The sequence below is a fragment of the Podarcis erhardii genome (genome assembly GCF_964252035.2).
Source record: "Podarcis erhardii genome assembly, chromosome: 10".
Classification (NCBI taxonomy): domain Eukaryota; kingdom Metazoa; phylum Chordata; class Lepidosauria; order Squamata; family Lacertidae; genus Podarcis; species Podarcis erhardii.
The window spans coordinates 20,328,098-20,472,276 of NC_138500.1; the positions used below are offsets into that span (position 1 = coordinate 20,328,098).

Consider the following 144,179-nt stretch of genomic DNA (forward strand, 5'->3'; position numbering starts at 1 on the left):
TGAATCACAAAACAAACTCTTTAAAAATGTAAAAGTAGCTGTCAAGTGTGACAGTGAACAGGAAGGACACTGCATTTTTTTTTAAAAAAAGGACAAAGTTTGGTGGGACTGTGTGTAGAAAACATTCTGAGATTTCTAAATCTTTTTCATACCAGGAATATTCACCCATAAAGGTGAATGGTACATAGTAAGTTCTCTCTTAACTTCCCATGGCTACCAATTAAGAATCGGAATGTTCTTCCTTATTCCATCCATCCTTGAAAATGAACAACTTCTTAAAACAGCAATAGCATTTGATCTGCCCCTGAATCTATACAGTCCCTATTCTCCTGCAATTCCCACCCACTTTAGTGGTAAAATCAATAAATCAAAGTGTGTGTTTTTTAAGTCAGGAAGAAAAATACTTATTTTTCTAAATAAAGTCTATTTTTTTTATTAATTACCCTAGTGTAAAAAAAAAAGTTTGGGTTACAAGTGTATGAACAATATAAAAAGTATAAAAAACAGGTTCCATAGTTTTCTACTACATTGATACAAAGTGCATAACTACATACAATTCGTATTGCATTACTACATAGGAAAGAGGAGTAAGGAGGCTGAGGGAAAAAAAGCAGTCTGCTGTTGTAGTAATAAATAAATAAATACAGAAGTAGACGAGATGATCCATATCATAGTACATTGTTTCATACCGTAGCTGTAAATGCACAGAACCATTGACACTTACTAAAAAAAAAAGCAACAACCCAGAAACGAACAAAAAAATAAAACCTTAAACGTGTAAATTGATGAGGGAAAAAATATCTGGGACTCCTACATGAATCCTTCAGAGATTACCAACCCAGCAAAACTGCCAAGTAGCTAGTCAGTTACAAATAAAGACCTATTTTATCCTCCCTTTAGAATATTTCTCCTATTTACAAATGGGGGGACACAATTAAGGGAACCCTAAAAACAAGGTAGGAAGACAATAGCTCAGATTTTGTTTTCCTAACGCATCTGCTTAGGATTTTTTGTTTAATAAAAAGTATAAAAGGACAAAGTTATGTTTGTAGTAGTGCACTGCACAAAACAAGTCAAAATTCTCATGCTATTCAAATAAATTGGAGAAATCCGTATGAGCTAAATATAGCAGCATACTTACAGCGGAAGCCATTATTTGCCGAAGCTGATAGAACTCTTTCCTTGGTCAATTGGCGTATTTTATCAGAATCTTGGGAATCTCATCTTAAAACAAAGCAAACAATATTCTAATTCTTATGCTGGCTGAGATTTCAGGGAAAAACTGAATTCAGCCAAGTCCTACAGCTAATATACTACAGTGACAATGCTTAAGAAACCCCCTTTTCCTCTTTCACAGTACAGACTGAGAAAGCATGGGGGGAAACATGGGAGTCTTAGGAGACGCCTGCTTGCCCATAGGTGCTAGGGCAGAATTTAGGAAGAAGCAAATCCAAAATAGGGGACAAGCAGGCAGTGTGGGGAATTAACTGTGCAGTTCTGTGTTGAAGGCTGGGGACAAGAGAAGTAGGAACAAGGACTGAAGGCACTTCTGGGAGATTAGGAGGGAAGGAGGGGTAACAGGAAGGACTTGCAGCCGGGACCAGAAGATCAAAAGACAAGGACTGACACTGACTACAGCCTGTGACGGCTCTTCATACATGAAGGCTATTATACGCATTTAGTGTCGTGAACTTGGGAAATAGCTCTAACTAGACAATACTAGGTGGTTGTGGTTGTTTTAAAAAAGAGTAGTCACAGTAATTTACGCACACATTTACAGAGTATATATCTGAAATAAAAATGCTTTCTCTTATTTGCCAACAAATGCCGTGCATACCTAGACCTCTCTCTCTTTAGATAATACTTTATAATAAGGATGTGGGTGGGTTTGTTATTATTGCAATTTTCCTTCCTTGGGTGTGTAACCAAGCTAATCAAACAGTGCAGAAACACAGAGGAGGAATCTTAAACCTGAGCTTGTGCTAGAATGGGCTTGCTTTTGTGACTGGCCTTCAAAATTATTAATAATAATAAAATTTGTATAAAATGAAGAGTGATTACCGCATTGTTTGCATTCTGCTGTTGGATTGGGATTATAAAACCTTGCCAGGCACAAACTGACTGCTGTTCCCAGTTGCAATTTACTAGTTTTTGACAGATTTTTACTCGGTCCTTATCAAGGTGTGGAACTAGACAGGTAAAGAGAGCAATCACAAATTATAATATACACTTAATTGGTCCCATACCAAGGTACTGAAAACAAGGACTTAGTATATATACTGTGTTATCATCACAGCCCTACACAACTGGCCAACATTTGTAAAGGGTGTCCCTTCAATACCATGAAGGAGCCCCTCATCTCCCTGAACGTTGTCTGTAATATTAATGCATAAATCATACATGGACTGCACACTGGAACAGGCAGGGGAGAGAAAAAAGTTAACTTGGTCCAGTACCAAGGTAATGAATGGGCCAGTCTCAAAACTTTATTGTTTGCCAAAGACTGATTGCATGCTCAGTCCCTTCACATACAGACTTTGACTAGGCCAGAAAGATGAGCCATTGGCCTTGGGGTTCAGGACAGGCAAAACTTTTTATCCCTGTTAAAGCATCAGTAGTAAAAATTAAGAGCTCCCCACCTTTACAACATATACAGAGCAGGGAAGTCTTGTACAAACTTCAGCAAACCCAGGTCCATGCCTAAGAATAATAAGTATCTTCCTCACAGGGAGAAAAGGTTACTGGCTAAAAGTTTTAACATGCCAAAATGGGAGCACTACTTCTCTTTCAGAAAAACACACTACATATTTTAATTCTCTTTTATGGCCTTTCATCTGAAGAAGAGTTGTGTGGGGAAAGAGACTGAACCAAGATGACTTGCAGCAGCATTCAGCTCAATTATGGATTTTAGAGCCTTTTTAATATTATTTACAGTCATTTGGGGGGTGGGGGGAGAGATATGAACAGGTTTCTGAATTAGTGGAACTGAAGCAGTAAAAAAATGGAATCCTCAAACCGTTCAAGGTCGCCGGGGGGGGGGAGTCTTTTGGCAGCATAGCAGGCTTCTAAAGTGAAGAGAAAGTCACTTTCAAGCCTTTCCAGAGAGAAAAAGAGGTTCTTTTTTACACCAACTGCTGTGGAAGTCACCACTCTTCCTGGTTGGAGATGGTTGGAGACTGGGGACCTTGTGGCTCTGGCTTCTCAGTTGTGGACTTCTTATTGCTACAGCAGGGTTTGAAGAGGTGAGCATCTATAACAACTTCTCCAAAGCGGCCTGTGTAAATAATTCCACAGCAAATTTTTTGCCTTCAAGAGAAAAGAAGAAGATAAATTTGGATTTCATTTCATACATGTCTTAATTTTGACAAAAGATGGACTTGATGTGGCATACAAAAATATAAGTAATAATAATTAAAATCAGCTAACAGATTAGACTGAAACCATCACAGCAAGGTAAAGCAGCATTAAATCTAAGTGGTGTTCAATGAGATTACAAAGGATCAAAGCAGTTTAACCAGAAAATCAGAAAAAAATGTTACTCCTAAAATTCTTGTCTGAACAATGAAAGGTTTCACAGCTGACCATCACTGCCTCCAGTGGAAGTGAGTTCCATATGCACTGCATGAAGAAGCACATTCTTTTCTCAGTCCTGAATCTTCCAAGATTCAGATTCAATGGATGTCAACAAGTTTCAGTGTTACACAAGAGGGAGAAAAACTTCTCTGTATCCACTTTCTCTGTGCCATGCTTAATTTTATAAGTATCTACCATGTCAGCTCGTATTCACTTTCTCTCTAAACTACAAAGTCCCAAATGTGGTAGCCTTTTTCCACAGGGGAGTTTCTCCACCTCTTTGATCATTTCAGTTGCCTTTTTCTGTTGCTCCCTTCCAAGTGGTATACACTTGCTTGTGAGCAAGAAGGCTCCAGCTAGCAAGCATGCCTGATAGCCACGAATAGCCTTGCCCTCTGCGAATCTGTCTAATTCCCCTTTAAAGCGATCCAAGTTAATGGCTATCACCACACCCTGCAGCAGCTAAAGCCATAAATCAATGGTGCACTCCCAGACTTCTCGATCGCAGATTGTTATAGAGCAGGCGTACATATCTTGGTAGGCAATACAAGCCTACACCATATATGCAGCAACTAGCTAATCCTAAAGCAAGAGGGATACTTGGAGATCAATACAACTGCTGGCTACTGTCAAGGCATCCATCGTTTCCCTCTAAGAGAGGATTAATGGGGGGGGTAGCGGGGGGAGAAACAGCCCCAGGACTCTGGCTTTGCTTTCAAGAGAACAAGAAGATGCCTTGTGACCCACTTCATGCTCTGCATGCTATCCAGTTACTTTATTTACATCCCTAAACACCATGTTGAGTCATCAGCTGTCTGCAAGTGCTCCCTAATTGCTAAACCGAACGGAAGCAAAAGAGCCTTGTAATTAAGATTACATTTATTGCAATTATGTGCATTTTTAACCTCTGCCTCTTCCTGTGTTTTCCTCCCGCTGTCTACTTTCCCCTTTGTCTAAAACTAAGACTGTGAGCCGCCTTCAAGCAGGGTCTTGCTGTAAGCATTGTTTTAAAAAGTTTTATAAAGAGTCATATTTGTATAGCTCTACAGTCGCTAGTTGTGCTTTGGAAATACTACAGATTTCTACCATGAATTAAAGGAATGTGCTGATTCTGTTTCAGGCTTCCTTTTTTCCTTTTTACCTTTTCCAGTAAATGGGATCTAAGAAGGAGAAGACATGAGGGCGGCTGGAGCCAGCGGTCATCTCAGTGTCTGAGCCGTCATCAGACTGATTGCTATAGCAGGGAGACTGGGCTGGAGAGGCACTTGAAGTAGTGCTGTGGGCATCAGAGTCTGTAAGGAAGAGGGAAAACAGTGTATTTAACTAGTTTTGCATACGTCTTTTATTTCTTTCGAATCTCAACTTCCAAAATCTCCCAAGTTTCTGGTTCATATGATGAAGAAAATGTACAGCACATTTCCACAGACTACTGAGACTACCCAAGTTTCTTAGTATTTAATCCCCCATGTACTTATTACCCCAAATCTTGCAGAGAACCATTTGACAAAACTTTTGGAAGTTTTGAAAATGTAATTTACCTATTGTGAGTGAGGAAGTTCCTGGATCCACCCTCGCCTCGTCACTTTGGTGGCTAAGAGTGCTTTTTACCAGTTACAGCTAGTGCACCAACTACCAACACTCTCAGACAGGGACAGCTGGCCAAAGGTAACTTGGGACTTGATTACGGCAACGAGTTCTATGTAGGGCTACCCTTGGGCCTGGCCTCGAAGCTCTGGCTGGTGCAAAATGCTGCTGCTAGACTGTTGGTGGGGACAGACTAGTGACAGCACTTAACACCTGCCCACAAAAGGTTGGCAGCTCAAATTCAGGATTTTTAAAATTGATTTATAATGCCCTTAACTTGGGTTCAGGACCTCCTGGTCTCTTATAGACCTACCTGGATCACTGAGATCTTAGGGGGAATCCCTGCCAGTGGTCCCCATTGACTGAAGACGCATGGCTCCTATCTACCAGGAGGCCTGCATTCAGTACTTGGAAGGCAATTTGGTGGAACTCCCTCCTGGCTGAGATTAAACGGCTCCTGCCCACTTCCTGTTGAATGTCAGGTGTTTGACAAAGACTTTTCCAGTTCAGCAGGAATTTTAAAATGTGTCTGATTATTAATTTTAACTGATCTTATGAATTGTATGCTTTTAATTTTTATGTACACTACCTAGAACAGCCTTTGCTAAGCTGGTGTCCAAAACATCTTGAGTGCACCAGGCTGGCTTAGAAACTTTGGTAATTAAGTGGTATATAAATAACTTAAATAAGTAAATATGCTGCTGCTATTTTTTAAAATAATGTCTTATCTTGCTCTTCTCTGGATTGCTAAGGGTGGTGTCATCCCATTTCCATCCCCAAAACAACTGCAATATGAATTATTCCTTTGGGATAAGATTGTGTACATACACAAAGGGTGGGAGATAGTGACCAGTCAAATGGGAGTCACATGTTTTGACCCATTTATGATAAAAATGGTTTAAAATAGATATATGTCTATCCCTTAGGTCTCAAATTCAGCCAGGTTTGGGAGGGATTTTCAGCTTGACTGAATTTCCAATTTTACGCTGCAACTAAGCCACTGGAACTGCAGAAACGATACTTTCAAAGTCCTCCAGTAATGTTCCTTTGCTCAGGTCCAAGAATAAGCAAGACACATACTGTAAAAAAATACAGTAAGGCTGTGAAACTAGCAGGATTTAAAGCCAGCCTCTTAGAGAGATTTAGGAGGGAGTATTCCAGGGTAGCCAACATGGTGGATTTTTGAATTTCATACTGCCTCTATACACCAAAGGCCCTCTCCTGTGATATATAGTACAGCCATTCAGAGTCAAGGCCCGCTGCACCAAATCAAGCCCATTAATGGAAAAAGCAGATAGGATTAACATACTGTGTCTCTTCAACTCTTTCTGCAGCTTGCTTATCTGATTGCTCTTCATCCTGCTGCCAGAAAGGGTTTTCATCTTCTTTGGCTTCAATGTTGTCTTAAGACTCGGTCCAGCTCTTGCATCCACCACCTGGAAAAGGACAGCAAGAAAAAAGTTTGTTTCATCGACTCTCATCTGATGAATTGTAGCAATAAGCAATGGTGCAAAAACTGCAAAACCTTTTTTAATGGGGAAAGCAGCTGTGTGCTGATTTGCACGCAAGAGTTTGCTTTACATTGCTCAGGCTCTACTGTGCTTTAAAATAAATAATAAAAGAATAATAATTGAAACTCAGCACCCAAGACCTTTCAGGTTCAGTGCCAAGTAAAGCTGGATGTTCTGAACTGTATACATTATACAAATGGAGCAAAATTTGACTAAATTGCAACCCAGAAATCCACACCCGCCCTTTGAATTGTTCCAGTGCACTGGGAGATGATGCTTCTGCCCCTTGCTTCTTATCTACCAGCTCCTACACCTAATGTGCAGCATACCTCTAGTCAGAAGGAATAGCTAACCAGTGTCCTTCAATCTGGTGCCCTCCAGATGTTGCTGGACTACAACTCCCATCAATTCCTGATTAGTGGCTAAGCTCACTGGGGATCAGAGTTGTTGTAGTCCAACTTTATCTGGGCCTGTTGTGGCTTATGCAACTCTCCCTCCCAGTCCTATTTATCAAATATATTAATGCCTTATGAGTCATAACATCCATTAAGGCAGGCAATGGCAGAACCATAATACCAGCTGTTCTACACATGTTGTGCACACAATGCCTATTAAGGAAATGCTCAGGACAACAACTTCCACCAACCTAAGCCATCGTGATCAGCGATCATGGAATATGTAGTCCAGCAAGATTTTAAGGGCAACAGGCTGGCTTCTCCTACCATGATACAGGATGAAAGATGACAAACTCACATGATTCCAGTTCTTTTTTGATCCTGCTGGCAGTTTTTTCCATCTTTTCACCAGAAGCACACAAGCATTGCAAATATCTCCTGAGCGGGCCTCGTGCAGACTGTGAGAAGAACACAATATAGTTCAATTGCTTGGTTATACTAGAAGGAGACAGAAAGGCACACAACTTGGCACCCCTTTGGTTTTCAGGCTTCACTGATTTTTGTAACAGCCTTCGGCTCAGAAAACCCAACACAGTACTGGAACGGCACCAACTCTTACCCAAAGCAGTTCTGGAAGTCCTTTTCATAACGCTTGCTGTCAGTGAAGCGAGAACTGGAAGACTTTGCTCTGCAAATGCAGCAACCTTCTAAACTCCGGTACATCTTCGGTTTGTGGAAGCCAAACATCTTCTCTTCCCTTCTTTAGCCTGTTGGGATGAGGGAGGTTGGGAAGGAAAAGAAAGGAGGTGATCAGGCTTCAAAAAGGAACAAGAGTAGGCAACATTTAGAAGGCAGCTGTGATCTCTACCCCCTGCATCTGCCATGTACAACTCTGCAAACCGACACCACATCGCAGTCAGAAATGCCCAGTGGGAGATGATCCATTATTCATGATCCCTGTCCCACACCATTTCCCATAAGGACAGGTGTCTCAGACACATTTCCATTTCTCTCGATCGCCAGGAGCGCGTGCGTTTGTGTCGCCCCCTCGTTCAACGCAGAGGACACCACAGGAAATTCAGCCAGGCATGTAACAAGGTGACCCAATCGGCTGCGGTTAATGCACGAAAAAAGGGGGAAGTAAAAAGGTGCATTCTAAGTCACCAAGTTTGTCTCAAAAGTTATTTCAGGTAGATTCATTAGCTTCAAATGTGGAAGGGAGAAAACAGACATACACCACTCAAAAGAAAACCAATCAAAATGGAAATCTATGCCCACCAATAGCGTTCCTGATTTTTAAAGAAAAAACCCCCCAAAACTACATTTCCGTGCTATTATTGCTACTGTGCTATAAAAGTACAGGGTGGCCCCAAATACCGGTAGGTATACTTCCCTCAGGATCTGCACAAGTGCCCATCTCTGATGACCCTTTGGGGCCTCCAAAGATCAGGACTGTATCCAAACTTCTATAGCCCCTGGCCTTGGCGGATGCTTCTTTCATTCTTGGCCCATTTCAGCTGTGCATGTTTTATAGCCATAATAATACAATGCAAAGTATCAGACTTTAATTTTTGTGCACTGCCTCGAGACTGAAGTGGGAAGCAGTACAAAAATGACTCAATAAAATAAATATAAAACAATAAGTCTTTTCAGGCTCTACTACCACCAACCCTTTTCTGTTGCAAACAGTAAATCCAACCTCTTAGCCGCTACATATCTCCTGCCAAACATGTTGGGCAGTATCATCCTCCTTGCCGCTGCACAGCAGATTTCACATAAGTGCAATATTAAATAAGAATACAGAAGCACATTGCCAGGGGCACATTCCTTAACATATACCATCTCAACTGAAGGGACACTGACCTCACTGTTCCATCAACTGGGAAGCCCAGCCACCGCCTCTCATGCCTTGAACATGCAAGGAATGTGCCTCACAACTAAGCTATAGCAAGGACTGGGCCTGGTCACACAGAGGACTAGCAAGAGGAAGAGACACAGATGCCAAGGACAAAGTTGGCAAGGCTTTCTGTTGTTGACAGGTCTAATTTCTGTGCACCTGTAAGAAAAGCTTCCATCCAGTTTCATGAGGCTGGGTTTTCATATGGCCAGGAATGAGCCTGCAGTTCACACCAGAATCTAAACCAGAAAGCGGCCTGTGGGTGTGGCCTTTATTTCTTTAATTTATATACCCCCTTTTCTTCCAAGGAGCTATCTCGCTTTCATCAGCAACTACTCCACAGGCAAAGAATCCCTTTTGTGCCAAGCGTGCCACATGTCAACTGTTGGGGCAGGGGCAAAGCCAGTGGTGGGTGGTGCCACCCCTTTTCCTCTCCTGGAGCCCCATTCTCTCTTTCACACTTCTTCCCCACCCAGAAGGCTACTAGGGAGGGGCAGAAGTCCACACTGATCACATGCAAGGGGCCTCTTATCCTACCTTCCCTCTGGAGTCCGGACTCCCCCTCCTTGCATGAAATTAAGCCCTATGTGATGGCTGACTCCTCCTGGAATTTATGGCCAGCTCTATCAGAGATGTGGAATTTCAGGCCCAGGGGCTGAATGTGGTCTAGGTCTCTGCCTGGCCCTTGTAGCTCTCCCCATCCCACACCCCCTCCCAAGTCACAGCCCTTGGCAGCCCTGCTTTACCTCCCCCTTTCCAGTGTTTCTGCCCAGCTGCGATGTGACCGTGAATTCCTGATAATGCCTCTTGCTTATCTGGGAGGAGGAGAATAGAGAGGAACACAGGAGAGCGAAGAAACCAGCCTACTGTGCAAAAATCAACACTCGCATTTCTTGGTCAGCTCATGTTTACCTCTGGTCCCATCCACTCCCAATTTGTGAAGGAGGCAAAGCAGCCACCTGGGCTGGGGAAAAAGTCCCCACTTCATTTTATACCTACCCTCTTCGCTTTGTTTTTGGAGGGGATGGTTTGGCAAAGACTGGGAGCTGAATCAGGCGCTGCTGTCCACAGTGAATCTGCACAGCTGCTGCCCCATGGCAGCAATTCCAAGCATGCTTTGATCAAGAAGCAAGTCCCACTGAAGTCAGGAGGACTTGTTTCCAACTAAGCGTATTTAGGAACCGGAAGCTGCAGATACAGCAGAATGCTGCAGCACAATCGCTGCCAGGAATGAGACCCTGTCAGCATGCAAGCCCTTTACTCAGAGGTCTGCCTGCTTGCCAACTGGCTACTGGGCCAAATTCAAGTATATAAAGCCCTACCTGCAAGATTGCCTGGGAACTGCAGCCCTGTGACAGGTAAACTATAGTTCCCGGGATTCTTTGGGGCGTAGGCAGCCATAGGGTTGCTTTGTTGCACAGGAGCTGGGCTAGACAGAACAGGTTGGAGCAGAGAAAGAAATAGGAGTGTAAGAAAAAGCCGTACCAGCACTTGAAGACCTTGCACTTTAAACTAATAGCTAATACTGAAGGCTGAAATTGATTTAAGATACCATGCCTCAGTTGCTAAGACTTCTACCGAGTGTTGCTCTACTGAGCTCTGGGCACACTTTTGCTAGGGAATTTAACTCATACCTTTTAATGACAGGACTACTAGAGGTTAAATGGGAGTCCAGAGTCATCTCTGCAGCCACCAGTACTTTTCTGCGGTTTCTTGACAAAACAATTACTTCCAAAATCCTTAAACTCTCTTGTCCACCCAGTTACTGAGAAAGGTTGTAGTTGAAGCACAGGCTCTGCCAGCAGACAGACCCAAAATCAGCCTGTAGCATCTCCACGAAGGGCTGGGAAAGGCCACTGCCCAAATCCCAGAGAACTGCAGCCAGTCAGTGTAGAAAATACTGAACTGGATGGGCTAAGCATTTGTCTCATTACAAATGCTCCCCAATGCCTGCAATCCTCCTACAACCTTTTGCAGAGACACAGCTATTTTGGCAGAGTGACCATGCAAATAGAACAGATTCTCAGGCTTCTTTCAGCCTGAAACAAGCGGTTGAGGACTCTCCTTCCTTGGAGGTTTTTAAGCAGAGGTTGGATGGTCATCTGTCAGGGATGCCTTAGCTGAGATTCCTGCACCACAGGGGGTTGGACTAGATGACCCTGGGGACCCTTCCAACTCCACAATTCTATTATTTTTTTCCACACCTATGTGTACCACAAAGGACAAGAAACAAATATGCCGAAGTACATTAAGGGCATTTATCTCTGGAAAGTAAGGGTGGATCATCTTGGGAAGCTATTAAGCACTGCAACTAAAAGCCAATGGACTTCAAAACAGAAAAGGTAGTAAAAGAAATATTTGGTTTCTATGGTGGTTTTACGGTGGAATGTTTAGTCTCCCAAAGTGCTTTATAATCCTTCTCTCATTCATAACAGCCCAGTCGTGGCCCATTCTATTTTTTTATGATTGTACACACATGAGTAATGCCAAGTTTAGATTTCAAAGTGATCTGCAGGCAACAAAAACAAACCATAACTAGGAATTTGGGTTGAATGCTGGTGCTCATTTCAGAATCCAGATCCAGCCGTTCAGGGGCAATTCCAAAACTTACTATTGCTTTCAAGTCTGCAAGAGTCATGCTTACATGAAAGGGCCTTATATACCACCCCCTTCTGACAATCTGCTTTCTCACAAGGCTAATTCATCTGCCAAAAACCTTCTGCAATGCAATCTTGTGAGATGATAAGCCTTGATACAGTTTGCCTGGGAGAAAAACACCCATGTGTGGAAACACCTGGAGCCTTTATTTTGAGAACGAAGGGTAACAATGAACAAACTGAACCACAACTGGAGGCCATGGAAACAGAATCTGCTGCTTCCCATTGGCAAGCGATGGCCCTTCTTCCTTTGGCAGATGACTATTTTTAACTTAAGCCTACGCTATGCAAGGCCAATCTCCACCAAACTTCAAATCATACTAGGCAGGACATAGAGCTGCCAGTCATTTATCTACCTGCACTTTTATTCCCATTTCTCCCTCAAAACTGGATGATACCAAGCACAGCCCCAAACCGCTGGACGTAAGATCTGCAAGTGGATAAAAGGAGCAGAGCCCTTGCAGCTAATATCATGGACAACCTTGGGCTCAGGAATTTCCTTCCCTCCCACCAACCCTTTACTGATCTTCAAGCCACAGTACAAACCTCCCATTTGACAGAGAATTCCTTGGCTCCAGGCGCGGAAATTATTTACTTCGTTATCTTCCAACAGAAGGACGTTTACAAAAGATATGCATCTGTACAGGCTTATATATTCTTTTAAACCAGTATTTCCTACCTCTTTTTAAAAAGTAGTAATTGTAGGGGGGGGGGGATATTATCACAAATTAAGTTTGCTCCAGAAGTGTAAGACCCATCTTTTTGTAAACTTATCTTATTGGAAGTTAATCATTTCTTATCTTTGATAATTCAGTTGTGTTACATACTTTCTTTAGCTATTTCTTTAGAGGAGGTGTTTTCTCCTTTTTCCAGTTCTGACTATTCTTGCATAAATTAGTAGACTTGTGATAGTAGAATGTCAGGGTTTTTTTGTTTTGTTTTACTTCTGTCTGAATAGCGCAAAGGAAGGTATTTGCAGGAATTCCTAGTTATATTGCACCCTGCTATTTCTTGTATAATGTACATTATACAAGAATGTATAATTCATTTGGCTTCTCTATCCATAATTTTATTTTCTTTGCTTTTCTTTAAACTACAAAGTCTCAGATGCTGCAACCTTTCTCGACAGGGGAATTGCTCCACCCCCATGACCATCTGGGTTGGATACATGCAATCCTATTCACTGACTGTCCAATAAAACAATATTTTACTATGCCTGATGCAAATCTAAATGCTCTCTATGCAATACTTGTAAAATTATGTTAAGCAATACTTCTTAAACACACACAGTCCATCTCAATATGGGATAGTGATTCTCCCAATTCCATCAATGACTATTAAAAGGTAAAGGGACCCCTGACCATTAGGTCCAGTCGTGGCCGACTCTGGGGTTGCGGCGCTCATCTCGCTTTACTGGCCGAGGGAGCCGGCATACAGCTTCCGGGTCATGTGGCAGCATGACTAAGCCGCTTCTGGCGAACCAGAGCAGCGCACGGAAACGCCGTTTACCTTCCCGCCAGAGCGGTACCCATTTATCTACTTGCACTTTGACGTGCTTTTGAACTGCTAGGTGGGCAGGAGCTGGGACCGAACAATGGGTGCTCACCCCGTCACAGGGATTCGAACCACCAACCTTCTGATCGGCAAGTCCTAGGCTCCGTGGTTTAACCCACAGCGCCACCCACGTCCCCTTATCAATGATTATTACTGTATTGTTTTTTCCCATCCCTCAAACAAATTAGCAATGTCAGCATACTAGTAGGTGGGGTAAAATCCTGTAATATATATAGAAGGCTTACTATTCTAGGACTAAGATAGATTGCATGCCCAACTCTGCCTTCCCTTCAAGCCACTTCTATTTCAGCAGGATTCTGATCCTATGCTGTGGGTTTGCTGCTTAAGAGTCTACGCCAACCGGCAAAAGCTTTCTGGGATTTCAGACAAGAGGCCTTCCCAGACCATCACAGATGGGAAATACCAGGGATCAAATACGGAGCCCTGCACATGCTCTGCCACTAGGTGGATCATGGCCTGATCCAGCAAGACGCTTACATCCTTCACCAAGAGTGTACACTCAGGACCATGCAACACAACCATGTTTTAACTTCAAGAGACCTCCAAGGTGGATCAATGGGGTTCTAGTAATATAAATATATATAAAAATTCAGACTAGCCCTGCTTTAAAAGGAGCATCCCAAGGAGAGAATGTGCCATTGCAGATCAAGAAACCCATGTGCTGCTAAAACTCTCACCAGGTTCTTCACTGGCCCAAGTTTGCTCTTTCTGTTGCGAAAGATCACCAGATTACCAAGCTTCATTATCGAAAACTCCCTGGGTGGTCACAGGAAAGCGTCTCTCTCTCAGCCTTTCAATCAACAGCAAGTTACTTCACAAGGTTGATCCTGTGGGAATTAAGCATGGACTGCACGGCTAGGTAATGCTATTAGTAGCAAGAACAATTTCTTTAAACTCTGGACTCACACAGTTTGTTAAAGATAACCGCCTCTCTCTCGCTTATTCAATGAAGTTTAAATGGGTGTAGAATGATTATCTGTGATTGCTTGAGCAATACTTCCTTGCAATGTATTGGTGTGGCTTATAAAACACAGGGTGGGCCACTTTTCTCCTGCATTCCTTTGGGAGTAATCTGCGAGGGGTGGGGCAGGAGCTCCAAGGGACAAAAGTGGAAAAAATGGGCGGGTCCACTCCCTGTTTCTCTCTCTCTCTTTCCAGTGCCCCCTTCTCCTCCCTGGTGGGCCATCAGGAGACAGATTGCTCTTGTCAGAGGTCTGAACTGCTTGCCTGCAGAGGGCTGTTGAAATTAGGCGCAGGTTACCCACACTTTATCTCCATGGAGTAACAGAAATGAAAAGCAAGCCAGGTCTCTCTGCTGAGATGCTGACAATTTAATTTCTGATGCTAGAGAACGGAAAGGGTTGCATCCAATGACACTGTCCTCCTGGAGCAAGGTCTTCTGTCTGCATAATGGGGCTTCTTCTCCCTCTCAGTGGTGCCTCCTCACACACCCTCCAGAGCAAATTCTGGGAGCGTGCCGGGCAAGGAAGTCCCACCACGCGGGTGGAAGTCCTTGCACTAATGGGACAACTTTGTTGGATGCAATCCAAAGATAATAAAAGGGATGAACCTAAGCAAACACCGTTTCAAGTAGTTGGCGATGAGGAGATACATAGAGCCCAATTCTGTACGTGTTTAGCTGCAATGAAACTCCAGTGAGTTCAAAGAGCCTTAATCCCAAACTTAGAAGAGCCTATTGGACCACACAGCCCTGCATTCTGTTCTCACAGTAGCCAACAAGATGCCTCAAGCAGGATCTGAGCGCAAGAGCATCTTGCCCCTCTGCAAATACCAGCAACTGGTATAGAGAGGCCCTACTGCCTCTGACAGCATAGCCTTATCCCCCATGAACTTGCCCAATCCTACTTTAAAGCCATCCAAGTTGGTGAGAATCACTACCCCCTTCAGGAGTTCCATAGTTTTAACTACACACTGTATGAATAAATACAGTGGATGCTCAGGTTGCGAACGTGATCCGTGCGGGAGGCACGTTCACAACCCACAGCGCCGTGTCTGCGCACGTGCAAAGCACGATTTAGCGCTTCTGCACATGTGCGAACGCCGAAACCCATTAGTAACCAGTTCCAGTACTTCCAGGTTTGGCGTGGTGCGCAACCCGAAAACACAGATCCTGAAGCATCTGTAACCTGAGGTATGACTGTACTTTCTTTTGCCAAAGAGGTCCTTTAATTTCTGCCCATGATGCCTACTTTGCTGCCAATACCTGAATAAGAATAGCATTTTCCACACAACACTCAAAATGACCTTTGAGCTGTAGTATAGAAAGTTGCATGTGAATGCTCCTTTCTGTGCCAGGAAGAAAACTAGGTGAGAGCTTCTTAAGGACCCCTCTATACATTTTCAAATACTGTACTGTATTGTAAATGAACACCAAAAGACATGGGAAAATACAAAGGGACTTTGAGCATCATGTTTTAAAAGACCCTCAACTGTCTCCGTCCATACACTGTGTGCGTACATATATAAAGTGATTAAAGTAGGAAAGAGTTTCCAAGCATTTAACCCATTTTTAAACGAAACCCTGTGCAAAAGAAGATCACGCCACTCACCGCGGAGAGGCAAGCCCTGCCTCCAGGAAAGACCACCCACCCACATCCACCTCAGCCAAGGACGACCTACTTTTCAAAACAGGTCGTAATGATCAGAGAGACACCAAGCTCTGAGGTCTGTCTTAGGCACAGGTGCAAGGAACTCTGCTTGCCCAGGAACAAAATACACACTCCCTAGAAGCAGCAAAGAAGAAGAAGAGGAGGCAGCAGAAGCAACACTCACAGCTACGTTTATGCAAGAGAATGTGCCAATCTACCTGCCAAGCTCAGCCACTGCCATGAGGTCTCTCCATGTAATGCCCAAACGTGCAACTGGACAAGAGAGAGGATACTGTTGTTGTTTACTGGTAGGATCTGATGGTTAAGAGAAGCCAACAATGGAGGGAGGTGGAAGAAGGGACTCATTCATGCATAGGCGTTGCAAATCATTACACACACACACAAAACAAATAAAAGGCAATCAAAAGCTGTTCACATTTCTTGTTCCGCTTTCGGCTAGCTTTGCAATAAGGGGCTGCCATGGAAGGAAGCGTCATAACATTCCCCCCTCCAGAGGCCGCCTAATCTCCGAGTGCTACTGGTGGTAGTCTCTGCGCAAGGGGGGGGGGCTGGAAGAGAGCGAGCGAGAGATCGGGGTCATCATAGCTACTGGCACGGATTTTACACTCTCTCTCTCTCTCTCTCTCTCTATATATATATATAAATTAAAAATGCGCGAAAGCACAGCCTGCCCACCTTTCCACCCTCCCACGAGCACGCCTCCCACGCAGAAAGAGGGAAAGCGGCATCCCAGGCGAAGTGACTTGAGTTTCGAACGCTTTTTTATTAAAACTATAATGAGAAACAGCAAGTTGCGCTGGCGCTCTCACCAAATGTGTGTGTGTGTGTGTGTGTGTGTGTGTGTGTGTGTGTGTCTGCGCGCGCGCGCGCGCGCACACACGGTGGGAGATGGAAAGCAAAGGAATGGACCCTCATTAAGTAACCAGGGAAAGTTTTACTCCTCCGCATTCTCGCAGAACAAAAGAGACGAGAAAGGTTCCCACCCGCCCCCTCCATCCCATCGCCGCCGCGACCAGCAGCACTTCCTGCTCACTAATGCCGCCCGCCCCCCACCGGCGCCCCGCTAAGCTCCTGCGTGCACATCGGGTGGGTGTGAGCGCGCGATCTGCCCGCGATGGTAGGAACTGGTTCCTCCTCATGGCTTTGCCCTGACGTAATTCAAACATGGCAACAGTTCCGACTTCAAAGCGGGATCGGCGAGACCTCCCATAAACACGCGCCACGAGGGGAGAGCGAAACGCGCTTTAACCCGTACAGATGCACAAAAGCGTGTGCCAGTAAAGCAAACGCGACATTTATTCCTTCCAGCTCTCTCACTTTCCCAGTTAATTAATGACCGGGCGACATTACAGCCCGGGACAGGCAGCAACCAGAGCGTGTGTTTGCTCCCAACACTCCGCTGGGTCCCTCGAAGGCGCTTCCTGCCTGAGCCACCTAAACACGCCTCCTCCGCCTCCTCTTCCCTGCACGCGGCTTGGTACCTTGCACTGGGGGGGGGGGGCGCGCAGCATCTGAAGTTTAACATCAAAATATTTTTTTAAAAAGTCCTCAAGAAGCGGCTGCGACGTCGTGCGTATTTCTCTGCTCCGATTTCGGATGCAACGCGGTTCGAGCGTGTTTATGTGTCGAAGGGATAGAAAGGAGCGCTGCCGCGCCGCCTCCCCCCCCCCCCGCCTCTCGCGCGCCGCGCCGTTTGCAAAGCCCAGCAGCCACATGCTCTATATAAGCCCTTTGTTTTGCCTACATGCGGCAAACAAGGTAGTAGCCGGAGCTGTTTGCTTCCGCGGAGTGGAATTCGAAAACAAAAGATTACACTTCTGAGACGCACGGGAAAGGGAGGAAAGGTTCCAGGACGACTTTAAAGGAAAACAAGACTCGTATTGCACGGCGGGGAGGGGCGGATGTGCAGCGAGGCGACTGTTAAAAAATAAAAGTTCCGATCAAAGTTGTATACAGTACAGTACTTTTAATAGTGTCTGCTTTCAAAGTGGCATGATACCCCCCCCCCTTTCCAGGCCGCATTACCACCAACTCAGATGGTTAATGACATGGTAGTCTGATAAACAGCCTTTTAAATTTTTATATTAAAAAACCCGAGATTAACACCACAACCCTAACCATGTCAACTCAGAAGGAAGTCCAGTTTTGTTCAGTAAGGATTACCCCCTGGTAAGTAGCTTTAGGATTGCAATTTTAAACGACTTGCGTAGCTTGGAGCACGTGTCATGACAGATTGCACAAAAACAAAAGATCCCTTCGTTTCAAGCAACTCAGTTGCGGCTGAAACTGGAGTCACCTCTAAAAGGCATGGGCAAACCACCCCAAGGGTAACCCGCCCCGCCTCTGTCCTGCTGCCTTTCCCATTCCTCCGAGGAAACATACCCCGACACCGCCATGGCTGTTACCCGCTTGCCATGCAACGCGGTGCAACTTTCCCCTTGCGGAATCGATCTACAGGTGTATCACTCGCAGAAAGGAACGCGGACCCCGGGGAACGTTCGGAAATGGAACGCCCGCGTCGCCAACATTCCAAACCTCGCCTCGAATCCTAAGCCGGTTTAGCCGACCTCGAGGGATTTGTTGCAAACCTTATTCCCCCTCCCCCTCCCTTTTGCTTCCCATTGTCGCCGGTCCCGCGTCCATAGCTGTAACGGACAACACAAATCTGACCGCCGCCAACACGCCGTGCACAGCAAATTGCTGCCCCAAATCCCACATGTTATTACTCGGAAGTAGAAACCCATTAACTTTCATTCCACTGTGAAGGGTAGCCGGGATTGCAGCAATCACCTCGCTTCCTTTCTGTTACGAGAGAGGAGCGAACAAACAACTTTTTTAAACTGGGAACTCCCCGCTCCGGGGCCCGACCGCGGTCCAAAGCACTAACTGCATTAAAAACACCCAGCGATTTCCAAGTTCTCTTGACGATGGGGGTCGAACAAACCGGATTCAATTGGGAGGGGTAGTGGAACAGATAGAGAAACTCATCCTACAACTGTTTTCCTTCATGGGGGGCTGGAGTCGCCACTCCGCCACATGCTCGACCTACAACAATACAAGCAGCGTTCCGCTGCCCCCGTTTCTTCCGCCACAGGATACCCCTCCAAAATGCAAAGCACTCCAGAGAATAACGCCAGCTACACACCGTCTCACCTACAAACACCCCCCTTGCATATATATACGACGTCCTCTTGATAACTAGTTTGCTTGCAGAAAGGCAGGTTAATTAAAAAAATTAAAATGCACAAAAAAAGGAGCACAAAACTTGTCCGACCCCGCTCCCCATGTTTCAGATGTACGGCTACTATTTTAAATCTATATTTCCCAACTGGAAACGACGAACATTTAAAAGGATTTACCTCCAACGAATCAATAGCGTGCTGGGTTGTGCGGAGCGATCTTCCTCGCCCCCTCCTCTGCGCGGTCTCGTTGTCTCGCTCCTGCGTCTGGAGAGATGCAAGCTCGGGAGTCATTGGCTTAACTTCCAGGCGGTGTGCGCATGCGCGGTTCCCACGACTCCGTACTCCTCAATCGAGCTCTTTTGCATGCGCGTACCATTGTCCTTTTAAGGGAGAAAAGGGCCGAGCGAAAAGCATGGGAAGGAAAAGCACGGGGGAGGTCCCGGTCATTGTGACGCCAGAAGTGACGTTGCACGCACGAGGGACTAGATTTGCGGGAGGGAGATTCTAAGAGAAGCTAAGGAAGGGACGTCTCTTGCCGCAGTCGCTCATGCTCTCGCTGCCCATTCAGGATTTTCTTCGGTTAAAAGGACATAAATCTATGAATAAAGAGCAATGAATGAATGAGCTCGCTTCCCTTTCTGAAGCCCATTTTCTATTCTCCATGCACAGATGAGAGGCTTCGAGGTTTGGTTTGGAATGTGAGAGCACCAACGCTTCCTGTGTAGGATTTCCTCCCGGATACACACCGGCCATCACTGATTCTCCTGTAGCCTCCCATTCAGTCAATGATGAGGTCCATTTTGCCTTCGTTTCATAAGTCACAGGCTCCCAGCCTTCTCACTTAGGTGTGGCGTGGCGGCTAAAGTGTTGGGACCTGAGATTCCAGGTTCGGATCCCGGCTCAGCCAATGAAGCTCGCTGGATGAACTTGGGACAAGTCAATCCCTCGGACCAGCCTACTGCATAGGGGACAAGGGGCAGACCATGTGTCATCTTGAGCTCCTTTGGAGCAAAGGCAGGATGCAAATGTAATAAAATACATAATCGTGCATGTAGGCAAGTAGTGTTGGAGCACAGATTTTGGATATCTAATTAATAGCTGCCAGTCTGTGACATCGGTCACCCAGTCCTGATTCACTGTCTCTTAATTGTAATATCAAGGAGAAACCATTTCTAAATGTGTTAAAGATCTAGCTAGCTAGCTAGTTCAAGTCTCCTGTCTACTAGCATCATACAGTCGGTTCACCTGTTCTGCAGCAGGTACATTTGTGAAACACGTTTGCCAAACAGGAGTTTAAAAGCCCCTTGGGGCACAAAGAACTACCTGCCCAGTCTGGCCATCAAAAGCGTTGTGTTCCTGGTATGCCCCATGGAGAGCCTCAAGGTCCATAAATAACAACACCCTAGTGGTCCCAGGCCCTAAGGAAGTTAGATTGGCTTCAACCAGAGCCAGGGCCTTTTCAACTCTGGCGGAACGCTCTGCCTCATGAGACCAGGGCCCTGCAGGATCTGATTTCTTTCCGCAGGGCCTGTAAGCCAGAGTTCCGCCTGGCCTTTGGCTTGGAGCCAATTTGATTCCCTCCCTCTCTTTCTTTTTTCTTTTCCTTCTCCTCCTGCGATGAGGCTACATTTTAATATTTTAATGTTCCATTATTTTAATGTATTTTATTTTTGTTTTTAAGTTGTAATCATTCATCTTGTTTTTATTATTGCTTGTAAGCCGCTCTGAGCCCGGCCTTGGCTGGGGAGGGCGGGGTATAAATAAAATATTATTATTATTATTATTATTATTATTATTATTATTATTATTATTAGGACTTCTAATTCTACCAAAACTATCTAGGGCTGAAGTCATACCAAATAAACTGAGATGGTTGATGCTTTATCATCACTTGCGCTTCTAAAGTGTAAGTTTCCTTTAACAACTCAGTTGGTTAGAGCGTGGTGCTGATAATGCCAACGTATTGAGTTCGATCCTTGTATGGGACAGCTGCATACTTCTGCATTGCAGGGAATTGGACTAGATGATCCTCAGGGGTCCATTTCCAACTCAACAATTAAATCTTTCCAACAAGTATTTTCCTGTCCACTACCAAGAATTGCTGTTGTGTTTCGGTGGTGGGAGAAGTCAACCTGGTTAGTTTATCACAGCCATCATGTTAAGTAAGTGGGTGGGGAAAGTGTGATTACTTTGGAAGGCAAGGACAAGGAGACTTGTGGGCAAGAGGTAAGGAGTAAATCCCAATGAATGCAGTATACTTCTGAGTAGACGTAAAGGATTGCAGTCTCTCAAATTTCCAAACGTGCCCACTGGTCCAAAAAGGTTGGCAGTCCCTGACAGACAGGTTTGGAATGCATGCTACTTACAGAAAACTACGCTATTATTGTAACTATAACATGGATAAGTGGGGTTTACATAAATTGTGAACATTAACTGCAGAGATTTTCCTGTTGGCTTTTATTCTGGGACATGGAGTTCAGCCTAGTTAAATTATGTTTAAAAAAATGAAATTCGAGCAGAAAAAGCAAATTTAATGCAACCATTAAAATCTAAACGCCACTTTTTAAAGGCAATTGCACTTTAGACCAATTCTACAAGCATCATCAGCTTAATGGAAAATTTGACAATAGTAAGACTGTGTTTAAATATTAGGCAGTCTTTTGGTCAATCAACCAGTCAAATATTACAAGAGTGCCAACCCTAAAGACTTGCAAATAAAATTCAAAGTGAGAAGTAATAGCAAAGCTAAGGTACAAGACGCCTTTTGTTCAGCTGGTATTACTTCTGCAATATTTTCCACTTTTGGTCTGGTGCAGACTACTTCACAAAAGTAGTAACTGGTAACAACACAACCAAACTTGCACTATGTCAATTAACAACTGTAATGGGAAGGAAATTACTGTCTCTATTCATGCCCAAATGGATTGTCTGCATTTGCCATTTTAAACCCCCACCCCCACCCTCTAAATATACCTGCCGATTGTTTCATATGCTGGCATCTTCCATTTTGTGTACATGACAAAGCCAGCGTAGATGTCGCTGTGACAGGAGTGCAAAGATCCTAGGCATATGGACTTGGGAGAACACATCTTTGAGACTCTGGACAGTAGAAAATGAACTTAATGGGCCTAAACGAGAAAAATAAATATTGACAACATACCCCAATCCCTAAAAATAGTGTTGATGCTATAGCTCCACAGTTCAGCCTATTAAATTCTACAAAGTTTTTTAAATTTTATTGGCCTTAATTAAAATAAAATATAATAATAATAATTTCCATAGCATCCTATACCCGCAGGTCTCAAGGTGGTTCACAAGATAAAATTACAATATAAAAACACAAAATACATAATCAAAATATAAACGGAAACAGCCAAACAACCCCCTCCAATGAAGCATCACATGACACATTGTTGTTCTCAGTTTTATTTGTAAATACCATTGCATGAAAAGCTGCATTTAATAGTAATCCAAACCCTGGAAAAAAAACACCCACGTCAGTTTGTGATATGTATGCTAAAGTGCTTGAAATAACAATACTTTTACTGATATTCACTTCCTGAACATTATCCAGTCCTGATTAATTTATGAATAACGTGAAGATAAAACAGCAACATATTCTGAAGATATTTAAGGGTGGGGGCGGAAGGAGTTCTTTAATAAACTCTGTCAGGTATATTTATACATTTCAAGTGTAACATACGACGTTTCCATGTGAGAAATGCACCTTCACTTGATTGGGAAGAGGAAAATCAATGTTAATTATGACACTGCACCACCTCTTAAAACTTGCTCTAAACAGAAAAAGCTGCTAACAGCCCCATCCCAAACATCTTTACTCAGAGATCAATCCCAGTTAAAAAATAATGGCATTTACCTGCAAGTAAATGGGCTGCTAAAGTGTTAATTAGAAAGATGAAGTGGTGGGGTTTCCTCTGCTCTGAGACAACCACATTCTGGTTTGCATCAAAGACCCATAAACTGTGTTACATTATTGATCTACTTTGCAATTCTACTTCATAGCTTCAAATGTTCTTACTATGTTAGCTTAGCAATGCTATAAAGAACGTACAGTGCTTTGAGAGCCGCTGTTCTTCAACACAGAATTTTTACTTGGTAAGTTACCAGAAAGCGTTAGTTGCCTTAAAAAGTTGGGTTTCTCAAAATCAACAAAAGCTCATTAATACTGATGTTTAAAAGGTACATTAAATTCCAGAGAACCACGACTACTAAAGTCTTCCTCACTCTTTTAAATAAACTGGAACAGTTTCTGAAAACTGCAACAGGGGTGGGGAACCTGTTTCAAGTGATCAAAATTGTTTCTTAAACAAAAAAAGTTGCACACAACAGGAATAAAACAAATGTAACGGAAGAACTGCACTCCTGAAGATGTCAAATAGAATTAATCTACCAGAGATCAATCTCATGCTTCAGAAATACCTTAAGGTTGTTATAATACTACACATTTATACAGTGCATTATTGCCTAAAAGGAAACTCGACACACAGAGTGTCCCTTTCACACCAGTTCCCATGAAATGCTTTACAGAAATAAATTATATTGTGAAGCAAGACGTCCAGAGCCACATGCTAGAGGTGGATAGAGACCCGCTGTGAATTTCAGGCAAAAAACCTTTTATCGGGTGTCCCTCTTTATCTGCATCAATGGTTATTTTCCCCAGTAGATGCAAGATGGTAGTCAGTTAAGGAATCCAGGTCTCCAATTTGACTCAGATTCTTCTGGAATGAATGCAGCCATCCAAGCAACATATTGCTTTTTATTTACTGTCATTTAGTAAAACAAGACGTGGGACTTCATCCATGACTGGGGCCAGTTTTGAGACATGTAAAAGCAAAGCACATTGATATCTGGACAATTCCTTTATTCTCCTGTTCGGTTCTGTACCAGATCCTCATTTTTCTTAGCTCAGTCTTCTTAGCTCTAGTACAAAGGAATTTTTCAGAAATATCAACAGGCAAAATATAGATAAAACTACAAACAATCCACCATTTGTTTCTTGAGAAAAACAGGAGTGAAGGCCAAATTGTTTTGGCTATCTGGAAATTACAGGAAAACGAGGAAGGATCAAATATATCTAGTAACTGTACAATACTTGGATTTCAATAACCATTTCTCTTCTAACTAGAGCAGAGTAAATGAAAAGGATGGAAGATCAAATAACTTCTCCAGTTTTTAATGGGGTTGCATGTTACTCCACAAAACAGTTAGCTCTGGAAATATTTAAAATCGTGTCCGAGATTGCAGGAACATGTCTTCCATCAAGATCGGACGGGGGTTACTTGGTGAGGTAAATACATGGTTAGGGTAAAAAGGAAGCTGGTTTTGCTTGAGGATTATCTGGAAATTTCTCCCCACCCCCAAATATGTGTTCTGAAATTTTGGTGAATATTTTCAAATGCATTCATGTTTCATAGTCATGTTGCCAGGCCAAATTTCATGCACTGGGATTCATGTGCTATTTCAGCAAATGTTGTGGCCAAAGGTGCCACGTAATTTTTCAAGGGAGCAGTGGTATTGGTGAAATATCTTGATGCGTGCAAGCCACTTGTTGGCTCAGAATCTTCTTATGGTTTATGGTTAACATTCCCAGCTTTCTGCTCTTTTTTGGGATAACAAATTCACAGGTGAAGGGCCTTTGGAGGTCCCAGGTATCATTATCAGAAAAAGGGTGGATGGACACATTGCACTTCAAAATACAGGGTTCTCAAAGCTAGGGCTGCTGCTGAAGTACAAATTGGCAGCAGTTGTGTATGCACCTAATCCTTCTTCCATCAACCATGTTCTCCCTCAAATCCTTTCCCTGCCATTTTTCCTCAACTTGCGTAGAGGATGCAAGTTTCTGATAGAAGCAACTCTTTGCCATTTCTCCCTTGCAAATGCCCCTCTCCCTCTGCCACTTTGCACCCTGATGGCAAACCCCAGCGTTGGGAGCCCTGTGTTTGTCACTGAACATACTGTCTCACCCTTAATATCACGCCCTAAGAGAATTCCCTGTCAGGGTACTACTTAGGAAGATAATCTGTTAAATGAAATAGAGGCTTTGCACAGTATTCTCTTGGCTGCTTTCTTTCCCAAATTCAGTGTATTTTGCTTTCAGGGTTTTCCACCTGCTTCAGCCTTAAGGGGCCCTCTCTCTCTTGGACTCTATAACAGTATTAGAAAGTGGACAAAGCACCAATGGGGCAGGGTGTATATGTGCTATAGCTTAAGATGAAAGGTATCCATCACTTCTCTCAGAAGGATGACAGTCAGGCATGATGAACAGTGTGACTGCCCATGCCCCACAGAGCTTTACAGGTTAACAAGGAACTGACAGAGAGAGCTCATTCAGCCGCAAATGCCATCTCAATTGAGGGTGGGGGAATAGAATATTATACGATACATCTTCTATCTGTGCTGCCCCACTATCCAGTACTAACTTTGCATAATATTACTTAAATAGGTCTGCTTAAAGCAACTGGTTTTGCTTCTCAAAATATTGCATCTATCCACTTGTCAGGATAGCCTCTAGTTTTGGGTATCTGTTGCTTCTGCACAAAACCAAGGGATGCCTTACATTACGAGGTGCACAAACTGCTGTTCAAGTGGGATGCTTTCACATGCCACTGTGGCATCATAGCAATGCTGAGTTCACACGGGAGGAGCCGAAATGCAGCTACTTCCCTGTGCCACCATTGCTCCCAGGTGGGGCTACACTGGTACCATTGCCAAGCCATCCCATGCTCCTACTGGCTTCCTCTGTTACCCGAGTGACATGGGAAGAAGAAATGCTGAAGTAGCTACTGGACCACTAAGGTAACATAAGCAACATCCCTTAGGGGAGCCTTTACCTAACTGCATGGGAGGTTATGGCAACTCCACACATCCTGGTCGTCTTACCTAGAGCACTATGCTATATACGGACCCTTTCTGTCTACATGGGAAGAGTTGTAGCATTAAAAGGTTATAGGCAGCCTCTCATCGGAGCAAGACAGTTGCAGGGCAGGGAGGCTGCTGACATTTAAACCTTCCAAAACAATCATGCAGAAACTGTTTGTGATAAGAGATTGCCTTCCTCTCTCCTTTCAAAAATGTCTCCTGAAGCAGGCATTGCAACAGAACTCCAAACCCCAAATGGGGAGTGAGGGGAAAGGAGAAAGGAGAAAGGAGAAAGGAGAGAGAGAGAGAGAGAGAGAGAGAGAGAGAGAGCGCTAGCTGAAAGGCCAGTTAACCACTCAACGCTCTAGTACAGCTTTTCTCCTCTTTTTGTAATCCAGTGGATCCCTGTTCAAAGCTCAAGAACTCCTCATGTCCAGTGTGAAGACTTTCCTTTGCACCACTTGCACCGACTGACGAAAGTCAGGGAGGGGATCCAGAATCCTATGATTCACAGCTTATTGGATGCACACAAACAAAGGTTTGTATCTAAATGGAATAACGAGACCCCTCAACACATACAGGGAACAGAGCAAACAATATACATTCACAAGAAGAATACAGCAGTGGCTACCCCAGAGAGTCTTCAGTTGTTCCTCTGCAATATGCAAAAAAGCCTCCCGTGATACGTTTGTACAATATTTACAGATGGAGTGGCTTTTTCCCATACTTGCAAGAAATGCTTCCCTCCTTCACCCAACCCTATAAAGTTGTTTTAGGCTACATTTCCTTCCCTCCCCAACCCCAAGAACACTGATTCTAAGAAAAGTTCCATATTGGTAATATTTCTGAAGTAAGGTAGCCTATTTACACACATTGAACACACGAAAATACTCTATTTTATACTAAACCTCTGGTTTGAAAACTACAATACTGCAGCGTAGCTTGTTTGCGGCTTTGGGGCAGACCAGTAAGGAAACTACACAAGCAAAGAATCTGCCCACAACCCCTACTCTCACCTATCAACAAGCTGTTTTTTGAAACACACAGTGGGGCAATACCAGCAGCATTTGCATTTTAACAGATCCATCCTCTCCCAAATTCAACATTTGCCTGGGAGAAGAGAGAGGCAGAGCGGGTCTGCAAAGCCATACACTACACATCCACCCCTTTGACGAGTGACCCTTCCAAGACAATGCTGAAGTCCTGCAATGTCTGTAGGACTCTGATGAGAGAATTCACCATCATGCGGTCACGCAGGAGAGCGTTCTCTTCGTACATCCGAGTGATGGCTGGGCACTCCGCCAGTAAGGGAATCCACTGCGGGATGAAGTGATCCCTGCAGAAGAAATTGTATCATCAACCAATTTATGGTACATCCATATACTTTATGCAGACATAACATTTAATTAAGGGTTTCCTTCATTTCTTCCACTGCAAATCCCTCAACCATTATTACAGATGGGCAGCCAAACAGGGCCCAAAGCCATGGTTTGATGCAGTGCTTCCAACAACCGTTTTCATTAACCGTGGTAAGCTTACATCTCCATTGCAAACCACTGTTCAGGCACTTTCCCCAACCTCTCGAGTCTTTGTGCAAGGTGAAAAGCAAGCCTTGTTGGTGCATCCCAAAAAGTTTAACTTGAGAAGCCAAACGATGCTTTCACAGCACACTGGCATGTTAAACCAGGGTTACAGCAACCAACACAGATGAGAGCAGCGGTACTTTTAAAGATGCTTTGCTAGGTAATTACTTGCAGAATGTTGGTTTTGTTGGAAGTTACAGGGTAATATCAGTGAATCACAGAATCATGGAATTGTAGAGTTGGAAGGAACCACGAGGGTTATCTAGTTCAATTCCTTACAATGCAGGAATCTTTTTGAAGAAGCATTTAAAATCATTGTATCCTATCCCACTAAGACCGGAATGGCTCAGCTGTGGCCTTTCGGTTGTTGGATTGCAACTCCCATCAGTCTCAGAACAGCCAGGAATACAGGATTATGGGAGATGGAGTCCAGAAGCATCTGAAAGGCCACAGGTTCCCCAAACTTGCGCTAAGAGTTCCCAAAAGTAGCACCTGAAAACATCGGGCTAGAAAAGAGATCATGAGGAAAGAACAGCAGAAAAGCAAAACTGAAAGTAATCATGCAGCAGCTGCTGTTGAGAGCACTTGCACATTTTTCCAAATCAGAGGATAATATTTGATGTTTGATTCAGCCTCTGAAAATTACGTTGAATGTGGCCAAACAATGGATAGGATCTGAAGGGCTCAATTGTTGAGTTGCAGACCCATTTCACTTGCATTATTGTTGCCTCAAAACAGATGGCCTGTTTCAAAAAGAAATCAAATGCCACGGAGAAGCAAGGAACAAGTTATTTGTGTCAGTGTCAGAAAGACTCATCTCCAAGAAATCAGAGTGTTTAACTGCTGATTCTCCCAGTGTAATGAAACTGTTTGTTGAGGACTCTATCTTGCTCATGCAAAGTGGCTGAAGCTGGCAACAAGAGAGATCAGCATCTTTTGTGAACTGGGTGGGTACCTTTGAATGAATCAGAAGCCCCTGAGATATAGACTGTAAATTGCTCTGTGATTCTTGGATGATAGGCAGTATAAATTTAATAAATAAAATAAAATAATGTATCTGTTGTATGGACTGAGAGAGATGGTTGTCAATTGACATACATTTCCTAATAATCTGTGCACATCATATAAAAGGCAAAATTGCTGAAGATGACAAGCTATTTTACAGCTAGTTTACAGTAAGTGCTATAGCAGCTTCCGGTAGCTGCCAGAAATCTGCTCAAATATCCAGACTAAAGAACTCAAAAGAGATCTAACAAATGTATACAGAGGAGGAGCTTAAAAATAGATTCCAGTCAAAAATATTAGAGGTATTACTGGGAAAATCCTGGCTCCAAAAGCCAGCTTTTAATGATGCCACCGTGATTTTGGGCAAGCCGCATTCAGTCTCAGTTGCCCATTTTGAGGGGCTAGAAATGGTCTACATGACCTCAGAGTGTTGCTAAGGAAGAGAACAGCTTTGGAGACTTTTGCATCTTAGAAGACATTTGTGAGCAAACGACATACGTACCGAGTTCCAAGGCAAACAAGAATTTGGAATTTGCCGTCCTTCCCTATGTTCCGTGGTGCCGTATTTATGGCATTTACATAGTGGCAAAATGTTTTGCAGGAGGATTTTTGAAGAAGAACACCCTCTTCATTGTCCCCAAGCTGGTCAGTAGTCTCAAAGTAGGCAACTGCCTTTTCTGAAGGTGGATGATGGGGGGGGGGGGGAGAGGGAGGGAGGGAGGGAGAGAGGGGGGGGGAGAGAGAGAGAGAGAGAGAGAACAAAAGCTCACTGAATGTAGAATGCAAATAATCTCTCAGCCCTTTCAACCTGCCATTTTGTTGAGTGACACCCTTCAGAAGCTAGGATTCACAAGTGCAAATAACACATAGCACTGAAACTATGTAACTAGAGGCAGGGCTGTATTTGTGCTAGAAAAAAAGTATTAAACTTTTAAGTACACCCAGCTTGATCCAAAACCTGCACCATGAAAAACAATTCTGAATCAGTTGTGCAAGTTGAGTGTGATTGCACAACTTCTTCAGTAACTAAGCGTTTAGAAGCCACAGATTCATGGCAATTAGGACTTTGAAATTACTATTATATGAGGAACAGTTAAAGTAACCATTTTGTCATTACCATATTTTTCGCCCTATAGGATGCACCGGCCCATAGGACGCACCTAGTTTTCGGGGGGGGGGGGGAAATCAAGTAAAAAAATATGATTCTTCCCCCCCCCCCCGCAGCTCTGGGAGCAGTGGACAGGCTGCACGCAGCCTGTGCGCTACTCCAAGACCTTCTCCCTGCTTTTGTGGGAGGTGGCGGAATTCCCCCACCTCCCGCAAAAGCCCACAGGAGCCCAGCGAGACTCCTGCGGGCTTTTCGACCAGGAGGGAGAAGGGACTGAAACGGCCAGTCAGTCCCTTCTCCCTCCTCAAGGAAAAGCCCCCAAGAGCGGCGCGCTCTTTAAAGGGTGCACGGCTCCTGCGGGCTTTTCTAGGTGGGGGAATTCCCCCCCCCCCCGTAGAAAAGCCAACAGAAGCCGCGGAGCCCCTTTAAAGAGCGCACGGCTTTTGCGGGCTTTTGCAGGAAGTGGGGGAATTCCCCCATCTCCCGCAAAAGCCCACAGGAGGGTTGGAGAGTAGTGGGAAGGCGTCGCGCGCCTCCCCACTGCCCCCCATCCTATGGGGCTGGCGATGGGGGAAGCGCTGCTTTCCCCACTGCCAGCCTCAAAGAGCAGACTCTCCTGGCTTCAGTGGAAGCAACGCGAAGCCTCCGCGTTGCTATCGCTGAAGCCAAGGAGCCTGCATTCGCCCCATAAGACGCACACACATTTCCCCTTCATTTTTGGAGGGGGGAAAGTGCATCTTATAGGGCGAAAAATACGGTATGTCTGAAGTGATTTCCTGAGTGACAATTTGGCCTAGGCAGTTCCAGAATCACAGCTAATTTATTGCCTCAGAGTGCATTCCTAACACATTAACACACAGTATCCATGAATTCAGAGGTAATGACTGCCTTGAAGGCATTTTGCATATTCTGTTGCTTTACACTGTCTTGCAAGTTAAGGGTCACTTGGCAAATACAGGCCTGTTCAAACAAAGGAAGATATGGACCTGCCTAGAAAAATCCAATTTTCATTGCATATGGAATGTCTTTGTGAATTTCAGGGAGTGGCAGCTGTGGTGTGGGAAGTAGCCAAGTCAACGATGTGTGCCATTTCCCTTCCCCATTTAAAATCTTACCAGTGTGGCAAGATACCTGTCCATCAAGAAGCATGACCCACACTATGAAAGCAATGTGAGAATAAGGCAAGAGATGGTATAAGACTTTCCCCCTCTTTCTGAGCTGTTTATTACTTTAAAAGCAAAACAAAGTACTTGCCAGTTTGCTAGTCTGTAAGTAGCTCCCCCACTTGTTGACCAAGGTGGAATACTCCACATTGTCCAATGGTCTAACAGTAGGGCTGGCCGAATGGTTCTCTCAGCAAGTAGCCACCAGTTAGAGATGCGCGGCATTCAATTTCACCAGAATGACATGAAGTCCAAACTTGTGGACTTCAGGAAATTGGGCCCATAAACCCTAATTGAACTGAATGTGCCAATTACCTATGAAGTCCCAGATGAAGACATTCTTATGGAAGATGCGAGCAGACTTGAAACCATGGTGGAAGACCTGCTCCAGTGCTGCAACCAGACCATTTTCTCCACATAAGAGAACAGTGAGGCTTCCCCTCTACAGAAAGAGAAATAATGGTTGTGAACACTGGCATACCAACACAAGCTACTTCTGATTCCCCCCCCCCCCTTAGCTATGGATGCTTTTTAATCAGCTTTCAAGACTTGTTATGATGAGTGCAACTTGGTTTTCCATGGCTGCACCTAAGGCAGAAATGTGATCTGGGTTCAGAGATGGGGAACTTGTGAACTGCAAAAGCTGCATTTCATGCGTCAGTTTTGGAGCCAGTAGATACCAGGGTGAGGGAGAGCGTTGTTGCTGATGCAGCTCCCTTTCCGGATACTTGCAAGATTTACTCTGGTGCGCAAGGGCTAAGAAGTTAATGGCAGCCAAGAACAATTGGCATTGCCCCAGATTCTTTATTACTCATATATACTAATAACAACCTCAGTATTCTGAGTGCTGGTCCCTATTTAGCCAAAAATACACCACCCAATCACAGGAGAGAGATGTCAGTGGACTTGGGGGAACCTTGAGTTTGCAGAAGTACACAAAAAAAACACCCCTCTTTACAAAGCATAGAGGAGGGGTGCTGGGATATCAAATAGCCCAGTAAGGATTGAGTGTGCTCAGTGACCACAAGATGCTAACTGGGTGGGTTTGCTGGGGGCAGATAGAGGGGATGCAATACAGGACTATCTACACCAAACATTTAAAGTGAATTCAGTACCCATTTAAAGCCCACAACTTCTTCCAAAAAGTGGGGGAAGCTGTAGTCCCCCCCCCCCCGAGACCGAAACTACAGTTCCCAGGATTCCTTGGGGGAAGTCATGGGGTTTTAAAGTGCACTGGATGTGTTTTAAACATGTGGTGTTGATCTGCCCAGAGATATGGAGGAAGGCATGAATGAAAACAGTGAGCAGATGCAATCCACACTTCCAACGTTTTGTTGCAGGAGCTATTTGCATGTTCTTCTAATTGAGAAAGAAGGATCTAGAGTTGGGTAGAGATTTGCTACAGCAGTGAGCTATGGCCAAGTCACTGCCTGTTCATCTCTGTGCTGCAAAAGTTGCTTTATGAAGTCTACATCCCATTTGCTCACATGGGAACAAATATCTGAACATCATGTCAAATGCTGGGGTTGTTAAATTCTGCTTTTCCTTTTCTGTAAGCTAGTTGGCCTGTTTTTTAAACTTTGAATGGATTCAGAAACCCTTTGCATCCACTGCAAATATTGTGGGCAAAAACAATGTGGTCCTGAACTGCTTGAAAGACAGATACCATCTTAATTTCATGCTTTCCACCAGGAAACTCTCAACACATTTATAAAAAAAGAGTAATGGCAGCTGCTGAATGTCTGCTTCAAGAGCAGGATCACATAACAAACAATGAGCAGTTAGGTGATGAACTCCAAAGCTTGCCACAATGATGAATCTGAATCCAGAAATTTTGTAACGTTATAATTTGATCAAGATTCTGCGCCTCTTCCACATAACCCTCTTGTCACCCCAGCAGCCAGTGGAAGAGGTTTGCTAACATCCCCTTTGCAAACGTTCATATAATTGCAATTGTTTGAGAAGGTACCTCTTTTTCAGGTTTGTGGAAATGCTTCACAATATTGTTCACAGCCTCCCCGATCCCCTCCTGGATCTGTCCTGCATTGGGTTCTGCAGAAAAAAGGAGCGGTGGGGAAGAAAGGAGGGCAGAATTCAGTCTCAAGAGATTCGAAGGTTCAAATGATAAAAGGGAATTGTTAAAAATATCATCATTGATGGTGTTACCACAAGAAGTTATGTCTTACTTGTATTTTTCCCGGTGAGAGAAGTGATACTCAATCTCCGGGCTGTCGTTGGGGATTTCTGTTGAGGTGGGGTTCGGCACTGCTTCCCGAGATCTTCATCCGATGCTGTTGAAAGCAACTCTCCTATGAGAATCCTCTCCAGGCTACCATCATCAACACCCTTCCCCAACCATCTTCCACATGGGAACCTAAGGGGTCACAAAATGGAGTTGGAACTGGCTTCAGTGTTCTAGTCAGAAAGGTATAACCACACAAGCTCTAACGTACAGTTAAACCACAAGTTTTGGGATTTCTTGTTGCATCAGTTCATATGAATGGGGTCACTGTAGGGCTAGGGTAATCCCACATTAAAAAAACTTGTGAACTAATTTGCAAGTATGATTAAGGCTACAGTCTTATACCCACTTACCTGGGACTAAGCCCCATAGAATTCAATGGGACTTACTGTACTTTTGAGTAGACATGTATCCGCAAAGCAGTAAGTGAAAGTGATCGTATTCATATATTTAGCATCTCAACTTTAAATAAGATAGAGGAGTTTAGCCTTGCTTGCCTTTAATATAATGTTTTCCTTCACTCTTCCAGACTTACTTGTAAGTGTGCCCTGTGATTTCATTCCTGACCATGACACAATCCACCAGCCATTTGGCTAACAGTCCTGAGTTGTCATGACCTATCTGAACAGTAGTTAGCTTCCCCAAGTTCTGACACTGAAAAGAGAAAAGGACAAGCTTAATTACTTTTAGTATAAACACAACCAAAATCACCCCATTTTATTTCATTTCTCAAATCAGGCAGCAAAATATGGCAGCCTTTGCTCCCTCAGAGCCCCTGGATGTATATTGCAGATGATCCAAGCATAACTAAATGTTATAATCAGACCCAGTGTGATCTGGTCCACATATGAATCTTCTTAACTTAAAAGACTGCAATATCAAGCAATGACCTATAAGTGTGTGAATGAACCACTGCTGATCTAACAGCACAGATACAATGCTCATTTCAGCCTTATGTATGTCAAACACTATGCTTTGCAATGGAGTCAGTTTATTTATCAAGCATATAAACCCAAAGACTCTAAAGCAACATACATAATTCTGTCCCCCACTCATTTTATCCTCATAACAACCTTTGTGAGCTAGGTTAGGCTGAGAGATAGTGACTTGGCACAAGATCAAACAGTGTGTTTCATAGCCAAGTAATCATCATCTAATTTGGGGGCCCTACACCCTGCTGCCCTACACACCTCTGGCAAACAAGGACATACCAAAATGAGTTTGATAAATGTAAGCTGAGTCAAGAGGCAACTCACCACATGAGCCATAGCTGCTCTGCTAGATTTCTAGAAGACAGATTGCTGTTGCTTCTCAGGAGGGAGAGGGGAGGCCAGCACGGTACAAATGTACCTAGTGAGGCACTTCTGACCATGGCCAAATGCCATGCACCAAGCAGGGATCACGCACTATCAGCTGTGATGGGGGAAAAACTCCCTGTACTCTCAGGGAACTCAGCCTCTTTTATTATGAAAATTGGTGCCGCAATACAATACCAGCCACCATCACAAAACGAAGCTCCGTGTGAGCCCTTAATCATTTCCAGTGTTTATAACTCTCAATGAAAACATAATGGGTCCCCAAAGAATCACGAGAGAGTGCCATCTTATGAGCAATGCAGAGAAACGGCGATCTCTTCGCCAGCATTATCCTTACCGAGCTTTTAAAAAGGAAAGTGACAAGGAGCTATAAAGCTTCCCTGTTCCCCGAGAGACCAGAATATATTGTGGTTGTCTATCAGAGAGCAAAGCAGGCTCCCTTTTGCAGCAAAAAGCTCCATGCTTTTGCTGGTCATCAAGTTATTTCTGCAGGTTTTTAAAAAGCACCACTGAGTGCTGCTTAAAATTCTACCCGTGTCGCAATTTTAAACCAGGCTTTTCTGACAGCAGCAGCAACCAACATCTGAAAACAGGGCGGAAGTGCAGTGCACTAAACCAGGGGTCAGCAACCTTTTTCAGCCATGGGCTGGTCCACTGTCCCGCAGACTTTGTGGTGGGCCAGACTATTTTTTTTCGGGGGGGGGGGGAATGAACCAGTTCCTATGCCCCACAAATAACTCAGAGATGCATTTTAAATAAAAGCACACATTCTACTCATGTAAAAACAGGCTGATTCCCGGACCATCTGCGGGTGGGACTGAGAAGGCGATTGGGCTGCATCCAGCCCCTGGGCCTTAGGTTCCTTTCTCCTGCACTCACCTCAAATGTCATTTCTAAAAGGTTCTTTGGGATCTGCATTATTCCAGTATCTCCCAGTTCTCCCGAAACACAAATCCATGGATTTGACGTGGTGATTGCATTGCTGAGTTTTTTAATGGGGATTATCACCGTCCTATATGGAATCACTGCAAATAGCAAAGAAAGAACATTTAAAAGGGTGTCTTCATATTATAAATTAAGTTCTGCAGGCCCGCTAGGAACAACACTGTCGCTACTAAATATGTAGCAGGATGCATACATCAAGGTTGTTGTTGTTTTTTAAAGAGAATAGTGTCATTTGCAGAGATAGGCTGACTTGGATCTCCAGGTAAATCTCTGGGATTTGCAGTAGATCAGCAGGGATTTCCAACTCCCTGTTGTTAAGCAACAACTTTTTAAATGAAAACACATTCCTGGGTTCAGAGGCACTTGGAAGCACCCTGTATCTCTGCTTTTCTTTGTAAGCCAACACTTTGCCCTTGGCTCCTGCAGGTTTAATCCTCTTCCCTTGCTTCTCTCTCTGCAGCTGCTTTTTGCATTTTAAAGGGAAGCCTCCACTGGCGACAATGGAGCCTTCTTTGAAATGCAAACTTTGGCAGGGAGGTGGGGAAGGAGAGAGGAGGAGGAGAAACTTCCACTCCTGGAGGCTGCTCAGGCTTCCCTACAGCTGCTCTTTACATAACAAAGAAGCATGCATGTTAACTGCATTCTTGCAATCAGCATCAGTTCTGATTTGAGCTTTAGTTACTGTTCAATTTGGGGGGTGGTTTTAAAATGCAGGGGTCTTCTTTTACAGTATTTTGGGAAAGTGCCAAGTTTTGGTAATAAATAAATAAATAAAAATGTGACAAAGTTTTCTGCATGGTTATTTCCCCCTCCCAGGGACAGTCAATAGGTTGTGCTTCTTACCTTGCTGATTTCAGCATAGAACTAGTTATGTATATGCTCAGCTTTTATCATGCAATAATGCAAGTAGCCACTAGGTGTTGCTATTACTGCACAAGCAAAATTAAAAGAGCAAGCAAATTTAGGAATTAGCTGCTATTTTTGGAAGGTAGGGTGGATGTCAGGAGGCAAAAATTCATACTTGCTGTTCTATTTCCATGGGGCTTTGCTGTACACATTGCCATTATTGTAAAGATGCAAGTTTGGTGCCTCCACCTCTCCGGCAAAATTGAACGAACTGTCATAAAATTGGTGCAGTTTTGAGACGTATATGGCACCTGCCCCCCCACATGTGCCTATCAATCTATCCTGCTATCAAACCTGAACTGCCTTTCACTACATTTTTTCCCCTGATGCTCCAATTAGGCAGATGGGTCAAGGGACTGCCATTTAAATTTCTCACAATGCCTCAAATATAGCATCTTTCAAGGGCAGGGGTTGCTAATACTGTCCTCCAGCTAACTGTTTGAATACAAATTCCACCATCCCTGTCCACTAGCCATGCCATTGGGGCTGATGGGAGACGTGGTCTAAAAACATCCGGAGTGTCACAAGTTCTCTGCCCCGATATAAGCCATAATTACAGAATTGATCACTTATTATTATTATTATTATTATTATTATTATTATTATTATTATTATTTCAACTTATACACTGCCCTATACCGGAGGTGTCAGGGCAGTTCACTATGTCAAAGGCAATCAATGCCTCTTTCACTTATATATTGTGTAAACATGCAGGAAAGGCAAACAATATGGGTTCAAAACTTTTCATATATTTCCACAAATAATGTGGGAACAACAGTAGAAGAGGACCTCGAACGGGGATGCAGAACCTGGCTCGCTCCAGATGTTGCCGGACCACAACTCCCATCTTTCCTGACCTTTGGCCACACTGGCTATGCTGATCGGAGCTGAATTCTATCACGATCTGGAGGGCTGTGCATGCAAAGGAGGTGTACGCCTACAGTTTGCGCAAAGAGATAGCAACTTGACACCAGATGGGGAGCAGTGCTGATCGCAATAGCCATGACTTCAGGCTTTGTTAGACGACCACAGTTATTCCTTTATCACACAGCAGCAGCTCAAGCTGAGGATGAGATTCCACCCAACTCACCGATGGTGGTGAAGACACTTGTGAAGCAGAAGTAATTCACAGCGTTGAGCGAGAGGAGGTGATAGAGGAACTGTTCCCGCTCCTCTTCGCAGCGCAGAAAGGCATAACGCTTGTACAATTTCCTGCAAGTAACAGGGAAGATGTTTAAATGCCCCTGAGAACAACATAACTATATTAGGGAAGTGCTGAATGAGAGGAAAAAACTAAAGGCAAAAGTAGATTAATTGTCCTTGCACCATCTAAACAAAACCACCTGTCTATGTTTTTTCCTTCTTCTGTTAATTCTTAGACATAATGAAAAAATGCAATAGTTCCGGTTTTTATTTCATTTCTTTCATATGTCAGTATAGGAAGCATGCAATAATTTAGGTAAGCTTTGCGAGCTTGTTAGGAAAAAAGCAAATGTTTGCACAGCCAGGGCTGGGCTACTGACCGCTCTAAACCAAGTACTTTTAAGGATGATTCAGTTCTTGAATCTGTCTTTCTGTTGATACTAGGTACAGTCTTATTCCTTGTAGCCACCTAACTTGTTTTCAAAAGGGCATTTAAAGTGGTGGGGTGGGGGGTTTGAATTATGTTACAACGCACAGTAGATTGTATGGGAGAAATGGTTTGTCTTTATGCTTCATAAGTGATTTTATTGATTAAACTGCATGTTGTCTAGAGAACTATTAAGGACGATGAGGACAACGACAACAACAAGAGGTTTTTAAGGTACCCTGATCCAAAGCCATACAGTGGTACCTCAGGTTAAGTACTTAATTCGTTCCAGAGGTCCGTTCTTAACCTGAAACTGTTCTTAACCTGAGGTACCACTTTAGCTAATGGGGCCTCCTGCTGCTGCTGCGCCGCCGGAGCCAGATTTCTGTTCTCATCCTGAAGCAAAGTTCTTAACCCGAGGTAATATTTCTGGGTTAGCGGAGTCTGTAACCTGAAGCGTATGTAACCTGAAGCGTATGCAACCTGAGGTACCACTGAATGTGGCTTTAATATATATATATATTGTAAAGCAGCCATTTGTTAGCCTTGTACCCACATCTGTTAAAATACAGAGTTCTTTGTCTTCCCATAATTGGTTGCTATCCATGTCTAATGGTTCAGGGTGGTGGAGTGACCAAAACATGTTTTGTCACCTTAGTGCCCTCCAGATGTTTCAGACTACAACTCCTACTATGGCTGTGGAATTGAAGACTTGAAAACACATGGAAGACAGCGGGTTGGTCAATGTTGGGCTAGCGTTAAGCATCTAGAGCAGATATGAATAACTTTTGGTCCTCTGGGTATTGCTGAACTACAAGTCCCATTGTCATTGGGTATGCTTGCTGGAGCAGTTGATCTAGAACAGGGACGGCCAACTCTCATGAAACCATGCTACCTCAAGCACCAAAAACAGAAGCTTTCAGTACCCAGGTGAAACCAAAGAGCTCTGCAACACATTCCAAAGTGCATTTATCCAGAAGCAAGCCTATATATTGAGTTTAATGTACCCTAAAAAGGACTGATCCGTGACAACCACATTGCTTACTTTGCCAGGGCTTGGTTGGAAAGCAGCTGCTTGAGATGCTGAGACAAAAGTTTCTTTTCAAGGGACAGCCGTATCCAGGCTCGAGCTCGGCCAACATCAGTCTTAATTTCACTCATGTTCTGAATGTGCCTGAAGGAAAATAAAGAAACCCACAAGTTAGAAAGAAAGAGAGAAAGAGAGAAAGAAAGAGAGAAAGAAAGAGAGAAAGAAAGAGAGAAAGAAAGAGAGAGAGAGAGAAAGAAAGAAAGAAAGAAAGAAAGAAAGAAAGAAAGAAAGAAAGAAAGATACATACTTCTTATATGTTGCACGATTTTCAGCTAAGTAACTGAGACTGGCGTGAGGAGACTTCAAGCTTGAGAAAGATACTTTCCTTCTTTTTTTTGGAACCAAAGTTGGTCAGGGACAGATGCAAAATGATAGTTCAGAGACTGAGCCAATTACCTTCTCCATCCCATAATCATGCGCTAGAATGACCTGCCTGTACACTTACATATTTTCATCTATGTTACTACAGATCAGGTGTTACATGCTTCCTCCCAGTTCTTAGAAAGACTTAATAGGGGAGGAGGTAGCAGACCTCCAAATGAGACTCCTTAGTTGCTGTGCAGGTACCAGGCTGCACCAAGGCCTGCTGGGAATAACTATGTGAGAAGCTTTAGGTTACACAGAAGGAGCCTAGACAGCATGGCTGCTCCCTCTGCCATCACTTCCCCAGTTCCAAAAGGGATAAATGCTGGCATGGGTAGGAGCTGTGTTGTTGTTGTTGCTGCTGCAGCAGCGGCAGCAGCTGAGCTGCAACAGTTAAGAAGAGAAGGCTGCTTATATCACATGCCAGAACTGCAATATGCTACAATATATTTGCACAGCCCCAAACACTGCATTGCTTCTTGCAGCTTTTCAAAAACAAAGTGCCTGCCAGGATTTGCTCCGCATACATCCCTGACCTCAGTTAATAGTTCTGCCTGAGATGACACAAATTTATTGTGGTTCCCAACTCCTCACACAATTAAGACCTAAAGCGAGCCCTTGAAACTCCGGCAGGCTGTTTCAAAGCAGTGAGATAATCCCCTACAGCTCCCTTTGTCCTTTGTTAACAACTCCCACAGCCTCCCCTTCCTTGAGCAGTGACTCACTGCAACCATCCAAATAACTACAAAAGAGCCTTGCTTCTGGCGCTCCCAACACTTGCTGCAAAGCAGCCCCCTCATTTTTTGGCTCAGTCTCTGACAGGCAGCTCTTAGGCTTCCCAGCACAACACAACTGGGCATGTGATCAGAAGTCCTTGAGAAATGCAATGCACACACATTATTCACCCGCATCGTGCTGAAACATTCAGCTTAGCTATTTAAAGCCTTCTGATAGGGGGCTATATCAGAGCAGTTGCCTCCCTGTTCCCATCTTTGATCATGAGCTCCATTTAAAAGCACCAAAACACTACAGGCAGATAAATAATTTCCCTAACCTTGCCAAAGAAAATGGAGGTGAACATTGACGGCTGTTTCCACTCAGACCCAAAGGGTGGAAACCTTGTTCCCAGCATGCTCTCCTCTGCATGCAAAGATATGCTCAGGGAAGCAGATTAGACACAACAGATGATAGCACCAGTGGCGTAGCGTGGGTTGTCAGCACCCGGGGCAAGGCAAGTAATTTGCGCCCCCTAACCCTGGATTTGCGCCCCCTAACCCTATCCCTAACCCTAACCCCAGATTTTGCGCCCGGTGCGGCCGGCACCCCCTGCACCCCCCACACTACGCCACTGGATAACACAAAACTGAAACGTATTACAGCCACCTTATGCTCTGGGGCTGATGGTAACATTCAGACTCTTGGCAAGGATACTTTAAATATTCAGTACGAAGACACAATGGGTTATCCCAGCAAAGTCATTCTGTTAGCTCAAGGACTTCTGTTTTCAAAGAGGGCATTTCTTTTTCTGAAAGACTGAGTAGTTCTGGTGTGGGAGGGAGACTATTTATCTGGAATGGACTGAGGTGAGGAGAACAAGATGGGGCTCTCCTTTTAAGCCCTAGGAGTAGACTAGGTTGACAAATGTCTTCTGTCACTTCCAGGCCCTGCCCACAGAAGCCCAAGAGACCAGTCCTGCCCTTGCTCTCCTGCCCAGCTGGCTGTAGGACACGGGTGGCGCTGTGGTCTAAACCACTGAGCTCCTTGGGCTTGCCAATCGGAAGGTCGGTGGTTCGAATCCCCACGATGGGTTGAGCTCCTGTTGCTCTGTCCCACCTCCTGCCAACCTAGCAGTTCAAAAGCACGCCAGTGCAAGTAGATAAATAGGTACTGCTGTGGCAGGAAGGTAAACGGTGTTTCCGTGCGCTCTGGTTTATGTCACGGTGTTCCGTTGCACCAGAAGCGGTTTAGTCATCCTGGCCACATGACCCGGAAAGCTGTCTGTGGACAAACGCGAGATGAGCGCCGCAACCCCATAGGCGCCTTTGATGGGACTTAACCGTCCAGGGGTACCTTTTTTAAAAACCTAGCATGCACAAATACCCCACGGGCACAGAAAAGGGTGCCTGCTGCCCCCACCTCACATGGAACCACAGTTTGGCTTCCCCAGCAAGTGAAGGAATTGGAATTTGTTGAGTGAACTTCATGGATGAGTGGGGATCAGAACCTATATCCCCTGGGCCTAATCTAACACTACACCATACTGACATATCACATCACATCCCTGAAGCTGTGTGGGAAAAGATTCCTCTCCCTGACTCATTCTTTCCATGCTCTCAAGTATTGCAAAAAACAACAACCCCAAGGCAAAATATATTTGATGGCCATAGAGCTGTAATATGCATCAGGATTCAGTTTTAGGCTGTGGTATCAACATTTTAAGCCAACATTTTACATATTGAATCTCATACCTCATATCACTGATAAGCGAGACTCTCAGAATAGGTAACATAAGCCCTGTGTCAGACTTCCTTCGTTCTGGCCCTACGGCAACTGTGGAGGGGGGGGGGGAGGAGGAAAGCTGCATTAATTTGTTAGCGACACATTATCATGAAGCTGCAGAAATAATCCTAAGCCTCTTTCAGAACTCCACCAGGAGCAGAAGGATGTCATGCAAAGACATTTCTACTTGTCTGCCACAGTTTTACATCATGGCAGCTTACTGGTTACTTTTCCCTTTAGTTAATCCAGAGCTGGACTCTGTAGATTTAAGAAGAATCCGAAAAAAATGCTTCCACTTTTACAATTGTAAAAGCTACACAAGCCTGTCCGTGCAAACGTCGTTGTTGTGTGTTTTTTTACACATGAGAAATGCAAATGATAAAGTGTTTGGAATTATGCAAGTTATTACCATCATGTAAAAGGCATATTATGCCCAATTGTGTATGTAGTCTAATTTCAGTGGCTACTCTTCAGCCTTTTCATTATCATGAACAACACACAGATCCCTCCCTAACAGTCTGGCTAGCTCCAAGCATTAAATAGCTACACATCACAAAATTTTATATATTAGAAGCAGAAATATGTCACTGAAGTTTTACAGGCTAGAGCTGGAATAAAGGGAACACTCTACTTCTCATTCCAATCCTTCCTCCTTAGGTCTTCTTCTTTTTTTATCATCGCCCCCCATCCCACAACCCCTTCTCTCCTCCACTCTTATCCCCCTCCAATTTGCCATATTTCCATACTATTGTCCCTCTCCCAGCCAATATGGACAACTCCTTCCCATTTTCCTGGTGGGGGAGAGAGGAAGAGCATCAAGGATGGAAGAGACTAGAGAAGGAATGTGTGGCCTTCCAAGAGGTTGTTAGGACTCCCAACTTTCATCAGCACCAGCCAGTGTGGACAGTCTGTGTTTGTCAACTGATTCCAGCTGTACCAGAAGCAAACACTCATCTTCAAAATTGTGGGAATAAACAGCCTATTTAAATGCCATTAAATACTTCAGAACAAGTTAACATTCTCATATAAGCTTGCTGTGGGTATACAAGACCACCCAACCCACAAACAATAATGAAACTGCTTCTGTAATATTTTACTGATAAGGCACTCAGCAGTTTTTGATCCAAAGGATCAAGTCCTAGGAGAAATTACTGCAAAGCACACCAAGACAAAAACTGAGTCACTCTGCAAAACAGTGTGCCCGACAACTATTTGGATCTCTGCAGGTGCTTAGCAAATTTTAGGAGTACATTTATTTCTCTTCCTTCTTTGGCTATCACCCATAGTTGAGTTAAAATTTCCTTTATAATGTACAGCTATTGATGCTGCACAAAGCCACTTGACCAAAGTATTCTGTACTCACTTGGGGATTCTGCAAGCTGCTCCTGTTTCTCTTCCCTCTCCTGGTACTGAATTAAATGGGACCACAATGCAGATTTCCCCTTAAAAACAAAACAGATTTTCAGAAACCATTTGCAGCTTTTCCTGCTACACAGTACAAATATACCTAAATCAGTTTTATGATGTCACTTTTATATTTCCCTGCAGAGCAAAACACTGCATTTTAGCCTGTGAGGCAGGTTAGGTTTAAAGAGAGTGGTTTCCCCCAGGGCCACCTGATAAGCTTCACAGCAGAAGTTTGAACCCGAGAGTCTTGTATCAGAGTCCAACAGTTTTATTGCTATACTACAATGGCTCTTGCCACACTGCAAGTGAAATTATGAATGGAAGAACTATGCAGGCCACACTCTGAAATGCTCCTTTCTATCCTGTAGATTTACATGGGGCTTGGAGCCCTGCATATCTGGACTCCAGCATCAGAACCAATCACCACCATGGCATTCAGCTAACCTATAACACTTTGACTGATTGACTTGACTGATTATGATTCTATACGTATGATCTAGTTGAGATTCCTGCATTGTAGGGGGTTGGACTAGATGACTCTCAGGGTCCCTATATTTCAACCCATTCATCCAATCCACAAAGTTAGAGCTGCACGTGTAAGTACTTATATTCCTTATATTGCATCACAAACTCACCAATACCCATGCTACAAAGGTGCAAGGGCTGCTTTGCGCATGATGCTTTTCCTAAAGAGTGCACTCCCATGTAGGAAAAAGCCCCAAACCCATACCAATCAAGAGACATAGCTCTCGGTGGGTAAGCGCATTTTGCATAAAAAGAGATTCTATGTTCAGCTCTCAGTATCTGCATTTAAAATGATCTTAGGTAGCAGGGGCTGGGGAAGGCATCTACCTGAAACCTTGGCAAATAAATAAAATGTCTGAATTCCATTAGATACTAAAGACCAAAATGCTTTAATAAGCTTGCTGTGGGTATGAAAACAGCACTAGCACTAACAAGCACCTTACAGCTGCCTCCAAAGATGTAATATTTTACTGATAGGTGCAGGTCAACCATTTCCGATCGAGAGGATGAAATATACTGTCAATCTTTGTAGACAATATGGACCTAGGTGGCCAGTGGTCTGACTCAGGATTCAAGACTCCTTTACTGAGATGGTTCCATGCAACAACATGCATGGTTTCATCCAGTCACAAGGTATCAGGGCTAAAGCAGGTAACTGCTTGAGGCTCCAGCAACCCACTGACAGAGCAGACAACAGTCCTGGGCTAGGTGAATCAATTGTCTAGCAGTGTAAGGCGAACATCATACGCTCCCAGAAGCACTCTAAGATGAGTGACAGCTTAGTCCTAAAAGGGGGTATGAAATAGTATAGCAGCTGAGGGTCTTTGTGTCTTCCAAATCACTGACCTGTTTGACCAGTAGTCCATGACTCCAAATTCTTTCCAGCAAGTCACAAAGGCTAGCGATGAGCGTATTCTCTTCCAGACCCGTAATGTTGGCCTCTCCATGTCCAAGCTCAACAGCTTCATGGCCCATCTTCTCTACCAGCATACGTTTAGTCTGCAAACAAGCAAGGGATTTACAAGCATCATTACGCAAAGCATGGAAACTCAACATAGTAGCCGCCCAAGGAATCCACTGAGCTGATTTTTATGCTGATTTTAATTGCTGTCTGTTGCTTTATTGCCTTTCTTCCTGTGATCTATTTTCAGGTTTTGCAAGTGGCCCAAGTTTGGCAAAAGGTGCTTTAGAATCATCTTAATAAACAAAAAGCAGCGAAACAGCAACTGGATAATCTATCATGCTTTGCTTTAATTTCTAGTGATGTGAACCTCACTGAGGCTGGTTGAATCGTTATGTGAAATAAGCTACAAAGCAGGACTCCCTCTTAGTATGTGCAGAACCAGTGAGATGATCAGATTTGTAGACTCTCCCAAGGGATAATCCTCTGCAGTCTAACACAAGAGGGGAAAATACTAGTCCTCTACATGCAAACCACTTCCTATCCCATTCATAGTAAGTAAACCATAAAAAACAGCCATATTCCCCCACATTTTGACAGGAAACTATAGTACACTTGCAAGAATTTGGGCATTCTTTTAGGGCAATGCTGCCACTCCACAGTGAAGGGTTTGAATGAGGGGAGTGGAACCACGCCTCGCAACACAGATGTCTTTTTTTCAGCAAACCACATTTTTACCACACACACACACACGCTCAAAATACTTACCTTCATTCGACATTCTTTGAGTAAACCTTCTACGAATTTCCAGTTTGTTTGAGCAATGACAGCAGGAGAAAGATCGGAGAGTTTGGGCTGCCTCAGATTTTTCCCCAAGGTCCTTGCTTCTTGCATGTACTTCTAATCCAATGATAATTAAAAAACAACTAGAATGAACACAAAAAACACAGCACAAACACCTCTGCCCTCCTTAATCGACAAAGTAACTCTGCACTAAAAAATAAAACAAAAAATAATATGTGGGGCAAAGGTCATCCCCCCCACCCCCTCAAACGTCAAGAAGGTGGAAGTGAGAGGTCAGAGAGGTGGAAATAATACCTGCACAAAAAGTAAGTTTTGTGTAGATGGTTTTCAGTAGGCATCAGCCTTATACACAGGTAGGGAGAGAAAGATAGCCTGCAGTTGAACTGCATGGGCTGTCAAACTGGCTACACAGCTCACATTTGTTTTCTGCCTGTTAGTGGAGTCGAATGCAACAGACTACCAAATATATTTTGGTGCCTGAAGCAGAAAGGCCACATCTTCACACACACAAGATATTACAAGATATCCTAGATATTACTGCTGTTCAACTGTACCCCCAGATCTGCTAAAATGCACTGCTTCAGCCTGATGAAATGCAGGGCTGGCCATACTGGGGGGTGGGAGAGATGCACCCTCATATTCTTGGGACACATCTGACACCCCTGATCATTGGAGGATGAAAGGGGGAGCACAGTAAGGCTTCTGCCTGAATCCTTTTGGGGGAAAGGGATTTGCGATCCTCTCCACACTTCTACCTTGCACCTATGACATTGGAGCAGGCATCTCCAAACTCAGCCCTCCAGCTGTTTTGGGACTACAATTCCCATCATCCCTGACCACTGTTAGCTAGGGGTGATGGGAGTTGTAGTCCCAAAACATCTGGAGGGCTGAGTTTAGGGATGCCTGCGTTGGAGGCACAAAGAAGAAGAGCAGGATGGCTTTGAAAAAGCTCTTGATGATCCTCTGCCCCTTTTCCTTTGCACCCCTGATGGCAGAGATGCAAAGGAGAAATGCAAAGAGGGAAGATCAGAATGCTCACAACCCTGAGCAAGGTTCTGCAACAACCATTTTAAGTATTTATTTTTTTTTCAAAATAAAGTGACTGTGCAAGGATCAAACAGCAACTGCTTTGGAAAAATAACAGTGGAGAGAACGTAGCGACAAGCTAGAGAAAAGGGTGAGGATTAGGACAAGGAAAGGTGGTAGTCATCTTTTAAAGTGTGGTTCCAGCCAGATATGTAGCAGAAAATGACCACCTATATGGCTTTGGTCTTTCCCATATTAATACTGTCAAGGTGGCTTGCAATCAGGATAAAGAACTAGCTCTGCGTTTGCTGGGACTTGACTGGCCACGCATCTCAATTTTTTTGCCTGCCCAACAAGCTGTTCTGGAAAATGAGAGGCTGAACTTGAACATCTTTCTTAGGCCTCCTGTTGTAAAACCAACACAAGGCAGGGCCCTGTAGCACTGTGAGAATCATCTGCCTGATCAGAACCACGCTTTATGGACTGCTATAGAGGGGTGCATAGAATTCTACCCAAAAAAGCAGGGGTTAGCGTGAGAAGGAAAGCAGCTCTGGGCAAAATTAAATTAAACATACCAGACAACATTCAGAGAATGATTTTTTAGGTGGTCGTGCAGGAGGAGGTGGGCCCTGATCCCACTCCCAGAATGCCAGTGAGTTCTGATGGATCAAGAACTCCTCCAATGGCTAAGAGGAAGGTGGATGTAACGAATGGCAGAAGCAGCAGATGGAGAAAAAGGAGGCGGCAGAACATGCATGCATAAGAGTCAAAGCAAAAACAGAAAGAAAGAGTAAATACAGTAAAGGGATGAAGAAATTAAAAAGCATGGAAGCAATTCATATAAAACGTCACAAGGAAATGCTTCTGAGCCGTCACATTCGATAGCATCAACGCTCACAAATAACACATTCCTTTTGTTTCAGCAGAATAAGCTTTCACATTTGGGTATGTATAAAATGCAGGGTTTCTCGCCCTCCCTAAAACTGCACTCACTGAAGTGGATGCAGAATTCAGCAATGTTGCAAGGACCAAATGGCCTTAAGAATAAAAAGGTAACTAAAAACAAAGAAGCACAATGACTTTCGTCCTCGCGAAAACCCTGTGTTGTTCCTGCTTGTTTCAAATGGGCAAAAAAAAAGCTAAATAGGAATAAGACAAAGACGTATGGTGTTTTAACAAGCCACGCAGGAATCCCTAACCTTCAGGTGCAGCTATAAATCTAGCACGCTCCCATTTAAAAGGCTAAGCAGCATGCCACTCGCACACAGGTTGCTGGGATGAAACCAAAGCAAAACGTGCTTGTTTTGCTCAAGCACTTAATCTCCAGGAAAGATTTATTTGTAAGTCAACGGCTAAGTATAAGGCAGAAAAGAACTGCAATCTGGGGCTCTGAGGGCAGAGCCACTCATTGCGGGCAACCTAGGCCTGCTAGGTCTCACCCACAACTTGCAGGAAGATTTTTCCTACACTGTCATGTCACCAGGCTGTGTGTTTCCACACCACCACCAGTCAGTGATGCGGAACATGGTTGGGGGAAAACACACACAGCCGCAATGTCACAATCAGTACATATAATGCAGTTTGACACTTTTGATGGTACCCCCCCCTTTGCCCATAACTCACTTCCACCCTGATAGAGTTCTACGCGTTTATAACTCTGCACAGGAAGGGAGTGCCCTTTCATGTCAAGCATTCCTCCTGTCTACAGAACTGGATGTGGAATCAGAAGCTCATCATGCACAGCTCAAAAGGAGAGACCCCCTCAAAGTCCCATAAGACTGCCTTGCATGCCCAAGGACAACTTACCCAAGGACTGTTATCGATGAGAAGAAGACTTCCATGCGCTTATGGGGCTCTGCCAACTAGAGGCAGCTTGAGGAGCCTTATATGCACACGGGGCCCTCAGTACAACTAGAAGCCATAATTAAGTCGATGGAAGCTTAGCTTAGCATTCATTTAAATGCATAATTCAGGAGTTGCTTTGATGTTCAGCACACTGGACAAGCGGATCAGCGGGGGTCTGTAATCCTTTCTGAAAACTGAGCCTTTTGTTAAATTGAATGGATTTAGCGATCTTATGGGATAAGGGAGGACATTAAAGCAAGTTCCTCCTGGGAATTAAATCCCTATCATCTCCCATTCCCAGAAGCATTCCTTCTTCTTCCCTGCACTTTGGAAGAGCAAGGGAGTGCAACCATAGGAAGAGGCTAACAATAATCTCAAAATACAACCGGCTGAGAGCAATGATTTCTGATTTGAGAGAACAGATCCTTGGGGAAGCAAGAAAGGAAGCCAGTCTACATGTCAGGCTTGCGGGGGCCGTGTGTGGGGAGAGGACAATTCTTTCTAGATAGAGATGGCTGGAAGATGGGATCTCAGATTTTGAACTGAACCTCCGCTAAGGAGGCCCTGTAATTCTTTTTTCCAGGAACCTGGACCCTGTTATCTGCTCCTATCCCAGATTTTTTTCTTTGGTGTGGGGAGACGTACATGCTATATGTGGAGGAGGTCTTGCTCTTAAGTTTTGACAAAGCTAATGCAGCCAAAGCCTAAATGGATAACAAGTATTGGGTGTCTCTGCTATTAACCACAGCACTTACCTCTCGTAAGTCATTGTCCAAACCAATGTGTTCTGAATGTTGCCGGAGGCGATCTTTCCTGCGCTGTGCTGTAGCGCTTCGACTCACCCACCGACTGAGGTTGAAAGAAAGAAAGAAAGAAAGAAAGAAAGAAAGAAAGAAAGAAAGAGTTGTAAGAAACCATTACATGCCAACTCTGGAGGGGGAAAAGGTTAGCACAGGTACTAGCTCAAGAGCAGACTCATTGAATGTAATGGACATGATTAACTTAGACCCATTTATTTTTTTAATATTCTAATACAAGCCTCATGACTCCAAAAGGGCCCATTACAAACTACAGCAGGGGTCAGCAAACCTTTTCAGCAGGGGGCTGGTCCACTGTCCCTCAGACCTTGTGGGGGGCCAGACTATATTTTGGAGAGGAAATGAATGAATTCCTATGCCCCACAAATAACCCAGAGATGCATTTTAAATAAAAAGACACATTCTACTCATGTAAAAACATGCTGATTCCTGGACCGTCCGCAGGCCGGATCCGGCCCCTGGGCCTTAGGTTACCAACCCATGAACTAGACAGATGGTGACAGAGAGAAAATGAAGAAAAGAGAGGATGCCATGGAGACATTCCAAGTTACTCTTCACTGGCTAGGTCAGGGGTTGCCAATGTGGCATTTACAAATGATTGTGTGCCCAACCAGAGTCTCCTATGATGCCCATGGAAAGTCTCACTAAATATCCTCTCAAAAATCCACAGCACATGGGAGACTCTTTGGTCTTCCTGCTCAGTTTCTCTTTGCACTGACTCAGCCTCTCCTACCCTGAACACGCCCACTTGTTCATGCCCACATTTTGCTGGATGCCAGCATTGGACGCCCCCACTCTCATCTGTTTCTGAACAATTAAATGAATTCCAACTGGAAGAGACTTCCAGAGGCCAACTAGGTGGGAAAGGGTTTGTCTTAGGTATTCCCCTGTCCAGCTGCAGGAGAATACCTACCGTAAGCTCACAGACCCACCAGGCCACACTGGATCTCAGCTCTTCTAAGGGCCTTCTTAGAGAATGTCTACATTTAAACACATTTACAAAAGCCAAAGTCAGCTGAGATCATAAGTGTTACAAATACTAGTGCTCTGACGTTGTTATAGATGCCTGGTAAGGAGAAACAAGTTTTCTTCCAGGGCAGCAAGTCAATACTACCAAATCTTCATACTGGAATGTGCCCCTTCCTGGTTTCCTTAAAAGAAAAAGAGGGCAGGAACTTTTCCCTGCATTGACTCCCCCTTCCCCACACTTTCCTACACTGCAATGAACATACCCCAAACATCACACTCTTCATTAAATCCAAGGCCAAGGCAGGATACAATATAATAAACAAAAGGCATAAAACATAATGGGTGGAATTCAATTAGGTTTTTCTCAGAGCAGACCACTGAAATTAATGAACATGACTAAGTTAGGCCCATTAGCTTCAATGGGTCTACTCAACATAAAACCTGGTTGAATACCACCCAATAAAACCATGCTATATAAAAATACTAATATAACCTCAATACAACAAATCAGTCAGGGCATCTTCATCAGTAATAATTCAGCAAAAGGCCTGGGCAAACAAGCACGTTTTTAACTGGTGCTGAGGCCCAACAGGATCAGTGCCCATGAAACCTGCAAGGGAAGGGTGCTCCACAATTGGGGTGCCAGTATCAAAATCATTCTCCCTCATGTACAGTATAGAGGACACTGCTAAAGATAAAAATCCAGGGTTTCTTACTCCATCTGCAAAAACGTTCAGAGATGTAAACGGCTCTTGTGCTCATTTTGCTGGTTGCTCTACCAAACCAATACATGTGACGCATTATGCTCCTTTGTAAGTAATTACAAAGAATTACAGGATAATCAGTGGAGATTAGTGTATTAGAGAGCTTATTTAATTACTTTGATTTCACAGCATACGTGTTCTGATTCCCTCCAAGTTAACCTGCAGTTTAAAATCAATCAAAGAAAACCCAATGAAGATGTCTGCTCCTGCTTGATTATAACTCCTTTTGTTACCAGAAAAAGAGAATCTGGAGACTCTGATTGGAACTCGAAAAATCAACATTTCGTAACAGGTTAAATACTTATAGTTCAGCTCCAAATACAAAGCTTGTAACTGGCAAGAACAAAATACAATGTCCAGGGGATAACAGGAAGCGTCAGTGCAGATGATAAAGTACTGGAATAATATAGCCTTGTAAATAAGCCCATAGCAACTAGCATGTAAATTGTAATTTTTTTTTCCTAGTGTGCTAAGATGCTATAAAAGCTTGTGTTTCCACAGAGGAAGAGAAGCCCCATACCTGAACTTTGTCCCTTCTCTGCTAACCTACTTGGTTAAAAGGTGGTTTTTACAGCTACCCTGCATTTCCATTCAGGCTGAGGCTGGAGGAGTTTCTCTTCCACTGCAGCCAGTCTACTCACTCACCCACATAGAACTTAGCTATATGAAATCTCTGGTCATCTATAGCTAACCAGTGAGTTTAACACAAGGCTTCTGCAATATATCCTCAAAGTGATTTGGCATAGGCTGCAGCACCTGAAGCTACTAGAAAGCCTCATAGAAGGTACGCTACGCAATGATGGCCAAACTTGGCCCTGCAGCTGTTTTGGCACTACAACTCCCATCATCCCTAGCTAAGAGGACCAGTGGTCAGGGATGATGGGAATTGTAGGCCCAAAACAGCTGGAGTAATGCTGCCAATGGGAAGGGACAAGCTCATATCTAGGTATCGCTGGGGTTTTTTCAGTGACTGAGGGAATGGAATCCTAAAGTGGCAAAGCAGCCTAGAGACTACACTGAAAGAACTATTCCCATGCATTCCAAGGGGTTATTACAGCTGCAAAAGCTTACTTGTTGTTGGTTGGCCCAGCTGCCAGCACGTCTGGCTGAAGCTTAGGGAAGAAGCCCTGTTCATATTTGCCTTGGCCTATCTTCATATCAAGCAAATGAGGATGGATTGCAGTGTGATCAATCTTCGTCAGCCGCTGTTCAATGGCCTGAGCTGAAAATAGCAATTAACACACAAACAATTTCTTTTTTAGTTAACTGAAACCAAGGAGCTTTTATTCCACAGGCAGGATCTATCTCTGGAGCCAGCACACCTGAGGTAAGTTGTGGTCAGTCTATATAGGTGAGGCAAGAACCATAGCTGTCAACTTTTCCCTTTTTTAAGGGAAATTCCCTTATTCCGAATAGGATTCCTCACAAGTAAAGGGAAAAGTTGACAGCTATGGCAAGAACAGAGGCCATTAGTAGACAGGACCATGCTTACTATTAGGGACTCCTAAAAAAAATGTTCACCAACAGCATATCGCTTGAGTCATCATTGCTAAATGGGAATGAGGGAAGCTGCTTCTCAAAACATGGGCTGAAATATCAGTATGTCCTTATTCAAAACCAACTCTGTTCCTTGGTGAACAACTGGAGCAAAACGCTGGAGGTGAAGGAACACAAGATTCCATGCCTGTGTGTTAGTCAAACAAACACTGGGTGTTGGATTCAGATCTGTGGGGTTAAGAGATCAGAAGGAAACTTGATACTACTATCAACTTGAAGCGCATGAGGTTCTGGTGCCACCATATCAACCGAAACTAGCCTCCGAAGAAAAAGCAGACCTGAAAATTTAAAATGGTTTCAAACACAAATTAAACTTTTTTGTTTGGCTATTTAAATCCCAGTGTTTCATTTCTAAACATAAAAGAAAATGGAAAAACAACACAGTTTGACAGATCATATCTAGCCAGCTGCAATAAATACCTTCAGTGACAGTAGAATAGCTTTCACAGGTAAAAAAGAACTGCACAGCTAAATCCCTCCACGGGGACTTTTACATTCTAAATGGATCCAGTCAACATTTTTTATTGTAGAAGGTTTTAGGGGGTGGGCTGGCAAGTTAGATTTTTAATTCTGATTCTCCTGCTGGTTTCCATGAACTCTGATTGTACTAACCCAATTTAATGCTTTGTTTTTCTTGAGGTGTTTTGCATTGCTCCTTTTTGTTTTACTGCACTGTAAGGTGCCTCAAAGGTGGTGAAGGGGACTCAAAGGAGGGATGTAAATTAAAGCAAATGAATTAACTAAATCAAATAGGGTAAAATACAACTTCTGAGTAGCTAGTATCTTTCTTTCTTTCTTTCTTTCTTTCTTTCTTTCTTTCTTTCTTTCTTTCTTTCTCCCTCTCTCTCTCTCTCCCTCTCTTTCTCTCTCTCTCTTTTGAAGCTTGTACACTGACAACTGATAGACCTGTACATACCTGCTTCTTTCAGTGTGTTGCACTTCTGATATGTAGACGTTCTTAGCGAAGGAACCCGGACATTATACAGCCTTATCTTCTCGATTCGGGAATCAAACACTCGCAAAAATGGGTCTTTTTCTTCCCAATGGGACATAATTTTATTGTCGATGAATGTTGCAAACATCTGAGTTTCAATGAAGTGTGAGAGGAATGGGAGGTAAGGCTCAGGTTGGTCAGAGAGAAATGAAGCCTAGAGTTGAGGGAACCCAAAAGAAAAAGTTACACCTTGCAGTACACTCGTTTTCCATTTCAGTAATTGTCCGATTCTGTCCTAAGCATACTTTCACAGGGAGCATGCATAGCCCAATAGCCAACAGTGACCTAGTTGGCACGTCACACTAAACCAAATTGAAAAGAAACTATGGTTTAATGCCAGTGAGCTCAGGCAGTTCTGTAGCACTCCTCCCCTGCTCAAGCTGCACTACAAATGAAAGAGCCTGCAGTCTGGCTTACAATGTCATCCAAACCCAGACTTGTGGTTTGTTTCCTCCCATAAAGCTACAAGCAGTCACCAAGATCTGCTCTCGTCTTAATACTCAAGATTCTTTGGAGCAAACAATTCATAAGCCCAAGTTCAAAGGACACAAGCCAGACCATGGTCTGTTCGTCTGCAGTGCAGCAGCCTGAACAGGAGAGGGAGGAGCATCATGAGAACTTGTTCACATTTAACCATAGTTAGTTTTAAACTATGGTTTAATGTGACACAACAAACCAGTGTCAGAGGTAAGAAAATAAAAAACATTATTGCACCAATATCTCCAATCCAAAATGTCTCACCAGTCTAGTGTTCCTATTTGCTACTTTTCACTCTTATTACACAGATTGGTTACCATAGTTGGCTGAGAGGCACTTTTTTCAGGATAGACACCCAGGGCCAAATATCTCACCCAAGTCACTTTGTGACTTGGTCACAAAGACTACTCCATAAATATATATATTTTTGAACAAAGGAAGGACACCTTTGCCATTACTGGCAATAAAGAAATTCCACAAGATTCTGATAAATTTTCTACACCAAATCTACGGTTCAAAAAAGAGAAAAATCCATGTCAGCATCATTTTGGATCAATTTGAGAAGTTATTTCATCAGCTGCCTCCTCAAGTACTCCTCCTCTTACTCAACATGCAGCTTAAGTATTTTCTAGTAAGAAAAATAAACCAGTCACCTAACAAGGCCTAGACAAAACCAGGCTGCATCTAAATCATGGGTGAGGGGACCTGCTTTTCCACAGCTCCCATCACCCCTGACAACTGGCCATGTAGGAATGGATGGGAGTCTGGATGTTAACAGAGCCCAACAACATCTGGAAAGCCATAGGTTCCTCACCCCTGACCTAAATAACAGCCATCTCCATTTACACTTGCTAAGCAATTTGTGGTGCCCAAATTTGAAAAGAGCTTTTGCTCTTTGAATGGGAAGAGAATCTAAATATATAACTATCGACATGAAACTGCCTTAATGCCAAACTATTTGGCCACTCTAACTCAGTATTCTCTAATTCAAAAAGTATTTAAACTGGAGATAGGAGACTGAACTTAGGGTGCTGCAAATAAGATTGTGTGCTCTACCAGTGAGCTCCGCGCCTTCAAAAGGCAAAGCAACCAAATTGATTGTTACAAGGAAAATATTTGGCTGCTTTTACTTTGTCAAAGTTTTGCATCTGTTCCCTGTTGGTCAGCCACGATTCCCTGTCTTGCGCTGCTTGAATGACGAAAGCATCATAGTCAGAAAACATCTGCGTGAAGCGGTTGGCGAAGACCTCTCGTAGCTGAACGTTCAGTTTGTAGTCCCTCAGCTCCCCATCTTCACACTGGAGCTTAACATTCCTTTCCTTCTCTTCCAGAGGAATGTTGATGCTCATTTTATCCATTGTCACCCCTGTTCTCTTTGCCAAAGCGTGGAGGCGAGCAATAGTCTCATTGCCCTTGAGCAACTCATACATGTTGATGGTGTTGCTTGGTATGTTCCCATTTTTTTTGTCATTGGCCAAGTCATTGAGGACTAGGTTCTTAAACTTGGTGGCACTCTCGCTACAATGGAGAGTGCCCTCAAGGGGAATTCCAAACTGAAGCAGAACTTCGGAGATTTCCTGGATGAAATCCGGCTTGTTGGGAAACTGAGGAAGTTCCTCTGGTAACTCAATAAAGTGGTTATCGATATCCACGAAGCAGAGGTTAGCCTGGGGGGGGGAAGCCAAATATTATTATTAAATGTATTAGTTGCCTAATACAGAAATAGTCTCTTGGGGGGTGTGAAATAGTCTCTTGGAGACAAAGTGTTTGAAATATACTAATCATCAACACACTAAAAAATGCAACTTCAAGTATCACATCAACAACGGCAACATAAGAAATACATAGGTAATGATAACCCATCAGCACACATAAAATATTCAGAAGTCACTTTGAACAGGCAGGGATGTCTTTACAGGGAAATCATTGGGAAGACTTTAAACAAACAAAACAAAACAAAACAAAACAAACTTTTCCAACTGATTGTGGTATGGGCAAAATATTCATGCCAGAGGCAGCTTAATCCAAATATTCTTTCCCACTAAAGTACTAATATAGAAAATCCAAGAATGAGCCATTGGCTCCCCTCTAGTAGTGTCCAAGTGTTTGTCGCCTGTCCAACGGTGAGGCTGGCTTCAAAAATATACACAATGGTTTCACCACATACACGGGGATCTTTTGTTTGGAAATATAAAGTAACCCAACTTTTACATAAACCAGTAAACCCTCAAAATAAAGAGTGGTGCCTTGGAAGAGATTACTATTCCCCACCCCCACGACTCAGCTTGAGTCTGAAATTCATTGCTCATGAATTTGCTGTGCTGAATCCAGCTTGTTTCCCCGCAAGGGAGCTGAGGCCTCAGATGTACCAACCATGACAAAGTAGCATAACAGGAGACCTAGATATTCACAAGGGCAACGGCAACTCATTCTAGTCAGTCTTTGAACTGATATTTAATTGGTACCAGCACTCGGTTGTTTTCTCTAGGGTGTGTTGAAGAAGTCCACTTGCAACGCCGCTTCTCACAGGAAGGAAAAGGCAGGAATCTGAACTAAATCCCCAAATTACATTAATTAGCTGCCTCATATGCTTAGAGATATATTTTAAAAACAGGACATGAAGCAGGGAAGGACTGCAAGGTTCAGAAGTTCAACTGGCATCTACGGTGTTATCTTTTCGGTGTCAGCTTAATTACTTTCCCAAGCATTTGGTGTTCAGATTTTATAAAACTTCATTCCAGTTTATTTGAGCATCAGCTTTATCTGTTCGTTTTACATATTATATTGTGAGAATGAGGACCTGCATTTATTATTTTATAGTCGACCCTTGTGTCAATAACATGGGTGAGAAAAAATGCCAAAATAAATTGAGTGTAGAAGGAGGATCTACAAGATAAGCTCAACTCCATGTTGCACATTCCCATACACTAGGGAGGTGAGGTCGTCTTTTATGCAAGGCAGACTGAAACTGTTAATGGTATCTGATTTTTAGTCTTTTCTTTCTACTCCTACATCTACCGAAAAATGACTCTAGGTAACAGAGAAGGGGAGGAGCTGCATTTAATGGTGGCATTTTGAAACAGCACTTTCCACAAGATGGTAAAACCATTCGGTCTTCTGGCACACGAATACTAGTGAACAAAGGTTCATTTCAGTGTTCCTTTCATTGTTCAGGCCAAGCCCCACACTCTTGGGGCTAAAAATAAAACCTTTGTGCACTTGAGATAAAATCCTAACAAGTGGCATGTGTGTGTGTGTGTGTGTGTGTGTGTGTGTGTGTGTATAAATATTTGAACCACCTTGTTAGAAACAGGAAGAGATGCAGGGAAACAGCTGTCAACAGTAATAAACTAAATTAAATGACTGGTGATGGCCAGCAGCACTAATAAATGGGACATACACACAAACTGGAAAAAGGCAATTCAGTGCTACTGGGGCTTGACTGGGTAGATGGAGGTACTTCCATACAACAAATGGTACAAAACTGGTCAGGGAATATGCTTCTTCATAGCCCAATAGTCAGAAAGACCATTAAAAAAAAAAACTTCTGAAGTGCCAGAACATGTAAACAATGACAAGTGTAAAAATGTTTTTGTGCCACAGCTGCACCTAAAGAGATCTTGTTCTTGGATTGAGTAAGAGAAACAGTTACGAGTATTTAGCTGGCATTCCTAAAGCCTTACTTTGATGTTCCTATCCAGAGAGGATCCATGCCCAAATACAGAGCCCATGGTTTTGCTACAAATGCACAGAAAAACCAGGAATACCCATGTGGAATTATATAGCTCATGGCAAGTTTTAACAACAGAACAAGGCATCCTGAACTCAGGTTGCCAATATTCAGCACTGCACACAGCCCTAAGGTTCAGCAGTGTGCAACAGTCACCTCTCACCTCTTGGGGAAGCTCCAGTTTGGAACGGTCTGTTCCCTCCTTCGACTGCAGGCCCATCAAGTAAGGTACAGGAGCATCGAGGAAATGCAGGAGAGAGGCTGGGAGGATGGGGACGTAGACATGTTGCCACTGAAATGGGAACAGCAGACTGGTGATCCCTTCTGCAACCGTCATTAGACGCTGGTAATCTAAACAGAGGAAACCAAGACAGAATTACTATATCGCTCCTCTTAAAAAGCCATCAACACTTCAGCGTTAGACCGATGGCAAGTGCAGAGCAATTCTTAAACCCACAGAGCATGTTTTGCAGCTATTTGTCAGCTTGATTTAAGTGTGCGGCACGAGCTCGCTGCTTGTTTAAAACGGATTGAAATATTAACTCCAGAACTATTACACAAAGAAAGCTATGAAATTTTAATAGACACATCCAGCTATGTTACAAAATTTAAAAAGTGAATTTAAGATGAACACCAGGAGAACGGTAAAGCAGAATTATGTACATTGCTCTGCTGAATTGCCAGAGGAAGAGCAATATGCAGATGGGACAAGAAAGGAACCAACAGCAAGGGGAGCAATGGCTGTCATGCCCGTTTTTGCGCATAATTGTTCATCAGGCTGAATTTTCAGCTCACGTGTTAGCAGGCTCCAGGAAGCAAGGCAGCCTGCAAATCCACCTTGACGGAAAATCAGAACTAACTACACAAACGTGAAATGCACCCTAGGACTTATTTTTTAAACAAGATTCCAAGGCAGTACTCTCAAACTCACCAGTACCCTGTCAGCATTTTATTCCTGTGTATTCTATTAAGTTTCTAGTCAGAAAGGATGTTTGTACAATAACTGATATAAAATGTTCTTCTTTTGATGCTGCCCGATACTGTTCCAACAATTCCAACCTGATCTTCGACTACTTCTTCCATATTAGAAAGTGCAAATGATTCTGAGGGGGGGGGGGGCTCTAAGTGAAAGTTTAATATGAATGTAAAATATATCCCAACTGAAAATGGTCAAGTGGCTCACCAGCGTTAACAGTGATTAAATTTCTCTTCTTGAGTCGGAACAGTTGTATTCATATTAACTCTAGTTGGTTAATTAAGAATGGATTCCCAGTTTAGACTCCTTCACATCTATTAATTTTGTGTGTGTCCGCACACACACACACACAGTCAGATTAACAAGGAAAGGTTTTATGCCTTTTCCCACAACAGAAAAAGTCCTCTGACTTACAAGCACATGGTCCAAAGGGGTCAAAAGAAATACTGAAATGTTTACTAAGAGCACTCCACCAGGGGGCCATATGGAATGAAATGCACCCTCTTCTCAAGTATTCCGTTCCCTGATCCATTAAAGGGACCCCTGACCATTAGGTCCAGTCACGGACGACTCTGGGGTTGTGGCGCTCATCTCGCTTTATTGGCCAAGGGAGCCAGTGTACAGCTTCCGGGTCATGTGGCCAGCATGACTAAGCCGCTTCTGGCAAACTAGAGCAGCACATGGAAACGCCGTTTACCTTCCCGCCAGAGTGGTACCTACTTATCTACTTGCACTTCGTGCTTTCGAACTGCTAGGGTGGCAGGAGCAGGGACTGAGCAACGGTAGCTCACCCCGTTGTGGGGATTCAAACTGCTGACCCTCTGATCGACAAGCCCTAGGGCTCTGTGGTTTAACCCACAGTGCCACCCGTGTCCAAACTTTACACAGCTTTAAATATGGCTTTAGAAGAGGGAGGCTACCATTGTAAACTAAATTTAGACGTATTAGCTTGGAAACACAGGTCAAATCCATTCTAAATGCATGTGCGCCATGTCTACACTTTTATACTGCCTCCCATTAGCTGAATAGCTTCCTATTTATTACCTCTCTGCTGGAGGAGTGTTAATGAGCAAAATAAAAACCACTGCCTCTCAAGTATATTATCTCTTTTTATGCCTTATCTACATCAGAGTATATTGCCAGGCTTTCAGCACAGAAAAACAATTTGATCAGTATTCACCCAGGAATTTAAAATTGCTAGGGGGCGGCACTGGCAGCCGAAACTCCCTCTTTATCTCTGGCACAATGAAGCCTTCTCAGGAGGGCGGAAGCTTAGGAAAATGTACTTTTTGAAAGGGAACAGCAAATAAACAATTTAATTATTTGTTGAAAATAAATCCAGCTATACAGGTTACAAAACAACCAAATAATACAAATAATACATAATAAAATTCAACATCAGAACAAATACAGCCACCTTAAAATAGCTGAGAAGGCTGAACTACTAATCAGCTAAACATTAATCAAGGGACAAGGTGGTGTAGTGGTTAAGAGCGCTGGACCAGGACCTGGGAGACCAGGGTTCAAATCGCCACTCAGCCCCGAAGCTCACTGGGTAACTTTGGGCCAAGCACTATCTCAGCCTGATCTACCTCACAGGGTGGTTGTGAGGTCTGCACATGCCATCTTGAGCTCCTGAGAGGAAAGGCAGGATCTAAATATATTAATACATACCAAAACTTCGAAAGCCTCAGAAAATTTAAAAAGAATTAGCCAGGCACCAGAAGGATGACAATACTGGCCTTCCAAAGACACAGTGCTACCACGGAGAAAGCTCTGACCTACAAAACCACAAAGTGACTTTTCCCCAGTGGCGGAATGTGAAAATGTGGCTCCTCCTGTAAGGTCTGGCAAGCAACAATCATGCACACTCTTCCACACATATCCTGAACACATATCATCAATTTCATAAAACAAAAATGTTCCAGTATGTACGATGGAAAAAGTTTTGGAGAGTTCTTTAATTTTTTAAAAAATGTATATATTACCTTATTCGTTTAAAAAACTGTTTCAAATGTCTTTCTTCTTAAATGTTATTTAAAAACATAGTTATTTTGTTGTTGTTTTATTTTTAATTCTATCTTCTTAACTTTTTGGTGGTTGCAGTTCCTTTAGGAGGAATAATGGGCTACACATTTAATACACAAAATAAATAAATTAGGGGGTAGCCAATGCAGTATCCCCAGACCGCATAGCCAATAGTCAGGGATGATGGGGGCTGTAGCCCCACATCTGGAGGGCAGCCCCCACATCTGGAGGGATAAACCTGCTTGAATTCACCTATCTGGCACCAACATTGCTGTCTTTTCAGTGCAGGCAAAGAAATGTTTATTCTTCCGCATCTTTTTTACAATTTTAAAACTTTCCCCTCTATAACTAAAAAATTCTCTCCCCTAGTTCTTAGTTATGTTTTAATTTTATGTAGTATCTTGTTTTTGTAAACTGCCCTGGAAGAATATGAATGTTTAAATTAAATAACAACAAATAAATGCCGATGAACAGAAAAAGGCTTAAACTGCAAGGCCAGGAGAATTCAAACTCTTCTTCAAATTGCTTGCAGGCACACATCCGAAACAGATTTCCTCCTTTCTGCAGAGTTAACAATTTAATTCACCCCTCTCTGGTAGCAATCTTGTGGGGGTAGCATTTGTCACTTATCCCCAGGAAGCTGTATTAACAGCCTCAGAACAGGATAACTTTGAAAATGTTGGAACACACACTTTCCCGCAATATTCATGACACACATGATATATAAGCAAATAAATTACATGTGTGTGCACACACGCCTTCAAAGGGGCAGCACAGAAATTCAGAAACAGAAGAAAAATTAAAAAGTGAGGTAATTGCTTTTAAAAGTCAGTCCAGAAGACCCTGCAAACTATTTAAAATATGTTAAGAAAAACACTGGTGTGAAATGCTCTGAGCTAAGCAGTTAAAAGGGTTAACACCCAAAAATAAGCAACGTCTTTCCACAGAAACTGCTGTACTCCTGAAGGTTATAATTTTCTTGGAAGACAGTCACAGCCTTTGCAACGATGGTGAATCTTCAGTTGGTGCTTAGACTAAATTTGTAGGAGAATGCAGAGCACTCTGTTAAGATATATGCATTTGGCTCTAAAAGATATTGTTTGGCTGTTTCAGGTCAGTTCTTTTAAAAACATTGTTTCTGGGGAAAAACACCACCCGTTATTACCATTCGTGTGGGCAAGTTAGACGAAAACTCAGCAACCTGATTGAACTAAAGTTAAGTCAGCTTACCTTGAGAATAAAGAAGGATCTGCATTTCTAGGAGAACACACGTAAAAACCTGGATGAGGTTCTCCAAGCCCAATAACTCAAAGGCCTCCCGGAGAGGGTAGTCAGATAGCGGGAGTTCATTAGGCCCGGGCCTCTGGCAAAAGATAGGCTCATAGACCCCGTAGAATTTGAGAGACCTTCCTGGAGGCGGAAGGGGCACTTCATAAAGAATGTTATGGATGTAGCTCTCCAGGGGTAAAGGTGGAGGTTGCTGGGAGGTGACTGCCTTGTAAAGCTGGATGAGGAATTTCTTGCAGGCTTGCATGAAAGGAAGGGGAGCAATGAGGCAAATGCACTTGGAGACGTAGAGCGTGTCCCTGTTGATATCGTAGGAGTTGTAGCGCTGCATCTTGGCCAGCGACGTGGAGTCACCTTCGTCGAGGCTGCTTGCCAGGGAGTCCATGCTGCACGACGACGAGGCACAGACGCTGTTGCATTGCTCTGCGTTGTGCATTTGATAAAGCGTCTGCATAGCTGTGCAAATCTGCTTGCTGGTGACCTCCTCGTAAAAGGTGAGTACGAACCCGTAAGTGCGGGAACCGTCTTCCCGGGTAATGATGAACGAGTGGAACTGGGGGTCTCTGTTATCGGTTTGAGTCCTGAAGGAGAGCCCTTTGGGCATACATAACTGCAAGAAGAGTGGGGAGGGGGAACACAACACATCAGTAGCTCATCTAATTTCACCTGGTATAACCTACAAGGATGTTTCTCTTGTGCAGGCCCCAATGCAATGCCCAGGAGCTCATGCCATTTGTATAATTCCTGTTTGGTTCAAGAGGGTTTTTGCACAGGAGATGTTTCTGGCAGAAGAAGTTGGAGAAAGCTATCTTGTTAAACCAGTTAATTAAAAAAAAATCTGCACTCTTGAAAATAAGATTCCCAGCCTCAAGCACAAAAGGGCATTGCCTTTAATTTGTATTTTTTACGAAGCAAACGGAATGACTTTGCACAATTATACTGCAACGGCCATTTGCCACCGTTCATAAATTCATTTACAGCCTCATGAGTTAAATGTGAGTATCTCAATAAAGCAGCGAACAAGAGCTCCTCTATTTCCTTTGTCAGTCAGTAATGTGGAGTACACATAATTCTTAAAAGTGAGCAAAATTTACTGGTAAAAAAATTAAGCAAGCAAAAGCTAAATTGTTCAAGGAAACTGCAATCAGAAAAAAGGAAGAAAGGAAAACCCAACCAGGATTCCCCATGGAAAAATAGCTGCAGCAACTTTATACAAGTTACAAAGAAATGTATGTTTTTATTAATTTTGGTAGTGGAAGCATAGATGTAAAGCAGGCATGTCTATAGTCCATTTTGGGGGCCGAATACGGCCCGCTGGTCAGTTTAATCCGGCCTCTGTGGCAGTTTATTTCCTGGGGTAAAATCCTAAAAAACCTCTACAACTTCAATCCTAAAAAAAGCTCAACTTCAATCCTAAAAAAAAGCCCCTCACTTCATCAAATCTGGCCCTCTCTGAAAAAAGTTTGGACACCACTGACTGTAAAGATAAAGAAGAAGAAGAAGAAGAAGAAGAAGAAGAAGAAGAAGAAGAAGAAGAAGAGGAGTTTGGATTTGATATCCCGCCTTTCACTCCCTTTAAGGAGTCTCAAAGCGGCTAACATTCTCCTTTCCCTTCCTCCCCCACAACAAACACTCTGTGAGGTGAGTGGGGCTGAGAGACTTCAAAGAAGTGTGACTGGCCCAAGGTCACCCAGCAGCTGCATGTGGAGGAGCGGAGACGCAAACCCGGTTCCCCAGATAACGAGACTACCGCTCTTAACCACTACACCACACTGGCATAACTGTATTTAGCAGCCAACAAGGTAAAATCCCATTACAGTGGTGCCCCGCAAGACAAACGCCTTGCAAGACGGAAAACCCGCTAGACGAAAGGGTTTTCCGTTTTGGAGGCGCTTCGCAAAACGAATTTCCCTATGGGCTTGCTGCGCAAGACGAAAATGTTTTGCGAGTTCCTGCGGGGTTTTTCCCATTTTTTCCCCCTTTTCCTAAACCCTAAGCCGCTTATCAGATAATCCGCTGATAAGACGCTTATCAGATAATCCGCTGATAAGCCGCTTATCAGCTGATCCGCTAAAAGCCGCTAAACCGCTAATAGCGCTAATCCGCTATACTGTCAATGGGCTTGCTTCGCAAGACGAAAAAACCGCTATACGAAGAGCCTCACGGAACGGATTAATTTCGTCTTGCGAGGCACCACTGTATTCTCACTCAATGCCACTAGCTACAGAGAACACTAAAATTACTGATTTACCAGATGTGAAATGCAACTCAACCATTGGCACTAGAAGCAGAACAGTGAGACGTACAAGTGTAGATCTAGTACTGTCATCACCGTGAGTCATCCAGACTGGGTCCTCAAAATCCCTTTTACAGTTAATGCATAGAACAGTATGGCTATGACTCAGTAGCAGGGTTTAATTTCATTTAACTGATAGCCTGTGTTACAATTTTACGGTTCATGTCAACAAAGGCTATTTCTGGATGGCAGCCACGCATTCATTCAAAATGTTTCCAGATTGTTAATGCTCACAGGGCAGCATTTTTACCACCACATCCTGCAATCAGAGATTTTCCAGGCTAGATTTAAAAACTGAGATTGATTCAACAACAACAAAACATATTTGGGGTATATTGGACAACATCTATGGAAGGAAGCATAAATTTGGAAATGCCTCACTGAGGTATATGATGTGGGCTTGTCTGCCACTTAACAGCAGATTCAAAATATTTATATATAATTTGCATGTGCCTGGGTGTATGTATGTGAGAGAGAGAGATCATGTGTAACACAAGCCCCTGTGGGATGTGTACATCCACATTAAACACACATACAAAATCACAGAACTGTAGAGTTTGGAGGGACTATGAGGATCATCTAGTCCAACTCCCTGCAATGCAGGAATCTTTTGCCCAACGTGGGGCTTGAACCCACAACCCTGAGACTGAGTATTGTTGGGCATTTAGTAAGTGCAAAGCAAGGACTGCCTGTAAGCTAGTGGCCACAATTCAAGGTATTGACAATCATTTATAAAGCCCTAAAGAGCTTGAGGGCACAAGTTCTTGCATGTGCACCTCCTCTAGTGCCAGACAACACAATCCTAATGATGGGGAAGGAATTCTGTTTGTGGTCCTCCTGAGGATTTGTGGTGAGAGGGACTTGCAGAACAGTCTTATCACTGAGTGAGGAATCAACTCTTTATTGTCAAAAGTACACTTACAAGTTAGGAAAATGCATGTCTATTCATAAACACACGTTTTCATTGATGTTTTTTTCCTGTGAAAATGGATATTATATGGGATGTGATTCACAAATGGAATCAAACCAAGAAATAATACATTAAATGAACATATATTCATTAGACAGTTTGGCACCTGCAATTCTAGCCAATAATATTCTGCCAGTAGGGATTAGATCAAGCAAGGGTAGTGATTGCGGCAGGATCTACAATTTTTCAGGGCTATGACTTACTCACCCTTACGTTTCCAGGCTCATAGATCCTAAAATAGTCACATAGAAAGGACTTAATACTAATTCCCAGGGTGGGGGTGGGGAATAAGCAAGAAAGGATAAGAAGCAACAGCTTGGGGACATTTACATTTGCCAATGGATAAGGACATGAGTCACCTGGGATTTCCCCCATAATTTAAGTGCAGGATGAAAAGCAGCCATGTGAGAAAACAGAGGTTTCAATGTGTGTTACATCCTGCATGGTTCAGTACAAATGGAGAGCTGCAGTTTAGTAAAAGGATTCCCCCTTCCTATCTCCTTTTCCATGAACTAGATTTCTCAGAAGCCATTTGAAATCCGTTTAGCATCCAGCAGTCCCAGAAATTTCCCCCATGGGCTAACCTTCAAAAAAGCTCATGCATTTGCCTCCAAGGAAGACCACCAATTGCTATTTATATAAAAGGCAGGCAGAAATGCAAGGCAATGACAAAACTAATACTGAAAGAAAAAGAGCAACAAAAGCTAGCAACCGCCTATGGTTATTGTTAGCGGGGGAGAGAGAAATGCTCTCTTAAGTGAGGCTTTTATTCCCCAGCCCTTAAGATGACAACAAACAAGATTTGGGGCAGAAGCAGCTCCATAAGTATTATTTATCTTAGCACATTGTTTTCACCCCATCATCATATAGAATAGTGTCATTAATAGGTCAGGAAGCGAAGAAGGCCTAAAGTAGCCTGTTCTGTTTTCGACTTGGTTCTGATGAGGACTGTAGACCAGGAGTAGGCAACCTAAGGCCTGGGGGCCAAATCCGGCCCAATCGCCTTCTAAATCCAGCCCGCGGATGGTCCGAGAATCAGCATGTTTTTACATGAGTAGAATGTGTTATTTAAAATGCATCTCTGGTTTATTTGTATAGTTCGGCCCCCCACAAGCTCTGAGGGACAGTGGACCGGCCGTCTGCTGGAAAAGTTTGCTGGCCCCTGCTGTAGACCATTCTGCACAGAATAAAAACTACACAGTGAACTTCTGTGTTTACATGGGTATTATTCACTGAAGCAAGAATAGGGGAAATGAACATGAATGTGGTGAACTTAGAGCTTACATAAGGGGACAACGGGAGGGAGAGAAAACAGGGGAAAAGAGGGAAGGAGGCTTGTAAAGTCTGGGGCAGTAGACTGCTTAAGAGTCAGGAACATAAATAAACAAACCCTGGAGGTTTTTAAAGCAGAGGTTGGGGTGGTCATCTGTCATGGATGCTTTCCTGCAATGCAGGGGGTGGACTAGATGACCCTTGGGTTCCTCCCAACTCTACAATTCTATGATTCTACGGCTGTGCTTGCTGATAAAAGAAGCCTTGACCTTGAAATGTAGATGGAATCACTAGGTGGCTCTGAACAGAAGAGGCATGCTGAATTTCTGACTGTATTTGGGACCACAAAGAAGGGAGGAAGCTTCACAGACAGATTGCTCCGTAATTCCAATAATAAATCCCTTGCCACTATTTTGTACCTAGCTCTAAATTTGGGATCAAGTAAGCAAAGCAAAACAGTAGACTCTGCCAAGCCTGAATTCTGCTCAATACTGCTTTACACAATAGTAATATTCACTGGCAAAACTAGTGTTCCACCAATAACAGTTGACAAAGGATAATCTGAAAATCGTACTCTTTTTGAAAGGAATACTTTCAAGCAGAAAACCGGTTCAGTGTGACAGCCTAAAAGCCAACAAGGAAACAGAAGGGAAAACTAACCCAAAGCTTCTCTGCTTAATTTAAGGCGGCAATCCTATGCACGTTTACTTGGAAATTAAGCCTCATGGAACTCAGTGGGTCTCAGCGCATTAAAAAGAAGTGGGGAGGACTGCAAGTTGATATGCAGCCTTAAACAATCACTACACCAAAATCCTACGCTGCTACTTTCCCCCAGCCTCCCCAGCCTACTTTTCACACTGTGGCTGAAGGAGACAGGAAGAGAGGAAGGCTGAAGCATGCAAGAGAAACCAGCCTTCCTACAGAGATGGGGAAAATAATGGAAGGAGGAGCCCTCTCTTTGGAAGGCGTTTTCTCTACATACCATGTTGACTGCATCTTGATCAAAGGGGTTCCACTCTATGTTCTGGGGATAGTGAGCCAAGACTTTGGACTTGAAAGTTCTTCTTAAGGGGCTCTGGTCAAAGTTTTCTCCTGTAACAAATAAAAAAAAAAAAAGCCACAATAGTTACAACAACTGGTTTGCAATACATCTGGCCCGCTCAACATCTGATCAAAGAAGAAAATACAGAGGGAAAGGACATGTATGTTTTTACTTCATCGGCTTTTAGAAAAGGAAGGTCTAAAGGACGTGCACAAGATGCATTCAGCCGTTTCTTCCTTCAGTTAACTTGGTTCTGTAATTTGAACTGATATGGGTGCATTTTAAAGCTACTAAAAGCAGTGCTGAAAACTCACAATCATCATTAGGGCCTGCTGTAGAATGGCTGTGAGCCAAACTGGCAACTTAATACTCTTGCCCAAGTTTAATGTATTCAGTCTAATCTCCGGGATAGTGGCGAAAAGATCAGCGGAAGAAGGGCGACACATGAACTTGCATGGTACAGTGGTGCCTCGCAAGACGAAAAGAATCCGTTCCGCGAGTCTCTTCGTCTAGCGGTTTTTCGTCTTGCGAAGCAAGCCCATTGACGGCTTAGCGGATTAGCGCTATTAGTGGTTTAGCGGCTTTTAGCGGCTTTTCGGCTTAGCAGATAAGCGGCTTAGAAAAAAGGGGGGAAAGGAAAAAAAACCCGCAGGAACTCGCAAGACATTTTTGTCTTGTGAAGCAAGCCCATAGGAAATTCGTTTTGCAAAGCACCTCCAAAACGGAAAACTCTTTCGTCTAGCGAGTTTTCCGTCTTGCGAGGCATTCGTCTTGCGGGCCACCACTGTATACGACAGTGTCTGCAATAAGAAACAAATGTGGAAAAATGTGATCCAAGGATCAGCTCCCCATCACCAAGGGAGGAATGCTCATGTTTGTCTACTTAAGAAAAAGCTGGTAGAAAGGTCCACTGAGGCACTCCAAAAAACTCCTGCTCAATGAGACCTATAAGTTTCAGCATCTCTACAAAGGGCCAAAACAGACACCATGTTAACTGCATCTATGCAGTGACCATGCAGCACTGTTGTTTTTAATGCAGAAAAGTATCAGGGAAAGGGGTTGAAAAGTATTAGGATCCTAACAAGCAGCCAAGGTGATTTAAACCCAGGAAATGCCCCATTGGCACCATTAGGGAGGAAAGCATTGAATTCTCTCTAGCCGCTTGGTAGGACTGTGATAATTATCAGCCCACCACAAGCAGATGCTATTTGCACTTCTGAAAACCTCCACGTTGAACACTTTAATGCCTAACAGGTATGGCGTCACCAGAGTTCTCTAGCAGAAAGTGCAACTGAATAGAAGTTGCATAAGGAGACCACAGCTCATCTCAACCGGGCTTGCACAGGAGACTTGCCTATGGTGGTGTGCTTTATGCCACCTGCTTCACGTGGCAAAATATCTCAGGCTGGCCCTAGACAGTGATAGCACCAAACCTCAGGAGATGGGAACTTCAGAAAGGAAAAGTGAACCCACTACGTTCTTCTTGGCTGAGAAACAAGGCAAAGGGCATTCAATTAAGCACCATCCGTTTCAATGCTGGCCCCTCATTCCCCACCCACCCCAAAAGTATAGCACAATATCCAGTAGTAGTAGTAGTAGTAGTAGTAGTAGTAGCAGTAGTGGTAGTAGTAGTAATAATAATAATAATAGTAATAATAGTAATAATAGTAATAATAATAATAATAATGATGATGTTTATACCTTGCCAATCTGGCTTGGTTTCCCCAGCCACTCTAGGGGCTTACAACATATATAAAAACATAGTAAAACATCAAACATTAAAAACTTCCCAATACAGGGCTGCCTTCAGATGTCTTCTAAAAGTTGTGTAATTCTTTATCTCCTTGACATCTGAAGTAAGGGTGTTCCACAGGGAGGGTACCACTACCAAGAAGACCCTCTGCCTGATTCCCTGTAACTTCGCTTCTCTCAGTGAGAGAACCATCAGAAGACCCTTGGAGGAGGACCTCCGTGTCCGGGCTGAGTGATGGGGGTGGAGATGCTCCTTCAGGTATACTGGACAGAGGCCATTGACGGCTTTAAAGGTCAGCACCAACAGAAACGTACTGGGAGCCAGTGAAGATCCTTCAGGACCGGTGTTATATGGTCCTGGTGGATCCCCCCTCTCTGCTGGTGGAACAGATTTCTACTGTGCAACGGAGCTTACCCTTCCTCTGCTTTAAAGGGTTGGGTTGATGGCAAGACCCTAAATTAACTTCTGTGCCCAGTCCCAGCTGCCTGGGGCTGATGGGAATTGGGAGTCCCACAACGTCTGCAGGTTCCCCATCTCCAAGAGCTGCTGGTTCCCCATCCCTACTATAAAATGCTAGATAGAAAACAATGAATACTTGTTATCACCTACAAGAAAGATACTACAGTAGGTTCTGTTGGGGTAGTTCCACATTTCTTCAGGAGTACCTAAGTCTATCTCAGAATCCTCATGCATCATAAAAACTACATAAAAAATGCACCTTAGACATAAGGCATACTCAAGCCCCATAGCTCATGTGGCTAAACTTCAGCTCCCCAGAAGCTGTTATCACTCCAACTCCCATCAGCCCCAGCCAATATGGCCAATGGGAAGGGAAGAGGGGAACTGTAGTCTAGCAACTTCTAGTAAACCATACCTGCCCTTAGAAAATGGCTTGTCGTTAACTGCTGAACTTCTCACTCAACTCAGCAAGGTACAATCTGCTGGTGTTAGGATCATTTTGAAACTTTACACAGAAGCAAACCAATGTTTATCCTGTAATACACTTGTGCCAGGGGAAGACTGTAATATAATATATTATAATAATTTATTATTTATACCCCGCCCATCTGGCTGGGTTTCCCCAGCCACTCTGGGCAGCTCCCAAGAGAATATTAAAAACATGATAAAACAGCTTCCCATCTAGCAAAGATGTACAATAAACACATCTCCAGCTATGAGTCTCATCAAATTCACCACTTTCATTTTTTCAGCAATATATCTGTTTAGGATATACACCTAAAAGATTAATATAGTAAACATATTTTAAGACTCATAAAAGCCATTCTCAGTTTGTTATTTTCACAGAACATATACACCTCAACACATTTACATACATTTTCCTGTCTCTGCTTTAAATTGGACAAAAATGTTCTGCTCATTTTTTGCTTTTTAGAAAAAATAATAGCTACTAACACAAAAAGATGCAATGTGTAGTAAGGCCCAGTTTGGAAAAGCAATTGCAAAAGAGGACTAAATACAACACAACACAGAGAAATACACATGTGTATACAGGCTGCCAATCAAAGGACTGAAAACGCTGCAACGAATGGTGCAGATTACTACTTGTTGTAGAGTAACACTGTATAGTTATGTAGACTTATCTGCTTGGTGCATATGTTGTGGTGTACTGCAGCCAGTGCTTTGAAGTTTGGAAAACTCATATGAGAATTGGAGCAAGCATTGCTCCACCACCTTCATAGCAATAAATATGGATCTTGGTGTCTAATATATAATTGTAGGTTTTTCTGGGTATTTGAGACATGCACATTTTGAAATTTTAAAGATTAAAAAAAATTCATTTTGCTGGATAACTGTATCACTGGAATTAATTACTTTCTCAGCTGAAAAAAATTATAATCCACAAAGCCAAACACTGAGAAGAGTTCCAGTAGTTCTACTTTTGCTTACTTTGGACTGCAAAAATAAAGACGTTTTCAAGCACCTGCAAAGGTGAAGAATGCATGTCTTGGGGGTGTCATAAGTTAATAATTATAATATTAACTTACCAATTGCACTGGCTCAGTAACTTATTTTAATTCACATTTGGCAAGATGCAGGAAATGAAAAACTATTTGTCAAAAGTAAGTCTGAGTGCACTCATTGGGACTACCTGGCTAGATAACTGTGCACAGGATTGCAGCCATGCACTCCAACTCATATTCTGAAATACAGAAAATGGTGCAATTTATTTGCTTTCTAAGCCTTTGTAAATATTGCTGTGTCCCACTCACACTCATTCTAAAATCCCATAATAGGCAGCATTATGGCAGTAAGCCTTTACGTCCTAATTCAAGAGAGAACTACTATAATAAATTACCATGGCAGTGGCACTCTGAGTGATATGCAAACTAATGGGAACTGCAGAGCATAAAACAATAAGAGGATTTCACCCAACGCAGACCTGCAACAGGGCTAGAAATTATTGAAGAAATAATAATGGGTGTGATGCAATAAAGTTGTATTTTATTAATCTGTTGCCATTTTTTCCTCTTGTGAATTTATGAAGATAAAGCTGAAGCAAAAACTCTACTAAAAAGGAGACTCCAGAAAACAGAACTGTGAATGTCTGACAATATATATAATACAGTATTTTTTATTACAAGCTCTCTGTGTTGTGGATTCTCCGATTTAGAAGTTTCAAATGTTGTAAAATTAGACTAACAATAAGGGTAAATACTGGCTTACTAGTGTAACATTTCATTTTTTTGAGTGTCCTTTAAAGTTTCATCCAGAATTAATGGAGATTTGCACACATTACTATGGTCCAAGTCCAACACTTTTAGGCACTGTGCTACACTGGCTTTCAAGTCAGATTTCATTGTTAAAGTTAAGACTTTCTTAAATGCAACATACTTGTTACTGTTAGTCAGTATCCACCTTCTGAGTTATTCTTCCATGCATTAAGGACACATGGAGCGGGGAGCCTTCATGTCCTGGCTCCAGTGTCCTCGTGGGACCCACCCTGACCATCACATGCGAAGCAAAAGGTCTGGAGGAGAAAGTGACCCATGTTTGCCTGAGCACACAAACATAGGCTTCTCTGTGTGCTCAGGAACCAACGTGGAAGAACCTCTTTGCTTTCAGCTGAATGTGCATATACTGTATTCAGGGGGCTGGTGGGCAGCAACTTTGTGCAAAATACTGCAAGATCATCATTTATTTAGAGACTCTGATGCCAATATGAAAGTTTTGTATGTGCAGGGGGTATGAAAAGAACAATATGTCCTATGTGCACATCAGGCTCCTCTTTTGTGCATAGTGAGCATTGCCCAAGACCCTGTCTTTTGGGCCAGCCATTGTCTTCTAGCCTAAGCTACCTCACAGGGTTGTTTGGAGGATAAAATGAGAAGGGAGAGAACCAGGTATACTATCTCAAGCTCCTTGGAGGAAAGACAGGATGTAAATGCAAGAATGAACAAAATAAACCTTTATAATTAGCTAAATCCTTGTCTGCCTGCAAAATCTAGGGCAATTTAGGCTTACAAACGTGTAACTAAATGTTATGGATGCTGCTGTTAAATTAGCACCTCTCTGTTTTATATGGAGAGCTAAGTGGTCTCCATTAAGCTGTAAATTAAAGTTGCATCATATAGTGTTCTTAGATAAGTAGCCAACAGTGCTTCAAGAATATTGCAGACAATATATTTATCAGGATTAAAATATGCTTAACATTAAAATATTTCACTTTTCCCAAAAACAAATGGGTTTGAAAATCTACTGGGAACCTGGACATTGGGAGTATTTGAAATGCATAATCAGTGCAGGAATAGGATGCCGATTAAAAGCAGCAAACCCTTCTAGTCCACTTATCAGACTCCAACACTCTCAGTTATAGCTAGTTACGAATTCTGTTGAAGTACCTTTGCCACATATAAGATGTTTTTATAGCTCTGCCTGCCTTAGGGAGATTCTACAGGACTTGTATGTCATGTCAGCCATCTCTGTCAGCTGACAATTCTAATTAAATTGGTTCAGCAATTTAAAAACTTTAAGTTAAGAACTTAATTCGTTCTGGATGTCCGTTCTTAACCTGAAACTGTTCTTATCCTGAAGCACCACTTTAGCTAATGGGGCCTCCTGCTGTTGCCGCTCCGCTGGAGCCCGATTTCTGTTCTCATCCTGAAGCAAAGTTCTTAACCTGAGGTAATATTTCTGGGTTAGCGGAGTCTGTAATCTGAAGCATATGTAACCTGAAGCGTATGTAACCTGAGGTACCACTGTACTTTCTCTCAATGGATTTACCCTTTCACTACCCTAAACTTTTGGGCTACATAAAAGCACAGAAAAGAGTATTCAGTGGAGGCCTAGACAAACCAAGTTCTCTCATTTTTTCATGACAGTGCTCTCCACTCACTTTGTCTGTATCTTATTGCAAATATCCGGATAACCAGCTTTATCGTTTCTTCTTGTGAGTGTAACATTATATGCCAACCTTAGTTTGGCTTAGTTTAGTTTTCCATGTGTTTGTTTTACGGAAGTTCTATTTTGTTATTTGGGTTATATGGATAAAATTTAAATAAGATTTAAACAAGGAAGAAGAAAAGGAACAAATCATGATTTGCTGTTATGAGAATGAATCGCAGCTCTCGCATCCTTTCCTCTTTCACTTACAATAAGTGGAGATCAGAAACATCTGACTAGCTCCATTCCTCCCTCCCCCCCCCAATACTAACAGCTGAAACAGCTAGAAAGCATGACTCCTATCACACACACTGAAAATGTGGCTCTGCAAATCTGCCTGGAAGTGATAGGCTATGATGACATGCTGCCAGTTTTAGGATGATTCTACAGGGGGGAACATGGCTGCCTCCAGAAAACCATGGGGCAGCCATGTTTCCATGTTTGCCCTCAGACCTGCTCACATGGTATTTGGCAGATGTGTTGATTCTGAAGCAGACCACATATCTGACCTACGGTCTAGTCTGGTTATTGCTAATTAGTATTTACAATTTTTTTAAAAAAGGAAATACGGCAAGTTTTTTTAATACAGCATATAATTTTGCATTGTTTGCTGCCTTGGAAACAATACTGTTTTATAGATGTCATCAGCGCAGGACTTTGGGATGGGGTTGGGGAGACTTCCAGGGTCCCACTTGGCAGAATGGGCAAGAGGTTACTCAAACACAACAGGGCTGGCTTAGTGCAGTAATAGACGAGACCACCAAAAGGGGGCAGGTGGAAGAAAGTCTGGAGTCTAAAGTTATTACTGCAGACCATTCCTTAGGAACTGTTAGAACGTGAGAGCAATTTCCTTCTCCCGCGGTTTCCCCCCAGTAGCTGGCATGCCAAAGCATGCCATCTCTGTTCCAGAAGATAAAACATTATGCACCTGACATCCTCCCACAAGAACTTGCCTATAAACTCAGGTGCTTGCCTAAAGGGCTCTTTTCCAGATTCCACTACTGTCAGCGAGGCAGGTGGCAACTGGAGATGTGACCTTTCCTTTGATGGTGCCCCAAGTTTTACAACTCTTCGCCTGGAGAGGTACACCTGGTATCAAAATTTTTGGTACCAGAATTTTGGGGGGTGGGGAATCTTGATTCAATTTCTATCTAGTCAGGCAACTGTTGTTCTGCTAGCATGGATGCTGCTCTTAATTCAATGCTGTTTCCAGTTTTTTGCAATGAAAGCCACTCTGGGAACTTGGGTTGAAGGTAGGAGGACAGTATTAAAGCAAAACAAACTTGTTATGACCTTTCACAGGAAATCCTAAAAATTATTCAGGGTAGCTGTAGGGGACATTTCCAGACCAAAGAAACAGATTGTCTTCTTCTGGCATATAACCACATCTGCCATACAGGGTGGTGGGAGAGGAAATAATAGATTTATTGATTATTGATTACAAGGAATCAATCAAGATCAAACCAATCAAAGGAAGAGTATTCAATTGAATTTAAAGTGCAAGATGGATGTGATTACAGGGAATCTGGAGATTAAATTAGTAAGCATCCGCCATCTTTTTTTTTTTTTACCTGATGTTCTGTTTGCAGTATCTGAGCTCCTGCCATGACGATCGGCTTCTAGCCACTGGTATAAGACTACATAACACAACAGAAACAAAAAGCACGTATGAACAAAATGAATAGAAAGTGCAGACACACACAAAAACATGGTTAAGAAAAGGAGACATGCACCATGAAGTAGCAATATTTCCTTCCACTGCTTCTGACAGAAAGCAAAAGAATGGAACAATGCATGTTAAGATGGACAGACACACACACGTGCGCGCACACACACACACACACACACACATATCCACACAAAGCTCAGCCCACCAGGAAAGTCTCCTGCAGGAACCCAATTGAGACAAACAATAGGTGTTTTTTTTTAATGTGCTCAATCATTTCAAATTTTTGCTGCTTTTCCAAATGGGCTGTGCATTGTCTGTGATAGTAAACAGCAATGAAACACACTAGGGGGTAGTTCAGATATCACTGCCTCCACACGAGCATCAATGAAGGGGAAGCATTCTATAAAGTTTAAGCAAGTGATCCTTAATCTGTGTTCTAAGAGGCTACAGTGCAGTACAGTACAGTTTAGAAGTTAATGCTAGAAGTATGTCAGAAGCCAACCATGAGGCACTGATTCTCCATCCCTACCAATGTATGGAATAGTGACATCATCTACAGCAGGGATAGGAAGCCTGCGGTCCTCCAAATGTTGCCGGACTACAATTCCCATCACCACTGGCCCTGCTGGCTGAGGATGATGGGAGATGTAGTCCAACAACACGTGGCAGGCTGCACGCTCTCTATGCCTGGACTAAAGGAACACCTACTATGAGAAAGGTACTATGGCGATCAAACTACCATGTAGTGGCCAAAAATACCCTGGGAATATTTACGTACAGCATTTGGCCAGCACATGGGAAAGCCATTTCAGGATTGAGTGCCCAGGTGTTTTTGGAGCACAACTCTAATCATCCATGAATATTTCCCATGTTGGCTAGACCTGGTGGGAGCTGGAGTCTGGAAATCTAAAGGTTCCCTGACCTTGTGAGAAAATAAGGAAGTGCAAGGATTCCCCAAGGCAGCATTCCCTGCAGCCCCAAATGTGTGGAGGGTGGGATACGGTTCTCCATCCCTGGGCCCTGAATGACAGGGTTAAACAGAAGGGCTGGATACCAGGAGGCAGTATTAATTGGGCGATCTCAAAACTGCAAGGAGGATGCCTGCCTATTGTTCTGGAAGCTGGCGACTGGATGGTGCTTGGAAGTAAGTATTAAAAGCAACACTCTCAACATGAATGGGTTGCCACCATGGGCAATGCCAACACCTGAACTGCCCCATCTACAAACAAAATATGAGATGTTAAAATCAGCAATGAAAAGGAATTAGTATTTTAGAACAAGGAAAGCTTCTACACGTAATGCCATTCTCTCTCTCCCTTTTTGGTATTTATTCAATTTTTCAATAACAAGAAACCAAAGAAAACATAATCACATGGCTGACAGGCAGGGATTATGGGAGTTGGGCTCCTGGTTTCTCATCCCCGCCATATACAATGTGAGGCTAGTTGGACCAATTGCACGATTCCATACAGGCCATCTTTACATGAAAATTGAGTAATCTGAGAACCTGAGGTTTCCATTTGGTAAAAAAGGTTTCTTGTTCGCAACAGCAGCAAAAAGCCGTAGACATGAAAATTTGAGGGCAAAGCCTAGCAAAACCTGAGAAAACAGAGCATTATATTTTCCGTGGTCAGGGACAGAGCTTCAACACCTAATGCAGCATTTTGCTTCTCGCCACAACTGGCAGAAACAAAATGCACTACCTGTACTAAAGATGTGGGTTAAGCTAGGAGAAATATGCCTAACTTTAGACACATTGCAAACTCCACCTCTCTTTGCTATACGATTTGGGTTTACTATGGTCCTAAGTTCTGACAGAAATTTATGCAGCCCACGAGATTTGCACATCTTTGCAGCAACCTGAAACCACCTGCTTAGAATGGATGGGAGGGTGGGTGTCTGAATCTCGCATCCAATGAAATGTTTCAGTGGTACTTAGTGGGCAAATAGGCAACCCTTTTTAAAATAAATTGTCCCTTTCCTTCAGAATTATAAAAAAATACTCCTTGATTTGATTTTGTAATATGAACACTTAAAATTTAAAGGTCAAGTTTATTGGCTAAGCCAGACTAAGCATTTCGGCAGCCCTCTTTAATCCACTTCATGTTTTTAAAACTAGAGATCATCTGCTCTGCAAAAAAGACGGAAAAGTGAGAGAGAGACAAAACAGGTTGAACACTTAGAAGTGTCAACCTGCACTGCTGATGGAAATGAATACACGAGCAGTATACTAATGGTGCTATAACGACAGACAAAAATGGTTGTGTTTATATGGCCTCCGAGATCTCATTACCGCAAGCCATTCCTCTTTGATTAGCTTCTACACAGAACTGAGGCATGCACAGGCAAGACCTACAAATACACTTAGGAACAAGACACCCAAATATTTTCAAATAAAGCTCCTCCATTCATTCCCCAAGAGCTCAGTTATATCAAATGTTGGTCTACTGGGCTTATAAATAAGGGGCTGCCCCATTTTGCTATGAAGTATTCATGCACTTAACGCAAGGAGTTCGCTGTGATTGCTTGAGTCTACAAGTTATGCAAATCCCTGAAGTAAACTGATCAGCAAGACCCATTAAAATGAATATTAATTCACGGAGTACAATAAAACTCTTCATATTTTGATTCACTGGGTCTATAACACAATTCACAGAGCACATGAAATCCTTTTCAAATTACTCTCCGTGTGTGTGTTTTGTCTCCAGCAGAGAATAATTTGACTGCTTTAAACAACAGCTTTTCAAAAATACAATATGAGAAGAGCGTTTTATTCTAGACTTCCTTCCCCTCCTCCACCTTCTGACCTCAATTGAAGGATCTCCACTGTCTGCCTGGAGAGTAACGTTATACCAACCAAGAGCTTTGGTTTCTTAATATAGCTACACATCCAAATGCCAGCAGAATAACAAAGACATTCAAGGGGGGGCGGGGCGGTGTTGCAATCTGAAAGGTAGACCAAACCTTAAGATTCCAGCTGAACAATATTCAAGTGAAAGCCACACACAAGCACAAACAACACGGCTGCTTGCAGAATAGAGACCCAACATACATAAACTGTGCTTTGCCTTGAGGAACTAAAAGCTCAATTACAGTTCGTATCATATGCACAATTTTCAGAGCTACGATCACTTCCACTTCATGCATATATCGGCTTCAACGCCCCACCCCCCACTGCATTTCGACTGCTAGCTGCAAGCTATTTTATAATACTCTTGGCACATGCAAGGCTTATACCAAAAGGCACCAGTAAGCAGGTGCAGAACTGGCATTTTCAGAATTCTAAGCATGGGAGAGAGCAATTTTCTTTTCGCCCCCAGCCTCTCTTTTCTCCACGCCAAACACGCATGGAATTGAGACATTTCCTTTCTGTTGCCTCTCTGTCCTAGCATTCTAAGCATAGGATTGCTAACGTTTTATTTAAGGCACACCCACGGAGTGAAGCTTCGATACAGCACACATACCCATTAAAAGAGACAGCACTGTCACCCTTGCAAGAAGGCAAGTTCGTGAGGGATGATCACCTGGAACAACCCAAAGTTAATCTTATTATCTTGTATCATAGGAAACAAGGAATGGACATAGGCAGGCTGCCTTAAACCAGACCAAACTGTTGGTCCATTTAGCGCAATATTGTCTACACTGACTGGCAGCAGCGCTCCAGGGTTTCAGGCAGAATCTGATACTGGGGGTTGAACTTGCAGCCTTCTGCATGCAAAGCAGATGCTCCCCCACCAAGCTACAGCCCTCCCCCACCCCTACCTAGAATTGCCAAGTAATGAACCTGCAATCTTTCGCATGCACAGTTAATTCAGAAGAACTATACGGCTATGAGTCAACAGCAGGGTTTAATTTCATTTAACTGATTGTCTTTGTTGACATGAACCATAAAATTGCAGCACAGGCCATTTCTGGACGGCTGCCATAAATCCATTCAAAATGTTTCCAGACTGTTAATGCTCACAGTGGTGGCGTTTTTATCACCGCCACCTCCAAGTGGAGATTTTTCCAATCCAGGAATGACACTAGCTTTTATGAGGCTGCCATCAACACATCTCCTCTGGCTGACCTATGACCTAATCCCCCAAAGCCTGATTCTGCTTTCCTCCTGGGGGGCTCAGCGTGATCACATCTGGTTCCCCTCGTTATCTTCACAGTAAGGCAAGAGGTACCGTATTTTTCCCTCTATAACACGCAGATTTTTTCTCCTAAAAAGGAAGGGGAAATGTCTGTGCGTGTTATAGAGCGAATGTGTGGTCCCTGGAGCCGAAAAAGCAGGCAAAAATCAAATCGCGCGTCTCCTAGAAGGGAAACTTGAAAAGAGGAAGTGGCTGCTTTCCTGCATTCTGCCTCAGGGTCTTACTGCCCACCCTCCTCTGTTTCGTTGCTGTGTTTGCTCAAACGGAACAAAGAGCAGGGAAAGCCCCTCCCCTCCAGGCAAGCAGAGGGGAATTCCTCTCTGTGCTCGGGTGCTGCTGGGGGAGAGAGAGGGGGGAGGGGGAGGGAGAGGGGGAGGGAGAGAGAGAGAGAGAGATGGCTGGCTTGGGTGGGGGGAAACTTTTGCCTTTCTTTCCTCCCTCCGTTAAATCCCTCTCCTGCATTCTTAGCCAGCTGCTTCTCTGCACACCCCTCTTTGTTTTTCCTTCGCTCCCCACTTAAAATGTGGTTACAAAGCATAGATCCACATGGATCCTCAGGATCTTTGCATTGGGTCACCCCAAATTCACCATCAGATCACATAGCATGTCCATGGCTACAGCCTGCCCCCCCCAAATCACGCACCCACTGTTGCCTGGGGCTGCAATGGTGCAAAAACGTGGTTAAAAAGCATGGATCCACATGGATCCTCAGGATCTTTGCATTGGGTCACCCCAAATTCACCATCAGATCACATAGCATGTCCATGGCTACAGCCTGCACCAAAAAAAATCACGCACCCACTGTTGCCTGGGGCTGCAATGGTGCAAAAACGTGGTTAAAAAGCATGGATCCACAGGGATTCTCAGGATCTTTGCATTGGGTCATCCCAAATTCACCATCAGATCACATAGCATGTCCATGGCTACAGCCTGCACCAAAAAAATCACGCACCCACTGTTGCCTGGGGCTGCAATGGTGCAAAAACGTGGTTACAAAGCATGGATCCACAGGAATTCTCAGGATTTTTGCATTGGGTCACCCCAAATTCACCATCAGATCACATGTCTGTGGCCACAGCATGAAGCCCAAAAATGATACATCCACTGTTTCATTCAGAATGTTTTTCCCCTTGTTTTCCTCCTCTAAAAACGATGTGCGTGTTATGGTCAGGTGCGTGTTACAGAGCGAAAAATACGGTAGCTTGAGGCTGAGAAGGATCCCAACTCTGCCCGTGGTGACCTAATGAGCTTCGTAGCAGAGAATGGATCTGTAAACAGATCTCAAACATAAATGCAAGGTTTTGAAGTCCAGGTCCAGCACTGTTTCACAACACCGCCCACTGCCCCCCCCCCAAACCCTAATTCAGTGGTACCTCAGGTTAAGTACTTAATTTGTTCCGGAGATCCGTTCTTAACCTGAAACTGTTGTTAACCTGAAGCACCACTTTAGCTAATGGGGCCTCCTGCTGCCGCCGGGCTGCTGGACCATGATTTCTGTTTTTATCCTGAAGCAAAGTTCTTGACCTGAGGTAGTATTTCTGGGTTAGCGGAGTCTGTAACCTGAAGCGTATGTAACCCGAGGTACCACTGTATAACAGGCTTGAGAAACTTGCTTATATTGTCACACCCAATCTAGCCATATATTCTGTTTTCCGTTTATGACTAGACAAAAGCCACAGAGGAAATATGGAAGTGGGAGACAAAAGATGCTATTTATCACCATTGGTAATCCTAGCACCTACATGAGCAGTTCAGGTACATGATGTATAACACTCCTGAAAATGAAATGGTTTGGTGCTTAAAATTCTGCTACAGAAACATGTTAAATATGCTAAAACGTCATCCAATCTATGTTTGAGGAGGGAGGTTATAGTTACGGAGGCACTGTGCAGCTGTAGCATTGGCAAAGCTAACCATGGAGTGCTCTGTGGACTGACATGCTCCTTTCTCTTCCCCCCATCTTTCATTTTCACAGCTAACCATGGTCTACATTGCTGAGTTTGATAGCCCTAGTCAGCTCCAAACCACAGGCTGCAAGCAAGATGCAATGCGTACCTCTGAATAAAGCCACTTTTTCAGCCCAACGTGTTAGTGAATGCATTCAATAGTCAGAAAATACGTTTGTGGTTTCATAAACATGTCTGGGGGCTCCATTTAGAGGGCAAAAAGCTGGTTATAAAATATGGGAATAAAGCAGAAATAACTCTAGCATGAGGAACAAAGGAAGGTACCTAACACAGAGTCCATCTAGCTCAGCATTGTCCATTCTGACCGGCATTTCAAGCAGAGGACATTCCCAAGATGCTGGGAATCAAACCTGGGACTCTCCAAATGCAAAGCAGATGCTAACTGCTCATAGCTGTCAACCGTCCCTTATTTGGCGGGAAACTCCCTTATCCCAGCGCAGTGTCCTGCTGCTGTCCCTTACTGATGATTTTCCCTTAAATTTCCCAGGTTTCAAAGGAAGCAGCTCCTCTCCCTCCCTCCTTGCTGGCCAGGGAGGAGGGAGGCTCCAATTGTGTTGCTTGGCTGCGTTGCTCACCCAATAAGGAGTCTAAGAACGACTGGGGGGTGGAGCTTGCATGCCTTGTGCCAATCGGCCACGCTGCCTGGGGACTCACCTTTGCTCAGCGCTCCCCAGCAGAGAGGTGATGGTGGTTTTCCTTGCTGCACCCCCTTTGCCAGTTTGCTGCACTGTGGGAACCACCACTTGAGGCTTTTTGGGTGCTGGGCTGGCTGGGCTTTCTGCCTTTGGCTCGGGAGCTGGCCGACTAAAATCCCTTATTTTGGCTGCTGGTCCCTTATTTTCAAGGCTGCTAGTCTCTTATTTTCAAATCTGTAAGTTGACAGCTATGTAACTGCTGAGCTACAGCCCTTCCCCAAATGCTATCCAATCTCTGTGTGGAACAATCAAGCAGGATTGCAAAAGGCTTACAGCCTAGAGATGATCCCCCCCTCAAACACCAACACACCCTGTTTCTTAAGGCTACATTTCAAGAACCGTTTTTCCAAGGCAGTCACTGCTTATTGCAGCAGCCAGCATATCAATGTTTCCTACCCTCATTCGGCATGTCAGTTAAAATCAAGGGTGTGAGCTTAGGCATGACTGTCAAGCCCTTTCAACTCATCTAGGAAAAAATTCTCTTTAAAAGCAAAATCCTAGGAGATGTCAACAATGTAGTGGGGTGCAATATGTTTGGAGTTATGTATGTGATATTTTTTTTTTCAAATAATTAATAAAAAATATATTTTAAAAACCACCAATGTAGTGGGATACAAGAAACAAGAAACCAGGTTACTTCAGAGGTTACTTCCCACAAAGCCCATTCACACCTTCACCTGACATATCACAATGGGATATCATGAACTGTCTCGGATGTTTTTAGGGTGGCTTATTCATGGTTAATGAGTAGGTACCAGAAGTGAAGTGTTTGCAGCAAGGCTACTTACTTATTTGTTTATATCATTTAGTTAGTTATTTAAGGCACTTTTATCCTGCTTTTAAATACCAAACTCTTCCAAAGGAGCCTCACATAAAAAGAGAACGTGAAGCAACCAATTTACAAAGTGCCAGACAGATTAAAAATACGTTTGTTTTTCAATGATGTTTGTATCGTGCCTTGCTGTTTTTGGAAAAGCAACAACACCTCTCTCAATAAAGCAAACCAACATATACATTAAAAACCACCAGGAACAGCAAACCACTGTTATGGAGTGCCTCCACAAAATACTCTATAAAAAAATAGCCATGCCTTTTCAGCATAGCAAAGGGGAAGGGGCCTGGCGGGTCTCTCTGAAGAGGGCATTCTACAGCACGGAGGCACCATGACCAAAGTGGCCCTAAGCCAGGGGTCAGCAACCATTTCCAGCCGTGGGCCGGTCCACCGGCCCTCAGACCTTCTGGGGGGCTGGACTATATTTTGGGGAAAGAAATGAATGAATTCCTATGCCCCAGAAATAACCCAGAGATGCATTTTAAATAAAAGCACACATTCTACTCATGTAAAAACACCAGGCAGGCCCCACGAATAACCCAGAGATGCATTTTAAATAAAAGGACACATTCTATTCATGTAAAAACATGCTGATTCCCAGACCGTCCGCAGGCCAGATTGAGAAGGCGATTGGGCCGCATCTGGCCCATGGGCCTTAAGTTGCCTACCCCTGCCCTAAGCCATATGATGTCCTGCAATTGGGACGTGCAACAGAACCTGTAATCTTTAATATAACCTAGTATCAGATTATTTCGGGACCTTTCGTTTAGAATTCAGGGTTTCCCAACCTTGGGTCTCCAGCTGTTGTTGGACTACAACTCCCATCATCCCTAGCTAGCATGACCTGTGGTCAGGGATGATGGGAATCATAGTCCAAAAACAGCTGGAGACCCAAGTTTGGGAACCCTGGTTTAGATACCTCCAACTGCCAGAGACAGTAAACCTCTTGTACACGAGTTGTTCAGAATCAGAAGCAGAGAGAGGGCAACTGCATTAGGCCCTGCATGGCCACTGAGAAAACAGGATGCAGCCTAGACTGGCCTTTGGCTTGATCCAGCACAGCTTCTCTTTAGGACAAAGACTGCTGACAGGCGGACAACAAAGGGGCTAGCACTGGATTTAAGAACCCTTTCAACAACATGCTGGACCACAAAGAACTCTGCATAGGCAAGTGGTTGTTTTTTTAAAAAAGGTTACCACATATATACATGTGATTATTATCATTGTTATTATTATTTAGTGAACCTGCCACTTCTTACCCAAACAAGGTCTCTAAGCAACATATCTGCTTGCTCTTAAGAATGTTTTTTATTATAATGTATTTTAACACCACATGCAGGTCATAAAAATCCACCCAACAGCAGCACAACAAAATCTTGGGCAGCACAACTAGCAGCAAATAACATTGTTCTATTCAGTCAAGAACCTGAGAATAAAAAAGGTGAGTTTTTACCTGGCACTGAAAACATGCATGAGGCTACAGCGTTCAGCAAAGGGGGAGCCACAATTGAAAATTGCCCCCTCCCTTGTCATTCTCCTCCAAGCCTACTGGAGAAGGGTCTTAGATTCTGCACAACAGGAAGCTTGAAGGGGAAGACTGGTGGAAATCTAAACACCGTCTTCTGAAAGATGACAGTTCTGGGTTTAAACTGTCTGGGTATAGAACTGACTGCAGGGATTTGCCTGTTTGTTCCCTGAACGCATTTATGTGCACGCACAATACACATGGGGGAAGCCTCTAAAGCACTGTAAATATTTATCAGTTCCAACAACTGCCCTAGACTTTGCAGCTGTGATATATTTTTCCCCCCAGATCTGAAACTCTTTGTGTATTTTTAATACAAACTGAGCTGTCAAGTTTGGCTCGCTGCCAAGAAACCTAAATACAGACACTGTGAGCCATCTGCCCATCCTTTGGCTGCCTCCTGACAATTAAAGCCAAAACAGTAGTAGCTGCCCTATAAAATGACACGTTACTCCCAAGTCAGGGGCACAACACAATATGTTGTGCCTTCCCCAAGGAGCACAGAATGGCATATCACTAGGACAGCACATATTTGAAATATTGGTGAAATGACCCCCAAAATTCCCAAGACACATGGACCACTGCAATAAATGTTTATGAAGCAACTTGAAATCTGTAAAGGGCCTAAACAAACTCTTGAGTTCTATACACGCAAATAGTCCCTGATAAACAAACAGACCCTCAACCACAAGCAACAGCAAAATGCAGACTTATTAAAAACTAGAGAACTGCATTATCCTTGCAGGGCTGAATGCTCCCATTCCAACTCCAAAAATTCTACGATTACCCCAATCCTTACAAACTATCTTGTAAGGTAGGCACACTTTACCAACCTTGTACTGCGGGAGACAGGGATTCAACCTTGAGAACAGAGCGAGCTTTCCTACAGTCACAGGGCAAGTTCAGATCTCCCATTCGTCAGGAGATGGGGATTCCTTCACTCTTTCTTAGCCACTGTGTTGCACCAGCTTTCTATTACAGTGATTATCATTTGTGTTTCAAGGTAATGACTATAATCAGTGTGCTTATAAATAATGGTTGATAGCTACAGTAGCTACTTATGGTCAGGTAACCGGTGCACACAGCTGGTTGTCAGGCATACCATTACGTAGTGGTGCTGTGCCACGGCTAAAACAAAAACACACTTAAAGGGTCTGCACTCAATAATCAGGTTGTGCAAACAAATACAGCAGGCTGGAAAAGTTTGCGCTGTTCTGCTCATGTTTGGAACTTGAGAGGCCTCTTCAAAGAATTAAAAGAACATGTGGATAGTTCCGCTGGTATAGCATGAGACGCATAATCTCGGGGTCGTGGGTTCGAGGCCCACATTGGGCAACAAGATTCCTGTACTGCAGGGGGGTGGGCTAGATGACCCTTGTGGTCCCTTCCAACTCTACAGCTCTATGATTCTATGTATCACAGTGTTGTTCTACCTTGTATCATGCTCAGGCAGCTTAGCCACTTATCAGAGATGATGGGAACTGGAATCCAACAACCCCAAAAGCCCAAGTTTGAAGAAGACTCAGGCTGGTAAATTGAAGGGCAATGCTGAACTTAGCTATGAAGGCTAGATTCTATCAAAACGTAGATTACATGCAGCCATAAAACACCAGGCTTTTACAAGAGCAACATGCTGTAGCTTGGTGATATATTTCACGGATTGTAGGGGGGCGGAATAATATACAAAGAATCCCAAAGCCTCTACAAATTATGCAATCACATATCATAACTGTAAATCGGCTGCAAATACCATTGTTTGCAGAAGGCTTCAGGGTTCCAACGGGGAGGCCTCTCTGTGCTTTGTGTGACCAAATGCACCTCTCCTTTTAAACAAATCAATCCCTTCCTGTCACCAGACACCCCTGTTGCTGGAGCATCTCCCTTCCTTTCGCTAAATTGCTCTTTCAAAAGGAAAGGAAGTGAATGTCAATAGCTTGGTTCTGGGTCCGTGAACACCAGGCCCGGACCAGTTTACAGTCAGATTTGCTTCCAGTTAAGTACAGTATTGTTTAAAATGTCTAGCTTTGTGTCAAGTCTCATCTTCCTGGGTACATGCTGATTTAATGTCCAGATAAGCTAATGTGGTAGGCTCTAGAACAGCTGCCAACCTTCAAACATTTTGTGCAGTCTGAGTAGAAAAAATAAACACACGGCAACATGCAGATTTTGGCTGCACGTTTTTAAAAGAGCATTATAGAATGAATAATCCTAAGAAGAGTGTAAAAGTCTAGAAGTGAAAGCAAAAAAGAAGTCAAGATGGATGATAATAAGTCAGTGCTATAAGGCAGCTATATCAACCTGGCATCCTCCAGATGTTTTAAACCACAACTCCCATCAGCTGCTGGGAGCCATGGTCCAAACATCTGGAGGGTGCCAGGTTAGCAAACATTGCTTCACATGAAAACCATAAAAATATTGGTGCTTATGGAAGAAAGAAAAAGAGCAATGAACAGAAGCCAGTGTATCTGGTTCTTCCTTCCTAAGAGTAGAACCTGACATTTGTCCCTATTGAAATTTTGTCATTTTGTTAGTTTGGGCTCAGTCCTCCAATCCTGAATCCCAATTCTGTCTTCCACGTTTCGTGTCATCTGCAGATTAGACGAGCATCCCCACAATGCCTTTGTCCAAGTCGTTTATAGAGACAATGAACAACAACGGGCCCAGGAAAGAATCCTGCGGCATCCCACTTGTCACTTTTTCCCAGGACGACAAGTCAGTGAGCCCTCTTTGGATTAGGTCAGCCAACCAGCTACAAATCCACCCAACAGTTACATCATCCAGTCCACAATTTACCAGCTTCTCTGCAAAAATATCATGGGGGGAACTCATGCTCTTCAAAAGAACAAGCTTAAAATATGAAGAGGCATCTGGTTTAGCTACAGCATCATTACTGTATATGGTTTCCTAGCTAGTATGTCCTCTTAATCCCTCCATGAAACATCCATACTAATAGTCTATCCCCAGCCCCAACATTCCTTCTGTGCCCAGATCCTTGTCTCTGTTGGCACGGCCAGCTCCACTGGCACACTAAAAGGAAGTGCAAGGCTAGAATTTACATTCCGAAAGTGCCATCCCGTGGCACACACCAAACAAGAGGCTAAGCTAAAGTGGAAGAGGCCAACATTCTCCAAACAGAAAGCTGCCTTTTGTGGAAGGTGCTGCCATTTGCCGTGCCCCACAGATCAGGCTATATTTGTTTATGAGTCAGCCCACTGGGGAGCCGCAGAGGTCAACTCAACTCAAGAGGAGGCAGGCAGAGTAAAATACTTCCAGCAGTGCCCCCCCCCCACCCGACCTTCCTTCCTCCAGCTGATGCACAAGAGCTGCATCCAAGGCAGTGCCGTTATTCATGCATGCGATTGCCTCTCCCCCGCCTTTGCTGGTGACGCCATGCAATTGCAAGCCTCCGGATCTGGCTTAATGCCAAGTTAGTCCTGAAACCATTTGGGCGTAGGGTCCCTGCCAGGAAGGAGAATGAGCAGGATGGGGGGCCAGACCGACAGCTGCCGTCACCCCGCCCTCCACGCATGAGAACCCTGGGCTAAAATTAGAGACAAAAGGACGGTGACAAACGTGGAGTTAGGAGTTAGGACTCCTAGCTGAAAAGCGCTAGGAGTCAGGTCGCTGGGGCGAGAGATAATCGGCAGAAGTTAAAAGCAAACCTTGGGGGTGAGGGGCAGAGAAGGCATTCACTGCACACCTTGGAAGTGCTCGCCCAGAATAGAAAATCTTTTATTTGATGGTTTGTTTGTTTTCTAAAGAGACCTGCAAATAAGAAGTCTAAAAACACAGACGTGGGCTCTGCGCCATCGTCTATCTAAACAATAAAGCCCTGAAGCATGTGATCCGTGTCAAGGATAAGCTTCTCCCCTCTGCAGAGCCAGCTGTTGGGTAAGGCAGCAGCTCGCTGCTAGTTCCCATAGCACCAAGAGGCTTGTGCTACTGATACTTAGGGGGCACAGGCTGTTTAAATCAAGGCAGCTGCCTGCGGAAGAACTGTGTGGCAGGAGCTGCCTTGTTCTTCAGGGTCGGACATGGTCACTTGCCCTGCTCCTGGATCTGACCTGGGAGAGAAGAGTGCTTCCATGGAAGAACCACTCTTTATCAAGGGAAAGACACCCAGAGCCCATATAACTGTTAAAAGAACAGAAACTTGGAAGAATTTCTGCTTGAGCTTGCTTTCCCCTCTCCTCCCATTCTTTTTTCCTTGTGAGCTGCGTCTCTTTAGATTGTGAACCTGAGGGTAGGGGCCATCTTATGACTGATTTCTGGTGGGTGCTCCAAGAGGCCTTTGGTGACAGCGCTCTTCTTATGAGTTGTGCTCTTTACACTTGATGAGTTAATTTATTTAATGTATTTACAGTACAGTGGTACCCCGGGTTACATACGCTTCAGGTTACAGACTCCGCTAACCCAGAAATAGTACCTACGGTTAAGAACTTTGCTTCAGGATGAGAACAGAAATCGTGCTCTGGCGGCACGGCGGCAGCAGGAGGCCCCATTAGCTAAAGTGGTGCTTCAGGTTAAGAACAGTTTCAGGTTAAGAACGGACCTCTGGAATGAATTAAGTACGTAACCAGAGGTACCACTGTATACCCTTTAGCATTTTTTTTTTAAAAATGCATTAAATACACTAACCCATTAAGTGTAGAGAGCACAACTGATAAGAAGAGGGCTGTCCCAAAGTAACATCCATTGGCTTTAATGCAGTGGGAACAGTGTTAGCATGAATGGCAGTTCTTCAGCAACTATTTACAAACACAACATGATTCTCTGAAATTTCACGGCTGCAAGCATCATGCAGAGTTAGGGCAGATCCACCACCATGCATTTAAAGCACATCCATTGCACATGACTTCCCTCAAAGCATCCTGGGAATTGTAGTTTCCCCATCACAAAGCTTAACCACCTACAGTTCCCAGGATTCTTTGAGGGAAGGCATGTGCTGTACAGCATCTGCATACAGTATTTTAATTGCTTTATACCAACTTTTTTTTTGGCACACTGCTTAGATATCTTGATGTTTAAGTCTAATATTTTCATTAAATAAATGAAACTTGTAATCTGCCACATCAGCCCTACTCTACCCTGGGACAGAAAAGGGAAACGGGCACTTCTCTTCTCCGAGGAAAAAGTTGGCTCCAACAGAACTTAATCTGAGCCCTAAAAAGCATATAGAGCTGAAAGAGGCAGTAGGAAAGTGCATCACGCTTCCAACTTTCTATTTCAGTATTTTTCAAGGGAGAAAAAGATAACGGCACTCACCAAGCAGGTAGTGAATACTTAGTAATTTTCAGAACTTTACCTGTTGCGTATCAATTCCATTGTCTGGTACCCAGCAACATATACCTTGTTCTACAACTTTCATTATTTCAGAGACTATATTGCATATAGTTTTTTCAGTAGTCTGGGGTGTGGAGAATTCTCTAGATTTGAGTTAATTTTTCAAGCAGTAGTCAAGGGCAAGGCAGACTGATTTTATGATGGTGTTACTTCTCTAACCAAAGCCTGCAGAAGCAAGTGAAGGCACATCTTAAAAAGCAGACAGATGAAAACCAAGAGAATGAATTTTCAGCTAGCAGCGGTGTGCAAATAAAACACAATAAAACCCAAGTATCTGACAGCAGAAGTCATCAAATCACATTTAAGCCCTCAAACGAATTGAGCAAATATATAGATTTTGCAGTGTGGTACACATCCAGCAGCAGAACAGCTCATACACACAGAGGAACTGATTTTCCTTTAGGGGAGGAAAAATCTAGAAAGCTGTCTTCCCAGCCTTGTCACAACAGACATGTCATTATTGTAACCCTTCAAATGGAAGTACTGCCAGCACAAGACCTCATCCATGCACTTCTCCACATGTATGTATGGGGAGCTGCTTCTACACTGTGCCACCCCAAATTTGGGCGGGTGGAGGCATGTTGTTCCAGCCTTCTCTCCCTAACTGCAGACCAGACTGAGATTCTGCTAGGAGAGAAGATACCCAGCAGGCAGGATAGATACCACCAACTCAGTCCATGTACTTGCAGAACTTGGGGACACAGGGAGCTGCCATAAAGAGAATCAGACGATTGGTCCATCTAGCTCAATACTGTCTACACTGACTGGCAGCAGCTTTTTAAAGGGAGGGGACATTCCAAGCCCTGCCTGGAGATGTTGGGGATTGAACCTGGGACTTTCTGCATGCAAAGCAGGAAGCTCTTCCCATAATTTCACACATGTACTATTGCTGCTACAGGGAGGGTTTTGCACAGGCATCTGGTTCGCCACTGGGGGAGCAGAATAATGAATAAGATGGACCCTTGGTTTGGGTGTGGGTGGGTGGGTATGCACATCACATTTCTCCAAATCTAAATTACCTAGAAATGGCATTTTTTTACTCGAATGTGACAAAAAAATCCCACACACACAACAGATTAGTTCACATCAAGCCAAGCAGCTTTCCATGATTTAGATTTGGAAAGATTCCTAACCCTACAGAGTTCACATATGTTCACTTTGGAAATGCAGGCGCAAAGCATTCCAATTACTACTACTTCAGGGAAGCCCATGCAGGCAGCATCACAGTAGGTACCAATATGTTCTCATCAAAACATGGAATTTCATTGCCACTCCCCACCCTGTTTGTCAGCAATAAGTATGGATTAAAAAGTGGGGGTGCATGCGTGCAAAGCTATCAGTTGTGCAGGACTACAACATGCCCACAGCGCAACTTTGAGCTAGTTAGTGAAGAAGTAAAGTAGGCACCAATTGATGATGGCTAAAAAAAAAGATAAACGCAGCACACATTTTATTAAAATTTTGGGGAAACTAAACCTGTCTGCAGACAGCTTACATGGTGCATGGGAAAAAATCCCAATTATATCCAAGCTGATAACATTATCAGGGGAACAATGTGATGCACTCTTGCTGAGCTACATCCATTCAAACTGATAGAAGCAGGGACAGGTGTGGAATATTTGCATTCTCCACCAATGAGAAAAGGTCTGTTCTTCTCAAGATGCCAGCTTTCCCTAATGTATTTGGATGCTTCTCCATGTATGTGTGCATGACACAGGCTAGAAGTGGGGGAATGTAATTACCCATAGAGCTGAAGACGTGTGCAGAACTCAACTATGCACAAGGGTTGTATGTAGAAACAGCCCCATATGGAAAAAAATGCATGAACCAAGCCCTACACAATTATTTATGTTTACTTCAGTGCAACATATATGGAATGCTAGATGGAGGCTTCTATAAAAAGAGTACTCATTTTATTGTCAGAAATCAAAAAGACACCTTAAACACTCAAATTTAAAAAGAACGAATATCAAGTCACAATACAGATGCAATTTTGGGGCACTCCTGACATGTTTAGAAACCTCCCAAAGTTGTCATAGAAACAGCAATAGAAGCCAGATTTACAATTCTCTGCGCATTTAAACCAGACTGAAGTATAGAAAGGTCAGGATTAACTGAAGGGCAAATCTTCCCCAAGTTTGATAGAGGCAAATTCTCAGAGATAGAAACAGCAAATGATTGTCATTCAAACAAACAGCAAGTTGCTGGTGTATGAAAAGGAAATTTCCATCAAAATGGAATAAATAATAAAGTCTTTATGTTATTCAACAAATGGCACTGAAGCATCTTAGAGACCATTACAGATTTCCTGTTTTACAAGGACTCCAAACCTCTCTTAAGATGACACTGGCTATCTGTGTTTACCAATACACACTTTGTGCTTGTACAGTGGTACCTCGGGTTAAGAACATAATTCGTTCTGGAGGTCCATTCTTAACCTGAAACTGTTCTTAACCTGAGGTACCACTGTAGCTAATGGGGCCTCCCGCTGCCACCGCGCGATTTCTGTTCTCATCCTGAAGCAAAGTTCTTAACCAGAGGTACTAGTTCCGGGTTAGCGGAGTCTGTAACCTGAAGCATCTGTAACCTGAAGCGTCTGTAACCCGAGGTCCCACTGTATTGTGCTTTTATCTGCTGAGCAATTAATATGGGGCACCTTTTTCAACAGTTGCTATGCTTTCAACTGAGCAGTCTAATGAATTACCCAACTAAATATTGAAACTGTAATAGTTAGTGAGTAGGCACAAGCAACTCTTGCATCTGTTATACGCATGTATTAACTGCTGTGGCGACTCAACCAGACAACTGCTCAAGATTCATAGTCTCTAGAAAGTTAGCCCTGCAAGGGCTAGATCACAAAGCTATTGCCTTATGTCAGGGATGAGGAACCCATGGTTCTTCAAATGTTGTTAGGCTCCGTCTCCCATCACTCAGGATCCTGGGACATCCTGGGCGGGGTCTGATAACTTCCTGTCTAAAGCGCTTTTCTCTCTTGTCCCCCATCTCCCTTTAGTAGGTGAAAAGATGCTGCACATTAAGTTAAAATCTGAGAAGCAATGGTAATGGATAAGTTAAACTTCCTTATTAGAACAACTTAACAATTTTATATCAACCATGCTTTTCAAAGTGCCAATTTTAATACACTACAAAAACAGAACTTAAAGGGACTAATTGAAATGGTTGAGGCTTTAAATTTTCATAAAATTAAAAGTTAATGGGAACAAGAAACACCAGCTACTTTAGAAACAGAATCTTCTGAAAGCAAAAACATTTCCTTACAAGTTAGAAGGAACTTACATTGCCTAGATGTGACCAACACAATCAGTAGGTTTGAGAGGTAGAATGTTATGCCTTAAAAATGTTGTACTGTACTTCTTTTAATTCCAAAGCTAAACTACATTTATGCTGATTGCAGCTTTTACATTCCTGGTTGTCATGTACAAACTGACAAGCTAAACCTCTGTGGAGCAGGGTGGAAGAGGGGGAAGCTGCTCCTTGACATTTATTTGTCAATCTGGGAAGAGTGAAAATTGGCTGTCAACATTTCTAGTGCATACAGAGATATAACAGCTTTGCATTAATATCTAGATCTGTGCATCTGTATCAAAACATGCTGGGGGGGGGAGGAAAGATTGGCATATATTATACTAATTACCATTAAACATCCAACATAAGGAGAAGCACTGCTGTTTTAACAGCAGCCTGGTGCTGGCATAGCATTTCTGGTCTGTTAACAGTGGTTAGAATGACCACGGCTGTCCAAGGAACAGCTGCAGTACCAGTTCGGTCACCTGATACTTGCCTTTCTGCACCTTGTCTTCTAGCACCCAGTGATGCAACAAGGAGGAGGATGACACACATATATAGGCTCCACTGCCAAGGAGTGAGGGAGTAAAGGGGCCAAACCTGGTTCTACAGTAGAGCCAAGCAGGGGCGTCTTGCCCATAGAAGCAAGTGGCACAGGGCGCCGAGTTCTGGAGGGCGCCAGGGAAGAGGCGGAAGCTGGACGTGGCGCCTCCCGGCATCAGCTCGCCACCCTTGCCCGCCTCGCTGAAGCAGTGCCGCGCCCAGAGCCTCCGCCTCTTCCCCGCCGGAGAAGCCGCCCGCCCTCCAGCTGCTGCCCACCTCCTCCAGCCCTGCAAAGCTGCCAGCCGGGCCGCAACTCTGGGAAATGGGGGGGGGGCTGGAGGGATGTTTGCACCACAGCACCAGATGTACTTAAGATGGCCCTGGAGACAAGATATTTAAACACTCTGTGCTTACCTCACAGTGAAGGGAGGGCACTGAACTTCAGTGTATGATGATCTTGGTTTCCTGGTCATCAGATCAGGAAAAAGGAGTGTCTGTTCTGCGAAGAGATCTTCCCCAGCCACAGGCGGAAATTCCAGAACTTTGAAAATATGAGAGTCACTCATGTGATCCATGGTTTCTTGGCAAAGAATTGGATGCTGAGCTTGCCAGGTCCGGTTCCCAAGAAGGAACCTGTTCCCTTAAGAATTATACACCCAGGAGTTGTGCTCTGAAGATGTTTGTGGACTTCAGCTCCCATTAGTCCCATCAAACACAATCAATGGGTGAAGGATGGTGGGAGCTGCAGTTCACAACATCTGGAGAGCACCATGTTGGCTATCACTGTTCCAATCACGACAAGACTGTGGTGGGAAAAGGGACACATTTTGGACAATGTTCTACTTTCTATGAAATGGCGTCTGCACACGGACAGATACCAGAAATCACGTCTGCACATGTCCAGATGCCGAAAATCGCTTCTGCGCAGGTGCAATTTTCGGCATCTGTGCATGCACAGACACGATTTCTGGCATCACGCTACACCAGCCCGGCCCATGGATGATCTCCATAGGAGTAATTTGGCCCATGGCCGGCAAACCTTGCTGACCCCTGATTTACACAGTATGTGCAATTAACATCATATACATTTAGTAGACAGAACAAAGAAAATGAGTCAAAGTAGAACATCATTGGATTTAGGGATGTGGAAAGCTCATTCAAAATTTTCCAGAAAACCCAAATAAATGGGTACACATGGTCATTGCCCTCCATCTTATCCTCACAGCAACCAAGAGTTGTAAGACACAGTGAATGGGCCAAGATTCCCCAGTTAAGCTTTGCAGATGAGCAGGAATTTTCACCCAGGTGTCCTCATTCTGTAGCTTGACACTCTCTAGCTAATGCACCACACTAGCTCAGATCGCAAGCGCCTATTTGAAAACCAAAAAAGGAAACTTGACAGTGTGTTTCACCCCTTAAATTAGTGCCATCAGGACAAGAGAGATAAAAGGCAGACAAGATGCTTTAAGCCATATATTACGGAAGACTCAAAGCCCACCCCACCAAGACGTCACGACGGCTACCGCCTGCTGCTTTCAATGAGTAATTTCCATTCTGCCACATTTGTTTTCCAATAGATATGGGAGTTCTGGAGAAAAAGGTTAAGTGAAGGATCAATAACACACTTCAGAAGCTAGATTTATGGAACAAAGTAATCCATCCTTTCTTTTCCGAACTCATGCCCTCCAAGGACTGTCAAAGCCATATGATGCTCCCATGGGTAACATTTTTGTAATTGCATTTCTGCTTTAGCTAAGTGATGGAGATGATCCATGTCGCCAGCCTTCTTGTCCCTTATTGACTATATGTGAAAAAGCTACAATCCATAGTTTTTTCCACATGCATTTACAGCCTTGCTTTCACTAAGCTGATTTAAAACCTCTTATTGTGGCCAGATTTTGCTGTGCTAAAAAGCTACACAAGAAATACAGAAAGAAACCATGAACCATGACTTCATTTCCCCCTGCCATGCTGCAAGCAATGCATTGATCCATATCTGAATTCCGTGGGAATGCAGCTTTACCTTGGGCTAGAGAAGATCAAATTACATCAGAGAGTCCTCATCCAGCTACCACAGTGGACAGTAGCCTAAGAGGGGCATTTGATGTGTCGGTGCAGAGCAATAGCATGTCAGATTTTCAAGTGCCAGCTGTGAAAGTGAAGAATAGGGTTCAAACACACCCCATAATCTAGCCCTGTGTTTCTCAAACAGTGAACCTGGAGTCACCGGTGGGCCTTGAACCACTATCTGGTGGGCTTCAGTGCCACAACTTACCCAGTGTCCTCATCACTGGCCTGGCCTGCCACCAGTTGTGCCAATATTTTTGAGAGGCATGTAGGGTGGGAAGAAAAAGCCATACAGTGGTGCCTCGCAAGACGAAATTAATCCGTTCCGTGAGGCTCTTCGTATAGCGGTTTTTTCGTCTTGCGAAGCAAGCCCACTGACAGCTTAGCGGATTAGCGCTATTAGCGGTTTAGCAGCTTTTAGCGGATCAGCTGATAAGCTGCTTAGGGCTTAGGAAAAGGGGGGGAAGGGGGGGAAACCCCGCAGGAACTCGCAAGACATTTTCGTCTTGCGAAGCAAGCCCATAGGAAAATTCGTTTTGCGAAGCGCCTCCAAAACGGAAAACCCTTTCGTCTAGCGGGTTTTCCGTCTTGCGAGGCGTTCGTCTTGCGGGGCACCACTGTATCCACTTAAGAGTCTTAAATCAGCAAATTCTGCCTAAACTGGGAAGGCTGAGTCAAAATACCTCCAGAACAAAGGTCCATCCTTAGCTTGAGGAAGGCTGAGCCATGAAACTCCTTGCTACATGGAAAAGGCTGCGCCCCCCCCCCAAAAAAAAGCTGTTTCCAAAGATGGGTTAGATAGCAATAAATTGCCAATTGATTGTGCCAAATTCTGCCTCCATTTGCCACCATTTTGTGACCAGCTTTATCTCTGCACCACCATTTTGTGACAGGTAGGCCTCTGTTTTTTCTAACCAACTTCAAGTGGGCACTTGGGATAGAAAATCTAAGAGCCCTTATCTATCCTAAATCTTTCCTTGAGATAGGATAACTGATACCCAAGGTTTTTTTAAAAAAGCACCATGTTACTATTCACCATATGCTCTGGTAAATAGGACCTTGGAAATTCCAAGCTCCTGACTCTAATGCAACACCTGTCAGAGTTTCCTCTTTTCTCTATGTGTTTCACTTACTGTGCCATTTTGATTCAGAGATAAGAATTTGCAGATCAGTTGATGAAAAGGTAGGCAAACTGGATTCCTAGTCTCTTCTGGACACGGGTGGCACTGTGGGTTAAACCACAGAGCCTAGGACTTGCTGATCAGAAGGTCGGTGGTTCGAATCCCTGCGATGGGGTGAGCTCCCGTTGCTCGGTCCCTGCTCCTGCCAACCTAGCAGTTCGAAAGCACCTCAAAGTGCAAGTAGATAAATAGGTACCGCTCCAGCGGGAAGGTAAACAGCGTTTCTGTGCACTGCTCTGGTTCGCCAGAAGCGGCTTAGTCATGCTGGCCACATGACCCGGAAGCTGTACGCTGGCTCCCTCGGCCAATAAAGTGAGATGAGCGCTGCAACCCCAGAGTCAGTCACGACTGGACCTAATGGTCAGGGGTCCCTTTACCTTTACCTAGTCTCTTCTGTCTGAACAAGCAACATCCTGTCATGCTCAGGAGTTGGGAACCTGTGGCCCTTCTCTCTCTCTCTCTCTCTCTCTCACACACACACACCTGCCACACTACAGAAAAAGGAATTCCTCCCTCCTCCCCATTGAAGAATGGTTTCAACCTTCAGAAAGATTTAGCACTGGACTATCTAAGCACAGAAGAATTAATATATGGGCTAATCCCTCCACGGCACATATCTAGACAAATCCGCTTAGACATTTAGCGAGAGCCACATCACTTACTTTCTCATCCATGAGATACAGAGATTTTGACTGAAGGAAGGAAATATTTCAAATTATCATCTTGAGGACGCAATTATTGGGCATCAGCTACAAGATGCAACTTCCCTTACCTTCAAACGTATTTGTGGTAAACCAACAATGATTTAATAACTGAGTACGGTAATTATTAGATTGCTTCAGCATTTGGAGCAATGAACTGTGTGATAGAAGCAGTGTAATTGCACAAAATATGGGAGACCTTTTGTGTAATTGCACAAAAGGTCTCCCGTGCCTTGGAGGGGGGCGAGTGTGTCCGCCCTGCACATTTGTGTAAATGTTGGGAACAGAAACTCCCATTCCCCAGGGAGCCTTTAAATCCAAGACTGTGCATTTCCACAGCAAATGCTGGGAAATTTTTCTTTGCAACAGCCTCCCATGTCTGGAGCTAAGCCAGTTTGTGTCACAAAAATAATGTACAGTATATTATTAGAGAAGGCACAGCATTTCGTTTTAAGAATCATTACCTGTATTGCATGGTAAAACATAATGCCCACCTCTTTTGGATGGAAGCATCCTTAAAAATCTGTGTAACTGAACTAAGAAATGGCCCTTCTTTAAGGACCTATGAGCAGCCCTGCTAGATCAGACCAGAACTCTGACTTCCCAGAGCAGACAAAATGCCCCTGGGAAGGCATAAAAAGGAAGGCATGGATGCCCTAGCCCAGGGACTGAGAAATCTTTTTTTAACTCCAAAGGTCACATGCCTATGGTGGGCAGGGTCAGAGACAAAAGGAGGTGGAACAATGGATGTAAACATTACCTCTATACGGCAGGCTAGCTTCTGCACACACCAGGGTTCGAAATTAGCAGGTGCCAGGCGCATTTTGTGCCTAAAGATTATCCATATTGCGAGCACCTCAAAAAGTCTGGGTGCCATTTTTTGTGCCTGGCTGACACTCAAGATTCCTGACAATATGTTAAGGAGTTTAACAATAAAGAGTAGAGTGTTTTGAAAACTGAAGTATCGTATCAATATTTTTATTGTAAACAGCAAATTAAACATGCATTAGCAATTTCTGCTAAAAATGTGATATTAATAAAGTGTTACTTATGTGAATTGTGTATTCATTCACGCTTATCAAAATAATAAATAAAAAGTATTGCTGATCTCCCCACCCCCCAAAGTGGCGACTAGACATTCTGTTTTGGTGCCCACAACCCAGGTGGCGGAAGCCATTTGGCTCCTAACTTTTATATCCCAGTTTGTAACACTGGCACACTGATAATGCAAGCTACATTATCAGAATTGAAGGGCACATTCCAGACAGTCAAAAACACTCATGGATGGTGAGAAGCAGGGCCAAGCAGAGGGTGTGGCCTAGAGAGAGTCTCAACAGGCAGGCAGAGAAGCTTAGAAAGACACATTCGGCCACCAGGCTGATATTTTCCACACTTGCCCTAGCCTTCCACTGCCACTACCCTCTACCCAGAGAAGTGGTATTCAAAGGCATCCTGTCTGATCCCAGATGCAGCATAGAACCATCATGACTAGCTGCCACTGACAACTTTATCCTCCCCGAATTTGTATGAGAAAAACTACAAGCCCAGTTTTGCAAGCAACACTGAGCTGAATTACGTCTTAGCGCAGCAGCAGTGGCGTAGCGTGGGTTGTCAGCACCCGGGGCAAGGCAAGTAATTTGCGCCCCCTAACCCCTGGATTTGCGCCCCCTAACCTGTGGATTTGCCCTAACCCCAGATGTTGCGCCCGGTGCGGCCGGCCCCCCCTGCACCCCCCACGCTACGCCACTGCGCAGCAGCACCTGGGAAGAAGCAAAATGAAGGCAATCTTCCTTCTGGGTACCCACACACTGACTTGTTCCTGCTAAACCATGGTTTGGCTTCATGTTATGTGCAAAGTAGACCTGTGCGAAGGTCACTTGGGAAGACATCTTGGGTGTGGCCTGGAAATAGGATCGTTTCCCCTCCATATATTAACTGAGCAGCTTTCAAATGACTATTTTAGAGCATGCTATATACTGTTGCTTTAAAAAAAAAGGACGAGGGTAAATTGAGTACCTAACTAAATGAACTACAAGCAAAACTGACCAAATACAAATCTCCCTCTCTTTTATTCTGAGAGTTTCCCCCCTTGGCATAGTCTTCAATTAAGATTTACTTCATACAGACAAAGACTCACAAGTAATAATTCTCCCCACATTCAAGCAGGGTGGGGGGGAGAATGAAAAGAATTGTGTGCAGATTGCTTTATCGCTCCCTGCTAACAAAGGTTTTCAGAAGCAGATGGCAGCCTGTAAAGTCCTACAGATGATTTGTTTGGAGTGCAAACTCGGCCGCGTTGCCTATCAAAGTCAAGCTTCACATTGTGAAGCACTGACCCTAACAAATTCATTTTGTTTCTTTCTGTCACTATGCTGAACCAGACAAATGAATCTGGCATAACAAGTGCAGGGACTAAGAAAAATCTTTAAAACTCCTGCAAGCCGCAAAATGCAGAATGTGCTTGCAAATCTCACTCAGTGCATAAGAAGAAACTGGTCTGCAAGGTATCCAAGGGCACAGGACATTGCAAGAGCTTTGAAATCAAGCTCCTACATTTTCCAGCTTGTAGAATGCTCAGTTAGTTTCTTCAACAGCTTAGTTATCAATTGAAAAACTCAGAATGCTGTAAGGGTTTTAAAAGATAGTTGCTGGAAGATGTTATGCAGCACTGGACAGGAACCATTTGGCCTCAGGACTGTTCTGCACAGACAGACAGCATCCTAGATGTTTTACCCAGACACTCTCCTGGCAGCTATCCATTGCAGGGTGGTGGTGGAATCAAAAGCAGCAAGAAAGCAATCTTTCAGTGAAGCTTGTTCACCATTACCAATCTTCAAACCCAGTTTAACAGCCACTGGACTGATGCACTTATATTTTCCTAGAGTTGTGCTGCTCCAAAATGCTGTAACCGTTCCTCATAGAAGAACAGTTCCGGCCTCTCAATCCTCATGGCTTAATATGAACAAGCAAATGAGAGTTCCTGGAGTGCAGACGGCAGCCACAGCACACCTCCATCAGTCCTGATGCTGCAACACTACGCTGGGCTAAGCCATGGTTGTCTTAGCTTAGCACTGCGTGCTAAATGTCCTCTCTTCCTGTGCATCATTCTCTCCCCCGGTCCCGGGGCTGGTGGGTGAGAGAATGCACCTACAGAGGTAGTATCTTGGGTCACAAAGCTCTTCTAAGAGGACTGGATTTGGCTCAGGGATCTGCAGTTGTCAACCCTTACTTGATAAGGCTGGAAGCAAGCAGGCTTGTTTAATAGATCCAAGGTTCATACACACTTTGGAAGTCCTCTACTCCAACATCTTGTTCATTGATGGACTGCAACACAGGATACAATGACAGCAGTCCACTACATTACTGCTTCAGGGATTGCTTTTTATTCCTATTTCTACACACAAAATATTCCATGTGCAAACATCAGAGAAGTATGTGTCGAGGATGCAGTAATGAGCATCGTCTGCTGCCTTCTGCTCTGTTGTAAGCATCCTATATGCTGGTTATGTCCTTACTATAAAGTGTAAGAAGCAAGAAATACCACCATTCCTAGATTAAACAGAAGTTCCAGGGCTATCAGCTCAGTGGTAGAATCCCACTTTGAAATGCAGCCACACAAGAAATGAGGGGGAGCCATTTCTGAAGGGAACAGCAGGTGATGTAACGGTGACCAAGAAAAATTCACCGAAAGGCAAATGGCTGGTGGGTAACTGGCCATCCCTTTCACTTCCATGGAACTTTTAAAAGTGGCCTTACCCAGGTGTAGTCAATGTGGTGCTCTCCAAATGTTACTAGACTACAAACCCCCATTATCCCCAACCATTAATCATGCTCTATTAAATTTTAGCACCCAATGGATTTAGCCCAGTGTTATACCTGTATAATGCATTTTTAAGTTCTTTGTGATTATATAAGCATGGAGTAAATAAACCTTTGTCTGTCTGTGGTAAGATTTAAAAATCTGACTTCCAAGTTTGTTGGCTAAAGGAGTTTCCTTTTGGGATATTTGATTCCTTCCCTCCCCCCCCCCCAAATACACAGCTGTTGCCACTGAACTAGCAATTTGAAGGGTGAATGTAAAGAAATAAATCACTGTTTACCATTATGCATAGAATGATTCACCACTTTGGCAGCCTGGTCAGTTTATTGCCTTAAATACAGACGTGTCCAGGGACTCACAGAAGGCAACGTGATCAACTCGAAAACAAAGACTCCAGCGGGAAAACAATGGTGGAAGGCAATGGCTGTGCGTTGAAACTGAATGAGTCAAGGCCCAGCAGAAATCAGCATGCAGATTCCTCCCCTTCCCACACACCCATTCTTCCAGAGCAGAACTGAACAAAATTACACACTACATTCTCCTTAACCTTCATGCTGCAACGCTTTAATCTCCACAATGCCAATTGCCTGCCAGGTTGCTCAAAAGTTTGCATTTCCCTCCATAAATATTTTATGTACAAGGACTATTTGTGTTACCCGTTTCTCTCAACATGTTTTGACAGCCATGCTGCTCATCACATGACAACGACATTCTATTTAGAACAGCAGCTGCAGACACTGACAGATTGAGTTTCTATCTTAAACAGCACAGCTGAACTCATGACATCATGGGTAATAGGCTAAACACAATTCATGAGATGCTGCGACTAGTGGTTAAGAGCATTTGTTTCTGAAAGTTGGTTCTTTAGAGGCAAACTCAGTCCTGCATGAAATAAACACACAGACCCAAAGCAGACATAAACAATCAGTCATAGGTAATTTTTGCCTTCCCCATGGTTAAACATTCCATCCAAATACAGTGGTACCTTGGTTTGCATACGTCTTGGTTTGCATACCTTCCAGTAGCACCTTAAAGACCAACTAAGTTAGTTCTAGGTATGAGCTTTCGTGTGCATGCACACTTCTTCAGATACACACATGTCAAATCTGGAAGTGTGTGTCCCAGTTTGCAACCTTTTTTGGATTACAACCCTTTTTTGGATTATGAACAATTTTTTGGGGGGGAGGCCTCATTGGTGAAAGCACGCCTTGGGTTACAACCTGTTTTGGTTTACAAATGGACCTCCGGAACGGATTATAGTTGTAAACCAAGGTGCCACTATACATAAAATTATGGTTAAGGATTAGCTGCAATTTAGAATGCAGAGCCATGGTTTGCAAGCCATGGTTATTCAGTACATGATTAAGAGAGTTTCCCTGGTTCTCTGCCTGCAAAGGCAAAAGCCTAGGTTTCACTCTATAATACCCTTCAGGGGTAAGACTGGCTTAGGAAGTTAAAACCTAGTTGTATCTTGGAAGATCTTAACCAAAGATATGACAGCAAACTATGATTAGTGCAAACCATGGCTAAGTGTTAATGTCTGCACAATGATCAGAGACTGACGAGTATGTTGCCAGTAGTAGAAAGTCATGAGTTCAAATAGAATATACGGAATTCAGTTAGAAAAAGCACTCTGATGGGGGGGAAAGCAGGGGGATAACAGGGAGGAGTAATTTAGTTATCTTCACTCCGTTTCAGTAAGAGTTTATATCAGAGTAGTATCCTTCATATGTATGTTGCATTACAACTCTAATGCAGGGATAGGCAAACTCTGGCCCTCCAGATGTTTGGGACTACAATTCCCAGCATCCCTAGCTAAGAGGACCAGTGGTCAGGGATGATGGGAATTGTAGTCCCAAACATCTGGAGGGCCAGAGTTTGCCTATGTTTGCTCTAATGCAACCAACCTGCCAACAAACAGAAAGAGATGATGGAAATTATAGTGCAACCACATCTGGGAACAAATATTGAAGAACACCATATGAGGGCAAACAATACGACTTGCACATTGCAGAGTAATGCAAGCAGAAAGATAAATTTCTGCCCAGATTATATCACCAGGTTTAGTTCTAAAGCCCAGTACAAACAATGCACTTCTCAATCTCCTAAACATGGTCCTGTACACAAGATCAGCAACTTAAGAAGTGTAGCCACACATGAGAATCATGAACAGGATATTACTTCAGAGAGTACTTACAGAGAACACACTTGCAGGGGAATGATGATGACACATTGGGACTCTCTACCTACTTATTTCATAAAATTTTACACTGCTTTACTGTAAAAGACCTCAAATGAGTTATAGTGGTACCTCGGGTTAAGTACTTAATTCCTTCCGGAGGTCTGTTCTTAACCTGAAGCACCACTTTAGCTAATGGGGCCTCCCGCTGCTGCTGCGCCGCCGGAGCACGATTTCTGTTCTCATCCTGAAGGAAAGTTCTTAACCTGAGGTACTATTTCTGAGTTAGCGAAGTCTGTAACCTGAAGTGTATGTAACCTGAAGCGTATGTAACCCGCGGTACCACTGTATTTACCACTTACTCCTGGGGACGTACTTTTGAGTAAACATGCATAAAACTGTGTTGTAAAAGTGCACATTCAAAATCCCTTCAGCTATGCAACTGCATGGATTCTGAAACAAACCTAGTTGCTCGATTGCATCCCTAACTCACACCTATTAAAAAAAATTAATGCAATATTTGAAATATAGGAAAGATTACTAATTACTGCCACTTCCTGTGAACTCCTGAAATACTGTGGGCAGCATCCTTTTAGGCAAAGAAGTGCTACTATGAATATTCATAATGTAGTGACAATGAGACAAAAGACCTGGCAACCACCAAAAAGACTTCTCCTTCGGGGAGGCGGGGTGGGGGGGGGGAAATCAGAAGGAAACATTTCTCCTTCCCCATCTGCTTCAAAGACTTTTTTAAAAAAAAAAAAAAAAACAGCTCCCTGTTGCATTAGTTCTGATGCGGTCTTGAATCTACCAAGAATAAACAAAACATTACAAAGACATTTGTTCCTCCTGGAGGACACAACAGTCGAATTAATCAGGGCACTATATTTTTTGCGGTCATGGTGAGGACAACCTCTCTCACAAGCATTGCACCTGCTGTTAAGGGCAGAGCAAGAGACTGAGCTGGCTTTAGGTACTTGCGCACCCAAGACATCTGTCCTGAAAAGGTTATTTCCATGCTTAAGAACATGTCAGCCAGGATTCTACACATTCAAAAGAAACAGGTGGGGGGAATACACATCCCACCCATCCCCAAACTGAATCTTTAAAGGAATGGCAATTATATTCCAAGTTTGTTTTTATTTTTTAAAAAATCAGTTTGTCTTGGAGATACACACTGTCCCTGGGTCTCCCCTGAGTGGCTTTAAAACAAAACATGCTAAAAATGCAATGTCATTTGATTAAAAACCAACTAATAAAGGCAGCAATATATATTACCAAGGAAACATAACACTAGCTAGATTTAATACAATTTAAAAGCCTGGATAAACAACTAAAAAAGTCTTTATTAGGCACTAAAAAAGGCCACAGAGAAGACAAGGAAATTCTCTCTAGTTAGGCCCCAACTGCACTATACATTTAAAGCAGCATCATACCTCTTTGTATGGGGTGTTAGGGGATAGGTAGGATCTCTGGTGGGGGACATGTCATGCTCCTTCTGGGGTAGTTTGTCCACCTTTGGTCCACACCCTGCACTCGGCTCTCACCTGTGGCTCCTATAAGCTGTCAGCATGTGACAGCAGCCACACCCCAGGAACGGCTTTGAATGGCCAGATAAACCAATTGGGTAGCTGATTGCTCTGAAACATTGGGTGAGTTAGGGACTTCCTATGCATGCAAAGACAAGCTCCAGCAGAATGAGTGGACAAGACCAATCGTGAGTCCAATGGTGAAGAAGGTGGTTTCTGCACAGGCTGTAGAAGAAGTGAGGGGCAGATGGGGCTCAACAACCTGGGAAGTCAGCCCATCTAGGAGAAGGGAAACTCTGATCCTAAACCTCCACTGCCTTGCAGGATACCTTTGGGAGATGAAAAGGCGAAGGAGTAAACCCTACACAAATCCGGAGTGGAGTCCCTAAGGTAGTTGGATGGTGCCTTGTAGCCCTCATTCTGGAAACTCCTGCAGCCATGCTGGTGCCAAAGGTATTGCTGTTTTCCTTTGGACCACATCAGTGATGCTGAGAGGGGGGTCTTGTCGTCTGACCTCCATACTCACTGCCCAGGCTTTGGCCCCAGGGAGCTCACTTTGGTGCTGCTAAGGAGCAGTTTGATTTCACCCCTGGAGGCGCACTCCATTGTCTCTTGAGACAAATGGATGCCAACAACCGCCACTTTAAACATTCAGGACTTCCCCCAATGAGTCCTGTAACTGTAGCTTGGGAAGAAGGATGGACTGTTAAGCCACTCTGGGAACTGTAGATCTGTGAGTGGAGTAGGGTACTCCAAACAACTCTCCTAACCCTTAACAAACTACAGCTCCCATGATTTTGGGGAGGGAAGCCATGGCTATTTAAAGTGGTATGATGCTACTTTAACTGTACATAGGGCTATAAACAGGCTGTCACTATAGAAAAGCACTAAAGTACGCTTCCTGCCCCCCTTGCAGCAGACTATGCACATCATCATAATCACAAGCTAATAAGTAGTTTTGCTTGTGTTGCCATAAAGTGGTAATTATGCCTTTTACAAGGCACTGGTGTCTCACCCAGGCAGATAGAGACACACAGTAGGATGATAGGGGGATGAGAGCCTGATCTCCTATGGATCATGCCATTTACTTATCATTGTATATGTTTTAGCAATATTAATAAGCTACTTCTAATGTCTGGAGAAGTGGATGAAAAGACTTAAACACACCCAAGAGGAAAAAGGCAGCACATTTTATTTCCAATATTCAGACTATTAATGCCATATAGGTCATGGCTACAAACATGTGCACTTGAAAGGACAGTGTGTTTTTGACATACAATGGATATATTTTGATTTCACGAAAGCTGGTACAGGTAAACTTTGGCCTTCCAGATGTTGCTGAAATACAACTCCCATCATTCCTAGCTGTTAGCCATCCTTGCTGGGGCTGATGGGAACTCCAGTTCAGCAACATCTGGAGGGCCAAAGGTCCCCCGCACCTAAACTAAATCAATTTCAAAACAGAACAGCTGTTTTGCTAACATTTACTTAAACAGCAGGTTATAGCTGTCCTAAAATAATTCCTCCATGTAACAAAAGAGTCAAATGTCCCTTACTGAATGATAACATTCATTGCACCGTGACAGACCTGTGAAAGTATGAAAAATGAAAAAGGGAAGCTAAACAAATTCAGATATGTTAGGAAGGTATTTTGAGAACAATCTGGTGGAAATCTGTGCTTTGTGTCCTTCATCAAGATGAATGGCAATTGTGCAGAAGTTACTAATGTAGTACTTTTGTGGAAGTATCAAATGTCTACACCAGGTATAGGCAAACTCGGCCCTCCAGATGTTTTGGGACTACAACTCCCATCATCCATAGCTAACAGGACCAGTGGTCAGGGATGATGGGAGTTGTAGTCCCAAAACATCTGGAGAGCCAAGTCTGCCTATGCCTGGTCTACAAAGAAACTGAATATTGAGTGTTCTGAATAAACAGTTTCCAAAAAGCAACATAAAAAACAAAAACCCACTATCTGCCAAGTGCACCATTTAAATTGATTTCCCATTTATGTTGTTAAATATTTATCTTCAAAAGTCCCAGAAGGAAATCTTCAATCCCTTTTAATATAACTTTTGATCTGCCATCTACACAACCTTTTATTTTAGGCAGATAGTTACTAAAATTCTATTGAACTCACCCAGATGTTCTTCTAGATGACCACAGATGGGCAACCTGCAGTGACAGGGCTGAATGTAGACCTTTGTTGCAATTTCATGTGGGTTACGAGGATTGGGCAGCGGTATTGTTACTTCTGTTGACACTATACTTCTGCTGATGCAGTCTAGGATTGCATTAGGCATTTCAGCCACCACATTGCAGTAGTGACTCATGGTTAGTCTGTGGCTGCACCCACCAAAACTGACAGCTGTGATGAATTAACCCATACAAATTCTTAAACTGACGGTCTGAGGGATACCAGGCAGGGATTTCACCAGCTAGAAGAACAGATGTCAATCATATTAACTACAGAACTCTCCTTACACCAACAGGTCAGAGTTTCCCAGGTGACTCCACAAGCCCATACATTTCATTTATTTAGTAAAGACATGTAAAGATTCCAGGTGAGGTCAGCTCACAAGTAAGAGCAACCAGTTAAGGTAACAAGTCCCTGCTGACTACAGATTATCTCTTCTTTTGCTTTCTATCCAGACCTCCATTTCCCAGAAGCTGGATGTTCAAATTGTGTGTTCCAATGGCCTTTAGATGCACAGCATCTATCTCATCATTGAATAATAATAATTTATCATTAGCAAAGTTCTCACATTCCTAGTGGGCAGGCCTTATGCTGCCAATGAAAGTATCTGTAGATGACCTAAGATGGCACCTGATGACCTAAGATGCAACTAAAACACTTTTGCAACAGGAGCCGTTGTCAGCTTAAAATCTCAGTCTTGATAATCCTCCAAAAAATCCAGATAAAGATCGCAACTCCCCTGGCCACCTATTTCTCATCTTCCATCAATACAACATGGTCTCAAGTTTCCCTGTTACGTGAAAAGCCCACAAAAGCTATGAACACACAACTCATGAAAAGCCTAAGAAAAGGGGATTCTATTAACCAAGAATCCCACCATAAATTGGCCAACATGTCACAGCTTGTTATGTTTTTTACAAAAATGAATCTTTATGATAACTCTCCAGACCCTTTTATAATTGAAACTAGGCTTCTACCTTCCTAAGAATTCTTCTTTCTAAATGACATTTTCCCCTTCCAGCAATATTTCTGTACAACACGAGCACTGAAAAAAGTTCTATATAGCCAGAGACACTATTTCTTCTCAGGAATTTCCAAGAACAAGCATCCCGCCTCAGTGACAAATGAAACTTCAAAAACTCTTTCAAAGCAGGGGCATTTATACTGAGGTTATCCTTGATGTTTATATTACATAGCAGGAGTACTGGCAAGAAAATACCTTTCAAGCTCACTCTTCAGATATGTCATTGTGTTAACAGGTTCCCGACATTATTAATCGGGGAATTAGTTTGAAGAGAGATTTAAAAGAGCATCAAAAGTGATGTCTTTAGGATGCACAAGAAAAGGAAGTTGCCCGTTTCAAACTAATCACCACATACTTGGTATGCAGAGCAAACACCGCTGGGAACAGAACAACTGAACTATGAAAAAATCTTGAAGAAGCAACTCCACATTCCCCCGCCCCAATCACCTGCTTGAAGTGTCAAGGAGAACCTGTTATTGAACAGTGGTAGCAATGTCAATGTGCCCTAGTAAAGTGTTTATCAGTAACTATAAGCTAGACTCCACCTCTGGTATGGCTGTTAAAGCAAATGTATATTGCTGGTCACAGAATCAGAGTAGGAAGGGACTCGGAGGATCATCTAGTTCAACCCTCTGAAATGCAGGAATATGCAGCTGTCGCATACGGGGATTAAACCTGCAACCTTGGTGTTTTCAGCACCACACTCTAGCCACCCTAACACTTGCAGCAACCAACACTGGCAAAGTATCATGTTGTGGCCAGTGCAAAAGAATCCCCTCAAGTGCCTTTACCTGAGGTCATTCTAGGTGGTTGACCCTTTGCACACGTCTAACCTCAATTGCAATTTTTAGAAGACAGCTAAAAAGATAGAAGTTCATTCCATGCCTATTTATGAGCTGAGTCAAGGGATTGAATGGAGTTTCAGCAGGGTCATTTTTCCAGATGAAGACAACCCCATGGAACTTTAATGCTTAGGAGCAAGACCCGCTAAATTCACTGTGACTTTGACATGGACGCTTTCTTAATATGATCAGACAGGGAGAGCTCAGATTTCCTAAGTGTGACATAGATTCCAGTAGCCTTTAGCCAGTCTCTTAAATCTGTGGCTCTCCAACTAGTGTTGAACTCCAACTCACATCAGCTTCAGCCCACAAGGTTAACAACTCAGGGATCATGGGAGTTACTGAGTCCAACACCATTTGGATAGCCACTGGTTCTCCATCCCTGTTCTATTGGCTTGGAGACCAGACTAGGAACTTCTGTAATATTATGGGAATTCACTGCACTTATTTTAAATAAGCCAGCAAGAGGGGAGGAAGAGGCTAGGGATAAGAGAGGAGAGAAAGGAACCTGAAAAGAGCAGCTACACGAAAATTATTCTGTATGTGCTTGTCCACATTTTCAGTCACATGGCTCTGATCATGCGAGTTCATACAAGTCACACATACCAGACTACTAAGGACACCCAGTTTAGAAGGGTATTTGTATAAGTTCACCCTAATTCAGGACAGAACAATTGTCCTGGTGATGACCCAGATGCAGGTAAGAAGAGTTCAATGAAAGCAGTACTGCTACTCCAAATTTTGAACTCAGTTCCAAATTCAGACTCAGAAGGTAAAATGAATTCCTCAAACTAAGAACACAGCAGACTGCAGGTACAGGCATTTCAATCTTAAATTACAACATGTCAAGCGTGAAGAAATGTATTACACTGTCTGATTCTATCAGCATCTTTATTGATTCTGCTAAGAGCTCCAAGAATCAACATCCTATTGATGAAAATGGAACAGCAAGAGGTGCAGTCATTCCTCCCAGTCTGGTCCTAGCAATTTATAGCTCTCTGAACAAGAGATGCTGCTTTATATGTGGTCACGTAATTTTGTTGTAAGACAGCCTGAATAGCAACTGCCTCCAACAAGTGATGCTCTCTGTGCTGACAGCATAAAGTACTACTGACACCATGTTTGTATGACAAGCACCAAGCACAGAAGCAAGCAACTGGGTATTAGACAAATAGTCTCCAGAAACCTGCAATTACTTCAAGGCATCCAAGTTCAATACCCAGAATCTATGGCAGAGTTCCCCATTATGGAACACTTGTGCCCACAAGGCCCCTGTTCCTCCTTCCCTTAAAAATGACTTCCATCTTGGTTATGAGTTGGCAATGGTGGTTACTTTTTGGTCTCCTGAAAAATTCCAAGAACTTAAGTTGGAAGTTGGAAAAGTGGTGCTCTTTCCCACTTCCTCTTTCAGCTCTAATCCTAAATTTTCCTTCAACCAAACTTCGACTTAAAGGGGCCTGCAACTCAGAATACTGCATTTCTGATATTCAAACAACATATATATTTGCAAAACAGTTTCCCCCATGCTGTTATGATATTAGCCATCCATTTTTCCATCCCCAAAGCATCCATTTCCCATCCCTTCTGGTGACAAGCATGAGCTACCTGGGGAGGGAAACATGTTGCCCACCAGATGTTGTGGGACAACAATTCCCACCACCCCAAAGCATTGGCCATGCTGGTTGGGATTGACAGGAGTCCAACAACATCTGGAGGGCCACAAGGTCCTAAGAACATAAGGTTGTAAGAACATAAGAACATATGTTCAGGTCCTCACCTCTGAGCAACCTGTAGGTCATTTTTTGAAAATCATTAAGTGATAAGCAAGGCAAAGCATTGTTGCTAGTTAATACATCAAAGGACTTGCAGCAACACATAAACGAAAAGTGCAGAAAAAAACACAAAGCACATAATCGAGTAGATTATCTCCCACCAGAAGATACTATGCATCTGGAAAGGCATATAAAGTGAGGAACAGGGGCAATCTTCCTGGAGACTGCAGCTAGAGATGGCCCTCAACTAAAAAAATTAGTTGGCAACCAGGTTGAAAGATATATGCATCATTTGGAGAGAGTACCACTTTAAAAATAAATTAAGGACAACGAAAAGGGGTGCTTCATTAACAAGTTCCCACCTTGCCTCCCACATTTCAAAAAAATGAGTCAAAAGCATCTGTCCAAGAAGTGCTCTATAATAGTTGTCTACTAATAAAGCTCTGGTGCTCTATCATACATAGCATATACTGAGTTCATATGTAGTGGCGCCAGGGACACCTTTGGGATTGGGGAGAGGTTTCTGGAAAACATCTGCCCTCCACCCCCCTTTTTTTAATGGTCTTTGGGGATGAAAATGCAAGGTTGACAATTCAGTTAGAATGGTTGGAACATGCACCCAATACTAGTTTTAGCCTATTTTAGTCAGTGGTTATTTGGTCTTATTGTAATTAGATACAGTGGTACCTCGGGTTAAGTACTTTATTCGTTCCGGAGGTCCATTCTTAACCTGAAACTGTTCTTAACCTGAAGCACCACTTTAGCTAATGGGGCCTCCTGCTGCTGCCGCGCCGCCGGAGCCCGATTTCTGTTCTCATCCTGAAGCAAAGTTCTTAACCTGAAGCACTATTTCTGGGTTAGCGGAGTCTGTAACCTGAAGCGTATGTAACCTGAAGCGTATGTAACCTGAGGTACCACTGTACAGTAGTTTTTGTATTTTAATCATTTTTAATAGATGTATCTTAGTGATTGCAAACAGTTTTGTTGGACGACAGTTCTGAAAAGCAGCGTATAAGCCTTTTAAATAAAAGAAGCAAGGCATTAACTATAAAATGTGTTCAGTCTTTAAAATGCTGCAAGACTTTGTCCCTCCTCACACCTTGCAAGCATTGTAATAAATTAACAATCACTCAGCAATCTATCCAAGGGTTGGCAACTGCCAAAGGCTCCTCCTTCTCTGCCCTTGGACATTAAAAAGTGGGGTGGAGGCGTGTAAAATATGCTACGCGAAAGCCATGCCATATGTTGGAAGGAACAGAAGCAGTACTGTCCAGTATTGTTTTATTTCAGGTAAGCTGTTTGGGGGATCCTTCTGAATCGAGAGGCGGTAGGGAAGTCAGATAAATAATCACATTTGACACTTGAACCATAAGGATGCAGTATTTTCATTCTTGTTACTTCCTTTGCTCTTCTCCCCCCCCCCCCCCCGTTTATACTCCAGGGTGCTGCAGCCCAGAAGCCCACAGTCCACTTAATGCATCTGATGATGCAAGCTGCAGACTACAAAAGCTCATGTCACAGTAAATCATTTTAAGATTGGCTCAGGAACATGATGCAATTCTACTGCTGAAGTTAAGTTAACTGACCCTGGATGGGAAATCAACAGAAAATCGCATAAAGTTATTTGAAGAATACATGGCTGCAAACTATTATCACTAAAGTTTCTAGAACACTTTTTTATTTTATTTTTATTTTTGCTAGCACAGACTGACACTATAATCTTTTATCATTCTTTCTTCAGGTTTCAAACCATATGTCAAGAGAAAGGACTACAGCTCAGAGGGAGAATATATACTTTCCATGCTTAAGTTCCCAATTCTAATCCCCTATTGAAATATTATCAGGTATTCTTCCTGGTATAAGAAAGAGACCCCAGTGGGAGTACCCAACTAGCCAACATGTCCAATGGTATGGGATGATCGGAACTGTAATCCAACAATATTTGGAGGGCACCATGCTGTCTGCCTCTCACAGATGCTCCAGTGATTCAGCTTTGTAGGTTCATAAAACATTAACTGCAAAATGGACCTTGGATTTCTTATTCAAACAAGGCGCTCGGTTTCCTCCAAAAGTTAAGTGCTAATTTCTGTTTACCCATACACAAATGACAATGCTAGAAGAACATGAACTTCCATTCACTGCCTCAGTCATGGAGGGCAGAGGTCACCTGGTTCAAGATGATGCTGGAATGCTGACTCACTTTGCCTGTCAGCAACTGAAGTGTCAAAGCACGACTCCTTTCCAAGCACGTTATAACACAGTCCACAGTCCCCCAAAGTTGTGCAAGGTCTATTAGAATTAGAGCAAGATTTTTGTTTCATCTGGCCAACAAAAATAGATTAAAATAGATCTGTTTTAATCTTCTAACCCCTTAAGTCCCCATATCCTGCTTTGAGACTAACCCTTTGGTGCTTTTTAATTGTCTCATTGTTGTTTTATTTATTATCTAGAATAGCAGCCATCACCAGGATTCATGGAAAGGATGTAAATGATAAATGAGGCCAAACCTATGATCGGGGGGGGGGGGGAGGGAGGGGGAGGCAGCTAAGAGTCTATAGGATTCAGGAGAAGGGCCACCAGAGGGACCCTGGCACAAAGCACAGCTTCCCGCCACAGTCCCACCATCCATAATCTGCAGGTGGTGAAGGCCCAAATCCAGACCCAGCTTCCTCTTCCCCCAGCATGATGCCAAACATGCCCTGAAACTATGCCAACCACTGCAGTTGAATGAACAATGAAAGGGTAGGGAAGAGAAGACTCCACCTCCCACCCTGGCCACCAGCAGCTCTCAGGGATCTGGATGTGGCAGTTGTTCCAAGGCTTCACTCACTCATTCCCAGATGGAACCTTGTGCTCATCAGTAGCTGAAATAACTACCTATTCTTGTTTATACTGTCTTCCCTTCCCTTCCTTCTCCTCCACTGCCTCCCATGTCAGATTCTGCTCTGCAAGCCCTCTCATGTAGGAACCTGTCCATTAGGGCTTGCAAAGCACCGTGCACATTGAGGAAGATATGCAATAAAGAAAACATTAATATGGACGCTTCTTCTGGAAGCGAGTTTTCAATATTTCCCTTTTGATTCCCCCATTACACAATAATAAATCAAAAATAGCTTGCAAAAACAAACAAACCCAAGTGTGCCCTTGAATCTCAACCCCGCCAATTAAATTTGCCATGCCAATTAATCAACTAGAGCTTTATTATTTATTTGTTCATCCATTCATTCTGAAATTGACATCCTGCCAACCAGCTAGGAATGGCTCTCATGGTGGCTATCAATACATTAAAAGCATTTATAGCTAAACAATATTTTTAAAACTGTACTTTTAAGCAAACAGCAAGCTCGTCTACAGCTTCCTTGAAAGGCAACCATTTAGTTGATTAATCTACCAATTAAGTCAATTAAAGCTTGCAGCCTAGTTGTAAGCAACTGATGTTTTGGTGGGAGGACCAAGAACATGAATACATGAAGTTGTCTCATAAAGGGTCAAACCACTGGTCAAGGCAGCCCAGTTCTTCCTATTCTGACTAATGGGAGATTCCCCCACATTCTCGGGGCTCAAGAGAAGTTTTTTCTGGTTCTCACACTTTATTAACTAACTGTGCAATCCTATACAAGTCTACTGAGGTGTCAGTCCTACTGAGTTCAATGGAGCTTACTGCCAGGTTAAGTGGGCAAATGGTGGAAAGAAATCTTGAGCAGCAGTCAGACGCACAAACCATTTACTGAACTTCAAAAGCAGCTGGTGATAGAATCGTGGCCTTTGACTTGACTTCAGAAGGCCAACTCTTATAAAGTTTTGGAATGTAATGAACTTTATGACATCTGTACACATTCTGCAAAACTGTAATATCCAACTTGATAAGCCAACCTGGCAAAGACGATCAGCAAGGGGGGGGGGAATCTAACAGCATCTTTACTACTCATCAGTTTGAAAGCAAGTTAGCATATAAAAGGTAACTTTAGACCAATGGTTCTCCAACTTAGACACCTGCTGTGCTTCTTTGCATTTAGCCTTCAGGATACTGCAAATCTTCTTTTGCAGTTCAGGAAGCAGCAACAAGACTATTCACACTTACAAGCAGTGAGAACTTCCTAATCAACACCACCATGTAAATGCCCCTATTTTCAGAAAGAGGAATTGGAAATTACTCTAGTTAAAACTCCCAAAGGTCATACTATGCAAATCAACCCTAGCGCACCTTCAATGCTAGAGGAACCAGCAGGGTTCTATTTCTGAAACAAGCATGTATGTAAACGGAAGCCATATTTGAGATTGAGACCAACACACACACTCAGGCTCCAGGTGGGAAACCAGAACCTTATTACAATAGCTTTGATTCTGTCACAGATGTATACATTACATTAGATCATTTCATCACATAAATGGGCATCAAATTACTAAAAGTTACAATGTGCAACATATACAAAATGGCAATGTCAAATCAATTGTAAAGTTCAAAAATTGTATAGAAACAATTTGCTAATTACTGCTTTAAAAAAAACAACAACTCAATGAGACTTCAAGTACATAACCCAGATTCAGCTCCAGCAGTGCTTCAAAAGCAAAGTTACATGCAACTTAATTGCACCAAAAACACAAAGAACTTCTAACTTTTTCTAATGAAGACTATGGGGAAGCAATTTCTGTGCTGTTACATTAACACAATCACCCCTTATCCCATATCAAATCCAACTGAATGCAATGAACACAGATGAAATCTATATTCAGATAAGGATTCCTGTTTATGCATGGATCCTCTCAATGGAATCGGGGGCTACATGTTAAAGATTATGGCCCTAATCATTTGATTGCTTACCAGGTATTAGTACTCTGAAACCATCCTGTTTCAAGTCAAAAATGTCATCCACACAGCAAGTGTACAATTAAGACTTTAAATGAAAACTCGCCACCAGCTCACTCAATAAGTGGCAAATTAGTTTTTTTAAAGAGCATGCAAAGAATTTAAATGAGGCTGATCTCAACTTCAAGCAAAAGCTGAAGAATTCTTTATATCCATTGCTTTTGAAAATTTAAGAACAGTTCACCATCATGAGTCAGCCTAGTCAAGACAAATATCATAAAAAGCATTTCAGAATTTCCTTGTGTCAAGTTAATAACCCTGAATTAAGGCAAGTACGGAGCAGAAGCTATTTTCATTCCAAAAACTTTACTTAAATTATTAAATTCAGCTTCAGAATTGGCCACAATGCTCATGCAAAAGGTAAGCAGGTAAATAGCTCAGGAGTGGGGAGACCTGTTTACTTCCAGATGCTGCTGGACTACAACTCCCATCATTCCTGACCACTGGCCATGCTGGCTGCGGCTGATGGGAGTTCGAGTCCAACAATACCTGGAGGACCACAGATTCTCTATACCTGAATTACCACTTTAGCAACAAAAGTCAGCTACTTTTATTTCACATACAAATGGATCCCGATTAAGTTTGAATACAGCTCTCCCTTTTTCTTTATTGGCTAATCATCATACTGCAGAATCTGGAGAGTTTTCTGAACGAGATGCACAATTTAATTTTAACCTACTTTATTTTCAGAGATGCAAATGCCATGTATCCAGCACAGGTCGTTTTTAAAAGGTGTCTTTGTAGTTTCTTACAACCCCCTTTCTATATTTTGATAGACTTTCTCCTACTTCCACAGCTAGCTATGCGGAGAAAAGCCTCTGGCATCTCTCCAGCTTTAAACCAGTTACAATTTATTTTTGACAAATCCTATTGAAATCACTCTAAATCATATGAGCAGTATTTTTAGCAGAATGCAACAAACACTTTCAGGATTAGGGATGATGGAGAGACTCGTTTTTTTAATCATTCTCAAGCAAACTATTCCAGCTAAAAGGACAATATACCCAGATATCTGATGAGGGGGAGGGAGACTGGTCTGCTGTCTGTAAGCATTTGGATAGATGAAAACATTGGGGGGCTTCGTCAAATTGGTAGCTAATGCAAAATAATGATTTTTACTAGGAACTATTGATTTCACTGGATTGTAGGATGACAGCCTATGGGGGGGGGGAGAGTGGATTTTTCACTAGACGCCTCTTAAACACATTTCCTCACCGGAATTTTCTAGATTAAGCTTGTGTACATAGCCGTGTCTCTTAACTTTTGTAGGTTGCCTGATACAATGACTAGCACAGAATGAGTAATATTAGCAGTGATGAACCTCAGCATGGGCCCAAACAGTATCACAAGCTTACCTGCAATTTGTAATGCATAATTCACACTGTTATGTAAAGAGCTAGCGTGGTGTAATGATTAAAGAGTTGGGACTAGGGCCTGGGAGACCAGGGTTCAAACATCTTGAGTTCCTTGGATAAAAGGTGAAATTAAAATGTAACAAAATGTGTAAATAAATACCTCTTACTGCCTTTCCAAAAATAATAATATATTTTAAAGAAACCTAAAGCTATGGTACAAAAAAACAAAACAAAACATCTTAAGATATGTTTTTCCTTTTGTAACTATCTAGCCAGTCAAAATACAAAACTGAAATATCAATTAGCATCATTCTGTCAGCTGGCAAAAAGGAGTTTTAACTTGGCTATCTAATCCCAGCGCAGAGTGGCTTAAAGCAACCCTTTCCCAGCCCTCCAGAGAACAGAAGAAAGCACTGCAGTCTCCCAAAGTAGTTACAAAGGTAGCTTTCCCTGCTCTTTGGACCCAAGATAGCGGTCATTCGAAGGGGAGGCGATTGCAACATTCAAGACCTTCGCAAGCGCACATTATCTAAGGCCTGGTGGCAGCACAGGGCACTGGGGGGTGGGGAACAGGGAATAAAGCCTGAGCCGCGAGGAGGAGGACTGCACTGAAACGTGGGTCCTCCTGGCAGTGACATAACCGAACCTGGCCACTGCAGTCTGGAAGCATCACGATTTTGGGAAGCGGGTGGAGGACGAAGAAGAAGAAGAAAGGGGCAGGGAGAGCCAGGCTGGCTACTCCGATCTGGAGATCCGTGCATGGAAAAGCAATGCGGAAGGCGCTTGTGGAAAGGAGCACCATCGGGGTGTTTGGAGGAGGGCTCCTCCTGGGCTGTTGCGGGAGCGGGCGAGGGAAATAAAAACAAAAAGGGCGCTGCGAACACAATAAGTAATGTCTCCAGCAATGGAGCCTCGGGCGGCGTGTGCGCGGGGCCTGGCCGGCGCAATGTCGCCGCGCAGAGCGCAGACCCCCGCGCTCCAACCCGGGCGCGCACGCGGCCACCGAGTCGTCTTTTGCTCTCTCCGCCGGGGTGGGCGCAGCGCAAGCGGAGCAGCAGCCCGATCCTCAGGAGCAGCGCACAGCCATTGGAGGGGAGGGGATGCGAGCAGGCTCCGTGGGGAGGCGCTAGGGAGAGAGGGAGCAAGGCAGCGGCGGACCGGGGCCGAGCAGGGGCTGTGTGCCTCGCAAGGAGAAACGGGGACAGGATCAGACCCTCCCCCCCCCAGCCCCCGTCTTTGTCTCCCTTTCCCTCCTCGGCTTACCCGCCAGCTCGTCCGGCTCCAGCCCGCTGTCGGCATCGATCCCGCACAGCACGAAGTAGTGCGCAAAGCGGCAGGGCGCCGAGCCCGAGCCGGGCCCGGGGGGCGCCGCGCTGCCGCTCATCCCTCGGCCGGCGTCCGCGATCTCTCTCGGGCAGGATCCCAAGCAGCAGGGGCAGCGCCGCTAACGCAGCAGCCCCAGCAGCCGCGCTCCTTCCATGGCGCAAGTCCGCCCGGGTGGCGGCCTCCTTCGCCGAGGGGCGCACGGCCGAGCGGGAGGAAGACGAGGACGCGGCGCCGGCGGTAGTGGCAACAGCAGTGGCAGCGGCGCCCCTCGGTCAGCTGAGGCTGCAGCCGGCGCTCGAGCCCCGCTAGGCACCGTCCCGCCGTCGCCTCTGCCGCCTCCCCCTGCCGGCCAGACGCTAAGCCGCGCCGCGGGAGGGAGGGAGAAGGAGCGCGCCGGCCCGCTTCCGCCCCGCCTCCTCGGCGGGACATTTAAACCACGCTCGGCGCACGAAGCGAGGCTCGGCAACCCAAGGCCGGGATTGGGTTGGTTCTCAGCCGCCTCCCGAAACGCGTGAAATTTTGCTTGACGGACCACCTGAATTCTTTTCCTGCCTGTTGTAGCAATTGCAATGCGCTGTGCTAGATGCTGTAAGGTTTTTAATTGTATTTTTAGTGCCTCTCCTGTTTCTCTGCTTGTTGCATTACCATTTTGAATCCCATAGAATACAAGGTATAAGAAGGAATCGGAATACAATTTAAAATCATGAAGAATATTAACTACAGGCTTGCCATGCATCATCTGAGTGAAGCAAATACTGTATGCACAAGGAAGAGGTGAAGATGCACCGAGCTAACAAAACAAGAGTGGTCAAGAAGCCAAAGAAGAGAAAATGACTCCTGCTAAGCTGACCAGAAGCAGGGCAGATCCAGAAGGCCGAGGGCAGGATGGCTCCTTCCCCACATATCTGTCCACCAAAAGTGGCAAGTGAAGCTCAGACAAATGCAGAGACATGAGAGAGAGGCAGGCAGGCAGGCAAGATAAAAAGGCTGGAATGGATCTGCGGCTTTTGCCTGCAGAAAACTGCCCCCCATGGATCCATTCCAGCCTTTTTTTCTGCCTGCAGCTCACTTGATCCACTTGATCCCCTTCAATAAATATATAAAATTAGAGTATGTTTGGACACACTTGGCACACCCCCTGAGCACACCTGGTACATCCCAAAGGGTTGTTTAGGGGCAACATGATTTTAACGATGATCACACTTAGGAATAAAAAACTAAGGGTTTTGCATTCCAAAATAACCTTGGGTCACTCCCGATTACATTTCTGTACATCCTAGTACAAGAGTCGGAAACCTTTTTCAGCCTGAAGGCCACATTCCCTTCTAGATGTTGGAAGATGTTTGGTGATACCACAGGAAAAGGCACCGTTACTTAATTATAAGAGCATTATTTGGCTGGCTGGCTAAAGATTTTTAATCATGCTACTTAAGTAACCTTAGCAATGCTAGAATATCTCTACTTTCTATGGCCAATCTTTTGTCTTGATTTGATCAAATCACTTAATCTCAGCAATTATCAAGTTGAGTGATTTGATCAAATCAAGACAAAAGATTTCTTTTCATACTGCATATTTTAATCAACTTACCAGTGCCAGGTTGTCTGTGCTGTCTTCTTTTTTGCAAATGGTTCCCTGCCCTACTGTTAATACAATCACCATAGCATTTATTACCCATTTAGAAGGTTACTGTAAAATATTAAAGGCACACCTATTCAACATATATAAATTTAAGCTTTAATTATCACTGATTGTAACTTTTGTATCCCATTGCCATTCAAATCCCGCCTTACAATTTTCCCTTTATATTCCTGGCTGCTAAGATTTCACATAATGCTTCTGATGAAGTGAGGTTGAATTTGTTAGTCTCTTAAAGCACTGCAAGGCTCTTTGCTAGTTTTTACTTTGCTTTGTAAGCCCTCTTGCAATAGGGCTGCCATTGAGGTCAGGGAAGAATGCACCTCCTCATACTGGATTGGTTGGTAGTCTGTTCTGTGGCTGTGTGTGGCAGTTCCCTTCCTATGTGTAGTCTGATGTATTTATAGGACTCCTTTAAGGGCTATCACAAGTTGCTGAACATCTACACCCTTGTTGCCTACAGCTGTGTGAATTAGATTCTCTGGTATGTATTAAATCACAGTTTAGGACTAAATGCATGCAAGCTGAGAGCAGTCTCTGGGAACTGGCTCATGGGCACATGTGTTCTGTTAAGTTGTGGGTGAACATATCAGACAACACAGCGATTCTTCAAACAGCTCTTGTTTATTCACAGGCCAGGCCAGAACTGAACTGAAGGGTTCAGCCAGCCTGCTTATATAGAGCTCCACTACAATGCAACAGTAACCACTTCCTGTAACTATCCAATCACTGAACGTCACTTTCAATCCCTAATTTGCATATGTGGACCTGAGTGAAAACTATCTACAGTATCCCCCTGCTGGCCCAGGGTGAGAACTTCAGTACATAACATGTTTCAAAACTGAAAAGAGAATGGTGAACGTGGAAGAGGGAAACAGGTCTGGTGTGTGGTCGGGAAGACCTTGGAAATGTCAAATATGGGAGTGGAGCTTAGAACACAACCTCAAGCTACATTTAATGGCAAGACACATATCTGAATGTCTAAAAGGAGCACACCTAGAAAACACCTCTGTCTGAGACATAAGAAGAGCTTTACTAGATCAGGCCAAGGGTTCATATAATCCAACATATTGTTCTTATGGTGGCCAACCAGATGCCTATGGAAAGCCCATAAGCAGAAGCTGGATTCAACAAGTAGGAGGGGGAAGGAGAGGGGGGGAAGAGGGGAGAAGAGAGAGAAACAAGTAGGAGCAGTGGAGTTAAAGCTGCTGGGGAGCAGCTGCTAGACCAGGCAGACAGGTCCTGAATTAGACTGACTTTCCATTTGATTCTGTCTGAATTTACTTCCAGGTGTAAAAAAAAAGTAAACCCACTTAGGGAGAAGTGGGCACTACAGTATTGAACACATTGGGACTTACATTTGAATAAACATGCATAGGATCCAATGCACACTTATCTAAGAGTGATAGTGTTGAATTTAATTCTAAGTAAATCTCAGGTGTGCACTGAATGGCTCAATCAATTCTAAGTAAACCACGGGCTCAATCATTTGCACACTTAGGTTGGCCTGTTGTCTTACTTAAGTGGGTTGTATTTTGAGTAAATATGCAAAGCTCTCTTAGCTCTGGAACTAGAAAATAATAGCATAACTACTTACTGCTCAACTCTATTTTGGCAGCAGCATCTTTTGTATTATAAATTAACATCCACTCCTGGATTAACCTTTTGCCTGCAATAATTATCAGCTCCATTCAAACACTCATCTTTGATTCATGGCCAGTTCTTGGACAGATGGAATAAGAAGGTTCAGCTATAGAGACATTTTTTAACCCAATTAATTGCCTTTTTTATTGCAGTGACTTATTTCCCCCTTTGAATTTTCAGTTCTAGCTTTCTGCATTAATAATAGCATTTTTCCTTAATCTCCTCTGAAGCCTTTACCTTTCAGAAGCTGCCAGTCTAAATTGGGTCAACAGCTGACACATATATTAAAGTCTTTTTGGTTTTGCCATAAAGGATCAGACCATTTGTCAATCAAGCCCTATCTCATGCACCCTAGAAATAGTTTTTTAAAAACCCATTTTTAATTGAAATGCCATACAACTGGGAGTAAATCTTTCTATGTTCACCAAGGCTTACTCACTGATAAATTCTGAAAGCAATTCTAAACTTAGTTATTTGTTAGTTTTCCAGTGGTGAGGACCCTGTCCTTTGGTTTCCGCCAAGAACAAATATATCTGACAAGTCAAGACTGCCCCACCTCTTAATCTTTAAGATTAAAGTTGTACCCAAGCAATTCACTTTATATTTGACCCTATAAACCAAGGAAAGCACCCAAGGTGGCTGATACCCAACTCTTAAGGAGCAAAAATTTTGCCTGCAGCCACAATCCTTAATTTGTTGAAATGTAGAAGACATGCTAATGATAGGACTAATGCAAGCTTCTCTAGAAGCCTATGTTGAAAAACTGCTAAATGTAGCCAATTTGAATTCGTTTTAGCCACAACACAAAATCAGTATAAAATACATTATGAAAGCAGTTGTGTTTGGTCACATCCATACCATACATTTAACACACATGGTTTCCCCCAAAGAATCCTGGCAACTGCAGTTTCCCCTTCACACAGATACAATTGCCAGCACACTTAGCAAACTACAGTTCCCAAGATTCTTGTGAGGGAGTGACCCATGCACTTTTAATGTGTGGTGTAGACATGACCTTAGTTGTAGAGCTTTAAACGATATGCAGCTAGATGCATAAACCAGCCACCTTTGACACAGTGATGCTGGAAAAAAATGGAAATTTAAATAGCCGTTACCAAAGTTCAGACTGAAATATAGACACCAGTTTGTAATCGGAACAAGGAGCGGTTTAGAGCTGCCAGCAGCAGCACCTGCTATTACCCTAGGGAACAAGGATGAGTCCAAGGCCTTTCAAATGCTGCTGGACTCCCATCAGACTCAGCCAGCAGGACGTAAGACTAGGAAAGAGTTGTACAGTGGTACCTTGGGTTACATACGCTTCAGGTTACATATGCCTCAGGTTACAGACTCCGCTAACCCAAAAATAGTGCTTCAGGTTAAGAACTTTGCTTCAGGATGAGAACAGAAATCGGGCTCCGGCGGCGCGGCAGCAGCAGGAGGCCCCATTAGCTAAAGTCGTGCTTCAGGTTAAGAACAGTTTCAGGTTAAGAACGGACCTCCAGAACGAATTAAGTACTCAACCTGAGGTACCAGTGTATTAAAAAAACTTCAATATAATAAATGAGAGACCACATGGAAACCATTATGAAAGCTGCTCACAGGAGCACATCTAATAACTGAATAATCTGGAGCTACTTGTTTTGTGCTAATAGAATGTACAGTGGTACCTCGGGTTAAGTACTTAATTCGTTCCGGAGGTCCGTACTTAACCTGAAACTGTTCTTAACCTGAAGCACCACTTTAGCTAATGGGTTCTCCCGCTGCTGCCACACCGCCGGAGCACAATTTCTGTTCTCATCCTGAAGCAAAGTTCTTAACCTGAAGCACTATTTCTGGGTTAGCAGAGTCTGTAACCTGAAGCGTATGTAACCTGAGGTACCACTGTAGTTCAGCAACATATGGCTGGACGCAAATCCTCCACCCTTGCCCTATAACAATTCCTTATGATAAGGTTGACATATTTCAAAAAGTGAAAATCTGGACTCAAAAGTTGCTGAGCTTTTTAAAGTTTTGCCCAAAGTTGTTTTGCTTTTCATTATTTTAGCCTTTTTGAGACAGACACAGATAGAAGCTTAGCAGCAGGCTCATAGGCAAGGCAAAGCTCTTACTTCACGTTGAACAACATCACTATTGCGTTGTGCAAGTCTGCATAGAATGTGCAGCCTGTTTTCCAGAAGCACAGAAAAGTTCCACCCCTCGCAATGAGGCATCTAATCATAAGCCTGCATTTTTATCAAAGCATATATATATTTTATTAAGGCTTGCTTGTATTTAAAATGAGCTTTAAAAAGGATTTTCAAAATGTTTCATGCCAGGCAGAAAAGAACCTTGGCAAGATGTTTTTCCTCCTAAGACAAGGGGGCCTCCTGATTTATAGCAGGAAAAACAATTCTCAAAGTCATAAAAAAAGGAATTACAGACAACTGACCTTGCAGATTGCAAAACACCATTAGGAATGGGGAAAATAATACCATTTGCCTCCCAGTAAAATGAGCCATATCTTCTTCCTAAGGTTGAAAGGCCAAGAGCAATGGAGAAGCATCTAGCTGGCTGTGAAAGGAGGGGTGCAAACTGAAGAGGCTTCTTTTAAAAGCTTTTTTTTTACTGAGTTCCTTCCTTTTCACTTTGAGAAGCTTTATTCTTTTAAAAGGCTACCTATGACAAATGTATGAAATATATTAGCTTAAATATATTGGCTTAAATGTAATTATGCAAAGGATTTAAGAAATGCTAGATTCTTATTTCATAGAGTCATATTGCAATAGGAGACCAGAGGGGCAAATGAGCCTAGCCCCCCTGCTAGACAGGAGACGCCATAGAGCACTCTTGATATATAGTTGTCAGGCATTTGTTTAGAAACCTTCAATTGAAGGAAATCTTTCAATGTTGATGTGAACTCAAGATCCTTGACATCTGTTGAAGATAAAAATGTAAGATTAACCATTTGTTTTAGAAGGCAATAGGGCAAGGAGGGTAAGAGGTGAGCTGGTAATTAAGATTCCATGTAAGATATATTATTACTTATTTGTCATTTATATATAGCTCTTTGTCTCCCATATAAGGACAGAAGGAAGTGGGTGTATCTTTTGTGATTGGTTCTAGCAAACAGCCAATAGGAATTTCAACCAGGCTGATTGGACAGAGGCAGCCACAGGAGGAGCAAAGGGGGCTGGATTAAGGAAATATAAGTGCTGGCCAGGATGGCAGGAGGCCAGGCCAGAGCTTGGTAACCATGTACCACTGTGCCTCTTATTTATTTGTCTGACAAATAAATTACTATTTTAATTTCTCTATTGCTGCGTTGAATATTTCATTCCAGCTAAGCGTTAACCACAAGCAGGGTGCTACAGCAACTAACAACATAAGAATAGTCTGCTGGATGAGGCCACTGGCCCACCTAGTCCAGCATCCTGTTCTCACAATGGCCGACAGATGCCTATGGGAGGGAAACCAGGGAGCAGGACATAAGCATAACAGCACTCTCCCCTCCCATTCTAGCAACTGGTATTCAGAACATTGCTGCCTCCAACTGTGAATCTAATCATCTTTTAAAGCCATCCAAGTCAGGGAGCCCCACTGCCTCCTGGGAGAATTCCACAGTTTGACTGACTATGCACTGCTTGAAGAAGTGCTTTATGTGTCCGACATCTTCCAGCAACATCTTTTCTCAACAAAGACCAACTCTTCCCACCTCTGTAAAGGGCTGGAAGGCTATGGAAAAGTGCTATGGAAATGCAAAGCCTCCTGACTCAAGTAAATCCTGCAATTGTCATGTAAATGCAGACAAGCCAAATTGTTGGCATCCATCTGTTGACAAGCCCCATCTGCCCCTCACTTCCCTCTACAGCACATGCAGAAAACCGCCTTCTTGACTATTGGACCCACTACTGGTCCACTCCATTGCTGGAGCCTGTCTTTGCATGCAGGGGAAGTCCCTACTAAGGTTACCTTCACCCGCTTTAGCCGGCCAGTTGAAGCTATTCTTGGAAAGTGGCCATTGTTGCATGCGGACAGCTTCTAGGAACCACAGGTGAGAGCTGAGTGCAGGGCGGGGACCAAAGGTGAACAAACTGCCCCCACCTGAGGTGCTGCCCCTCCCATAACACCCCAAATAATCAAGCTAGGTATTAATCATCACTCTCAGGAGCAGCTTTTTGGAGTGGGAGGCATGGAGGGAGAAATCAACAACAATCTGGAGCTCTGCCTTGCACAACTTTCTGCTAATGCAAAGCCACCGTAACTCATTACGCACAGGCTGAGATAGGAAGGCAAATGAAATCCAATTGTTATTATAATTAATTAATTAAATTTATATACCACCCTTCATCAAGAGGCCCCAGGGCAGCTCACAAAATAAAATACAAGATAAAACACAAGTAAATAATTAAACTGAAACAGCAAAACAATACCACACAACCCTTCCCAGCCATGCAGTTTAGGTAACTTTTAGACTCAGGACTTAATGGTCGCTCCCTCCTTTTGATGGCAATATGTATTTGTTCACTTACCTTACATCGTAGTAAGTCAGCTCTACTTAGTTTGCAGGTTCTCCTGCTCGCTCTGCTGTGCAGGACTCTGGCCCAAACTCTTGCACCACCACAGACCACACGAGTACGGAGAGTTCTGGGGATCACATTTGCCTCCTGGGCCTGAATTCCCCTACCCTGTTATCTGAGAACAGGCCGCCTCCAAGGCAGCTGATGTAACAGAAAGGGAATGCTGAATAAATATAATAAAGGATTTTTAATGGTAAATGACAACACATGAAGGCTTTGCAAGGGTAGGGGGCGCTATGATGTCAAATCTTTGTTTTGTAAATACTAATTGCAGCACATATCTATTGTACTAAAATCTGTGATCACTAGATGGCCTCATAACCTAATAAATTTAGGGAAATCTAGACATAATGTCCCTACTGTGTGAGTGGCATTAAATCCGAAAGGTTTACTCTGACAGGACTCTGCTGTTCCCTCATGCACCACACAAGGATGGCAGAGGTCTTTCTATTTATTTTAAGGTTGCCCCTGAACATATATCACAGTACAAGGTTCCAGAACATAGGCCTCTGGTTGCCTTGGTAACGGAGATGTCATTACAACAAAGTAGGCCGGCATTTCCTTCCTTACTAGTTGGGTACATTGACACCTCACGGAATACAAGTTAAGGTAGCTTTAAGGTAAGAAGAGTTGATACACTTGACAATGTTTGCCACTGTTTCCACTAGGGTTGCCAACTTCTTTTAATCTGCCCCGTGCCTGAGCATTTAATAGGAGCCTGGCACACAGAAATGTAGCCAGTGAGCCTTTTTCTGGCACGGAGGAAAAGTGAGAGGAAAAGCTAAGTCTGCACACTTTTGTACTTGCTTACAACGGAGACGATGAGAGTACAATACTCTGATAAGGGAGGGGGAAATGACATAATATGAAAATAGCTGGAAATCTCTCAGCCTTGCTCTCATCAAGGGGAATGGAGTTAAGTTTTGGAGTCTAAGTCAAGGAGGCCTATCAGGCAAACCTACCGGACTTCTACCCCTCATAACACCTGAAATATGGGCGACCCACTTTAGTGACATCTATGGCATGTCAAAGTGCAAGTAGATAAATAGGTACTGCTTCGGCGGGAAGGTAAACGGCGTTTCCATGCGCTGCTCTGGTTCGCCAGAAGCGGCTTAGTCATGCTGCCACATGACCCGGAAGCTGTACGCCGGCTCCCTCGGCCAGTAAAGCGAGATGAGCGCCACAACCCCAGAGTCGGCCACGACTGGACCTAATGGTCAGGGGTACTTTTACCTATGGCAGTGAAATGAACTTATTCACCTATACACCAGAAAACTCTGATCCTCCCTGCTGGCCACCTGTCTCCACTACAGAGATTGGAGAACTTATTGTGTCGCTGCGTCCTGGTAAAGCACTGGGTGGAAGATATGGTCCGTCCAGAGATATTCTCCTCAGAGGTAAATTGGTGGACCCCAATTTTGGCCAAACTATTTACTCACATAAACATGACTGGCGACATCCCCTCAGAGTGGCACACCAGCATAGTTGTACCAATCCCCCCCCCCCAAATGAGACCTATTGGATCCAGTAACTATAGACTCATAAGTCTCCTAGATGTGGCTTCCAAATTATACTCACAATATCTATTAAATAAAATTCTGGACTGGGACGGCAAACAAGCCATCATCCCTGAAGAACAAGCAGGATTTAAGAAGGGCTGGTGCACTACAGACCAAGTTTTTGTTTTGTACCACCTAATCTGTAAATTCACCAATGAATTTACTAGAAGCAATGCAGCTAGGAAGCCTGATCTTTATTAAAGGAAATAAACTGTTGCAACAAGGTCCCCACTCACCACACGCAGGAGGGAGAACCCCAAACAATGCTGTTCAAGCCCCTATATACAGTAGACTTTTGAAATTGCCCACCCTGTAGCCCAAGACTGTTGCAGGTAACACACCTGCCTTCCTGGGTCCCACTAATCAGACACACAGGAGCGGAGAGGAGAGAATCCAAAGTTCCTTTATTTTGCTGCACAGCAAAGTGTTCCAGCTGAGATCGCTCTCAGTCTGGACCCTGGGGTGTCACCCTTAGGAGTCTTTTATAAGTTTCAGAAACAATGGAAAATCCTTGGTCTCACTTGGATTACCAAACAAAGACACCAGCCAGGAATATAGGAGCAAAACAGCAGTCTGTAGGCCTGGTCTTTATTTTAAAGGACTGTTACAAGAGGACTTCCACCCACCACATGGGAGAAGCACAGAAGAAAGGATTGCTCCCACTTTTATAAGTTTTACAAAGATACCTGCAACACACCTAAATTTACATCATGCATACATCACAAATGCATCACAAACTGAGCATCCGGTTTGTCCCCATCCTTCCCTTGACCTCCACCTCACACCCATCAAGTAAGACAAAATAAATATTTACAAGTTCCTGGTTTCCCAGGCCAAGTTAATCACACCTCTTTGTCCCAATCAAGAACCTAATCCATTCCTGGATGGTTTGCCATTGTCCATGGGATGACTGCCTGTCTGACACCCATTGCCAGAATGCCAGTGATTACCTTTTGTGCAAGGGGCTGCTGTGTACAGACTCCCCCCTTCCTAAGCCATTCCTTTCCTGAACAGAACAAAGTTGGAATGGTGCAAATCCATACTGGAGTAATTTTATATGACTTTCTAAAGTTTTTCCAGTGAACCAGTAGGTAGATACATTTATCAGTGAATTGTTACATTTCGTAATGTGCAGCAGAGGCCCTTTGGAAAGAGATAGGAAAAACTGTGATTAAGTGTTTTGTGGCGACATTTGCCAAAGTGATTGTGTTGATTTTGGTCAGGGGTCGGCAAGGTTTACCTCGCCTGGGCCAGTTCACTCCCGCAGAGATCGCTCCGTGGGCGCAGATGCAATTTTCAGCGCCACGGAAGCATGTCCCCGCTCTGTGCTGCACCAGTTTAGTGCAGCGCACAGGGACTTGCCGAGTGGGCAGCTTGGTTCGCCGACCCCTGATTTTGGTAGTTGGGGTGTGTGTGTATGGTATCTGCTGGAGGGGCAACACCCCCCCCCAACCTTTACATAAACTACAATATAAAACCAATCACAAATCCCTCATTGCTTTATTTGGAAGCGAAGCAAGCACCCTGATACTGTTCAAAACTTATACATGCGTGGCTGTGGCTGTGACTGCGACATCTCATTTAACTTGTTTACTTCAGCTTATTTACTGCGCCTCCGCATCCCATAGCCTTAATACTGCTCTTTGCTAATACAGTATTGTAGACAGGGACAATGGCTCATTGGCAATTGGAAACTCCTTAGCAGGAAAAGTGCGTCTGCTTTAAAATGCTATGCATACACTTTCTCACTTTTACACTTTTGACCTCATGCTTGCAGGAGCCTTGCCAACAAGACTGTCTGTGGTATATTTGTAGATAATCTTGTCAACCGGATCTTCGTATCTTTAGCATTACATGTGGGAGATGAAAGCTGCTTGCGCTTTAATATTACAAGTATATAGGGGGTCGTGCTGGGTCTATTACCTTTACCTGACACCCCTACCACAAAAGCACCCCCCAAAACATTATACATATATCACAGAAGGAGGTGGTCTCCAGCAGAAATTTGAGAGTGTTGCTTACCTCCTGCCTGCCAGGATACCTGATAATGCCTTATCTGATAATGCCTTTTCTGGGTAGCCTGGCCATTCCTTTGAGATGGTAAATACTTAGTTCCTGAATCTTTTACGCATATTGATAGTGTGCTCAGCTTAACAGATACTTGCCAGACTGTATTTGCAAACAGAGGTATAAGCCCCTACAGTCAAAAGACAATTGGAAAGCTTTTCCCATTTCCTTCCTCCTTGCAGTGAAATATTTGAGGTCAATTTGGGAGAGTCAAAATGGCTTTAGGATTGTTCTCCTGTACTATTTAAGATGTGGTTTATATACTTCTGTATGTGTTGGCCTTGTACATTTATGAACATTTACTTTATATTTGAGACCTTAGAATTTTTATAACAATTGTAAAAGTCTTTGGCTATATACTATAAAATTGACTATGTATGTTCGGGAGCAGTGGGAGGAAATGGGCATACTCTGTTTTGAGTGTGCTCAGTCTTTTTGGAGAGAAATGAATACTGAGCCACTATTGCTACTGTAGCACCCTGCTTGTGGTTAACGCTTAGCTGGAATGAAATATTCAACGCAGCAATAGAGAAATTAAAATAATAATTTATTTGTCAGACAAATAAATGATAGGCACAGTGGTATATGGTTACCAAAGCTCTGCCCACTCCAGCCCTGATGGCCAGCTGCTTTTCCCATTAGCTCTTCCCAAAATTTATTGCCCTTTAACTCTCTCAGTATACCTTAAACCTTAGGAAAATATGGCTAGAGTCTGATGGGAGGCACATGGTATTATTTTCTGTTAAACAATAAATCTTACTATTTACCAACTCTTAATTAGTGTTTTTGCAGCTTGATTGTATTCTGTAATATGTAGGGTCAGTGTAACCTTTGCTCCCAGCCTGTAATTCCCTTTTACAACTTTGAGAAACTTGTCTCCTGCTACTGCTATAAATCAGGGGGGGCCCTTGCTCAGGAGAGCAGGAAGATAAACAACTGCCAAAGTACTTAGCCAGCTGGTTTCTGCCTGGCATGAAACATACAAACATTTGCAAATATCTCTTTAAGCTCATTTTAAAATACAGGCCTTGATCAGATGCCTCACTATAGCAATAAAGACTTGAACCTTTCCACTCATTGCATTGGTGAGGAGTTGCTACTCTTCTAGACAGCCAGAGTCTGCACAGACAGAATTATATATCCAGTCCTTTTTTTAAATAGAAAAATAGGTACCGGTACTCACCATGAAGTTGTTACAGTGTGTGTCACACTTTTTAGCTACACACACAAAAGAGATGCCAGTACTGCATACCATTGAGTACCCCCTGGGGAAAAAAGAGCATTGTATATAGCAGTCCATTTAAGAATTTGCATTTGAGCTTATTTCCCCTCCTTCCTTCCATTCCTTTTTCCTTGTGTGTCCTGTCTTTATGTAAACTGCTATGGGACCCCTTTTTAAACTTAAGAGCTGTGTATAAATGCCTTCAATACACAACCCAAAAGCATATGCAAAAACAATTTTTGACCCTACCAAGCTTAGTGCTTGTCAAATTGTGCTGCATTTGACTTTATTATTTCATTTTTATTCCACCCTTTCCCCAAGGAGCATAAGGTTCTTTCCCCTCCCTATCTTTCTATGCACAATTACCCTGCAAGGTAGGTTTGACTGAGGAATAGTGACTGGCCCAAGGTGGGGATTTGAACCCATGTTGTCCTGGTTCTAGTTACAGCTTGTTTATCCACTAATTACAGCTGTGGGAGGGCTAAATGTGGCCCTCCAAGCCTTTATCTCTGACCCTTGGGACTCTGCCCAGGCTGCACCCCTCACAAATCTTGTTTCACAATCTTCTTTGGTGTTTTTGTCTACCTAGAAGTGTCCTTGGGCTCTGATATGCCTCTGGGTTGCCTGGGTGGTGACAGAAAGGTATGTATGTGTGTACAAACTAGCCAGCCCACTCTACAAAGATATCATTTCCATTTGTCGCCCTGTCCATTTTTGTCAGCACTAGCATGTGTCCCCCATAAAATGGTCCAGAAGAGAATGCAACCTTTGAACTGAAAAAGTTCCCCCACTCTGGATTACACCATACTGGTGTAGCACAAAGAATCCTTTGTAACATTTGCATTGTTGAACTATTACAGAAGAGAAGACGAGAGGAGGAAAGACTGGGGTTATCAGTTTTTTAAACACTGGCTCCACTTCTCTGCCTTTAACTGCAGAATGGGACACTGAGATGGAATAGGCAAAGATTATCTCCATGCCAAGAGAAGCTTCACCTGTTGAGCTTCTGTATGCCAGGCTGCAGTTAAATATACAGGGCAAGGATAGTTTAAAAAGCAAAAAAAAAAAAATACTAGCAGAAAAGGGCAAGGATAGTTTAAAAAGCAAAACAAAAAAAAATACTAGCAGAAAAGGCTTGGCTCACAAACGCAGGAGGAACGACAGACACAATCTGAAAGCGTTCTCAGAAGCTGTTAACACAGGGAAACTGAAGCGGCGGCTCTCTTAAGGCGTTATTGGACTCCAACTCCCATGAGCCCCTACCACCACGGCCACAGATGGGGCTTGATGGGAGTTGTAGTCCAGAATGTTCCACGTTCCCGGTGCAGCAGCTAAACAAAGCAATAACACTTCCGGTTGTTAATCGAACGCGAGGGGCATCCCATGCGGGTAAAGGAATAGGACGAGGCACCATAGAGGTTTCGGTGACGGAGCGGTTCCGGGATGCTCGTTGTGCCCCAGCCCGCGGGTGAGGGTGTTCAAATGGAATCCGGAAATGAGGATTGTTATTATCACGTTTTCTTCTTCGATTCCTCTGGCCAAGGCGCAGGTTAGCGTAGCTACGGGTACAACAGGGAAAGGTTTTAGCAAAAACGGGGGGCCGCTTTGTTTCTGTGAGTGCAAATTGTTGATGAACGCGAGAGATTTTGCAAACAAAGGCCACTCTCAAGCGGTCCCTCGTTTCTCTCTCAGTGCTTAGTCGTGGATACCTTATTTCCTACTGGGATTGTCAGAGAGGAAAATAATCATTGGGTGTTGGGTTGAGATAAACGACAGACGAATGACAAGTGTCATATGGGAGGCATCTCTCCAGCATGTCTCGGGGAGTCCCTTTTATTGAATATTACAGCATTGCCACATATGTGCTTGTTGCTGATTGGTTAACACAAATACAATGCAAGGGTTGCATATAGGCATTAATCATCAATAGATTAAAGGTTGGGAAAGGGAACACAGAATTGGACAGGTATGAAAACCTCCTTATTAAACTATTACTAGTGATTGATATAGCAAGACTTAAAAGAACATAACTATCGCATTCCGTAGATGTGGTTAACCATGCATTGAGAACAGGTCAGGGTACGATGTTTCATGAACTCAGCTTAGAGCGGTTTGCCAGAGTCATGTGCAGAAGCAAAACTTCCCATCAATTGGGAGCGATGACCTGCTTCCCAGTGGAATTAACGGGTTGGTTTTATCTTGCGTTAGACCCCTACAAATGAGTGAACCTAAGTTTTCATGTACTGTACATGAATTTCAGTGGGTCTACTCTGAGTAGCTTAAGGTTGGCTACAGCCCTACGTTTCTCTGCTATCAGGTTGTAAAGCATCTATATATAAACGCAAGCCATTTTCTTAAGCTAGGAGTTAACAAAACAAACGAAAGCTTCTAGATAAAGTAGCATATATGATATCCCCCTGGTGTTCACGTTTGACATTCTAGAGTAGATTGTAATGTAAAGACCGCATTTTCACTAAAAAAAACTGCTGAAAGAATTCATGATACGACACGACAAAAATGCAGTTCATTCAAAATTGAATGTAATTAGGCTTCTCCTAACACAGTTTCCAGAGATATTGCCAAATTATGAGATGATGCTATGCATGTTTGCTAGAAGTAAGCCTCACTATGTTCAGTGGAGTTTACTCAGTAGTAAATGTGTTTAACCTTAGCTTGTTCCTACCAAAAAGACAAAGACTCCTGTAGCACATTAACAAGGAACAAAGTTAATAATGACATAAGCTTTCATGGAGTATGTTAAAGGAAGGTGCAGCTGTTGAATTTCTGCCTGTCCAACAACAGGGACAGCTGCAGTTGGGAGCCCTTAAAGCTCTGGTTCTAGGATATGTTCGTAAAAAGACATATGAAGCCACTCTTTTGCTGAAGCAACTGGAGCTGGGCATTGCCTGAATGGGGGGGGGAGTGTTTGTGAGTATGTTTTCTGTGGCTCCATGGAGGAAAAGGGGCGGGATGTACATGTAATAATAATAATAATAATAATAATATCTTTAATACGGTCAATGACCAGAAAGCAATTTATAAAAGAAATACGACATTATAAGCAGTATTGTGCTACAAATAACAGTGGTTATTTGCTTTAAATACCTAGGAGTTATATTCCAAGCATCAAGGAAGAAGACTGCCCACATAAATTACAGCTCCTCTACAGCACAAAAATACATGTAATAAAATAAACAAACACATCAAAGCTGAAACAAGGGTATCAAAGGAAGACCTTGTGATTGGTCTCCCATGAGTCCCATGTGGAATCAGTTGCTCTTTAAGCAGGTATGTAGTCTCCGTTTCTACCCCCTCGCTTCTGAACTCTCTTTTTCAGAGGACAACAACGAAGTTTCCACCCCCAAAGTCTGTCAGGTTAACAGTGCAATTTCCTCTAAGAGCAGCTGTCAGCTAAACAGCCCATGTAGCTTGCAAGCGCAGTATGACTGAGAAGCAATCTTGTGCCAAGAGGGCCTCTCGGACCCCTACACTAGAAAGGATCCTGGGAACTGTAGTTTGTTAAGGGTGTTGAGAGTTGTTAGGAGACCCATGTTTTCCACACAGCTGCAGTTCTCAGAATGGCTTAACAGCCAATACCTCTTGCCAGGGAACTCTGGGAATTGTAGCTCAGTGAGGGAAACGGTTCTCGCAACAATTCTCAGCACCCTTAATAAACTGCTCTTCCTGTGGGGAAGCCATGACTTGAAAGTGGTGTGATACTGCTATAAACATATAGTGCAGAAAGGGCCCAAGATAGGTGGAAGTTATGGTTATTTATAGAGGTATAAAACTGAGAAGGGGTGACATGTGACTGGAGAAATGGAAATATAATAGTTGGGAAGGAGCAAGCCAAGTATTTATTGTACAGGCCATACAAACTATTGCAGAATAAGGAAGAAGCTCAGTGGTAGAGCACATGGGTTGCATACATAATATAGCCAAGATCCAGTCTTTGGCATCTCCTGTTAAAAGGATCTCCCATGAGCTGCCACCAGCCAGAATAAGCAAGACTGGCTGGACAATAGTCTTAATATAAGGCAGAGTTATACATTTCTAGAATAATTCAAAGAGGGCTCCTAATGCAAAATACTGAAAGTAATAATAATAGCAACCATAGAAATCTGTGGACATGAGTAACTTTGGTCCATTAATTTCAGTGGGCCTACTCTTGAGTATAACTTAGCTGGATACAGCCCTAATATATGGGTTCTGTCATCCTTAGTACTAATTGATACACTCAACTAATGGCATATATACAGTGGAAATATCTGTTCTTTTGTTTTTTTTAGGAATGACTTCCCATTGAGTCTGAAAGCTATAGCTGATGAGTTTTTCTTACCACTGTCTTGACACTTTCTGCTCCAAGGAAGCATTCCTGATGTGAACTTAAGCTGGGGAGGAGCTTGCTGAGAGCAGTAGAGGACATGATTTTAATAGGTTGGAGGCGGCTGATACGCTTATGCAGCAGGGACATCTTCAGTACAAGTCTAAAGCAAAAGGATGGAAGCAGCTGTTCACTTTGGAAGTGCTACCACCAGAAGACTTCAGGGAGTCTCCTGGATCCAGAGATGAGACTGTTTTTGGAGAAGAACACAGAAGTCATCAGCAGTGGGAACCTGACACCAGAAATAAGGTTAAGACTTCTGACTCCTCGCTGTCGATTTTGGCATGACAAGGCTGCCTTATGGCCATATGGGGACCCATACTGGGCAATCTATTGGCCAGGAGGCCAAGGACTAGCCAGGTATAAAACACTTATCAGTTCTAGAAGGCATACATGCCACATGTTCACCCTGACTTAGGTTTACTAGTGTTATGGAAATAGGGTTCGCTAACGCGGGTGGCGCTGTGGTCTAAACCACAGAGCCTAGGGCTTGCCGATCAGAAGGTCGGCGGTTCGAATCTCTGCGACGGAGTGAGCTCCTGTTGCTCGGTTCCAGCTCCTGCCAACCTAGCAGTTCGAAAGCACGCCAAAAGTGCAAGTAGATAAATAGGTACTGCTCCAGCGGGAAGGTAAACAGCGTTTCCGTGCGCTGCTCTGGTTCGCTAGAAGTGGCTTAGTCATGCTAGCCACATGACTGGAAGCTGTCTGGGGACAAACACAGGCTCCCTCGGGCCAGTAAAGTGAGATGACTGCCGCAACCACAGAGTCGGCCGCAACTGGACTTAATGGTCAGGGGTGCCTTTACCTTTAAGTGGTAGGTCAATCAACCAGACAAGAATCAGCTAAGAAACTCTTTATTCCTGAACAGGAAGGGTGTGCCCTGCACCTATTGGTCGCAGAGGCAGACCCCAAACGCATATAACACATAGTCTTTTATGCATTGAAGTAAACAACTCCTAAAACATCATCAGCTGTATGTTAGTCTTTGAGTTAGTCTGCAGAATTGCCTTATCTGTTCAGACAGTTAGCTTTCTATAAATCTTTCATGTCTTCCATGGCTCTTTTATTGTGTTCTTAGTTGTTTTCCTTTTAACTCGAACCTTCTGCATTTCTCAATGCCCTTTTCCTTACATCCATCTTCTGCTTGATTTGCGACGTATGCATTCCTTATACCACTAGCTAATTCATATTCAGTGCTAGGCTAATGCTATGAATGTTTTTTTTTACTTTTCTTGTTTTTCAAAATATACTCAGATACCTTCTTGATAACCCCGAGGTTGTCAGAGAGAAGAGAGTCCTCGATCTTGGAAGCGGTTGTGGAGCAACAGCCATAGCAGCTATGATGAGCGGCGCATCGCACGTTGTTGCCAACGACATTGATCCTGGTAAGATGCTCCATTGCACATGCAGTGCAGTCAGTCTCAGTGCATTGGGAAGAAGGGAGGACCATATGCGGCTCCAGCATGTTACAAGGTAACATGATAGACAAGGAAGCCTTTGAAAGAACTGAGCATGTCCCATAGCCATTGATTTGGAGGCAGGGCTACTTGATAGTGAAACAGTCAACACATCAGTGATGATCTTCCAGCTTTGTTTAAATGAGATACCCATTTTGCAGAAGAGAAATGGTGTAGAACAGGTGTTAATTCGCCCTCTCTTAAAGACATCCAGGATGAGCAATTTCCCCTTGTCTGTCTGAAGGATAAAGAACCCTACACTGACATTTTGGCTGACTTCCCCAAAGTAGCTGGCGTTCTTTTATAACTCCTCAAGATAAAAGGTAAAAAAGGTAAGACCCGCCCCCCCCCGGATGGTTAAGTCCAGTCAAAAGTGACTATGGGGTTGCAATGCTCATCTTGCTTTCAAGCTGAGGGAGCCGGCCTTTGTCCACAGACAGCTTTCTGGGTCATGTGACCAGCATGACTAAACCACTTCTGGCGCAACCGAACACCATGACAGAAACCAGAGTGCACGTGTTTTTGTACCTCCTAGATCAGTAAATCTGCTTGTTTTTCACTATTTGTTCCAACCACAAACTGTCTGGTTCTAACCACCACAACATCTGGCAAGTTATTTACTTTGTCTTCACTTCCTTTCCTTTACTCACTGGAAAATATTGCCCTAGATTTAGAGAAGTCACATGACTCACTCATGCTAAGCTTGCCAACTTTGGTGAGGGGAGAAAAACCAGTGTGGAAAAAGCAAAACACACAGTGTTCTTGCAAGGCAGAAAGCAAATGTAAAGAGAAACATAGTAGTCTTTTTATATGAGCAAAGTCAGAGATTGGTTTGGGGCTGAGCCACAATTGAAGCCAAATCTCATAGTGTTGTCTAGTGGTTGGAGGGCACATAGTCCTCAATATGAACACACTTCAGGAAGTAGAAAATGATCTTCAATGGGTTGTAGATTCCACCCTGAACGACTAGATAAGCTACTCACCAAAGCATATTCAAAGGACAACGAAAGGCAGCTGTTTTGGTCCATTCAAAACACTAAAGAGATTTGAACTTTCCCCCAACTATCAGCCCCAACTTGGGGCCATTAACCATTAAACCTGCCTTACAGAATGAATAACCAGCCTGTTACCCAGTTTAGGATCCAATATAAGGAACCAATATAAGAAATACAGCACAAATTCCACAATTGAAACCAAACAATACTACTATGGCTAATCGTCATCATAATCATCATTATTCCACATTTAAAATAACATAATTAAAGAGAATTCTCAAAACATTGTGCTTAAAACAACTAAGAAGCACAAAAATTGAAATATATGAAAATGCATCATAATTGCAATATATCATATTGAAATCTTACACAGAACACATACCTCAATTGTTTACCCTGCAAAACACTATTTCTGCTCTCTGTTGGGGACCCCTTCCTCTTTCACATATCACATTCTTATCCCATAGCTAATGAAACATCTGGCATTCTAATTCCACCCACACAGTTCCTAGTCCTTTGATGCCTGTCCAGCAGTTAGTGCCGAGCCACCCAGATGCTGCAGAAGCAGTGGATGCTATTTCTTTTCACATATTCCCTCAAGTAATAGAGCGCACACATTAGTATAGGTCTAGAACTCAAACATGTATCCTAACACCTAACCGACTATATGAACTATCCCACACAAGCTGAAGCCACTCTAGATTGGTGATCAAGCTAGCTAATGGATGAGGGTCTTACCCAAAGTCAGGGATGTAGATGTTACTGTTCTCAGTGACATGAACTCTGGTCTGATGGAGAAAGGCCTCCCTGCATAAGCGGTCCATGCCGACTTTGGTGTAGGGTTGGGTCAGTCAATACACTCAGTTATGTAAATGATGCGACTTGAGCAGCCTTCACCAATCTGCTACCCTTCAGATGTTTTGTTTTTTTTTTTTTAATAAATATTTATTAAAGTTTTTAAATATAAATGCACAAATAATAAACAATCTTACTTCTATCACAACAATTTCATCACTTCTTTGGACTCCCTCGCGTCTCCCGCTCCCATTTACATCGTTAAAAGTTTTTTCCAAACAAATTATCAACTTGTTTACAATCTCATGTCCACTCATTCAAATATAATCTAGCACTTCTCCCAAAAAATTTCATATTTTCTTTAGTCTCACTTATCATCAAATTTAAATCTAATTTAGTGGTGGCCAATTTTTTATAATCTAGCATCCTTCTTAACATTCAACCAAATTACAATGTTTTTGTAGATACATCTTGAATTTCTCCCAGTCTTCCTCCATCTTGTCTTCTCCCAGATCACGGATTCTGCCAGTCATCTCGGCCAGTTGCATATAGTCCATCAGCTGCATCTGCCACTCTTCCAGTGTGGGTAGATCTTGAGTTTTCCAGTTTTTTGCGATGAGAATCCTTGCTGCCGTTGTTGCATACATAGAGAATGTTCGGTCCTTCTTTAACACCTTCTGGCCGACAATACCCAGAAGGAAGGCCTCTGGTTTCTTAGTGAAGGTATACTTAAATACCTTTTTCAGCTCATTATATATCATTTCCCAGAAGACCTTCACCTTAGGGCATGTCCACCAGAGGTGAAAGAATGTTCCTTCATTTTCCTTACATTTCCAACATTTATTATCAGACGAATGGTATATTTTGGCAAGTTTAACTGGGGTCATGTACCATCTATATATCATTTTCATTACATTTTCCTTCAGAGCATTACATGCGGTGAAGTTCAGCCCAGTGGTCCACAACCTTTCCCAGTCCTCAAACATAATGTTATGCCCAATGTCCTGTGCCCATTTTATCATAACCGATTTAACCATTTCGTCTTGTGTATTCCATTTTAACAGCAAGTTATACATTCTAGATAGTACCTTGGTCTTTGGTTCTAACAATTCTGTTTCTAACTTCGATTTCTCCACCTGGAACCCTAACTTTTTGTCATTTTTAAAAACTTCTTTAATCTGAGCATAATGTAACCAGTCTCGCACCTTATCCTTCATTTTCTCCAAACTCTGCAATTTCCAATTGTCTCCATCTTTTTCTAATATTTCCCAATATTTTGGCCATTTGGCCTCCATATTGGGTCTTTTTCGGGCCTTAGCCTCCAGAGGTGAAAGCCACCTTGGGGTTTTATTTTCCAATAAGTCTTTATATTTTGTCCAGACATTAAACACTGCTTTCCTGACAATATGGTTCTTAAAGGCCTTATTGATCTTAACTTTGTCATACCATAAGTATGCATGCCAACCAAAAGCATTGTTAAAACCTTCCAGGTCCAGTACGTCAGTGTCTTCGAGAAGTAGCCAGTCTTTTAGCCAGCAAAAAGCTGCGGCTTCATAGTACAACTTTAAGTCCGGCAGGGCAAAGCCCCCTCTTTCTTTCGCATCTGTTAATATCTTAAACTTAATTCTGGGCTTTTTGCCCTGCCAGACAAATTTAGATATATCTTTCTGCCACTTCCGGAAGCACTCCGTTTTGTCCACAATCTGTAATGTTTGAAACAAAAACAACATTTTTGGCAATACATTCATCTTAATAGCAGCAATTCGGCCTAACAAAGAAAGCTTCAATTTTGTCCAACTATCTAAGTCTCTCTTAATTTCAGACCAACATTTTTCATAGTTATCCTTGAATAGACTCAGATTTTTTGCTGTTATGTTTACCCCTAGGTACTTTACCTTTTTAACCATAGTTACTTCTGTTTCTCTCTGAAACCGTTCTGACTCTATGTCTGTCAAATTTTTTCCCAGGACCTTGGTTTTCTGTTTGTTTAATTTAAATCCCGCCACCCGACCAAAGTCCTGAATCAATTGTAATACTCTTTTCGTACTAGATTCTGGCTCCTGCAGGGTCAAAACTAGGTCATCTGCAAAAGCTTTAAGTTTGTATTGTTTCGCTCCGACCTGAATCCCCTCTGATCATGTTCAAGAGCACCTCCAGAACCGAGATAAATAACAGAGGGGAAATCGGGCAGCCTTGTCGTGTTCCTTTTTCAATTTTGAACTCTTCTGTAACCACATTGTTAACTATCAATTTGGCCTTTTGTTCTGAATATATTGCATCAATCCCATTCTCAAACCCCCGTCCCACTCCCATTTCTTTTAAATTTCCCTTCATAAATTTCCAAGAAATATTATCAAAGGCCTTCTCCGCATCTATAAAAATTAACACTGCTTTTGTATTTATGTCTGTTTGCAAAAGTTCCAAAATGTCAATAATGTTCCTAGTATTAGCAAACATATGTCTACCTGGGAGAAAGCCTGCCTGGTCTTTATGAATTACTTCATTAAGAACTCTTTTAAGTCTACTTGCCAAAATGTCTGCAAATATTTTGTAATCCACATTCAGAAGGGAGATGGGACGATAGTTTTTGAGTTGTGTCTTTTCAGTTTCAGATTTTGGTATCAATGTGATAAAAGCTTCCTTCCACGATTCCGGCGCCCTCTTCCCTTCCATAATTTCATTACAGACCTCCATCATTGGTTGGATCAGATAGTCTTTTAATGTCTTATAATACTTGGAAGTCAGGCCATCTGGCCCTGGAGATTTGCCCAGTTGCATGTTCTGAATGGCTTGTTCAATCTCTTGTTGTGTTATTTTGTTGTTCAGGATTAATCTGTTTTTTTGTGACAACTTTGTTAGTCCATTTCTTTCCAAAAATTGTTTAATCTCAGCCTCATCTTGCGGCCCTTGAGTGTATAATTTTTTGAAGTATCTCTGGAAGCACTTTCTAATTTCCATGGGGTTCTGAATGTTTCTTCCTTCAATTTCTAGATTTGTAACTGTATTTAGTTTCTGTCTCTTCTTCAACTGCCAAGCAAGCAGTTTCCCACATTTATTCGCCGATTCAAAAGTTTTTTGTTTCATTAATTTAATCTTCCATTCTATTTCCTGGTTTATCAATTTGGAATATTGTGCTTGGTATAGTTTAATTTCTCTCAGAATCGGCTGTGACTTCGGATTTGATCTTAATTTCTTCTCCAATTCTTTAATTTTCTGCAAGATCTTATCTTTCCTTTCATTTTGTGTCCTTTTCTTTACGGCGTTCTGTTGTATCAAGAACCCCCTCATCACAGCTTTGCTTGCATCCCAGATAGTTCTTTTTTCCACCGTAGTGTTCATATTTATCTCGAAGTAATCCTTCAGAGTTTTTTGGGCCTTCTTAATAATCTCCCGATCTCTAAACAAGCTATCATTCATCTTCCATCTAAAGGAGCCGGTTGGCAAAAGTGTCATATCCATCTTCAGCGCATTATGGTCGGAGCAGGTCTTTGGGCAGATTTCCACTTTTCTAACCTTGGGTGCCAGACCTCTAGTTATCCATATTTGGTCGATTCTTGTCCAAGTCAGCTGGGCTTCAGAGAAGAATGTTCCCTCTCTTCCCAGGGGGTTCTTAGTTCTCCAAATGTCAATCCAGTCCATATTGTCTGTCATTTCAAAAAAGGTCTTTGGTAGTCTGCCGTCTTTTGTAACATTTTGGTTTTGTGACTTATCCATGTTAGTCGATACGACCCCATTCATATCTCCCATCATAATGATGTTGTTGTAGTCCAGATAGTCCAGCATAATCTCATGCGACTTCTTATAAAATTCCGATTTCCCGTCATTTGGTACATAAATTCCTAATATCAGAATCTTTTCTCCTTGATGTTGTATCTCAATTGCTAATATTCTTCCATGTTCATCTTTGAATAAAAATTTAGGTGACAGGCTCTCTTTTGCATATATCACCACTCCTCGCTTCTTTACTCTGTCCGAAGATATAAATTCTTGACCAAGTCTTTTGTTTATTAACACCTTTCTATGGAGCCTAGTCACATGTGTTTCTTGTAAGCAGATAATGTCCAATTGTTCTTTTTTTAATATATAAAAAATTTTCCTCCTTTTTTCCGGGATGTTACAGCCATTAATGTTCCAACTCAAAAGTTGCAGAGACATCCTGAATAAATCTGGTTAATTTTCAAGGGGTGGTACCTTATTCAAAGGATCTTCAGGATCCAAGGGTGCAGGTACCTCTGGTGTTTCAGGCCCTGGAAGTTGATCAATTCCTTTGTGAAGGTCCTCTCCGTATACGTTCAGAAATTTATCTCTATCTTCCAATGTTCTGATTTTGATCTTCTTCCCTCTAAAGGTAAAAGATAGTCCTTGAGGAAATTCCCACCTAAAGATGATTGAATTCTTCCTTAGCAATCTTGTCAACTCCAAATAGTTAGATCTGAGATCCAACAGTTGTTTAGGAATATCCTTGTAAATCTCAATTCTTTTGTCCAGAATGTCCAGTGACTTTCCGTAGTGTAGGCCCAGAATCTTGTCCCTTTCCTCCTTTGACCTCAATATTATCAAACAGTCTCTGGGCTTCTCTTTCTTTATAAGTCTTCCAAGCCTGAAAGCTGAAACAATTTTAAAATCCTTTTCCTCTAAGCTCCAAAATTTGGAGAATTCTTTGGTCAAAAACTCAGCTAGGTTGCCTTCTTCCACTTCTGGTATTGCTCTTATCCTTAAGTTGCTCTCCCGGTTCCGCAGTTCAATCATAGATAGATAGGTCTGGTGTTCACCTACTTGTTTGCAGAGTGGTCTTACCTCTTGTTCTAGATTTTCAAGTTTTTGGCTGGTATCTTCAGCCAATTTCCGATTTTCCCCTGCAGCCTCCTTCAATTCTCCAATTGCTTGAGTATTCTGTGCAACTTGTCCAGATAATTTATTTAAACATTCTGTGTTTTGGTCAATTTTATATGTTTGCTCATCGGCCTTCTTGTCCAAAGATTCTACTTTCTTGTCCAAAGATTCTAATTTTTCAAAAATTTTCTCTAAAATAGCAGTGCTTGCCCCTGAGGCCATATCTTCCAATTGTAATTCCTCAGTTTCACCCTCCCCTGCCCGTGGCAGAGAGGCAGCTTCCTCCTCAGAAGGCAAAGTAGGCACAGATGATCTACGTGCCTGTGAGGCTGCGGTTAAAGTTGTCAAAGTTGTTTGTTTAGCTCTTCCTCTCCTTCTTGCACCACTCATTCCAAAGTTATCTAAAAGTCAAGGTCAAGCTGAGTTGTTCCCATGAGAAAGCAGCAGCCCAGATGGTAACAGTCAACAGAGGGCCGGGAAAAGGAAAGTAAAATAAGAGTCACTGCTATAAGTCCCAGATCCTCTAGGGGGAGTTTAAAATATTTCAAGGAAGAGATCAATTTCAGTTAAAATAAAGTCAGATTTCTAAGTCCAAGAACCTTCAATAAAAAAAAATTTTCAGCAGAGTTAGGGTTTA

At 43.3% G+C, this 144,179-nt stretch overlaps 3 protein-coding genes and 1 long non-coding RNA gene across 14 annotated transcripts in view; 2 read left to right on the top strand and 2 right to left on the bottom strand.

Moving 5' to 3' along the window:
* Positions 1-404: 404 nt before the first annotated feature.
* SINHCAF (SIN3-HDAC complex associated factor) lies at positions 405-19,329 on the bottom strand. 2 transcript variants are annotated; one of them, XM_081879006.1, is made up of 6 exons: positions 19,182-19,329; positions 7,683-7,830; positions 7,422-7,521; positions 6,467-6,593; positions 4,715-4,865; positions 405-3,306 (listed from the first exon to the last, which is right to left on the bottom strand). In XM_081879006.1, the coding sequence occupies exons 2-6, from the start codon at positions 7,808-7,810 to the stop codon at positions 3,144-3,146; spliced, it is 669 nt and encodes a 222-aa protein (XP_081735132.1). In that variant the 5' UTR covers positions 7,811-7,830; positions 19,182-19,329; the 3' UTR covers positions 405-3,143. The 2 variants fall into 2 exon arrangements, with proteins under 2 accessions (XP_081735132.1, XP_081735133.1); XM_081879007.1 differs by lacking the exon at positions 19,182-19,329 and adding an exon at positions 18,205-18,317.
* Positions 10,302-13,295, top strand: LOC309351570. The gene is made up of 3 exons (XR_014160914.1): positions 10,302-10,318; positions 11,182-11,302; positions 12,020-13,295. It is a non-coding gene; the product is annotated as an uncharacterized lncRNA (long non-coding RNA).
* Positions 19,330-23,768: 4,439 nt separating the features above from the next.
* DENND5B (DENN domain containing 5B) lies at positions 23,769-118,739 on the bottom strand. Of its 6 annotated transcripts, XM_081878785.1 has the most exons (24): positions 118,332-118,739; positions 75,087-75,152; positions 67,302-67,411; positions 61,725-62,391; positions 57,654-57,841; positions 54,891-55,427; positions 53,206-53,437; positions 52,496-52,567; positions 51,804-51,954; positions 48,937-49,030; positions 46,912-47,022; positions 45,275-45,406; positions 44,452-44,604; positions 43,037-43,115; positions 41,643-41,724; positions 38,767-38,895; positions 37,242-37,363; positions 35,180-35,325; positions 33,520-33,638; positions 32,929-33,116; positions 32,712-32,794; positions 31,058-31,184; positions 28,974-29,148; positions 23,769-27,219 (listed from the first exon to the last, which is right to left on the bottom strand). In XM_081878785.1, exons 1-24 carry the CDS (start codon positions 118,450-118,452, stop codon positions 27,036-27,038), a joined length of 4,068 nt encoding a protein of 1,355 aa, XP_081734911.1. In that variant the 5' UTR covers positions 118,453-118,739; the 3' UTR covers positions 23,769-27,035. The 6 variants fall into 6 exon arrangements, with proteins under 6 accessions (XP_081734911.1, XP_081734912.1, XP_081734914.1 ...); XM_081878786.1 differs by lacking the exon at positions 75,087-75,152 and having other exon boundaries at positions 118,332-118,738; XM_081878788.1 differs by lacking the exon at positions 46,912-47,022 and having other exon boundaries at positions 118,332-118,738.
* An 8,011-nt stretch (positions 118,740-126,750) lies between these two features.
* ETFBKMT (electron transfer flavoprotein subunit beta lysine methyltransferase) overlaps positions 126,751-144,179 on the top strand; it is a 23,523-nt gene continuing 6,094 nt past the window's right edge. Inside the window, exons 1-3 of one of the 5 annotated variants that reach the window (XM_081878994.1) lie at positions 126,751-126,850; positions 135,368-135,822; positions 136,717-136,847. In XM_081878994.1, the coding sequence (XP_081735120.1) occupies positions 135,503-135,822; positions 136,717-136,847 (451 nt within the window). In that variant the 5' untranslated portion in view covers positions 126,751-126,850; positions 135,368-135,502. Of the gene's footprint in view, positions 126,851-132,563; positions 132,692-133,227; positions 133,266-135,367; positions 135,823-136,716; positions 136,848-144,179 lie in introns of those variants that run through there. The other 4 variants (XM_081878998.1, XM_081878996.1, XM_081878995.1 and 1 more) reach the window with 4 other exon arrangements.

Bases quoted from the DNA above. Each gene is read 5' to 3' on its own strand.
- SINHCAF (XM_081879006.1), bottom strand. From the start codon at position 7,810: ATGTTTGGCTTCCACAAACCGAAGATGTACCGGAGTTTAGAAGGTTGC. The intron at 7,522-7,682 runs GTAAGAGTTGGT...TTCTTCTCACAG, and splicing joins GACTTCCAGAACTGCTTTGG to TCTGCACGAGGCCCGCTCAG. The intron at 6,594-7,421 runs GTGAGTTTGTCA...GTCCTTTTCCAG, and splicing joins CAAAAAAGAACTGGAATCAT to GTGGTGGATGCAAGAGCTGG.
- DENND5B (XM_081878785.1), bottom strand. From the start codon at position 118,452: ATGAGCGGCAGCGCGGCGCCCCCCGGGCCCGGCTCGGGCTCGGCGCCC. The intron at 57,842-61,724 runs GTAAGCTGACTT...TCCTCTGTTTAG, and splicing joins GATCCTTCTTTATTCTCAAG to ATTACCAGCGTCTAATGACG. The intron at 47,023-48,936 runs GTAAGTGCTGTG...CCTTCCTCTTAG, and splicing joins TGGACAATGACTTACGAGAG to CCATTGGAGGAGTTCTTGAT.